The sequence below is a fragment of the Ambystoma mexicanum genome, chromosome 5p (genome assembly GCF_040938575.1).
Source record: "Ambystoma mexicanum isolate Mex_15411 chromosome 5p, UKY_AmexF1_1, whole genome shotgun sequence".
NCBI classification, from domain to species: Eukaryota; Metazoa; Chordata; class Amphibia; order Caudata; family Ambystomatidae; genus Ambystoma; species Ambystoma mexicanum.
Window position 1 is genome coordinate 1,046,381,078 of NC_090930.1, and position 144,179 is coordinate 1,046,525,256.

At 43.0% G+C, this 144,179-nt stretch overlaps 1 protein-coding gene across 1 annotated transcript; it reads left to right on the forward strand.

Annotated features, from left to right (window-relative positions):
* The first annotated feature begins 2,088 nt into the window (after nucleotides 1-2,088).
* Nucleotides 2,089-79,757, forward strand: SERPINB1 (serpin family B member 1). Its single transcript, XM_069613533.1, has 7 exons — nucleotides 2,089-2,199; nucleotides 16,100-16,276; nucleotides 24,038-24,175; nucleotides 29,203-29,320; nucleotides 36,880-37,022; nucleotides 58,085-58,252; nucleotides 79,256-79,757. Exons 2-7 carry the CDS (start codon nucleotides 16,109-16,111, stop codon nucleotides 79,658-79,660), a joined length of 1,140 nt encoding a protein of 379 aa, XP_069469634.1. The 5' UTR covers nucleotides 2,089-2,199; nucleotides 16,100-16,108; the 3' UTR covers nucleotides 79,661-79,757.
* The last annotated feature ends 64,422 nt before the right edge of the window (nucleotides 79,758-144,179 follow it).

Consider the following 144,179-nt stretch of genomic DNA (forward strand, 5'->3'; position numbering starts at 1 on the left):
GGGAGGCGGGAGGGCTCGAGGAAGCAGGAAGAGGGAGCGGGGAGGGAAGAGGAGTGAAACAGGGTGTTCCAGGGGCCCTGGCAATGTGGATTGCCCTCAGACTTTGCTCAAAATGGTGGTACCTCGCACACAATGGCACATGCTCACCCGGTCACGGCCACAGAACAACAGCATGCCTGATGTAGCTAGTCTGTGTACCCACACCTATTTCGACTCGTATGCCTATCTGCATGCCTGATGTAGCTCCCCGTACCATGAGGTGTGGCTTTGGCATTCTGTGTACTCGCACCTATTCTGTTTGCTAACTTATACGTACTCATGCCCTTCACTAATGTACTATGCACTTTCTGTAACTAGCGCCTAAACCTAAATGCTGCTGGGCTTTGTGCTCTGAAATAAATGCAAAAAAATGTAATAAATACAAATAAATAAATAATGATACCTTGAAATCATAGTTAACGTATTTATTTATTGTGTATATTATAATAAAAAATGTGTACTGTGATTTTTTATATTCTCGATTTTACAGTTACATAGTCCATATGTGCACGTCATGGATTGCCATTTCCTGTGGATGGCTTCTTCAATCCTAAATTGGACAATACTAGTGAACACTGCATCGTTAATTACAATTATCTGGGACGATCGCCCAACAACAATCTGTCCTTTCGCCGTTGCAGTAACAAGGAGCAATATGGCAGCCTATAGATTATGAAAATGTGCTGATTTGAAAGTGTTGCATTTCGAACTGAATCCACTCTGTCCTTCTCATTAAGGTATTGCAATGTACGTCAATTGAAAAAAACTTTCTGCAAACTATACAAAGACTGTGATTAATCGATCGATGAAGGGAATCGGCATTGTAAGATGTTTTCGTGGACCTAATGTCCTCTTTTCAGTGTTCTAACAAAAATAAAAGTACTTTAGCCATTCCGATTATCACAGTTTTATCCTAAATATAAATGTTTCAACCTTTTAGTGACAACGAACGGTCTCACCAACTAGGGCAATGTGTCTGTTTATGTTCCAGGTTCTGCGTTAGATAACGTTATAACATTGGTGATGAAAGGGTACGTTTGCTGACCACCAACGTAATGAAAATAGGTGGAGCATATTGTTATGACAAGTGATGTCAGTTAGAGGGGCGGGTGATATGACTTAATGCCGCAAGGGCACTTGAACTTAGGGCAATGGATCAACAGATAAGATTTCCACCAGATGGCGGTGCTCAGGCAGGCGTTTTCGCTGCTATAAAAGTGAGGAAAACTAAAGTAAGGTGCTTTGGATTTTATTTTAAAGATGGATCGATACACGATCGAAAACACATGCCCGATCAATTGGGACGATAATATTTCTGAGCGAACTACCCCCTTAAGGAAAATATGACCTACATACAGCATGAGTGCATTTGTACGTTTTTTGAAAAGTAGTCATGTTTCTTTAGAATATGTGAAAAAGACACTCAAGGTTCTACTTGTTCAACAAGACTGGGAGCGGTGGGTAATACGAGATGCAAAGTGCGAGTGGGAGCAGATTTCTCTTCGTTGATGGTTTTTATTGAGCTGATATATTGTTAAATGAGTTTTGTGGGACGAATAACCTTATCTGGAGTTCTTGCTGATTTTACGGTGACATGTGGAGGTAGGAAAGATGGGAGAAAAAGGTGGGGATGCAGTTCCTACTTCGATTTTGTTATCTATGATCATTGCTTCAATATTTTCTGTATGATGGCTTTCCATTACTTGTTTTGAAATTCTTTTAAAAAGGAATAATAATAACCTCTTGATTAAAAAAGAGCACCCTCTAAATGCAACCTTTTATCAAATGAAGGAGATGCGTGTGTCCAATTCGCTCAGCTCCCCCCCAAGGTGACTTGGCAGCCGTACCTTTATTGTATCTTGTAATTTAAATAGCTGGTCCAAAGAATCATGAAACACTGTATACATTTAAATCACTGGAAACTAGCAAAAATAAAATGTAAAAGGCAGTGGGAAGTTCACATGTTTCTTTATGACTCAACATGTCAATTATGTTCACCTTCCTGGGTTTAGGCAGAGCTGTTAATGATTAATGAACAGTCATTGTGCGCAAACCCTTGAGCTCTTGGTTACCTCTAACGTCTTTCCCTGAGGCAGCAAAGCACGCGCGCAGCACAAGATCGACAGCTCCCGTCCCTGAAGGAAACAGTGCACCCCTCAGGTAAGTGCGCCCGAGGAGGCGGCTAGGCGGGCTAGGGGAACAGCCGGGCAGCTCAGTGTGCCTGCCACGGACTGGAAGCAGCCTGTGTGTCCTAAGAGCCAGCACCGTTTTTTTATATTCACTACGCTGAAAACAGTAAACGCGAGTCCCCTCTGCTAGGCTCTAGCAGGGCCCGGCCATTGCTTATACAAAACGTCTCGTGGTCATGAAGTATAAACAGCTTGCAGAGTTATGTTTAACATGCCTAGTGCGTAAGGAATGTGACAGTTTAGCTGCTTCCTTCTGCATTAAAAACATGTCAGCTTTGCCAAGAAGTGCCAGTCCCCGGGTCCATCACTGAGCCTTTTAGTGTTTATTTGTTAAGCCCCAACATTTGTGCCCGGTCGTCCCAGAGGTAAAAGAAAATCATTGTAGGCGTTCATTTATATCTTTTGTTAATGTTAATGTTAAAGGATATTTGTACCACGCACTATCACCACCGGAGTGCTGCCCTGGTGCTCTGGAGGCTCTGAAAAGGGGGAGGGTGTGTTAGTGGGAATAAGCAGGCAAAAGTGCAAGAGAGCAGTGATGTGCTGTTGGCAGCCTCCACCCGGTTAACACACGTTGGCTGGGCTTGGGGTGTTTTTTCGGTCGGTCGCTTTCAATTGCTGTTGTGCGAGTATGTGTGTTTGTTTTTTTTTTGGAGTGTAGTGATGTTTGTGCGGATTGTTGTGCTATAGGGTTGTGTTTGGTTAGAGTTTTAGAGGTGTATGCAGAGCGGTGAAACTGTTAGTGGATTGGTTAATTGGCATTGCAACTCCCACCAAGTATGGCACATGCTAACATTCACAGTTCTGTCTAGGTGCGGCAGATGCTAACATTCACGATCCCATCTAGATGCGGCGCAGGCTAATGTTCACAATCCTATCTAGATGCGACGCAGGCTAATGTTCACAATCCTATCTAGATGCGACGCAGGCTAATGTTCACAATCCTATCTAGATGCGACGCAGGCTAATGTTCACGATTACATCTAGGTGTGGCACATACCAATATTCACAATTCCATCTAAGTGTGGCACATGCTAACATTTGCAGTTCTGTCTAGGTATGGCACATGCTAGCACATGCTAGCATTCATGATCCCATCTAGATGCGGCGCAGGCTAATGTTCACAGTTCTAAGTGTGGCACATGCTAGCATTCACGATCACATCTAGATGCAGCGCAGGCTGATTTTCATGATTACATCTAGGTCGGGCACATGTTAATATTCACAATTCCATCTAAGTGTGGCAGATGCTAATATCCATATTTCTATCTAACTTTTCTGAAATATGTGTCCTCTGGGTGGGTCCTGTAATGTGAGAGCCGGATCGTGCATTGGTTGGTTGACGAAATTGGGGAGGTCCGGGCTCCTTTCGTATGCAGTGATAATCAGTGATGGGGGGGACTCCCACTGCCAGCACTTACGTTCTGATGCGTCCCTTTCGTGCAATTTTCGTCATTTGCAAAACAGGAGTGTAAAACCAAACTGAAAAAAGAGGCGAAATCCTCTTTGCGCTTTGTTTTTGTCTTCCATTTAGCAAAAAATGTAAATGTCACCTGCCATGGACGCATGACAGGCAGAATTGTTAATGGACTCCTATGGAATCCACCTGCTTTTAGCAGGTGCTAAAAACAGTGGATTCCATGGGAATTCATTGCTTTTACGCCCACAGGAAGCCATGTGGCATTTGAAGGCGGTGGAGGAATGCACAGAGTAAAGGTTTATTCAGCTCCATGCCCCATCTCTACCTCCAAATGGATTCAATACCCCCTGCATGCATACGTATGGCATACACTCTACATCTTCCTCTTACAATCTGTGGCCACAAAAATGGCCCCTCCCGCGAACAAGAAAGGTACTCCTTGTTGGCACTTAATCATTCAAAATAGAACAGCTTGTGATTTTTACGTTTGATGTCTTTTCCTTCATCCTTCTTTGGGCAACCCCAGTAAAACACCATGTTAGAAGCATCATCATCACCATCATCAAGATACCTAATTTTAGAATATACCATTAGCCTAAGTCAGTCGTGGCTGGTGAATTGGATTTAAAATGTTAGGTGTGTAAACATTTTCCATGAATATCTGTGAGCGACCGAGCATAGCGATCGATCCCAAACCCAGCGAGGGAGGTTTAGGGGCTTCTCCCCCCCTCCAACTAAAACGTTAAAATAATGTGCTAACATGGTGCATTTTAGAGCAGACTTTCTGTGAACAATTGAGTTAAAGGCCACACAGTTTACAATCAGTTTTGCAGGGTAAGATAGGAGAAACAAATTCATGAGATACCGCTCACCTACAGTGCACAGGAGCATTATCCAACACATTTTTATGATGCCTTTGCCCACTATTTGCTAGTGTAAAAAAACATGTTCATGCTGACTGCGCCCATATATGACCAAGTTGGCTGCACCACTGTATTTTTTTAAATGCCAGGTATGATACTAAAAGAAACCATGTCCACGCTGGCTCTGCCAATATATGCCATTATCCCCACATTAGAACATACTCCTGTTGTGGTTGTCCTTACCACCAGTAAGAAAATGCCATGCCCTAGTTAGAAAAACTACCCAGACTGGTTGCACCATTGTAGACCAGTATGGCCATGTAAGAACACTCTTTATGTTGGCTTTGCTCTTAACACCAGAACAAAAGCCAAGTGAAAATAAGAAACCACATCTTTGCTGGCTCCTCCAAGCCCCCCATGTAAGCACACTCATGAAGTTGGCTTTGCTCTTAACTGCAATATAAAATGCCATGCCACAATTAGAAAATATGTCTTTTGTGGCTGCAAAAATGACTCCACCCCACCCCAACAATGTAGGATCACTCATGTTGGCTTTGCCTTTCACGCAGTGTAACATGCCATGCCATAGTAGTAAAACATCCATCTGCTGGCTACACAAGTCCCACCCCCTTACCCATGTTTACGAATACTCACCTTGGCTTTGCACGTCAGGCGAGTATAGAACGCCATGCCATAGTAAGGTATCTGTGTTGGCTATTCAAATGCCCCGTCAGAACAATCATCATGTGGGCTTTTCCCTTAAAGCCAGTTTGAAATACCGTGCCAAAGTAAGAAAAAATGCCTTCATTGGCTCCAAACCAACCCCCTTATGTAAGAAAATCATCATGTTGATTTTGCCATTACCACCAGAATGTAATGCTATACCAAAGTAAGACATCATGCCTTTCCTGGATACACAAATGCCCCACCCTCTGCATCCCCAAAATGTAAGAACACTCATGTTGACTTTGCCCTTTGCACCAGTATAAATGATATGCCATAGTACAAAAACATGTCTTTGCTGGATACACAACCCACCGTTCACCTCCATGTAGCACGATCATCCTGTTGCCTTTGCCCTTAAAGCCAGTATAGAATGCCATGCCATAGTAAGACAACAGGTATTTGCTGGCTACACCCAATCCATATCCAGAGTATTTAGTACTGCAAGAGTACAGAAGGAGGAGACTGACACACAGATACCATGGTTGTTGGCATAAACGTTTATTAGACAAGAAAAATAAAGAGAAAATCTACCTTTCCCTAACTCTTATAGGGGATTGCCTACCTCAACTAAAAAACTAAGGACTCGGTTAGGATGTCCGTATAGGTAAAAAGTCCACCGTCCTCAGTTCAAAACCCTACTTCTGTCCCTTACACTTATAACTAAACTAAAGTGGTAGTGGATCTTCTTGGTCCGGAAGAATGACTCCCTTCTTCTGGACAATGGATCACAGTTCCAACTGTCGGCGGGACCTTCACCAGAGGGAATGACTCCCTTCCCCAGGTTTCAAACCCTTTTCAAGGTACTAAACTGGTTCCAGGTTGAAGTGTCAATATGAAGCAAAGTTCTCAGTTCAATTCAAAGGGTAACATTCCAAAAAATCAACATTCCTTACTGCTTCTTCACTATGGAGCTCCTGGAGAATGCCTCCCTTCTACAGGTATCTTGTAGACTCAATTACCAGGAGAATGACTCCCTTCTCCAGGTGTCTGACTCTCAGTGTTCCTTCTTCACACACAGCCAGGGGGGGATGACTTCCTTCCCCTGGACTCTCTCTTTACTTGGTCTCACGCTTTCACAATGCTGAGGGAATTACTCCCTTCTCCTGGTCTTCCTTGGCTTTGTTCTTACACTTTCTTGGCTTTTACTTTCACAGTTCACAATGTCAGGGGGAATGCCTCCCTTCCCCTGGCCTTTCTCAGCCTTCTTGTTGCAATTCACAACAACAGGGGGTATGTCTCCATTACCCTTGTATTTCTCAGGCTTCTTGTTACAGTTCACAACAGCAGGGGGAATGTCTTCCCTCCCCTGGCCTTTCTCAGGCTTCTTATTACAGTTCACAACAATAGCGGGTATGTATGTCTCCCTTCCCCTGGCCTTTTTCAATCATGCACTGCCACGAAGAAGATGGTATACACAAGTTCCTCTAGGCTTTGGCAGACCTGGTTCACTTTCCTGCCAGGTACCGCCACGAAGAAGATGACTTGAATGACTGTTCTCGCTTTTTGGGTGCGGGTCCCAGACCTGTATATGTTTCTTTCCCAGGGTTTCCCTCCTCACCCCTGTTTGGGACTCTTTTGAAGTTTTCCACAACTCTGTTACGCCCTCACCAACCTTCCTGGCAACCCAGATACCGTTTGAGATCTTGAAAGTTTCCTCTCGGCTTTGGTCTTCTCCGGGGTTCTCTGCTCTTTCGGCTAGCTGCAGTGACTGACTCCACAGCGTGGTTTTTTGCTTCGCGTGCACATTGGCCCTGTAGCGCACCACCCAGGCTTCTCGCATGCCTAGATCCTCTGTCTGCCGAGTTTCCGTTTGGTTCTGCCTCGGTGAACTGAACAGGGACTTCCCAGCTCTCTCCTTCTTGCGCTAGTCACCGGTGTCTCTGTACTCCGCTGAACCGCTTCTTTCCTGCAGTTCCTCCTGGATGGGCTTCTCTCATTGGCAAGTCCTTCATCTATTTTTATCTTCCCACTAGCAAAACAACTAGAACGCGTATGTACGTTCTCTTGAGGACTCCTTATTGCTTCCACATGGTCTCTTCATCCCAGTACCTTCCATGAAAGTCTTTCTAAAGTCATCCCTACTCTTCCTCATCCCGGTATCTTCCAGGGAGATCTTTCTAAGCTCACTCTTCCTCGTCCCAGTTAATCTTGGGTTTTCAATGCTTCAAAAGTAAATGGAATTGTGTGCCACAGAGGGTTGAATGAAGGGATAGGTGGATGTGTAGGAGCCGATTGGAGGATGATGGAGGTGATGGAGATTTGGCATACCATGTTTCCCTTGGATGTTCACCCCTGTCCCTGGAGGCGGAGTCTCTCCCCATGAGATCCTCCCACTGAGTACCACCCTAAGGGGGACTATTGGGTAGAGGCCTCACCTTCCTGCCCACATGGGAAAGGGCTCCCTCTCAGGGGGGAGTGACGACATCCAAGGATTTGTCATAGTACTCTCTGTCTTGGTAGTTCTTCAAATAATAGTTTTTGAGTGATTAGAAACAGTAGCACCCTTATCCAAAATGGACTCTTTGCACACTCTCAACCCGTCCGTCCACTGTGCTAGAGGTTTTTGCCCCTAATTCCTTTTTTGTTGTAATACATGGTGATAGTTCTTCCAGAGGATACAAACTCATATTTCGATCCTATGATCTCTTGAAGTTCTCTGATCAAACAGGCTCCAAACTTTCCATATGTACTGATTCATTTATACGGGTCACCACGAAGGAGTCCCTGTCACTTTCTGATTCCGATTTCTTTCGTTCAGGTGGAATTAAATAGCTCTAAATATCGCCCTGCATGTCACCTTTTCTCTGTGCCCTAGCGCTCATCTTTATATTCTGAACACTCATTTCTTGACTCCTTATTAATATCAATAAGTTCATCAGATCCAATAGAGAGCTGCACTCTTGCAAATCCGGAAAATATATTTTCCTTTTCCCTCTTCGCAGGTTTTTGTTTCCTCAAATGGTGTTGTTTTTGTTTAGCAATAGTAGTTGAATGATGAGAAATAACTGATGCTACCTCAATGACTTCTTCTTATGTCAATCTAGACTCCCTTGTTTCATTGATTAAAGTTGGAGTTGCCCTCAGCCTAGAGGAGGTTAACCTGAACTCTCATCCAAACACTTCTACATACTTCAAGGCTCCATTTTCTTGTACGCCTTTCTGTGGTCACTGAAGCTGAGAATAGTTTTCGAGTCTATGCAAATTTCAAACAAATTCCTTAATAACTCTGTATTGGTTTCAAGTTTTCTCTTGGTATTTTCATGAAGCCAAACCAGAGTTTTTAACACCACATGAACAGCGGCCAAAGTAGGAGGTGCTGGCATATTGAAAAGCTGGGGCAGGTAACCAAACTACTTGGGTGTTATGTAAAGATGCAGAGCCCTTTTCGGCCTGTGAAAAATGTAAGTGTAAATGTGACATTTCTCCTGCATTTTATCCTGAATGTAGTGTTCGCGTGCATTCTTTTTCCAGGCTCATACACTTTTGAATTAATCAAGCTCCTAATTCATCTTCCGGAACATTTAACAACTCTATGTCGTCCTCAATTCCATACCGGAAATGCACGTTAGCTTCCTCGTTTTGTTCATTTGTTTTTGGAAAGTAATCTGTTATCGTTACTAGAGGGCTTTTATGATTTTCACAAACCACTTCAATGGAGTCACATCTTAAAGGAGTCCCCATAACAGTATTATCTGAGACCATTTCCTCGTGTATATTGGTTTTTGTCTACTGTTTGATTGGGGACCAATTCTTACTTCCAAGATTATATATTAAAAAAAAATGTAAGATTAACACTCTTACCTTCCTGCGCGACTGCCTTAAGTGCGCTCACAGAACATCACCCAAAAGTCTTCAACTTGGATAGCAGGATGCAAAATTTCAGGTCAGGTAGCTCTGGCACTTTGATTTTTAAAATAAATAGTCACATTCGCATGGGGTGATGGCAATCTCAATCTTCCCATCCCCCTTTTTGTTTTTGGCGCATTTAATAGCGCAAAGCACCACCATAAGGGGCCAAAACCATAGCTAAAGGTAAGGTGAGAGATAGAAGAGGGCTTTCAGAGAATGAAATGTGGTTGTTATAGTGTGTTGTCGATTGGTTAATAGGCTGCAGTGGGCGGGCCTTCATGGCAAGTGTTTGTCTTCCATGTGGTGAATCACCATTTGTCTTGTCGCAGCAAAGAGATAAGGTTACATGTTTGTGTATGTGCCATGTCTTAGAGAGTGGACAGTTGAATTACGTATGTATACGAAATTGTAGAATTTTTTAAAAACATGTTACTAAAATGAATGCATTTAGCCCCTTTCACTTGCTCCCGGCATGTTTTACTCAATTCCCACACCTAGTAGTATGTTCACGCTTGGTGGCCAGCAGGCGGTGTCCCCCCCACACCCCTAATATGGCACAGTAAGTTACTACAAATGGAACCGCAAGGGGATTGAATTAATTACATTTACCTTGGCTCTTAATGTTTTAGTCTTTTACTTTGGAAACGCAGGACTTTGAAAACGCTACATGCTTGTTTGTGCATGTAATGAATGATGACGTACGTTGGTGGCCTAACAGGTCGAGGTTGTATGGCTGCAGGTGGTGTGTTTGGCGAGGAAGCACCCTGTGCTGGCCTTTGCACTGATCGTGCTATGCGATTAGCATTGTCTTCCCTGCGCACGAGGGACGGAGGAATGTGATTGATGAATGACAGGCTGCTGCCTGCTGTACCTTGGGGCGTAGAGGCCCTGGAACTAGGGCTGGCCAAAGGATTTGCAGGGCCAAGTGCGGCAAATTAAGTACGGGGTTCCTTAATTTGCATTTGATAACATCACAGGAAGTGACATCACCAGATAATGACCACTACCTATGTAGGCAGCAGCGAAAACATGGTTATATATATATATATATATATATATATTTTTTTTTCCATTTATTTGTTTTACAAAAATTACAAATAATGAGTCCAAAGATACAGTAATATATCAAATTGAAGAAAAACATTTAAAAAAAATCGAAAATAAACGAAAAGCAATAGGTTACACTCCTAAAAGTATATTAAAATTTGCTGTCAACCCACTTGGTTAAAAACATAACAGTTCATTAATACATCCAATTCCTTTCATCAAGATCCCAGTTTTGATAAAACCCGCCACAGCAAGACCCTCTTAAATAGAGTTAATATTAAGACAGCTATTCCAAATGTAGTCGCAATTCAAAGAGCTCCCAGGAAGGGCCCGGGCAGCGGTCTTAGAGAAATATTGCATCTTAGTTATATTTAATGCTTCACATTCTAAGACCAAATGTCGCACAGTCTTGCTCGGGCCCAAGTGACAAAATCTACAAACGGCATAGAGATTCTTCCTCTTCTCAACAAGATCTCTTTTGTTAGTAGAAGATTCCATCTTAATCGTAATGAGATAATTCTGTAATCATTATTAGGAAGCTGCGAGAGATTCAATGATAGGGCCCCCCGCCGTCTATGATCAAATTTCAGATTATGCAGCGATGGATATGCATGAAAAGAATCTGTTGTGCAAACCCAATCATAGTCATAGTGGGCTTTCTTTACTCTCACAGGGTTCTCCAACAACAAAGCCCTGTCCATCGCCACGTTATCCAAGATTGCAAGGGCCCTCTCTTCCAAATGGCAAAGAAAGTTACACTTATTCTTAGTGGATAAGAGGAGTTCTCCCAATAACTCATAAAAGGTGTGAGGAATTGGGTTGATTATTTTTCAGAATAAGGCAAGTAATTGCCACTGCCCCCGTGCCCTCATCGAGACAATCCCCAACTCAAATCATATGGCTGCTAGTGGTATCGTATTTGGGACTTTCAATACTTTATGCCAAATTTTTGTTGCTTCAATCATGTCTAAAACCTTAAAGATAAAAGCGTCTACCAAATCCAAACCATATATTAGTTTTCGGGACAATCTTACCTTCATAGAACGTAAGAGCTGGTTTAATTGAAAAACGCCCATACTTCCTATTAATTTTCAGTGCCTAAATAGAGAAGAATTTCTTTGTATTTAAAATAGACTCTTTGATGGTTGTGGATCCAGGCAGAGCAGTAATCTGAAAACCCAGGTAAACCAATGAGTCCACGGTTCCAATCACCCTATTTTCCAAAGACCAGACCCTACATTTCTGTTTTTTCCCCTGAGAGATGGCTAGAATCTTGGTCATACTTGGATTCACCACAAGACCATTATCGTTGGCAAACGCAGAAAACGTAGTCAATAAGCGTTGTAAGCCAGTTCAGGAGTTATCAAACAACAGAAAGTCATCCTCGTATGCCAGCCATACCACACTCAATGCCCTAATAGTGCGTGCAATCAAGCCAGCCCCTGCCAGGTAATTTACCACGTCAGAAACATACAGATTGAAGAGGCATGGGGCCAAATTATAACCTTGTCTCAGACCCGTATAGGTTTTAATATATTCTGACAGGTCACCATCCATATTCAATCTGACACAAATCCTAGAATCCTCATATAGGGCCATCAAACGTCTCAACAAACCACCTGAGAGCCCCCTTCCGGTTAGTTTACTCCAGAGACTATTTCGGGAAACCTTATCAAAGGCCATGGAGAGGTCATTGGATGCCAAATACGTACATCCATTAGCCTTATTCCATGCCGAGACTTTCAGGGCCTTCACCATTAGACCGTTAAAGTTTGTTGAGTGTCCTTTGCAGAAGCCTGTCTATAATGGGCTCAATCGGCCGGTGGCCCACGCCCATTCTCTTACATGTGCTAAAAGAACAGAAGAAATTATTTTACAATCCGCATCTATTCATGAGATGGGATGATCATTTTTGTTTTTTGCTGACTTCACTCCTCTCAGTCGGTATTGGGAGCCCCCTGGCTTGGCTTTTGGCCACCCTCAACCATAGTTACTGATTGGTAAGTCGCAAGGTCAGAGATATTTACCCGCTGATCGGAGATAGAGTCAATTTCCCTAGATTGAGAGGTGCCTACTAACTGGATAATGGGCAAGAAACCCTTCCGGGAAGGATTAGTAATTGAAGTAGAGTAATTCCCAAAGAATACGGGGGCCTTACTGTCAAAGTTAGATGATATACTTCCCCGCACTTTCAGAATCCCACTCCTCTTTGACAAATCCAAGACATTAAATGTCACTCCCCTTTTCCTTTCTACTTGATGTTGCTTCACCACCTGTCCATGCTTTCCTCCAATGCGGGGCGCCAGGTAAGCGTAGACCGCTGGGTCACCTTTACTCAAGCTCCTACAGAACTAAGCTCTGTTAATATTGTACAGTTTCTGGAGGCCAGAGTGTTAAACTTCCCGGTAATACTTGGGAGGGGATTCGGCTTCATAATACAGATGTCTGATGCCAAACTCGTATTCAGGTTAATACCCCTAACCTCAGTCCGACTACGAGAAACTACTCTAGCATGTCTAAAACCTTTTGCAACAGAGTTATCAAATGGGACTTGTTTCACCCCATGTTAGAAAGTCTTACACATTTACATTTTCCCGACCCATTCCGGACCTGTTTGTTAACCACTGGGGTGTCTGAATAGAACTTAGTTTTCTTTTGCCAGCCTGGATAGATGTTGGCTTATTTAGAATAGGCCCAATTTGGGCAAAATTGTCCAAGGGCACTGAATCATTTTCATCCAAGGTTCACGTAGAGTACGACAGTGATTCTCAAAGGCATATAATAAAGTGCAGGACAAATACAGAAGAGTTCATCAAAATTAAAGTGCACTTGGGTCATGTGGAACGAGGTCTGTTCTTCTCACATGATACATTGGCATTTATTGAATAGCTTATTTGCACTTTAAGCCTTAAGGAATTCATGTTTCTCATGTGCTTTTTAACAATGCCTGATGTTTCGGATGAACTATTCAATGAACATATTAGGCACTTTTTAATGTATATCATGTCAATAAAATTTCAACTTATGTTAACCTTTTTGTTTTCCTGACCTGACTCGCCTTCCTATTCATCAGTAGAAGTAGGTTCTTTTTGGTTTTGGCCACCCATTGACTGCCTATGGCCCATGCTGAACACATTGAAAGTAGTAGGAATGTGAAGAGATTTAGCATGAGGAGGATTTTGTTGGGCTTTAGCACCACCTATATGCGGAAATTAATGCCTCCTAGTACAGCTAGGGAGAGATTGTATGAGGGACACAATGCTTGTAGGTGTTGTTTGATTATTTACCGACCCATTGACTTTCATGGTGAAAAACACCTGTATTTTGCTTCTTGCAGCCATATCCCATCCCATCCTCATCACACCTCACCTTCCCAGAGATTATTTGATAAGTTAGACAAGTGCAATGTTGTATTTTTTCATTTGTTTTTGTCCGTGAATCCAAGACGGCAGGCGTTTCCAAAAATCTGACGCACTTCACACTTTTCACCATCCAATCAGTGGGCGTGTCCGATGTCTGCATACACCCCATTGCCCTCTAAACCAATCAGAGTCCTGTCCGTGGACCGAATTGGGAAATGGGTCCGCGGACAGGACACAGATGTCACACATTTTTTTTACTTACATTTTGGTCGTTTTAAAAAAAACGACTGGATGGATTTACACCAAATTAACAAAAGCACACTTTTGAGACCAAGCCGCCACACCTGTCGCAAATTTGGTGAAAATCTGTCCGGCGGTTAGGGCTGTAGGCGTGAGCAAAGTTTTTCCCATCATGTCTATCGAAAAAAATAAATGTTTGGGACCCCTTTACAACTTTGCCCCCCCTTAACGAAACCTCACCAAACTTGGCAAATAAATTCAGAGTGGGCCATATACTTTTTTTGCAAGGTTTGGTGAGGATTTGTCCATGGGGAGCAAAGTGATAAGCTGGCCAAAAAGTGCTCTTCCTATGGGTTTAGCAACTTAACCGTAACTACTGGGCCACCACCGCAGGCCCAGTAATATATATATATAGGCTGAACACCCTTCCAAGATGGCCACCGGGGACTCTGCTGATAGCAAGCAGTAGACATCAACAAGGGCCTTCTCACGGCCATGCTCCAACCTCCTTATCAGATCTCTAGGCTGATCACTGCCGCAAGCCCTGCTGCCCGTGACTGCCTCCCTCAGGAGCGCAGCAGTGGCAGTGTGCCATTCCGCCACCTTCTCACCTCCTCTCAGCCCCCCACCGAGGGACAAGCTCAAGCCAGCCTGCGTCGGTCGTCCGGACCACAAACCGCAGCAGGGGCAGCTCCCGCCATCAAGGCTACTGCCTCACCCGCCTCTGCTCCTCACGCTGCCATGGCCTCCAGTCACCCAGCCGCAGATCACAATCAGAGGGAGCTCCTCCTCTGCACGTTGCCAGGGATCTCTTCTCACTTCATCCGGTGGAAGACCCGCTAACACAAGGGTAAGCACTGCATTGCTCCTAACTTTAGCCAATGTGGGGACTGTAGCTTTAGGTATTCGCGCCATTTTCTGGGCTGCAAAAGCCCCCCAGCCCTCCCGGATTGCCTCATTCCTGGCCGACAGAACAGCCCACGTCTATGCGGCAGTGCAGCTGTCCACCCAACTCTATTTCCCAGTGAAGTCACACAAGGTTACTATGTGTCACCAACACTATACAATATCTATACAAAACCACTGTTCGACCATCTCGACTCCCTGAGTATATCTTACACTAATTAGCGAATAATACCCAAATCCTCATCCCCTTGTCAGACAACTATGAATAAGACTCCAGCCACACAAAAATAATGTATGACACCATCCAAAGCTGGATGGCCACACACCAGCTTTGTCTTAATGATGACAAGACAGAGATCCTGATTGTAGGACCCCCTTCTCCTCTAACTAAACTTGACCCTGCCTACTACGCCTTCACTATTGATGCTTGCTCCATCCTGGTCTCCTCTTCTGTCAAAACGCTAGGCGTCTATCTAGACTTTAGCCTCAGCCTGTCCCACGCCCCCTCATGTCAACGATATTGCATCCTCAGCTGCCCACACTAAAAAACCTTTGAATGCAAGCAAACTGGCCATGGCCAGAGCAGTAATTGGCTCTTGGCTCGACTACTGTAACTCCTTTCTTGCTGGCACGGCAGAGTGTAACCTTAACAAACTCCAGACTATCCGGAACAATGCCATCCGGGCATTTATGAGCTTATCCAGACGTGACCATGCCTCAATGCATAGAAAAGCTGCTCATTGGTTACCCGTCAGAGAACGGTTCAACTTTAAAGTCCTTTCCCTTACTCATCGCTGTCGCTCTAACTCTTCACCGCCCTACCTTGCGCAGAGAATCTCCAAGAACAATTCGTCCACACCTACAATACCCATCTACAGCCACAGACTATTCACCCTGCGCTTCAGACCCACTAGAGCTGGAGGCTCTAGCTTTCCAGTCATTTCTGCCCGACTATGGAATAACTTGCCTCTCCACCTACGTTGTGAGGCTTTGTACTGGCCTTTCAGAAAACAGTTGAAAACTGTCTGATTCCATTGACATTGAACCTTTCTGGTAACCCATTTTCCCTCCCACTGCTTGTCCTCCACCCATCCTTCACCCCTTCTCTCCCTTGCAACCAGCACCTTGATGCCTGTGGGTTGTGTGCACTTTATACATGTAGAAATAAATAAATAAATGACCTGGAGCACATTCACATGGCTGGCAGAACATCCCAGCCCTTAAACTGAATTTCATAAAGAAAGCATTTAATTTTTTTTTTGTTGAAGCAGTGCAATCCTTTTTACTTACTAATGGACTAATATACTAATGTTCAGTAGCTGCCTTTGTTGTGCTGTAGCCTTTGCTGCAATTAGCACACATTTAGGGTATCACAATCATCATCCATTCAATTGAAGCGATCAGTTGGTTCTAGTCTCTGCATGGAACCCCAGTGACATGTTCAATGTTTCCTTTTAGATTTGGAACATGGATAACCTGTGCTGTGCAAACACCCGCTTTGCTCTGGATCTTTTTCAAAAGCTGAATGATGCCAACCCAACTGGAAACATCTTCTTCTCACCTTTAAGTATCTCAGCTGCCTTAGCCATGGTGTATCTGGGAGCCAGAGGAAACACTGCAGAGCAGGTCTCAAAGGTAAGCAGGGCATTACTTTATTTTCTTGCTACCGCACACTAAATGCTCTCTTGGACAAATCTGGAATCTTTCCATCTCGCTAGTGGGAGAGACCAAAGTGTAACACGCATGTGGAGACATGACCACCGAAGGCCTGTTTGACTGGAGTGTGCCTTTAATGATGTGTGTGTCTTGTGAAGCAGTGAGCCAATGGTCACAGTTTACTATTTTTATTAATAATGACATCTGAATGTGTGGGGTGAGTCTGTGTCACAGTTACCTGTTTGATGCGGATTGGATGATGGATGTGGCGGCACGTGCTGGGGGCATGTTCAAGGAACATTCATCTGATTGGGCAGAGCAGGGTTCTGTGGACGGCTTGTTTCGTTGAGGGACTACAGGAGATGTGAAAGAGAAATGCAAGCTGCAACTTGGTAAACTGGACCTTATGCTGATGGTGAACATGCTGAGCTGCACGATTACCCACCTCCACAAGCTACGTTTCTCTCAATAGGAGCAGTCTACGCCTAGGGGCTTCTATGGCTCTAGGGGGTGCAGGTCCCTCCCTTCTCTGGGCATTTTACCCAACTACATTATTCTTCAATAATAGCTGACCAAGTGGGGAGATGGACAGCAGCTCCGCTCATGCTTTTTCATCTGTGAAGATGCATTTTGAGTTGGCTGTTAGTGTGAAGGGAAGTGCTGGGCCATTTGTTTAACTTACGTGGGAGTGTTGAAGCATGATTGACATGATACCTAACAATCTTTGTATGTTCATCTTTGCCCCTCGTTCTCCTGGTGGTCTTGGGTGTCCCATTTCAAATTTAGACCCGCCACAGGTGCAGTGACATATGTGGCCTCCGGGGACAACTTACTGGCGTTCCAGGCCTTTTTAAAAGAAGCAGCCAGGCCAGCTGTATTGCGAAGGAGAATTGAAAATGGGCTGGCTCTTCCTTATGAATCCAGAGCATGGCACTTGTGTGTGGTGATTATGTGAAGCATGGAGAGCAATAGCTCTACCTTTCCTGGTAACCAGCAGCTCCTTATGGGAACTCCCATATATATTTCCATAATAGGGAACCAGGCTGGTGCAGGCCTTGTATCAATCAGCAGCATCATCATTCATATGTTTATTTTGGATATAACAAAATAGCCTTAAAAACAACATGAACATGCAAAATAAAAACAATTTTACTTAATTCTCGGTCAAAAAAACATCGTAATCTCGCTAATAGCCCTCAAGATACAAAGATAAAGGTCACTAAAGCCAGTTCTGTCAAAAGCATTTACATAGCATACAAAAAAGATAAGATTCATTGTAATAAGAAGTCAGTGTTGCAATAAATTAATGTATAATATCCCGACTCCTTCATAAGATTTTAACTCCTTGCATTCAACTCTCCTGCTGAAATAAGCCTGGACTGAATTATCCCGGCACCTTACTTAATAATTGCTATTTCAGCCACTCTGGATGGAGGAGAGCATATCATTTGCAAGGCAATCCTGGCGGATCTAGTGCACCACTTTTTGAAAATAATAGGGTGGGGGTAAATGAGGAAGACATGCAATGTGGGTTTCCATGAGAAACCATCCCACTTGACAGACAGGATTGCTGTTCCCCTTCTAGTCTCACCTGTTAGTTAACACGGCCATTTGCAGGCAGCCCACAGGTAAGGATATGTCAAGTAATACAGCATACAGGAACAAACCTATTCCCAAATATTCTTCTCTGGCGGTGAATTTTTCCTTCTGTAAATAAGCCCCCTCCACATTACTGAACTGCCAGTTGTATCCATTTCTTTTCCCATCTTAAATATCAATCAGTACTTTAGAGTATGACCTACATGCACAAACTTAAAACAAGCTAGTGTTTTACATTATCTCTCCCCCAACCAATTTAGCGGTTCAGCAGCAGTGCACAGAATATTTTCAGTTAATGGGTTCTGTGCTCAGCTCCACCAACAGAGTGGGCAGTGGGAAGTATAGCAGAGCCTATTTCGCCCAAGTCTGTTTTATAATTTCAGAATTTCCAAAAAGATGTCTTAACTTTCAGTACACAATACTGTGATCACGTCTCTAGGAATAATTGACTACAGTGCTGAAAGGGGCGTGGTGCAGACAGTCATGTCTAGATGCACGATGGACCGTTGGGTAACTTACTATGGCTCCAACTGTTATGCAATCCTGGACCTTGGCCTATATATTCACATTATGATTTGACAGAGCTTTAGACCCTGCTTCCGGCTAATGTTGATTCCATAAAGAACTCCATCTACTAACTGCTCACAGTGATCTTACACAGTCTTCCTTTCAGCCGACCCATAGTTTACTCAAAGGTGTTCTTCATTCACCAGAGTTAGGTGTTATTCTATAGACCTCTATACAAACATGTTTTTATTTTATTCTTGTAAGTAGCTTATAAGAATTTGTGAGAAAGTAGTGGGATTTTGGGAACAATGATAAGAACTTTATTAGAAATCATATGGCACCTAAATACTTACTGAATTCTAGTAAAATCACATCATTTTGAAGTAGGATTCATGTAAGATCTTATAAGATTCTGATAAGATCTTTATGAGCAAATCAATAAGAACATTTTGTGTTGTTTGGTATAAGGTGCTACAGGAAAATAAGAAACATCACATTGTAGACAAAAAAGAAGCGTTGTCGTTGAAATGTTCGGAAAAAAGCTGAATTGGAAAAAATACTGAATTTGGCACGGCAAAAGAAGTAACATCCGCTCCCCTTCTTTGACTTTATGGGATTTCGGGGATGGCGGGGGCGGTGTCCTCCGCTTTCCATCCATGATTTGGAATGTGGGGGGACAATAAATAAAAAGAATTTAAAAATGAGAACCGGACCTTGCGGCGTCAGTTCCCACCCATAATTGGGAGAAGGAACTGAGGTTGCAGGGAGAAGCCCAACGCAGAGAGGCGAGTGCAGGTAAGCGGCCGTATTTAAGGATAACTATAAGGGGTAAAGGATTGGTGGGTGGAGAGGATAAAGGCATCAGGATTTTTTGTAATTCAAACATTTCAGCCTCGGTTATTTCCCCCGTGGTAAAATCGGATTCGATTTTATCACAAACATCCAAAAAGTAGTGCATCACACAGCATAGGAAAAGCTAGTTTATTCATTATGCTACAGATTTCATTCTATTAAGTGTCTTCTCAAGAGAAAGCCTCATGACAGGTTCGGTGGTGCAATAAATGTTTGGCAGCAATTGCGTTACTGCTACTTCTTTTGGGTAGTAACAGAATTACTGCAATTGTTACTGCCCCATTGAATTCCAAGATTGGAGGTGAAGTGGGGTAATGACATTTACAATATAACTGGGGGTAAGTCCTCTATTTTACTTTAAAAAATCGGTAGATTTACAGTAAATCAACACAAATCCTCATGGAGTCCTATGAAATCTAAAAAATGGAGATCAATACCACATTGCCACTACTCAAAATCAAGTAAAAAATGATGGTAATGGTAAATGAACATGGGGTAATTGCCTGGAAAATTTCCGAATTACTGACAAACAGTGTGATCGAAGGTAACAGAAACGAAATATTGGTATATGGAATAACCACAATGCACCAGAAAGCAGTAGACCTTTGAAAGTGCAATAGTCAAAAGTAGAGGAAAGAGACAACAGATTGTGTAAAGCAGTGTGAGCTTGTAAAATAGTGAAAATAAGAGCAAGATTAGAGAGACAGGGGCTACTTAAATAGTAATGCCAATGTGTCAGGGGAAAAAGAGCTTGCAAACAAGACCTCTCAAGCCAGGAAGAGCAAAGGTGCTTGAGAACACAGGTTATGTCTTAGTGACTGCAAGTGAACTACAGAACAGGTCGAGAGAGACACAGAAGTAATCAAAATGAGGAAATAATGGTTCAAATATAAATAGGTTCCAAAGAAGGATGCAATGCTTCGCATTAGTACCCTTAGCAGGGGAGCCAGCCAATCAGAAGGCTAGGAACGCGGGTTGAATCTTCCGATGTTAGCCTGTGTTCCAAACCGCCTGGTGGCCGCTTTCCCCATCCACCATCTTCCCCACCTCCAGACCTCTTTTGAACGTATCCCCTATCCTCACTTACCTCACTGCGGCGGCAGCACTCTCCACTACTTCTTCTTCTTCTCGAAGGCTGTCATGGAAAGAGAAAAGGGACTCCGTACAGAGCCCTGCCATCCCTTTCCATGGCAGCCATCTTTGAACAGCATTTTTGTTCCGTGAACGGGACGCCGCAAGGCGACCTCTGTACAGAACGAAAAATCTTTAAATTAGCCCCTTTCTAGCCCATGGGACAGGTGCTAATGGCGTTAAAGGCCCTTGCTTCGCTCAGGCCTTTAACTCGGGATGCCTGGCCATTACCACCCGTTCGAGCCCTTGGAACGGGTGCCTAACACAATAGAATAATATTTGTAAAGACCACCGTTTGCTTCAGTAGTTCAGTATAAAACCATTCCGGTGACCACCTTCCTCGTAGTAAAAAGGTTTGCCATGAGCCGAGTTATCTTGCGGGGTGCTAAGTAAAGGTTTATTGAAGTACTACGTACTAAGGGTTTCAAAATCACTTGGAGTTGCTGGACATAGCATTTCTTTGTAGGTTATTGCTATGCAGTGTCTTCCCATCGGAAGTTCCACGTGGCACTGGTCAGGTGAATGGTGCAGTAAGTCCAGCACTAGAAAGGCAGCAGGGCTTGGAGCTTGAGATCCAGAGGGAATATAATGGTCTTGCCTAGACGGTGGGAATGCCATCTTTATGGGCTTGCCAGGCTCACCTTTGGCTCCTTTGAAGTCTTTGTCTGTTTCATTTCTGGAACATGTACATTCGAGTACATAACCCCCATTCTGTTATCGCTGCGCGAAGTGTCCACTGGGCTTCGCGACAGGCAACACCCAGCATGCACAGAAGGTCTAATAATGTACATCACAAAAAAGCCTTTGAAAGTCAGTGACAAACTTTGTTGAAGGGACGTCATGGTTGCAGCGCAAAACGAAAAAACCCCACTAACTCACATGTCATTGTTCCTAAGGCAACCATAAATCCCCCCTCGTTCTAATGCAGCCATAACTAATTCCCTGCCATGTAGTTCTTATGACAATTTTAGGGTGCAGGGGAGAAAAAACGAATCTGACACCACAGGTTGTTGGACCAATAGCAAAAAGACTTAGGGCCTGATTCACAGAGCGTTTTCCTATGGGATGGCACCATTATAAAACCCTTCTGTGAATCCGGCTCTTAGTGTCCTCAATTGACAGACACTCCCGTCCCCTGCACACCCTTAATACTGGTAAAGACCAGTCAAAAGTTAAGGAAATTAATGGCCATTCGATCTTTCATAGTAGGTATAATTATGACTGTCAAACTAATGATAAAAAAAGTATCACTTGTATTCATTCAACTTGATTATGAAATTCATGAAGTATTTCATTAGTCATCAATATAAAGTGTAAACAATAATATATATACAAAGCACAACGCGTTTCGGGAAAGCACATAGTGATTCTTCAAACCCCAACAGTATCTACAAGGTAAAGGAAAGGTTGTATCAGTGACCAGTGTGTCTTTCTACATATTTGATAATAAGTAATGAGGCGGTAATTAAATGAACATCACCTGTGTGGTTAGATGTTCAAAGCGAAGGTGCAATGACACAGTAAAAAACAGAAAAACTGTCCTAAACAGAGACCAGCTCAATAGTAGTGTGAAAACTCATCATTTAGACAACCATTGGGAGACTGTATTAAAGATGTATAACTGCTGCGACAAGTTATAATGGGCCAAATTGTATTTCTCATCACATAGTTCACCAACACCATGCACCAGATATTCATGATGTTGACCATACAAAGGGAAATCATGGTTTCCGCCGGGATACCACCCAACTCGTGCTGAGGCCCTTTTGCTATCGATCCAACGACTTGTGGTGTCAGAGACGTTTTTTCTCCCCTGCACCCGAAAATTGAACTGTATCCACTTTATACTTGTATGAAACCAGTACTTTGATCAAGAATCCAGGTGTGCGTCAACCCATTCCATTGTTTTACTTATGACATGGCACATGCCAGCACTAGTACTGCAGATACACACCCTTCTTACAGAACACATGGTGCAAAAACAGCCAAAGAGCACATCAGGAGAGCATACTGCTTATGGTAAGTTCATTGACCAGCAACACAAAGCTAAGTCGAAATAAACTGGAAGGATTATTTTCAATAAGCCATGAGAAGCAATGCAGTAAAAGAAGTCATGAGCAGCAGATGGCATGGCCTGAGTGTTGGTTGTGTGTTGATGGTGGTGTCATAATAGTATTAGGACCTATAACTGGCGAATATGTAAATGTATTTTCGCACTGCAATGCTGCAATCATACTGTCCCTTTAAATAATGGGTCATTTCATGCATGGTGCATACCATTGGTATTACCAAGTAAAAAATGGACAAGCATGTCTTCTAAGCAAATGAATGTAGCCACATATAACCAATCGGACTGATTCAAACCCATCCCCTCCAGACGCGCATTATGGGATCAGGGAGGTAGAGCATTCAAAGGAAATTCTAAGGAATTTCAGAATTCATAGCTTAGCTCCACGAGACTTTAAAATAGTTTCCAGGCACTGCAGCGAGATCGCAAACTAAGCACAGTCAGCCACGCTCCAAATGTGACGTCTGGCCAGGACAGACACTTTGCAACGGCAGCTTCCCTCCTCTGGAATTACGAACCCACCCGAGTCAAGCCCACAACCACTCTAATCCCCACCAGTGAACCCTTCTAAATGCACGTGCTCTATTAGGCCCTTAACCCTTTCTCACTCTGCCCATGGCGCCTAGAATCTAGCAGATGTACGGTGTTGGCGTTATAAATACCGAGTATACGTGCTTGAGCCTTGCACTTCCAGCCCAGCCCTGTGCAGCAGAAGTGGGTCGGGTTAAACCGCAAATTCCCGGCCTAGGAGTGGAGGCACAGACATCAAGGCGACCTGTTTCAAGTCATCAGAATGAATGCATTAATGGGAACAATGTTGTAGGTTTCTAGGCTGAACCATAAACTAGTGTGGGGTAAAGTTTAACCGCTGTGTAGATTCAAGGAAAAACCTTGGATACGCAGGTGCTCCTCTCCCCTGCTGTTAATTGCAGTGCTGTTAAGAGGCCAACAACATCAGGATAGTAATTCCTCTTATCAGCGGGTTTATGGCTTCAGTCAGCCCTGGGCATGCGAGAGGAACCGGTTTATGAAGCGCCATTAGTCAATCTTACAGTGACCTTTGCCCTAGACTAGAGCAATTCACAAAGAACTCTTTAGAGTCGCGAAATGAAGAATTTGCAATTTATCATCTAGGTGGCAGGTTCTGACTCTTTAAGAATCAACAAGAGGGCGTATTCTCCAGGAGTCATGATTACTTTTTCTTTTCCAGTGAAATCTATGATGCGGTGCAGATGCGGCCATTTTCTGAACGAATAGGCATATTCTGGAAATAAAAATTCGAAATAATTTTACTTTGAATTGTACAGGAGCAGAGAACCCCTAAGATTTCTTGTCTGGTGACCATTTTGGAGCAGAGAATGCCTACGATGGCGCCCGTTTTGGAATAGAGCTGGCCCAGAGGTGTTTCTCTCCTGTGTTAATTGTGCCTTGGCTTGAAGTGGGAATGGTCGTTGATCCACTCTTCACTGAGTTCAATACACCGCTATTATGTACTGTTCTGTAGATCTATATGGACACCTGAGCATGTATTTATACTGTTAAGCGAATGGTATTTGATAGCGCTGTATCTGTTTGTGTTCCAGGCACTACATTTGGGCGCTGTTGAAGATGTTCACCCAGGGTTTCGGGCTCTGTCAGCAGACATCAACAAAGCTGGCGCTCCCTACCTGCTGAGTCTGGCCAATCGCCTCTACGGAGAAGAGACGTACACTTTCCTTCCAGTAAGTACCACCAACTCACCAATGAGAATGGGCAGGCCACGGGCACAGCACTGTATGTTCATTGGCGCTTCATACTTTATGATACCTCTTCCTATATCATCTATGGCATAGAGTCCCTCATCAATCGACTGATGTTCTTCAGTTATTATAGTACTCAACACACGTTTAGAAGCTAGCACAAACAAATTAGTGCTCAAACTCCAATGACATATGGAAAATATACACATTTTATTAAAATATTCATCGTCATTAAAAGTCTATGAAGTGACGAGTGCATCCCATGGAGTGACTTTGTGCAGTAAACACATTTGCCAATCTTATTGCACCAAATAGCAATTAGTATTGACACAATTTATACAATTGACCTTCACAGTCTACATCCAGGTTCTATATACTGTGTTTATTCTTAGGAGCTATTTAAATAGTAGCTCAATTCGGCGGCCCACAGGTTTCACATACTGTGTTTGCTCTCATGAGCTATTCATTAAGTAGCTCCATTCTACGAGTCCTACACCGTCACATCTTGCAAATCGCCTGATAATCCCTTGTAACTGGAGGCGTGCCCTCCACTGCTCCAGAAATATTTCGAACATTAAACCAGCCTTACACTACCATAAGTGTACCAGAGATATATTATTTGTAACTTACTCGTTTAATTTCTTTGGAGTCTTTCTACGATATATATTTCTGCAGCTCCAGCAAATACCATGTATTATTGCGTATTGTCAAGCTTGTAAGGCACAATGTTTCAAACGAGTGCAGATGCAAGCATGACTTCTGTTTTTGCAATTCTGATTCGCCCAGTCGCCATTTTCAAATTTGAATGATTTGCACAGGAGGAACCGTGGATCTGAAAGTGCATATTGAGACATTCAGTCCATCTTTAAGATGCGATTGAGCAAATCCCGGAATTATTTTTGCACATGAAGATCTTGAAGGTGCTCCCGATTTCCTCAGGATTTGAAACTTTAGTCAATAAAGTAAAAGATACATTTTGACAATCAGACAATGTTGATAATAACACATTTGTAAACAACGATTCATGGTTGATTCTTTTTTATTTCTTTATTTTCATTGTGATACGGTTAGAACTAGTCAACCGCACACAATAAAAAATGAATCTTAGAAATCATCGAACCCTATTAAAATTGAAATCACACGTATTCCACACATCATTAAAACATAATTCATACATCAATAAAACATTGGCGATCATTAAAACTGCAAAATCTTCAGCTAATACAAACGTAGAAAATGGTAGAAAAATGTGAAGAGGATGGTCCATCCTTTGAGGTTGTAAAAAGTACAGTTTACCATATAAGGTTCATTAGGCCAGTCTGACTCAAGAATTTTACAACTGCAATGGTAAGCGAAGTAGTAGATTACTCATACTTCATCCTGTTTTTATTATTACTTAGATTTAATGAAGTAAGCTCAGCTTGGATTCAAATTGGTGTCCTGTGAGAGCTTATTAGTTGAGCTACTTGCGGATCTGCTATATCCTCCAAGGTAAGAGGTTGTGTCAGGTGGGATAAACATAGCAGCTGAACAACGGGAGGACACAGGATAGCATATGTTGGAGGTATTTTAAAGTGGGGGCCAAAGAGAGACATATGAAAAATGGAATGCACAGGGACATCATTTCACCAAAATGCCAGCGGTAGCGGAAGTGACATCACACAACCCTTGACCTCTGATGACATCACAGGAAGTGATGTAATTTGACCCCACTCCGAAGTGATATCGTGAAAAGCGATGGAACATGACTTTTCACCCCTTGACAAAATAGGAAGTGGCATCACATAGCATTGTTCCTAAGTACACTACGAAAAATATGGTTACGATATCACTAGAATGTGATATACACTTCATACAAGAATGGATCATTAAGATCAGTGTGTATAGGGCTATATTACCAAATTACTGTGAATGTAAACAGACGTCCATGGCCAAATGATAATGATGTGTTATTGTATAACACTTACGCTTAATCGCTTTGTATAGAAAAAATATACATTCAATACCACACAACCTGTGTTGGTACTCATTTATCGACCTCAGAAGGATGAAAGGCTGTGTTGAGGTGTTTAAGAACAGACTAAATCAATGACTGACCCCCTGAAGTGTGCCTTTAATAAAACTTTAATGAGTCTAGCAATTATTGTATAGCATTCCAGAAAGACACATTATTTAATATTCCTAGTCTTTCTTATTTAGGGGCACTGCTGAAAGTGTTAAGACTTGTGGACCCTCTGTTCTTTTGAAAAAAAAAGTTTTAAGAGACCTGAACAAGACATCCAGCCACCCCAGAAGCAAAGAGTCACATGGCACTGGTCACAGCCCAGGAACTTCCATTTAAAAAATAATAATAATAATAAAATCGTATTTTTTTAATTTTATTTTTAGGGGTAGCAAGGGAGACCATAGGGGTAGCAAGGGAGACCTCAGGGGTCACAGTTGCGACCCCTGGCAACTCCTAAATGATGTCCCTGGGAATGCAACTCAAGTGGAATGCAAATAGTTGGGGAACCTCAAGTATGTGTCTTTGACTCATTTCAGCACCCGGGAGGCCTACGATCCGGGGATCATAGGACATGTGCGGAATTGAACTCCGCTGGTACAGGAAGGAAGGAACCATCCCATCCGGCAGGCCTTCTGTGTATGCCCCCAGGCTCTGGAACCTCTTCACCGTCAACACCAGACTTGCCCTTTTGCTACTACATTTCAGGAAGGAGATCAAGACCCTCCTCTTCAAGAAATGTCCCTGCTTAACAACTAGGTCCATACCCCTTCCACTCCCCACCTAGCCTAAGACTGGGTGATTATTATTATAATTATAATTATTATCATAAAATGATCTGCTCCCCATTCCCTTCCCTAGTTGCTTGTAGATCTATTGCTGCCAAATTACAAACCCTCACCCGTTGTTAGCTCCCACTGCCTTGTATCTATGCTTCCCTCACCTAGTCCATCCCCTTATGATTTGTTAAGCACCCTGTTGCTTGCCGAAGCTAGTTACGTGCTCAATAAATACCATCATAATAACAATAATTTTAGGAGGGGTGAGGCTACTGTGCCATTTCTCCCAGAGAACAGATCAGTTTGGGTCTATGAGTTCCTTAGTTTGTAGAATGAGAAGAAAATGAAATTAAAGACTTAACAATTGTAACCTAGCTTACGCTTACAGAAAAATGACTGTACCCATCATTGTTGATTATATGGATAAATATACATTTATGAACACATGAATTTAGATTTATTTGATCAACCATTTTATACAGATTCAGAATATGGATGCTATAATTCTACAACCCAGACAGTGTTGAAGTTACGGATGATTATGGTACATAAACGGGCCTTAAATATTGATAATATTCTTTCCTTTCTAGCTATTAAAAACATTGTCAAAAAATAGTACTCTTTTTCTGGCTATTCTTTCCCCAGGGGTGAGGTTACACAAGGGCAATTTATATATGTTTTTAAGTCCTCATTTTAGGCCCTAGTTGCAGAGCAGCAGCCGGGTGCTCTAGCCGCTAAATTTCCCTATGGGTTTCTTCATGTGCTGGTTAGTTTTGCTTCCACTTTGGTTTGGGGAAGATTTCTGTGTCTCCCCTGAAGTCTGTCCTTAGTCTCAATTCGTTTTGTGTGGGTCCACCTGGGGTTCTCAAGTTGGTTATTGGGTGTCTCATCTCTGTTTCGCAAGACAAATCCCAGTCTATTCCATTTCTATTCACAATTTTATTTCCCTATTCTGGTCCAGGTTTTCTTGGTTGATCCCATGTGTATTCTGGGAAGTGCTGCCCTGAAAAAGACAAAAGAGAACACTGTCCAGAAAGAACTGGGAGGCATTGTTGACAGAGGGTGGTACCCACATTATCATTCAAGGCACATGAGGGGGTTTCAGAAACTGCCACCTCAACCCCCCCGCATCTGGGAAAGGCGCTGAGTTCACCCAGGGAGGCCCTCTGCCCCAGGTCTGGTAGGATCCATTGCCCCCTTATACAGGGTCCAGTACCCGACCCTGTCGCGTATCTCCACCCTTTCTCCAAAGACCCCCTCCTCTTTTCCCCAGCTATATACGTGTGCCGAGATGTTGTTTGGGACTTTCTCTTATCCATACATTTCCACAACTGACTGACCTGTAAAACATGAGAAAGGACTATTGGGATAATGATAAGAGATATGCCTTCTAGCCCAGCAGGCATAACACCGGGTTGCTTTGGTCACCCAAAGGGGTAGCGCTCATGTCCTAGGGCTTTTCTTATGCTTGCATAAGGGCTCCATTCCCTGAATCCTGGAAATCTACTCCCCAGCACCAGATCCTTTGGGAAATTTGGCATCACAGTGACTTTGGTGTTCCAGATTGTTTCACCCACCTGGATTGGGGGGGGGGGTCAGGTATTCCTGTGGCCCACCCATTCCCAGGGATCCCCATGCTAAATGTTGCTCTTTTATCACACTTCATTGTCCCTTGAGTGGCAGATTTGTATATTGATTTCCAAATTGTGATTGACATCTACTGCTCCCACTGTTGAACTGCTGGACACTTCATAAATACACCACACATTACTTTTAGTTATTCTGGGATCCCCATCGAACCCACCATTGAAGCCACCACCTCATTGCTGCTCTTTCACTCCCACCGAAGGCCAACCTTTGATAATTCCCCCGCCACGCCCCGCCCCAGCACCCACCAGCAGCATTGGCAATCTGCAGAGCTGCATGCATATGACAAGTACAACCCTGTGCACTCATGTACAATCCTCTGGCCGGCAGAGCACACAAGTGTGCAACACTTGAATCCTGCACGCCTCTGGATGACTGCAACTGCTACCAGTGCACACTACAAGACAGGCAACTATATTCAGACAGGGCAGGGTCCAATATTCCTTCAGCCTTATCCTCTACCAGTGAGGGTATGCAAGCACTTAGGCTTGTTGAGCAATGTGGTGTGGCCACCACATTTTGCAGAGCAGTGACTCACATCTATAAAACCTGTGTTGATCATTTCGGTTTTATTTTTCCAGGAATATTTGGCTTCCTCTCTAAAATTATATGGTGCAGAGTTATCCACTGTTGACTTCAAAGGTGCAGCTGAGGGAGCACGGCAGGACATCAACAAGTGGGTGGAGGAGCAGACAAAAGGTAATGTAATGCACCACCCTAAATGTGCCACTCAAAGCCTTCTGAAACTCTAAAAAATGAGCAAAGTAAATGGTGATCCTTAGTACAATGAATGACCTCAGCCTTGTAGCAGTGATGGCCCTCTGGCCAAAGATGAGACCTCAGGCTGGGATGGACCTTGGACCAAATATACTCCTTGAGGTGGGGGTAGGCCTCACAGTGATATGTCTTTTGTAAGGCTCAGCCAAGGGGCAAGAATAATCCTTGGATGATGTGCAGGGTCAGGCCTAACAAGAATGTTGGGCAAGGTTGACTTTGAGTGGGGAGAGCCGTAAAACAGTGCATCTTGTGTGCAGACGTAGCTATGTATAAGAATATGCTGCACTGCAAATTAAAGGTCTATTGTTTTACATTTGGTATTATGATTGAATATGGCAATCACCCCCATGTCGGGAAAGGGGGGGGCAGACGTGGCTGGCAATGGCTCAAGCCTTGGCGAGAGCTGTGGCCGTTGCCGGCCATGTCTTCCCCCGAAAAAAGGGGTGATAGCCATTTGCACTCCAGGGTTCATCCGGAGAGAAAATGGTTTAATTTTTGCATTGTTTTATAGGAGTTGGGCTACGTGCGTGTCGTCCGAGCCCAAACTCCCATAAAAATAAATAAAAACAAGATGGCTGCTGCCATAGGAAAAGGGACTTAGACCCTTTCTTTGGTTGCAACCACGGGCGGGAGAAGCGCCAGACCAGAGCACCAATCTCCGGTCCAGCAGGTAAGTGGGGAGGCATAGAGGGAGGTGGGGAAAGGATAAGGTTTGTTTTTGTCGGTGGGGACGTGGGGGGGGGGCAACATGGAGAGGCTCCCTGTTGCCTCCTACAATCAAGATTGCACCACGCGGGGAAAGCCTCAGTGGGTGGAAATAGCGGCTGGTACACAGTATGTTCTCGTTCGCTGTTCCAGCCATCTGATTGGCTGAGCGCCCTTCACCGAGTACAAATGCTTCATAAATTGTGTTGTTGCCACAGATGTTCATCCTGGTAATTTTTCTTGATTTATAAACATTACCATAGATTACATGCATACATTTCATATGGAATCCCTTACCAATGTACATGTTATTGATTTAAGAAACCATAGAGCAGTTTGGCAACAGGGCCAGGGCCTCATGACTCAGGCAGTTAATTACACATAGACAAGTGAAACATTGAAAAATGAATATGTAAAAAGAAAAAATGTTCAATGCAGAAACAAAATTACATATTTTTAAAAGAAAAAATGGACACCACGCTTTCTCTACATTTTCCCATTCCAATTCCACACTTACAGTAGGTAGAACAAACAGTACTTTTCTCCAGGGAACTCGGAGAAAATCCTTTGCCAGTCTTTTGAGAAGAGACAAAACTGCTGATGCATTTATTCCTTTATGGGTATACGCCATCATTTACATTGCATGCCACTTCCTCGACATGTTCACTATTTCTTTCTCATTAGTAATTTATATGTATAGTATGTAAGGTGCACTTTGCTATACACATTACACACACAGACACGTATGTTACATTTACAAAGAGGTAGACTTAAGGAGTCTTAACATTTTCAAAAAAAGCAGCGGCCTCCATGCTGGGCCAGTCTCCAGTGCGTCCTTCACCTCTTTTCCCTCATCCTCTGGGCCAGCTGGTAGACTCAGACGGGCACTTGGGCAATCAACAATTTCTCATAAGACAGCTCGACAGCCCAGTGTGGGCTGGTCCGATTCACCGTTTTATTTTGTACTTGAGCTGGTAACCTCAGGACAGGATGCTTGATTTCAGAAATGGAACCAGTAACCCTTCCACCCCAACGCGCACACACACCCACATTCGAGCACAAGTCAACCCGATGCGCTATGAATGAATGACATGAGTCATGTCTTATGTGTTAATTGTTTTTCACATATTAATCTTTGCCTGCACCCCCTTCCCACAGGTGCCTCATGCTCCCACCTTCCACCAAGTAGCCAAGTCTATTTATTGACCAGCACTCCTGGAGAAGTATGTACAGAGTAGTGTGTTTGTCTGGTGTAGTCCCTCCGGGTGAGCACCTAGGCCTGGAAGAGACACAGGACTGACCTGCCATCATGCGCCCTGTGCAGTCTTTCCATGCTGTGCCATAGCTCCAGGGACACCAGAGACCACAGCAACCTGCAGTTGCAACAGGTCCTGGTGGCAGCAGTTGCAGGGCAAGCTCCTCAGGCCAGAGGCTTCATTCTGAGTATCTGTCTGGAGCTGTGTTGTGGCAGTTGGTAACTGCTACACAAGCCCATGGTCAACCTGCAACTCCTCCCACACCATCCAGAAGATACCACTCCTTACCTGTTCCTGCTTGCTAAGACGTACATACCGAAGACATAAGGTAAACATGAAAAGCAGGGGCATGCTGGGCAAAATGGGATTAATGCAAGAGCATCATACTGAGTCTAATGGTATATGGGCACGCTGGGGAAACAGGGTCTGGAGTGTGGTCATAGTGCCATAATTAAGCTTGGCCATTCTTAGATAACTGGGACTAATGCAATCAGGCTAGGTTCGGCTAAATGGCATATCTCAGTCGGGCCAAGTTGGGCTAACTGTACACAATAGTATCTGGCCAGATTGGGCTAACTAAACATTATAGATTTCTGGGCTAATGGGGGGAAATGGTATCTGGTTCTGCTGTGAAATCTGAGCTTAATGGACACATAGCATGCCTCATAAATCAGAATTGATGATACCTGGCCATACTGGACATCTAGGCCGAACAGAATCTGGCCATGCTGGGTTTGTTGGAATTTTTCCATGCTTGGCTTACTAGGTATGATGCATCTGGCCAGGATAGGCAGCCAATAAGAGATTGCTGAGATAACTGGGCATAGGATATCTGGCCATGCTGGGCTCAATGGGCAGTGGATTATGGTAATTATTATTGCAATTTTAATTTTAATTTTATTTATTTTCTATTTTGGCTGGTTCAAAATATTAAACCTTTCAAAACATATAAAAGTCATTGTAATTACATCAGTCAAGTCGACATAATGAACTGAGCACCCCAGTCCATGGGCATGCTGGACTCATGGAATCTGATTATTTTTGACAGCCTGGCACTAATTAAATCGGCACAAAGGATCCAGGGGTCATGCACTGCGTGCTAGATGCACATAAGGGTAAATCACACGGTTGCAATATATAAAAACACAAATCTGCAGTTGTGTAAATGAATAGTTAATACAATCTCTGTTAGGTGTATATTAGTGTGCGGCAGTCGCTGCATTATGGCTAATGACTTTTGATTTGAATGACGGATTTGGCTTAAATTATGAAAACAAAAAGATTTGTCACAGCCACCCCTGCCCGCTTCCCCACCCCCGAAGTGTTGAGAGTTTCGGGAAGATCAGTTACAAAATAAAAAAATTATTAAGTTAAAAAACACTGTTGCTCCAGTGCGCAGCCAAAACCGCTGGGTGGAATTGGACCAGGTACGTAACAACTTTGGCACGAAGCGTTAACTCGATTTCTCAGGGGCTAGGGGGTCTGGGATGATTGCATCCAGTCATTTTTAAAATATTTGACGGAGAATGGGGGGCCTCCTTCTTCCAAAATGATTGCTATATCTCCCATGTTGCTTTGCAGCAGAGTCAGAGTGGCTCTTCGGAACTGAAATCTTCCTTTTTTTTTTGTTTGATGCAAGAAATGTTTGCACATTTTATTAAAATGTTTGCGAATATCCGAAAACGAAAAGTGGAAAAAATGCCTTTTGATAGAGGACAGCGGATGAAATGGCACCAGGCTAGAGGTAGGGAGGGGGAAAGAGGACACCATTTGAAATTGGGGAGTTGGGGGCAGGGCTGGGAGCCAAGGTCAGATCTTAAACATTTTAGCTCAGTTTGGGGTCATTTTTGCATATTCAGGGTTATATAATAACTGTAAATATTTCCCAAATATTCATGGTTATTTGTAGTTAATTGCTATATAACAGCGGTTACAGGAAAAAAAGGTTTTGAGATTAATACAAAAAAGTGGAATTTGACAGCTAAAGTGAGGTGTGGGGTAACCTATTAGGGCAAAATGTCAAGGGGTGCAATATGGCCCTGGCCAGTGAGCACGAAGGCCATGCTCATTGGCCAGGACCAAAGCCCCTGGATAGTGGATTCCAAAAGAAATGTATAGTCGGCCATGGCCAACTAGGGAGCCCAAAAGAAACATATTGGGGGAACATGTACAGTGGACGGCTCTGCAGTGTTTTTATTTTTAAAAGTGTGCATGACCAAAGACCGTGCTCACTGGCCAGACCCGTAGGCCCCAGCTAGTGGGCCCGAAAGACATGTATAGTGTCCCACCTAGTGGGTTCAAACGAAACATATTGGGGGAACTTGTACAGTGGACACAGCCAAAGGCCATGGCTAATGGCCCAGTAGAATTTTAAAATATACAGTGGGCAGGGCCTTGGGGTGGTAAGAGGTCTTGAAGGGAGTAGATTCCTGCTTCCCTCAGTTCAGCAGATGCACAGCAGATGATGGACAGCATTTCTTCACTTTTCCTTGCCTTCACTCCTGTTCTGTGTCAGGTCGTGCATCACAACATATACCTTCGAAACGCTGCTTTCTCTTTGTGGATGGATTTCCTTGTTGGATGCATGGGTCTGTGCACTGGTGGGCCTTTCTCATCGACAAACACTGTAGTGATGATATTTCAGAGGTTGAATGGAACCAGTTGTATTCATGTTGGCACTGCCAGTCAATTACTGCACTGATGGCTCCCTTCAACTATGTCTCACAATAACACTCTGTAATGGATATGTTGTGCAGGAGATTCTCTGGAATCTCCAGCACAACATTCCTTACATTATAACACTCATGCATTCATTTGAAAACAAGCTGCAGGAATTTGAAGGGGTACCGTGTTTTTATTGAATGCCAAATGGTTTGTAGGTGGTACTTGAAGCTGGGAGAGGAAAGGGTAAGATTATAAAGAGTATGAATAGTGCAGTTGTATAATTTGTCAAGCAGGAGGATCCTGTAGATGGGAAGGCCACAAATGGGGAGGCTACAGTAATCGAGGATACTGGGTTCAGTATGAGGGTTCTGGCAGATTTGTAAGTGAGGAAGAGGCAGATTTTTCGAATATTTTGCAGGCCAATGCCGGCTACAGTAGAGATGGTTTTAATGTACTAGTGTAAGTTGAGATTGCTAATAAAAAGCACAAAGAAGTTGCCAGGTAGGGAGAGAGGTAGATGGGAGGGGTATTTGAGGTAGGGAGGGAGGCTACTTCAGTCATGGAGGAATTATGCATTGGACAACAAAGTACTATCTGTGGTCTGTTTTTGTAGAGTGACGGCTGGCGAATCCAGGTTAGAGAGGGTCATAGAGGTCATTGGAGTCTAGGTAGGAGGGTATCCTGTTAATTATGAGTTAAGTATTTTAGAGTAATTAAAGAGGAGAGATACACTCCGATAGGCAGGATTGTTGGTGTCTGTCAGGGGTTTCTTAAGGATTGGTAAAATAGCTGCTTTTAAAGAAGGAAAGTGAAGGAGAGGTATTTTAAAGAGGGAAAGTGAAGAAGAGGTAGAAGCAGAGAAGGGGCAATCCTTTCTTGATCATCTGCAGGGCAACGGCTTAGCAGGGGTGCAGAAGCAATGGGAAGTCCTCTGGATGGATTCCAATTCAGAGGCTGATGTACGCCATTGCTTTAAATATGACTGCCTGTTGGTGCCTAAATCCCTGCGCCTCATGTTCGAGGTTCTCCCTTGTAGGTAAGCCAGCACACTCTAATGGGCTGGAAAGGGTTGTATTCAAACATCTTATTAATTTCTTAGAGATCCACAACCTTCTAGACAGGTTTCTACTCGTGTCACTTCACGGAAACTGTTCTGATGACTGCCTCCAACTTCATCACCTCTGCTAAGTACTCCAATTTATCCTAATTTTCCTTGACCTGGCCAGTGCATTTGACACTGTTGATCAGTCTGTTCTATTTAATAATCTCTCTTCTTGGGATTCGCGGTCAAGCCCTTGAATCCTACCTAGCACCTCTATAGTTCTGTCTCGTGCAACAACCACATCTCAACTCACTGATCTTACTGTAGGTGTTCCACAAAGCTCTGCCTTGGGTCCTCTCCACTTTAAACTCTACTCTGCTGATCTTGGGGCCCTAATCTCCTCCTTTGAGTTCTTGTACCAACTCTTTGTGGATGACACCCAAATCATCTATTTTTCTGAACTCTCCTCTGATCCTTCTATCAAAATGTCAAATTGTCTCTCTGCCATAAAACATTGGAAGACTTTGCACTCTCTGTTGTTAGACCTTTCCAAAACCGAGATGCTCTTCTTCCTTGCCAAATGCTCTCTCATCTCCCCCCCCTGCCTTCCCAGTTCCCACCTGACACTTTCCCCTACTCCTCTTCAGTTAGAAACCTCAGCGCCATCTATGACTCTTCTCACACCTTGTCTACTTTCATCTCCAAAACTGCAATGGCAGCTCACCTCAACCTCCTAAATATTTGGAAAATCAGGCACCTCCTTTGTTTCAAGACTGCCAAGCATATCTTAACCACTTGTTTCTTCTCTAAATGTGACTATTGTGCAAGCCTTTGGTCTCCCCAACTATGGTTTCTCAACAAGATCATTAACTTCACTACCAGACTCTCTTTGAACTGCCTCACTTCACACCTATTGCCTCTTACATCACCAGGCTGGATGGCTGACGATGCAAGAAAAGGGCCAGATTTAAATGTATTCTCTTAGTTCATAAATCTATCCGTGGTAAGGCACCACCTTAACTATTCTCCTCTATCCAACTATACAAGTATTCTTGTAATCTCTGCTCTGCCTCCTCGACTACCCAAGTGGTGCCTTGCCCTCCCTGTGCTTCTTCACGCTTCTGCTCTTTCTCTCTTCTTGATCCTCCTGCATGGAATTCTCTTCCCCTGGACATTAGAGATACAGTCTACACTGATTTGGGCCAAAATTAAAGCCTACATCCTTGTCTCTGAGTTATCCTCTTAACCTATCTCTCATCTGTCTTTGTGCAAACATTTTTCCCTCGCCTCTAACTTGCCTTTGTCCGTCCCTTTCTCTGCCTCCACTCTAAAACCTCTCCCTTCATGGTTGCAGCCCTAACATAGCTGGCCGTACCACCTACCTACACTTAAAAATGTCTAATGTTGACTGTCCTTAATCTATGTATTTTCCCTGGTGAGTGTAGCATTTACCCCCACCACAACCTGGTCTGAATACCACTCAAACTCACCCCATTGTAAGTAGCACTGTGCTTCCCTTCAAATCTGATATCCTATCTATTGTACATTCTTTTGCAATCAAAAAATCATTGTTCTTCCCTGAATAGAAATGTTACATGAAAAAACACAGTACCAAATGTGAAAAACATGCCAAATCTGTAAGACTGGTGGTATGAAGATTGAGAAGGCGTTCCAAGAGCTCTACGCTATATTTCAGAGTTGTATTGCCAAAAACATATATGGTACCAACGCATGTGAGGTTCAGTACAGTATGGTGGCCATCTTGCACATTTGTTAACTTGTGCATTGCCTTTCTATTTTTGCATCTCTTTTAGGTAAAATTCTGGATTTGCTGCCCGAAGGTACCATTGATTCTTCCACAATACTGGTGCTGGTCAATGCTATTTATTTCAAAGGCGAATGGGCGGATAAGTTTAATAAAGAAGACACAGTGGACATGCCGTTCAGGCTAAATAAGGTAATTATTTTAGCTGAACTGTAAACTGCCATCAGTTTTCAGTCTTAAGGAGCCAAAGACGAATTAAGGCAGGGGCACTGTGGGCATTTGGTTGATGGCATGTGTGAAGGCACATACGTTTTTGGGCAACTTCTTGAGGCATGTAACTTCAAGTAAGGTGGGATCATTCATTCTTTCCTCAGTGTCTATGAACTCTGTGGGTTCGCACCCAGACTACCTTGTGCTGTAGGACACCTGCCATTTTGTTTCACAGTCTGTGATGGCCCTCTGCACTGAATTGCATATTCAGAAGTTCCTAAGACCCTTCGAAATTATTTTTTTACACTGAGACATCGGGAACAGCTAGGACCTTTGGAAATGCCTTCTTGTAAAATAGGTCTTCAGTCTCGGTGGCATGAAGGGTGTCTTCTAGGAAGGGTATATTGCATCTCTGTGGGGATAATGAGCCTTCCTCAACCACCTTCAGGGAGGCAATTCGACTAGCAGCCGTATCAGCCGAGTCCCTGGGGGCTCGCTTCCCACATATGTTTGGATGGGGTGTGTTGAGGCAAATCAATACTGAGACAGACAAACTCATTAGACCTCATTAAGAGTATGGCGGTGCATGAAAACATTGAGGTAATGCAGTGGTAACAATGTTACCACTGCATTACCGTGGAATTGCTGCACCGCCGTACTACTAGTTTGGTGGTAAGGTGGAGGATTTTCATCCAGCAAAAATGCTGGAAGTAAATCCTTCATCTTACTGCCAACAAAACTGCAAAATCGGTGGAATTTCTGCTACCATAATTACTTCTTGCAGTAATTCCATTGAAATCCTATTGTCTCCAGAAAATGGGGCCTTACCCCGCCAACCACCACTTGTAATTCCACAGTAAATCCGCAGGACTAAGTGGTGGTAACAGCAATTCTGTTTGGCGGTATTTTGACAGATTTACCACCAACATAATGGCACATTTGTAATGAGGCCCATTGCAGTGTATCCTTGTGATATTTGGTGGGAAAAGAAAAGCAATCAGCAAGGGAAGATGGAAGGATTCATTACCGTCGTGCCCTGTGATCATGGTCAAGCAGTATGCTGTGATTTAGGGCCTCATTACGAGGTGGGCGGTAAGGGATACCGGGCACCGATGCCGGTAATTCCCTTACCCCCAATTCCGAGGTCCCTTAGCGGGAACCACAAGGGACGTGTGGTCAGGCCACACGTCCCTTACGGGTCCCGTTAGGGGACCAGGGCGCTAATTACGGGCCTGCCATTAGCAGTCACGTAATTAGCACCTTCCCCATTCCCATTGAGCCCTATGGGGGCTCAATGGGAATGGGGAATGGCATTTGGAATGGGGACTTACCAGGTCCGCCAAGTGCGGAATGTCCCGGTAAGTCCCCACTCCACCAGTTCGGACCCGGACACGATTTTGGAGGCAGCCATGGCGCTAATTGCGCCATGGCTACCTCCAAAGTCGTAATGGGGCCCTTAGTGATTACCATGAGGAAGAAAGTAAAGGAATCAACACACAGAGGTGAAGGGATTGAATTTGGTGCTTCCTTAAGCTATTTATTGAACCATATATTCCGATCTCGTATGATTGAGCCGTGGGAAAGAAAGCAATTGGCAAAGGAGTCAATACTACGGCTGGCGGTACCCATTTCATTACAACTTTCTGATCTTGGGCAAACACTATACCCAGAGCTCTGGCATTGCAACCTAGCGGAGAAAAGGACGCAGTCAGCAATGGAAAGTGAATATATCATTGCAGAGCAGTCTTGTTATCTTGGCCAAACGGTATACTCCAAGCTCTAAAGCTGTCTTTTGAAACATGACACATGAGGATGTGCAGGAACCTTCCTCCCTGTGTGGGATGTACTCTTCAACCCAACCCATCATTCCCAATGAACTGTCCTGCAAATGAAGCCCAGCATCTACCAAACCTGTAGCGTGTTTTTACCAGAGGCATGTAGCTTTCACTTAATATGCTCCTACTCTCTGCAACATAAAATGACCCATAGCACCCCTATACCTACAGGCAACTTGTCTGCTTTCTGCAAACTGGTCAAAACAGATTTTAAACTTACACATAGCTACTTTACTTTTAAACTTGCAAATAGCTACTTGACAGCAGTGTCAATAGCTGTTTGTTTTGTTGACCAAGGGCCTAAAGTAATCTTCTGTAGCCTAAGTTAGGCAATGGTTTAATTGGGCCTCATTATAAGGTTGCCGGTCCGGAAACAACGGTACGGGTAAGCTTGCCGGTACTGTTGTTTCCGGATCGGCAAACTATGAGTTTTGCGAGTGGGTGTCTTTTCGTCCACGGATGCACCGGCACCATTCATGAATGGTCCCTCTGCATCCGTCTTCCCCATTCCCATTGAGTCCAATGGGACTCGAATGGGAATGGGGAGAAAAATATTTTGGCACCAGGCAATGAGGATTTACCGGGACCGTCGGGGCCGTACTGCCCCTGTAAGTCCCCATTGCCAGGTGCCGGAAACAAATGAGGCCCATTATGTTTCTATGAAAGATTGCACCTTTTTCTTAGACAATGCTACATTGTTAAGAAAATGTAATACATATTTTAAAGTTAAAAATAGAGCAATGAAGTCAATAAATACATCTCAAAATACATTTCTTTTCCAGTTTAAAAAAAGAGAATTCAGTGCAAAAATCCCACCTAACTGCCCCTTGGATATTCCACCTCACCATGAAATGTTTGTAAGGTACATCCGGCCCTACAGAAAAAACATTGATTTCCGCTTGAAATATGTCCATCAAGTTTTAAAAAGCTTCTGGAAAGGAGTGGACATTTGTTAAAGTAATTTGTGATATTTGCCATCAGTGTGTTTTATGTGACGAACCAATGGGGTACATCCACAATTTTCCCAAAGCAGAGACTGCGCTAGGCATTTCTGAAACCAGCGCAAACCACTTTGGCCACCCCCCAAAACATATATACTGTTATATTGTGATGTGCATCACAATGATGTTGCATATGCAAATACGACAATAATAATAAGTCCATTCAATGAATCACACGGAGCCTGGCTGGTGCGTCTGATCTTATTTATTTCAGCGCAAAACTGAGCTTCAGGCGCTAACCCCACCTCTATATTAACACGTGGGGCGCAGCCCACCAGAACTGAAATAATAGAAAGGAGACTTGGCTCCATGACAACTGATTGTCAGATAACAAAAGAAAAGGGACACAACATCTTCCCCCCACTTAAATGGCTGGTTGGGATCATCAGTTCATCTCTTCTATCCACCTGGAGGGCTTGCGTATTGTTCTCCTTGAAGGGCTGTGTGGCGGCACAGGGGCCAAGCTGAGAGTGGTGTCACTATCACTGTCATCTGCGTCTCGGTCCTCTCCTCTGTACTCAGAGTCTATGTCCGATGATTTGTCTGCTGCAGCTATGGTCGGGATCTCAAGTTCTTGATCTCCTTCAAGTGTTCTGAAGAATGAGGAATTCCTTGTGACAGTTCCTTGCGGGTTAGCTGCCGTTATCATGGACCCACCTATTTGAGTTACTGTCATAGGTTCAGGGTTGAATGCCAGGGTGTCCTTGGCATTCTGAGTTTGTCTAATTAGTACTTGATCACCTACTTGGATGAGGCTCAGTCTTGCTTGTCTCCTGTGATCAGAGTATTCCTTCATTTTCATCTTGCTCGCCTTGTCTTTGTCCAGGGTGTTGTCAATGATGGTGGCAGGCAGTGTGGTCCTTGGGTTGTGGGGAATTCTTGTCCATATGACCCAGACGAACATTAAGGCTGATGGATACTCGCCTGTGGAACTGTAGGGCGTGTTTCGGTATTCCTGGAGCAACGTGCAGATGGCTTGCATAAACGACCCATTGGTGATGGAGCAGATTTGAAGTGTCCTTTTGAGGCTGCTTGTGAATTTTTCTGCCATCCCGTTGGCTTGTGGCCACAGTGGCGTGATCTTTCTGTGTTGGAAGCCTAGATGTTCTGTGAACATTGCAAAGTCGTGACCACTGAAAGGTGGTCCTTTGTCTGACTTCACCGTCGATAGAATCCCATAGTCTGTGAATGTTTTATCCAGTGCTGGTATCCCTGCCTGAGCGCTTGTGGAGTGGATGAGATGCACTTCTGGGAAATGGGACATTTTGTCTACGATTACTAGTGCATATTTCACGTGTGCCAGTGGTCCGAACATATCACTTCGTCCCATATTTGTAAGGGCATTTCTAAGGGTCTTAGTGGCGCTGGGAACATGCGTGGAGCGACTGCTTGACATGCGATGCACTTTCTGAAAAGCTTTTCTACCTTCTCATCCATTTTGGGAAACCACACTTTGGTCCTGAGTTGTCTCTTCGTAGATACCACCCCCTTGGTGTCCAGAGTGAGCGATGGCTGGAATCTGGTCTTGCAGACTAGATGGTATGACAAGTCTGTTTTCTTTCAGTAGTAATCCCTCAGGGGATGTGGATAGAGTGTGTTGTATGAGCTTGAATGTGTGTAGCTGCTCTTCTTCTTTGGTAGATAGGTTATGCTTGTTGTGGCGTCTCCTGTGCCACAGACCAGACTTTAGACACTCCTGAACAGTTTGGATCCGTTTGTCACCCTGCGTTGCTACTAGTAGATGGGTTGCGGTGATGGATTTTGGGAGTGCATTGTCTATGAGATAGTTGATGTACTGATTTACTTTCATGACTGATGTTCTTCCTTGGCCGGAAGTGGGTATCTGGACAGGAAGTCTGCAGGGTTGCTGTTTTTTCCTGGTCGGTGGATGATGTTGATCTGGCTATTCGAGGTGGCATTTTGGCAGTGGGTTTGCCGTAGATGGTGGTGAGCGCCTGATGGTCCGTGACAATGGTGAATGGGAAGCCGTATAGGAAAAGATGATAGTGTTTGCAGGCCCACACTACTGCTAGGCTTTCCTTTTCTTTCTGGGAGTAGGCGCATTTGGTGGGCAATAAACTGAGACTCGCATAGGCCACAAAGCGTCTCGGTGCTTTGGGCGGTGCTCCTGGTTTTGATTGTGCCAGAATTGCTCCTAGCCCCACGGGGCTGGTGTCTACAGTGAGTTCTGTGTCATATTCAGGGTCGTAGTAGGCCATGCATGAGGCGGACGCAATGCGTTGCTTGATTTCTTGGAATGCATCTTCGCACTCACTTGTTCACTGCAATTCTTGGTTCTTTCCCATGAGATGTCTGAGAGAGGTGCTCACCGATTCAAAATCTTGGATTACCTTATGCAATAACTTGCCATCCCTAGAAATGAGCATACCGCTGATGTGGACGTAGGGGTGGGAGCATCTACTAGTGCTTGTACTTTCTCGGGGTCTAGTTGCAAACCATTGTTCGAAAATATGTGTCTGAAGAACTTTAGCGTGGTTTTGCTAATTTTCACATTTGTCCGGGTTGAATGTAAGATGTGCATTTTCAAGTGCCATGCATACTCTTCTGAGGGTGTCGTCATATGTTTCTTAACTGGTGACAAATATTAGGATATCATCGCCATAGTTTGACAGTTGGGAATATGTTTGATTACTTGATGGATCTCGTTTTGAAAATTTCAGCAGCAGATGATACCCCTAAGTCTTTTGTATCTGAATAAACCCAGATGTGTAGAGAAACTGGTGATGTATCTTGATGAGGGATGCAATTCAAGCTGATGATAGCCTTTGTTCAGGTCAAGCTTTGAGAACACTTTGGCGCCGTTTAAGAGGCGCATCATATCTGTCATTCTGGGCGCGAGATGCCGTTCTCTTTCAATGGCCACATTTGGGGCCCGCATATCCACGCAAATGCGTATGCTGGTTTTGTTGTCCTTTTTGGGCACCTTTTTGGGTACGATCGGTGATACCCATGGCGTCGGCCCCATGCTGGCTCAATAATGTCTTGTTGAAGAAGTGATTGAATTTCATCCTCAACGTGTGTTACGCTCACCTGGTCTCTGTGGGGGCGTTGGGGCACGGTTGGAGCCCTCCCTTGATTTGACTCCTCGGAATCGCCTTCCCCTCCAGATAGTGGTTGGACCTGCAGCTCAGGAGATGGGTAATGCCCCGGAGTAAAGAGGAGAGGCATTGAAAATGGAGTGGGGATATTGTGACTTCCCCCAACCCTTTTATGCCAAAATACAGTGTGCAAGCGCTTTCCCATATAAGCTCACCTGTAGTTTTGTAATGTTGAGCTATCCGTCCTGCTTATCCTAGCAGGGGCGCGTAGAACGGTCCAAGTTGTTTCGCTGGTCCATGGGAGTGTTGATCCAGACCAGCTGCGACCAATCCACTTTGAGGGTAAGTCTTTGGTTATAACTATTGTTCGATAAGGCTGTCTGTATTTCGTCTAATAATTATTCTTGCAATCTCTCATTCCATTTCCATAGGTACGGAGAAGTAAATCGGGGCCGAAGAGAGTCCGGAAGACCTGAGAGGCTGATGGCGTTTCAACAGTGACAGGTAAGTTGGTCTTTATAAGGGAACTCTAGTCTTTTGTATGATGTGGCTATGCGTTATATATGCATATCAGTTCTAACCTGTTGTGTTCTTATTTCCTCGTAGGTGCAGGCCGACTATGAAGAACGGCGTCTGGATTCTCGATGAAGATTCGCGGTTGCTGGATGAAGACTCCGACTTTGACCGTGATGGAATGCCGGTGAGAAAGAAGACTTTGACTCCGACCGTGATGGTATGCAGGTAAGAGGAATAGTCCGACTCCGGCCGCGATGCAGGTAAGAAGAGCTCTCAGCGATATAGCGGCTGGCAGCAGGTAAGATGCGCGCTCAGCGATGTAGCGGCTGGCAGCAGGTAAGATGCGTGCCCAGAGATGTAGCAGCTGGCAGCAGGTAACATGCGCGCCCAGCGTTGTAGCGGCTGGCAACAGGTAAGGAGCGCCCTCAGCGATGGAGTAGTTGGGGGGGAGGCGCATGCGGCGATGTAGCGGTAGACTGTAGGTAAGGAGCACTCTCTGGGATATCTTCAGGTTGAGGCTGCAGGATTCCAGTGATGCGCAGGTAAGCACAGCGGAGAGCGTTACGCTGCTGAAAGCAGAATAGTGCAAAGCGAAGGCACGTGGATGGGCTGGCCTTATATAGGCTGGCTCAGGCCCCTCCCTTTAGCCCCGCCTACTGGCTCCACCTTGCCCTTCTTTGGGACTGTAGCACGTGCCTTCCAGTTCTGTTCTATGGCCACGCCCGGCCCAGCTGCACACGCCCCTTGGTATAGAGTGTCAGAGCACACTTTTACATGAGCCTTGGACCCTGGGGATGAGGAAACACTGGCCCCTTGACTAGTGGCCATGACAGCACTCCCCCACAAGGCCCCTCTCACGGGTGACCTCCTCCCTGGTCCAGGCTTGGTGGGGTTATTGCGATGAAACCGTCTGATTAGTCGAGGCGTATGGAAGAACTCCACTGGCTCCCAAGTGTGATCTTGAGGTCCATAACCCTTCCAGTCAATTAAGTAGTGCAATTGTGACCTCACTATTTTAGAATCTAAGATGCCCTTAACTTCCTACTCAGGTTCTCCTTTGATAATTTTGTGTTCCGGTGGTTGTGTAATTCTTGTCTCAGGCTTCAGAGGCTTCAAGAGGGAAATGTGAAATACAGGGTGGATGCGCCTATTGTCAGGTTGTAGCTCTAGCTTTACTGCGACTGGGTTGATGATAGCTTTGACAGGATAGGGCCCAAGATACCTGGGGCGGAAGACCCGAGGTCCTTTTAGTGGGCTATTTCTGGCCGCTAACCATACTTTGTCTCCGTTTTGGTAGTGTGGAGCTTCCCTCTATGCCGGTCAGCTAACTTCTTTTGTTGTTCTTTGGCTCTGGTTAAGCTCTTGTTTGCTTCCTTGAGGGTTTGAGTAATAGTTTTATGTAGGGAGGTGATTGCTGGCATTTCTAGCTCATCAAGTGGGTGAAAGGAAGATGTCTGTGGGTGCCGACCATTCATGATGTAGAATGGGGTTTGTCCTGTGCTAGCGTGGATAGAGTTATTGTAAGCAAATTCCGTTAGCCAAAGAACATCTTTCCAGGATCCTTCGGTCTGTTGCAGCATGCACCATAGGTACTGCTCCAGCATCTGATTAGTCCTTTCAGTTTGACCATTGGTCTGGGGATGGTGACTGGTAGAAAGGCAGAGATCAATTTTCACGATCTTGCAACAATTCCTCCAGAAGGCTGAGACAAATTGTGTCCCCCGATCAGAGATCAGTACTGAGGGGAAGCCATGTAATTTGACTACTTGTTCCAGGAACACAGTGGCCATGATTCCAGCAGTAGGAAGTCCTTTTAGGGGAATAAAGTGTGCCATTTTAAAGAATAAGTCCACTACTACTAAAATGGTGTTGAAGCCGTCACAAGGAGGCAAGTCTGTAATAAAGTCCATGGACAAAGTATGCCAAGGAACCGGTGGTATGCTTAGGGGACGTAATAATTCTGCAGGGCTGTTTTTTTTAGATTTTTGCTGTGCGCAGACTCCGCAGGTCACAATGAATTGGGCCACATCCTTTCTCCAGGTTGGCCACCAATAATTCTTCCTGATATTGGGCCGCGTTTTAGTAACCCTGGGGTGTCCCTCCACTAGTGAGTCGTGGTAGTTGGCGATGATCTTGTTTTGGGTTTCTTTAGCCTTAATTTATAGTCTCCCCTGAAAATAGAGTAAGTTGTCCATGACAAAGTAATGATCTGCCTTATTCAACCATTCTTGTTAGGCGGTTTGATCCATTTGTGATTGGAGGTCGGTCTTTAATTCTTCCCAACAGGCGGTTACTGCAATCTGGTTCTGAAATTGTTCCTCCGGGGTAATGGGTACTGGTTCTGATGCTATGAATGCATCCTGGTTATCGCCCATTCGTGACAGAGCGTCAGCTTTTCCGTTCCGCACTCCAGGTCGGTACGTGATTATGAAATCATACTCTGCGAAGAAGAGAGCCCAGCAACACTGATGAGATGATTGGGCCTTGGTTGTCTTTAAATACTGCAAATTGCGATGATCCGTGATAACGGTGACAGTATGCCTAGCTCCCACGAGGTAATGTCTCCAGTCTTTAAGGGCTCCTTTGATTGCCAATAGTTCTTTGTCGGTTATAGCATAGTTCTTTTCAGGTGCTGTAAACTTGCGGGACCAAAATGCTATAGGATGTAACTGTCCAGTGTCTGGGTCTCTCTGTGATAACACCGGCCCCATGGCCACATTGGAGGCGTCGGTCTCAACTACATAAGGTAGATCGGGTCAGGGATGCTGGACAACTGGGGCTGAAGTGAACGCCGATTTCAATTCCTGGAATGCCTTTTCAGCGTCGGATGACCAAGAAAACATTTTATTCTTTCTTAGCAAAGAGGTGATAGGGTGGACGATTTGTGAAAATCCCTGAATGAACAGCCGATAGAAATTGGCAAACCCGAGTACGCTCTGCACTCCTTTGATTGATGTTGGAGATGGCCACTGAAGAATTGCTTCCACTTTACGAGTATTCATGTGTACCCCTCGTGGGGTAGGCATAAAGCCCAAGAACTCAACTTCTGTAACGTGAAAAAAACATTTTTCTAGTTTGGCAAATAATTGGTTCTTACAGAGCTTTTCCAAAACGGCTCTTACATGGCCCATGTGCTCCTCCTTGGATGCCGAACAAATGAGGATATCATCGATATAAACAAGGACACAGACATCTAGCAGTCCGTGGAGTACGTCCTTCATAAAGAACTGGAATGCGGCTGGTGCATTGCATAGCCCGAAGGGCATAACTTGGTACTCGAAAAGCCCATATTTGGTTCGGAATGCTGTCTTACATTCGTCGCCCTTTTTCACTCTGACCAGGTGATAAGCTCCTCGTAGATCTGACTTCTTATAGATTTGAGCATTCTTTACCTGGTCGAGTAGCTCAGGAATGAGTGGCAGAGGATACCTATTCTTTACAGTAATCTGGTTTAACGCCCTATAATCTATGCAGGTCCTGAGGTCCCCTTCTTTCTTTGGTACAAAGAAAAGAGCTGAGGAGGCTGGGGACTTGATTGGGCGGATGAACCCATTAGCTAAGTACTGATCTAGGTATGTTCGTAGATGCTGATTTTCCTGCTCAGTCAGAGCATAGATTCTGCTGCAGGGAACTTGTGCCCCGGGGACCAGATCGATTTGGCAATCGTAAGTTCTGTGTGGTGGTAGGGTGTTGGCTTGTTCCTTTTGGAACACATCTGCAAAGTCTTGATATTCAGAAGACAATGAGCCCGACATTCCCAGGATGGGTTTCTCCTTGTGTTGTAATCACCTCACATCCCTAAGGTATCAGTTCTTGGTGCATTCTCGGGGAAAGGTCAGCTTTCTTGTGCGCCAGTCGATCCTTGGGTTATGGGTTTCCAGCCACGGCATTCCTAGAATCATTTGGAACTGGGGGGCCCCTATGAGATCAAACAAAATGCTTTCCCGGTGACCATCCTGACATGTCAGCATTACCTCGTCGGTGTGTTGAGTTACTGGCCCCGAAGACAGCTGAGAGCCATCCACGGCAGTGGCCTTTTCCGAAAGCGGATTTTGCTGAAGCGGAAGGCCTATCTGTGCAGCCAACCCCTGGTCGACGTAATTTCCCACCGCACCACTATGGATGTAGGCTTCTACAGCATGTACTCTCGATGGTTGTTGGGGATGGGCTATTAATACTGGAATGACCAGGTGTGAGGTTGTTACAACTTTATTGATTCCGCTTGACAAGTGGACCTCTACACTTGCCGGGCATCCGAGTTTTGCGGCTCCTGTGCCTTGTCTTTGTTGTCATTGTCTGTGGCACCTACCACCTTCTTGTGGGGGTTTTGTAGGGCAATCCCACAAGAAATTACCAGCTTTTCCGCATTATTAACAGAGCCGCTGTTCTCTTCTTTTTTCTCTTTCAGCCTTAAAAATGGGAGCCCATAATCCCCCTAGTTGCATAGGTTCTGGAGTTTCATGACCCCTGGTCTGTGTGTCCCGAGGTCTTATGTAGACTGATCGCCCTCCGGCTCTTGTGCGGTCCATTTTTCGGTCTTGTAACCGGTGATCTAACTGCACAGTTAGGTTGATAGTCTGCACAGCATTCGGGTGGGTTAACAAGTTGAGCTAGTATGTCCTTTAACTCTCCACGAAGCCCCCTGTAAAACAGTGTGGTCCTTTCCTCTTCTGGCCAATTGGTCTGTGCTGCAAAGCGATTGGAGGTGGCAATATCAGTCAATAAGTCGTGGTTTCCTTGCCTCAGAGACAGTAGTTCGTTGTCTAATGCTTGCTCTTGGAGTGTGTCTGGCAAACAGCTTTTCCAATTCCCGTTGGAATTCTGCAAAGTTCCGAAATATAGGATCATCCTGAGCCACTAATGGTATGGACAATCAGCTGCGCAGCCTCCCAAATAAGAAAGCACAAAGGCGACCCTAGCACTGTCATTAGGGAAGGCTCCTGGTCCACACAAAAAGTGGAGGCGGCACTGATTCTTGAACACTGCATATTTGTTTGGGTAGCCAAAAAAGCGTTCGGGTGGAGCAAGTGGAACCGCCCCTGGGAGTACCACCTGTACTGGTGGTGAGGGCTGCGGCAACAGAGTTGGTGTAATTCCGAGTAACGGGACTTGTCCTGTGTGTGCCTGAAGCATTTGTCTTGCCAGGTCATCTGTTTGTTCTCGGGCTATAATAAGGTCTCTCCTCAGGGAGTTAGTCTCCTGTCTTGAGGCATGCACCTCGGCCCGTAGCTCTCCCAATAGTTGGGCTAATTAGTCAGTTTCAGAAGTTTCCATAACACCCAGGCAGAAATTTAGAGAGGCTTTGCCTTCTGTTATGCTCACTTGGTCTCCGCGGGGGCGCTGGGGCACGGTTGGAGCCCTCCCTTGATTTGACTTCTCGGAATTGCCTTCCCCTCCAGATAGTGGTTGGACCTGTGGCTCGGGAGATGGGTGTTGCCCCTGAGTAAAGAGGAGAGGCAATGAAAATGGAGTGGAGATATCGTGACTTCCCCCAACCCTTTCGTGCCAAAATATGGTGTGCAAGCACTTTCCGATATAAGCTCACCTGTAGTTTTGTAATGTTGAGCTATCCATCCTCCTTATACCAGCAGGGGCACGTAGAACGGACCAAGTTGCTTCACTGGTCCGTGGAAGTGTTGATCCAGACCAGCTGCGACCAATCCACTTTGAAGGTTAGTCTTTGGTTATAACTATTGTTCGATTAGGCTGTCTGTATTTCGTCTAATAATTTTTCTTGCAATGTCTCATTCCATTTTCATAGGTACAGAGAAGTAAATCGGGGCTGAAGAGAGTCCGGAAGACCTGAGAGGCTGATGGAGTTTCAATAGTGACAGGTAAGTTGGTCTTTATAAGGGAACTCTAGTCTTTTGTATGATGTGGCCGTGCGTTCGATATGCATATGAGTTCTAACCTGTTGTGTTCTTATTTCCTCGTAGGTGCAGGCCGACTATGAAGAACGGTGTCTGGATTCTCGATGAAGATTCGCGGTTGCTGGATGAAGACTCCGACTTTGACCGTGATGGAATGCCGGTGAGAAAGAAGACTTTGACTCCGACCGTGATGGTATGCAGGTAAGAGGAATAGTCCGACTCCGGCCGCGATGCAGGTAAGAAGAGCTCTCAGCGATGTAGCGGCTGGCAGCAGGTAAGATGCGCGCTCAGCGATGTAGCGGCTGGCAGCAGGTAAGATGCGTGCCCAGTGATGTAGCAGCTGGCAGCAGGTAACATGCGCGCCCAGCGTTGTAGCGGCTGGCAACAGGTAAAATGCACGCCCAGCGTTGTAGTGGCTGGCAACAGGTAAGGAGTGCCCTCAGCGATGGAGTAGGTGGGGTGGATGAGTGCGCGGCGATGTAGCGGTAGACTGCAGGTAAGGAGCGCTCTCTGGGATATCTTCAGGTTGAGGCTGCAGGAATAATGTGAAGCGAAGGCACGTGGATGGGCTGGCCTTATAGGCTGGCTCAGGCCCCTCCCTTTAGCCCCGCCTACTGGCTCCACCTTGCCCTTCTTTGGGACTGTAGCAAGTGCCTTCCAGTTCTGTTCTATGGCCACGCCCGGCCCAGCTGCACACGCCCTTGGTATAGAGTGTGCAGAGCACACTTTTACATGAGCCTGGCGCCAATGGGACCCTGGGGATGAGGAAGGACTAGCCCCTTGACTAGTGGCCATGACAACGTGTCTCTGGATGTTGAGGGGAATGCCCCGATAGTGTTGAGTGGTTGGTGGTATCTGTGGATTAATGTGTAGCTTAATTTGCCTGTCCTTTAATCTGCCTATCCCTTTGAAGAGGGCTGGGAACATCTTTTTATCATGTCCTTCGAGTTGGTGGTGTAAGCAGACATGATTTGGTACATTATGTGAATGAGTTCCTTTTGTATGGCTGTCTTGAAGCTTAGTATGCTTCCTCCTGGGACTTCTCCCTTGATGACGTACATTTTTACCTTCTGACGCCGGTCCTTGAACGTGGCAGTGAACATGCCTTGGCAATTGAGTGGTTTGTTGGAGCCATACGGGTATATTAGTGTGTCGGCTTGTTTGAATTCTTTCTTCACAGCGAGGGATCTGTAGACGTCGTCGTTGATCATATTTACTGTTGCGCCAGTGTCGATTAGAAACTCTAGATTCTGTCCATTTAGATGAAGGAATAATGTCAGGCTATATTCGACTGCTGTGTTGTTGCCGATGGCATGAACGTAAGCTCTTTTCTGATCCCCGCTGGATGACGATGAGTGAGAGACCCATCTACCCTGCGGTGATTCATCTAAATATCTGATTCTTTGTCTCGCTTTTCTTCTCTGGGAAATTCTCTTGTGGGTGCTGGTGCTGTCTCTCTTCTCTTCTCGTCTCCAGGCTGTGGGTGCCTGGTCACGTGAGGAGCTGTGCGAGCGACGCCTGCTGGGTGTGAAAAATTTCCCACCTTGAATTGCGACCATCTTGTCTCCAGGACTCCCTGCTAGAGTCAGTTGACTGGAAGGATTTTATATTTTTGTAGACGGACTGAAAGTGGTTTTCTTCGCCACATTTGTCGCAGTGATGACCTTTTGCGGGACATGGCCCTAAGTGAGGAAATCTGAATGTGCACCTGTAGCATTTCTTTTGAGCTGTCGAGTCACTCAGGGTGCGAATGGGGCACACCGTGGCTGCTGTGGCTGTCTGCGTGATTGTGATGTTGCCGAGCGATTCAGTCTGTAATGTAGGGCTGTGTCGGCTCTTGCCAGTTGGAGTATTTCTTCCAATGTTCTGCTTTTCTGTAGGATTTGTTTGCGAAATTCTGGCGACCCACATCCTCCAATGGCCTAAGAGCTTCATCAGTGCCTAAGAGCTTCATCAGTTCAGTACCTATCAAAGTCACAATACTTAGCTTTTTTCTGCAATCTCATTATAAAGTTGTCCATGCTTTCACTCTTTTCTTGCGTTGTGGTGTGGAAAATGTGTCTTTCGTAGTCAACATTTCTTAAAGGCGCAAAGTAAGTATTCAATGAGTCAATTATGTCCTGAAATGAATCTGTATTAGCTTCTGGCATCTCAAATACAATGTCACATACTGTGGGTCCCAGTGAATGTAGCAGGATGCCACGTAGGCAGCGTTCTTCTCTCACTCCAGGGGTTTCTATGTAGATGTGGAGTTCTTTCAACCACCTGGCCCATCTGGGTGCCAGGCTACTGGTGTCTGACATTTCAAAATGTGGCATGGCTTGGAGTTGTAGATATTCTGTGTTCCCTTCTTCTCTGGTGTTGGCATGTCGTGGTGTGGAGCTGGCCTGGGGGCTTTGAAGGCCGCTGTCTGAATTGCCTTCTGACATGATGATTGCAGAGGCTGGCCGTGAACGGTGTCACCAGTATAATAGTACGTCTCTATTTATGTTGCTTGAGGCGCAACATGTGTTGCAGTAATTATTTGGTCATTGCGGAAGAAATGAAATGCTTGCCTTAATTCAGCGTGCGCCTCGTGCCTCGTGCTGACTGCAACGTTTGTATGAATTTTTTGTCAGTTTCCTCCGTGGCAGTGCCTGTAATGAGGGGCCTGTTGTGAGGCAGCGAGTAGCGTGGGCCGGAAACACTTGCGTGAAGTTGCTTTCCTCCATGGCGGCACCGTTGAAGTGAATGAAGTCTACCGACTTTGAAATGAAGCATGGAGATGTAATCCTCCGTGGGTCATCACGATAGCGTTGTTGTGGCCGTCGCCGAACGCTGAGATTCAGTGTTTTGCCTGCAGCTGGATGCATGTTGAGCGCTCATTGTTATATTGTGATGTGTATCAGAATGATGTTGCACGCAAATACGACAATAATAATAAGTCCATTCAATGAATCACACAGAGCCTGGCTGATGCGTCTGATCTTATTTATTTTAGAGCGAAACTGAGCTTCAGACGGTAACCCCGCCTCTATATTAACACGTGGTGCGCAGCCCACCATAACAGAAATAATAGAAAGGAGACTTGGCTCCATGACAAATGATTGTCAGATAACAATAGAAAAGGGACACAACACATACAAGATCAAGTACTACAACATGTGAGTGGTGCCGAGACGAGGAAACTACATGTAGAGGCAAGAAGATAAAAGGGAAAAGGGACTTGAATTTGGTTGTTGTGGAAAAAGCAGTGGTAATACCAGCAATGGGGGGGCAGGCGATGTGGTAGAGGAGGAGAAAGTAAGTTGATTGATAGTTGGAGACGTGAAAGAAGGAACAAAGAGAAATTAAACACGTGTCAAAAAGGAAAGAAAGAAGAAGAAAGTGTGTGGAAAAAAGGAAGATATCACCAAAGTATCCCGTATTTAAAGGGGCCGATGCTATCTGAAAGCCGGTGGTGTCCTGCGGCAAGGCGAGCAACAACACAGCGGGGATGGAGGACTTCTGCCCTCAAGTGCGGTGAATGCGCATTGCCAGAAATTGGGCAGGGGGGGCTCACTTCACCGCCGACCGTTCGATAGACCGCTGGGCATTTTCAGAGGAGTCCGTCGGTTTCCCTCGTGGGTGCCAAAAGAAGAGGGGCACTAAGTAAAGAGGAAGCCTAATAAAATATAAGAAGAGAGTGGCAGTTAAGTGACCTGATGTCATCGTTCGGATCCAGGGAATAACTCTGCTCTTGCTCGGCCCAGTGACCATGAGTGACATAGGGATATTCCCTGGCAGTAACCCACAGAGTATAACAACCAGCCAGAACCAAGGGAATAACATAATTGTTTATGCATAACAAGGCCATCCGTGAACTACACATAGCAAAGACCTGTATACAAAACAGTCCTATACTAGTTAACATAAAATAACAAGAATAAACTTTGGTGGGAATTAACTGTACGTGACCTAAACAGAAGCCAAGTCCAGGGAAGGGGATTGTCCCCCTTGGAACTAAATACGGGACAGCCAAGTCCAGGGAAGGGGATTGTCCCCCTGGCTCTACGAGACCAAGGAAGTGGATTGGTCCCTTGGCAAATACTAAAATACATTTAACTTAGGACTTACCTGTTACAGTGGTATACTAGGAAATACCAGTAGGATGTAAGAGAACAACCATTTATGTTTTATTGTTCCCTTGACGCAGTGTTGCAGCAATTAAGTTTGAGGGTCAGAATAGTGTTTTGGACACAGGACTGTGGACATTTATTTTAGGCAACCTGACAAGGACGGGTCCTGTTGAGGCAGGGAAACCCCTCATAGAGTTAGGGCAAGGGAGGCATTTTTCCCAACCCTTTATTATTTAAATGAAAGTATTGTGCACCAAACTGTGTTGTACTCTTTATTCCGAGTGCCCCCACATGTACTTAACACACTTTTCTAAAGTTAAACAAGTTAAACAAAGTTAAACCAGTTGGTGCATACATTTCTGAAAAATGCATTCTGTTCAAGAGCAAATCTACAATGATTTGCATTTTAAAATCCAAGATGGCTGTCTTTGAAAATGCAGATGGTAATTGCTTTCTTTAATTTGGGGGCTCCACAGCAACATCATACCCACTGCATTTCTAGAGTCATAGCGTTTGGCTTTTCCCATGCTTGCTTACTTGTGTAGCAACATGGGTGATAACAGATCAATTCTGGACGATGGGAGCTCAATGGGCAGTGCCATTGAATGAGGCTTCTTCCAAACCCTCTCCTAGGACAGATTAGAGGCGTGGAGGGTTTCTCAGCACGAGGGCGCAAAACACTAGCAAGGTGTGGCACTGTATATGACGAAACAAATGAGTCAGTTAAGAGCACTTGCGTGGAAGAGAAAATGCCAAACCATAGCCCTCAAGCAAGTTCCCACTAACCTGGGGATCATGCCAGAGATGCGTTTAAGAAACATGTCCCTAGGAAAAGGGAATTGCCCATTTAACAAAACAAGGAATGGCCCTTCCCGAATGGCATCCTGGTTCCGAAGATTCCCTCATGCTAGTTTGTCCTCCTTATATGGCAGTCTGGGAGGACCTCCCTGCATTGTGACGTAAATACATTACCCTCCCACCTGAATCAGAGGCCTGTCTGCACCATTTAACATATGCCCCCTTCCTGCACTGGGGAGCAACTAGTCTCTTCTTACAGCAGTATACTGTAAATATTCATCCTCCATCTAACCCCCACAGTAATGGCTTGCAAATGGAACTCTGCTACGCAGCTGACAGAATCCCCAGGAATGTTCTAATAAATCAGCAGTGGCTTGATTTTGAGGAATGGGATTGTGCTGACTTTCAAGTGGGATAGGTGGATCAATTAAAGGCCTACGCGGGAAATGGCAGGTAGTTGGGACTGGCAAGCATGATGGAGGAGATGCAGGTTGCATCAAAATATATTTTTATGAGGATATCTGCATTTGACAGAATGCTGTAATAGCAAAACTGTCTGGGTCACTAGATAACAACTAGGTATCAGCAGTAGAATGCACACATCATGGTCCCCTTGTAGCATTGATTACATTGAACAGACTACCAACCTAGCAAAAACAATATGGATGAAACATAGGTCTAATGGAGGATATTACCTTGAAAGGGTTATAATGTAGCCCAAATACAATTTGTAACAATTCATAAAACCAGTGAGGTGGCAACCTTGGAGAAGATCTTTGAAGAGATCTGCCCTTCTGGCATGAATAAAGTAACTGATTTTCAAAGTTCTATTTAATGGGTTTTCTCATCTCTTGTGTAGGTCCTGAAGATAGCTACAGAGGCATGAACTGGGTACTGTCACAGATGGCCTTAGTAAACACCAACTCTGGAGCACAGTTCAAGGTTTTTTTCAGATCTTTGATTAGGGTCTTTATAAGGGCGCCCCACACACTTATGTTCCATGGGCTTTTCTCTTCCCTAGCCCAGCCGTCCCGAGATCGGTAATCCCTAAAAGTATGGCTGGCTAATGGTGGCGATCTGAAGACCACAGCCTTATCTCTCTCACTACCACTGGGGTCAATCTGGGTGGATCTTAACCTTGGATCCCACAATAGGAATGTGATCAAGAACTAATGCCTTCAAATTGCCCAGGTCTCACTGAGTTTTGTCCCTCATGCCAAAAACCCTGATTGTCCCTCAGGTTCCTTACCCTGATATTCTTATTTTCCTTTTTCTGCCTTCTACTCTCCTCCGTTCTCTCCCTTGGATTCCTCTCTGTCCCTCTGATGTTCCTCTATCTACTGCTACTCTCCCTCACTCTCTACTCTACTTATTTCTGAAATACTACTGTTTCTTCTCCACTACTCTCCACTTCTCACTTCCTTCTCCATGCTACACTCTAGACCCCTATCTGCTCCCCACTCCACATCTCTCCCTTTCCCTCTCCACTCTAACTCTACATCCCTCACCAGTGCACTCGACTCCACTCCCCAACTCTCCAGTCCCCTCTCCACACTACATTCTACCCCTCATCCTCTCACAGACATCTTCCTTTCACTCTCCCATTCACTTGGTTAACTCAATCTCACTTACTCTCCCTTACTGTTCCACGTAACCTCAGCCACTACTTTGAACTCACCATGCATGCACTCTTAAACCCAAGTACCACCATCTCCCACAAACCAATGTCTTACCTTGCACACATTGTCTGTAATCCTCCACATGCCAATGCACTGCCCTTCCTCTGCCTGGTCTCTCGGCCCATCTTCTTCTCCCTTGTCCTCACACAAACAACCCACACTGACCTGTTCTTCCAGTGTTCTTTTATTTTGCTCCCTCACCCCTCCAATTGGCCATTCCGCTCAGCTGATTCCCCTCGCCAATTGCTGCTTTGTTTTTCTGCTTTGGCGAGTTACAGAGGTGGAAGGGTCTGCTGGTGTTCTGTAATGGCAGCCGCTATGTGGAAAGTCAATTTATAGCTTGTTTTGGTATGAGATTAGTTCTTGACTTCCTGTCCTCTGTGAGTAATGTTCTGGTCACTGCCTGTGCGCTGCAGTCTTCCTCACCGCTGAAGACTTCTTTGCTGCCCTGCTCCACAAGATTTTCTGGATGTGGCAGTCCTACAACATGAGAGAAAGAACACTGGCCAGCCTTGAAGCAGTTAGCTACGGTGTGATAGGTGGTACTTAACAGTTGTAACCAGGCATAGGTAGAAGTGACAGAGACTGGGCCCTCCCAACTCCCTCACCCTGCCTCTGGGTAGGACTGGCTCTAGCAAAAATCCTGGTAAGCCTCCAGCCAAATGTTGAGAGGGATCCCCCCTTGACAAGGTCCTATCCCTGATCCTATCACTGTCCTTTACTACTTACCCACACATGCCACGTACTCTCATTTGGAACCCGGATTGTAACGTTGTATTGTACTATATGACAAACCTTCTATACTTCACCTCTATTCCAAATATTATTTCTAAGTTCTTTACTCTCATATTTTCTCTTAGTAAGCATTTATTTGTACAAACCACCAACAGGAGGATTTTCTTTGGTAATGTATGACATTTTTGGTATCTACAGAGTATATAGAATCTGAGCCTCCTGGAATGATACCATGAGACCCCACACATCCAACACTCCATGGCGTGTAAGAATCCTATGCTGCACAGCAAGAGAGTTATTGGCATTTTATTTATAGTACTGATATGAACATTGCAAGAAAAATGTAGAATTTGACATATTTGCATTTTAAATGATCGATTATTTTCTCCTGAAAACAAAGTCGCAATGTACCCGAAGCACATTGAGATAGATATCAGCAAGATCATTTATTTGAGTGTGAAATGTTCATGAAAATATGTTTAAAATTGTTTTTAATCGAATTAAATACTATTTGGATACCCCCAAATACATATAGATGCTTGCTTTTGGGTGCAAATATATTTGAACATGCCAAAGGAACTTTAAAAAGGTTTTGTCGCTTTGTTCGACTTGGACTTCCTTGGCAGGTAGACACATCCAATGGAAGGTTGATGACATTCTCTCTCACAGAATTTATATCCCTCCAAATTGGTGGAAGATGGAATGGCTCCAGCTGTCCTGTTCTCAAGACAGTAGTCACCGTTTTTGAATCACTTGCTTGACCTCTTGACTCAATACTGGATGCATTCCTTGTCTCTTCCAAACTTGACATGCTGTTCTTGAATGTTTGCTCGATGGAGAATTCGGCCACTCTTGTAAATAATGCTTCCAGCCTCCTTCCACCCTAGGTCTGCTCTCTTTCTGGCGAGATTTACGCCAACATCATGTTCTTACCTACTATTCAAGGTGGCAGGAATGCAAACCAATTAAATGTTAATAAAAAACAAGTGTGTTCCTCCCCTCGAGAGAACATCCCATTTGCTCCCATGTAACTGTCCTTTCATTCCCTTCTTGCTGCCCAGTGTTTTAGTAGCCTGGTTGTTTGTAAACTCTGTTGTACACTTTTTTAGTACTTTGGAAAACGTTCTATATACATTTTAAAAAAGCAGACAGAAATAATATTGTGATCGCATCCATTTCTACTTCTACTCCATCCCCACTTTGCAAACGTGCCATCATTTGCATTCCCTTTGTGTCTTCTCCGATTATCTTTCTAATCCCCACCTTTGACAATTTATTCATTTAAATATTTAGTTCATTTGATCGCCCTCTGGATCAAACCGTTTAACAATAAATATTCCTTTTTTTTTTGCAAAATGAATTAAAACACCCATGTTTGTTTGTGTTTATTTTGTCTGCATGCAGTAGTTGGATTCATGAAAGATCTGATTGGTCTGTCCCTTTTCATTTGCCAGAATGAGGAGAAGACAGTGAAGATGATGTATCAGAAGAAGAAGCTTCCCTTCCGCTACATCATGGAAGCCAATTGCCGAGCCCTGGAGCTTCCCTATGTCGGGGATGACCTCAGCATGATCATCTTGCTCCCTGATGACATCAGCGATGACACAACTGGCCTAAAACAGGTATTGTCAACTGACAGGACAAGCAACCAGCTTTGTGTACATACAAAGGTGGCAACTGTTGAGATTAAACCAGTAGCATTTAATTTAATTACTATCAACACAAGTTGAATTGGTTCGCATGGTTCAAAACAGTGTAGTTTTCTCAAATCCGGAAACTTTCATGAATTCGACACCATAGTCCTTTGTGGTGTAATTGGGGTAGTGCAACGTATATAAATGACAGCACAGATACTAGATTATACTAGATTAAGATTGTAAACTTTGTATTTACTTTACAAAACCGACAGCATTCGCTTGTGTCCCTTTTCCTGTCCTCCTCTGCCACTGCCCCGGTTAGACCCTTCGCCTTCGGTATTCTTCTCGGACTCTGGCAGCATCACCAATCAGCACTTACCTCTTCTTAAAGATATAATATCTCTCCCTCACTTATCTCATTACATGGTCTCACAACATTTCTGCCAAGAATCTTTGGGGTTTCTTTATGGTCCGCTATCTTATCTGGATCCGGAGCTCCTTTGCATTATCCATGCCAGAAGCACTAGCCACTTCCTCAACCTCATATCTATAGGATGTCTTCTCTCAGTAGCCTTGTTTCTGTGACTCATTTCTTCAGTAGCTTAAAGTATCCGGCATTCCTGGTGATCTCTTTCTGTTCTGATGCAGCAGTCACCATGGTTCCCTTTTGCTTTATTATTCTCAGGGGCATGCTAGCATTTTGAAAGTCAGACTTCTTGTTTGTTTTTGCCGCACAATGATGTCATCGCCAGCTGGGAATTCTAGTCCTCGCTTTTGATCCATCTGTTTTTTCCAGTGTCTCTGATCCTAATCGCAGTATCAATATTGACTGGGAATTTGGTGTTCTAGTTCTGAAAGTGTATCTTATCATGAGTTTGTCTGGATAACACCCATTGAGTCATGCAGTGAAATGGGATAATGACGTAGCATGCAGCATGGAGTCTGTTGTATCAACATCTCCCCAATGACCGCACTCTATTTTGTTCTCTGCTCTTTATTTTGTTCTCTTAAAGTTTAACAAAAACGTTTCTGCCATGTTATTGGCTTGAGGCCATAGTGGCATGATTATTTGGTGTTGGACACTCATGTGGAGGGCAAACCATTTGAACTCATTACCATTGAATGGTGGTCCATTATCTGTCTTCACAATGGACAGAATTCCCCATTCACTGAAGAGTTCATTCAGTGTTCCTACTATTTGAGTGAACGCTGTTCAATTGACTGCTTTCATAATTGGGAAACTTGACTACTCATCAATGGCCACCAATAAGTAGGCTCCGTCTGATATGGGTCTATAGAAATCCAGAGCAATATTGTGCCATACCCCTTCTGGAAGCTCAGTGGCACATAATGGTACAATGTATTATTTTTGGCTGTGTTCTGACATGCCTGGTAATGCTTTATAACCTCTTCTATTTTCAGCGTCCCATAGCGGAATAGGCTAAATGTTGAGTGGATGACAGTGCTGTTTTTATGTTTTCAAATATCTGTTGGCATCCACTATAAAGGGAGCTCTTTCCTTAAGAGTTGGCAAGTGGTTCTGTAAGCGTTTCATAATTTAATATAAATCGCACACAGTGCCCTGCCATCCCCAAAAAAGGATCCAACCTTGGATACGTGATAGGTTGGAGGTAGTTTGTGAACTGTAAGCACTTTGTAAGAATCTGCAGTCATTTCTTGGTCTGAAAAGATGTGCCCATAAAACCGGAGATGGTTTTTATTTAACTCACACTTATCACCATTCAGTGTCAGTCTAATCCTCTGGGGTGTCTGGCCCACTCATCCAATTCTTCATTATGTGCTTCTTGTGTCTTACCAAATATGCCACCGCTATCGTTGAAAGCATTATTGAATGGTAAGAGGATCCACCTAATAGTTTCCTCAAAGATTTCTGCGATGGATAAAATACCATAGTTAATTCTTTTGTACCTCTGTAGTCCTCTATGTGTGGAGTCCAGTATCACCCTGGACGCAGCCCAAGTTGGTGATGCCCTTGGTTCAAGTTCAATTTTGAGAACTTCAAAGCTTGGTTTAGCCGGCCAGACAAGCATGTTTTCAAAGTGGGGTCCCTGATGATGTAAGAATAATATACTACAAGAGAGCTGGGTGGTCCTCTTTTTTCGGGGGCTGTGTGGATGAGGGCCAAGTAATAATTGTATCTACACAAAATCCACAGAACAGCTTCCCTCCTTCACATCCAAAGGGTGTGACAGGCAACACGCAACATAGAGAAAGGGAGGATAGTCTTAGTTAAATAAGACTGAGAAACATGAAATTATAAAGATAAATATTTTAATCGTTATCGTATACAAAACACAACATCTTTCTTAAAGACATAAAAAACACGCAAAATGATGTGTACCAACAGAGAACAAATTCACAAAACACAAAATTCATCAAACCCTCTCATATTGTGTAGAATGGGAGTGAAGTTAGTATAGGAAAGTGCGGGGAAGATACAATCATCGACCCCTTGAACAATTCTTCCCAAACTTAAGGCTTGTATCTCTATGTGTCAACACTTAATCGTGTTTCTAGGTCCACCAGAAAGAACGTGTCTGGATTGATCTCAATCACGTAGTTCGATGGACCCAACTTCAGGACGTTTCTTGTTTGTACAACTTATTCAAGACGGGATATATTGCATAACATCTGTCCTTGTTCGTGTGAAAGACTATAAAAAACCAAAAAGCAATATTGGCTACTAAAACTTAAAAAACATTAACATCTCCCTACCTTGTGCATGATGGATGTGTCACTAACCTTTTATTTCTTGAGTGGCATGTGAGGAACCTTTTCTGAAAACGATATCGGCACAGTAGACCAAACAGTGACAGTTATTGCACACTCTGGAAAAGAACCATCCAAGAACATACAGGAAATGTGTAACCTTTTCCAACTCATCAAATAGTAGTGATTCAGGGTCCAACAAAAGCCTGCCAACAAACAGAGGCGCAATGCCGAAGGAGGTAAATTCTTTTCAAGGACAGGGCAAACGAGGCAAATCCCACCAGCCAGGTAACCATGGCATGAGAACACGCCAATGCCAACCGTCCCCCCAAGCCTGGTGACACCTATCTTTAATTTAAGTGACCATGTCTTAACTCAATTCGAAATTGGGTTGCTCAGTAAAGGACTAACCTTTGTCCCTGTGTCAAAGCCAGACCGCCTTAAAACAGAAATTGAACTGTGTAACTTCTTTCGCATCCTAAGATGAAAGTATTTTTTCAAAGATGCCAAAGATAAAGATCCAAGACAAGAAAATGCATCAGGGTTAAAACCTCCGTCTTACTTTACCCCTCTGTCAACAATGGTTTCTCCTGAAATTGTTAGTTTTGAGAATACAATTCTAAGAGAAGTCAACCTTTTGTTAAATACAAAAAACAGCCCGCAGAGATAACTTATCAAAAGAAGAAAGATGCGCATTAAAGAATTTGGAGGACAATAACATGTTTTTGATTAAGCCTGCTGATAAAGGAGGTGGAGTAGTCCTTTGGGCAACACCACTGTACAATACAGAAGTCAAACGACAACTTGACGATAGAAAATTATATGAACGGCTTCCTAGTAACCCTACCAGTAGGATTCTAGAAGAAATCATCAGTCTCATGACTTATGCTTTAGAAGAGGGATGGATCGACGAAGACGAAAAATCCTTCTTGATTAAACATAACCTGATCACTCCGGCTTTTTATTGCCTCCTGAAAATGCACAAAAATGCAAGTGTCCCACCAGGACGCCCTATTGTGGCTGCTATAGGTTAACTTTTCGAACCTTTGTCGATCTATGTGGATACCTTCCTAAGACCCTTTGTAGAAAAGATGAGATCATCTGTTCAAGATACCACCAGTATGATAAAGATTCCAGATACTCTTGTGACAAATGAGGAAGACATCTTAGTAACATTAGATGTAGAATCTTTATATACTAGCCCTCCTCAGTTCAAGTGTGTCCAAATTATGCACTCTTATCTTGAAAAGAGGTCCAATAAAACAGTTCCATCTGATTTAATTGCTGAGTGCATTAAAGTAGCTCTCACTAACAACTTCTTTATGGTTGAAGGAGTGTTTTCCCAACAATTGCAGGGCACCATCTCTTTATGGATGATTTGGAAAACAGGACGGTGTATGCAGACAATAATCAGTTTAAGGAGCTAATGAAGTCATGGCACTGTTATAGTGACGACGTCTTTGTGCTATGGGGAGGCAGTTAAAATAGTCTGTCGAGTTTTCTAGAATGGTTGAATGCTCAAGAGGCATGTATCAACTTCACTATGTCATCCAATAAAGGTAGGATTGCCTTTTTGGACTTAGAAATATATAAATCCCAATTGAATAAACTAAGTACTACTCTGTTAAAAAAAATGACAGACAAAAACACTGTACTACTATATAACAGCTTTCACCCCCAATCCCAATGTCAAAATCTACCGTATGGTCAGTTCCTACGAATTAGACGGAAATGCAGCACTAAAGACGACTATGAAATTAACAGTAAACATCTAAGTGCCAAACTCAAAGAAGGATGATATCCTGCGCACATCATCCACAGATCATTGAAACGAGCACGACACACAAATAGACAAGACTGCTTAGTTAAACAAACAAACCAAAACTGTGGAAGAGAAGATCACATGTGTATCTACTTTCTCACCAATTAGTCTTGATTTGCGAAGAATCATTCTAAAAAATTGGGGGATGATTACCACAGAGGAGTTTAAAATAAACCAACCCCTGTTTTGCATTGAAATGGATGACAAATTTGAATGACAAGTTAGTTCATACTTACCCAATAACAAAGGAAAAAGAACTTCAAACACAAACCACACTGTGGGGCCTTCCACAAGTTATTGGCCACTTTAAATGTGTCAATTTCTCGGTTTTCCGACTTACCAGCAATATCAAAGACATAGATTTCAAGGGCAGAAAATAGTGCTTCAGAACATTCCCCAATTGTAACACAAAATGGGCCATTTATGGCATAAAATTCCGGTGTGGGCTGCTATAAAAGACAACAAAAACGACCAAGGATTTGTGAGCACTGGTCCTGTGTCAAAAATGAAAGTCCCGACAAGCCGTTAGTGGCCCATTATAAATTAGCACAACTTAATCAAGAAGACATTTATTGGTTCATCATTGAAACTGTCCTATCTCACCTCAGTGGGGGGATCGAGAACTGAAATTACAAAAGCTGGAAAAAAAATGGATTTTCGAGCTAAACTCTGTGAAAGAAGGCTTAAACATTGCGATTGAATGGGGACTATTTGTCCACTAATTCCTTTTTTCCTGCGACAAAATAACATATACCAGATGTTGCAACTGTAAACATTGTATTATGCAACATTGAATTTATATGAGAATAAGTTTGAAATTATGATAACTAGGTTATTACCAACAAAATAATCACCCATTCACAAGCATTCCATCATCGTTGGAAAAACAAAACTTGTCACAATCATCCTATCATTGATGAGAAAATAAATTCTCTGATGTTTTAGTAAATAAATTCTCTGATGTTTTAGTTTAGGGGCAGAAAATATAAGCGGGGCCATCACTTGCGCCTCCGCTATTTTCGTGCCCAAAACAAAAACTATTCATTGAATACCAAAGAAATGCACCCTTAAATATTTTAAGATCCGTGTAAGGGACCATAAATAAATCATTTATCTCAAGACGATTGTATAACATATGTCTGCCCTTCTTGGAAATAGTTCAGTACGCCCAAGATGACGGATGATTAGCGAAAACAAATGTTGCAGCCTTCAAATGAAACATATAAAGACATGTATCATGTGGCATCGGTAGCGCTTTTTGTGGATCTTTTTAAGAAAACGCCTGTGGTTGTCTAACATAAGTAAGTAAAAGACCCTTATATCAGTTAAAAGTAATCTAAAAAACTGATTAAAAAACAAGTTGGGTTACATCTGCCGTTTCGGTCTGCGTTTTAAGCAGGAAACAGCCCTCTGTGAAAAACCATCTACGCGAGTGCGGCGCAGAGAGTTCATCTGCCGTAGTAAACACTGCAGAGAGCAAACCGCAGTTGAAAAACTGCTTACACGCCCGGGAACTTTGTGAAGGTAACAGACTAACAATTGACCACAATATGATAGGTGTTACAACTAACAAACAACTAATACCCTGTACTGATGGGTACTTTCTAATAATGAACAGTGCTTTTCGTGCACTTGTGGTTTGGTAACAGGCAGCCGCAAAGTATATGACACCATAATTGGTGAACATACTATCAAGAAGATGCAGATTTGAAATAAATATTGAAGATGCAAGCTAAATGAACTAAGGTAATTGAATGGACACAATGAAGTTGAGTTTTTTTTTAAAAACTCAAAATAATTGGATTTTGGATAAATATCATAAATTGATTAATAATATCGACAGAGTGAAATTGGCATCAACTATGCATAAATAGTGTTGTCTTCTGAAATACGTCACAGTAATAAAAGAGAGCCAAACATTTTTTTATACATGGTTCTTTTCCAGAGTGTGCAATCACTGTCACTGTTTGGTCTACTGTGCCGATATAATTTTCATAAAACGTTCCTCACATGCCACTCAACAAATCAAAGGTTAGTGACACATCCATCACGCACAAGATAGGGAGATGTGAATGTGTTTTAAGTTTTAGTAACCAATAAAGCTTTTTGGTTTTTTATAGTCTATCACACGAACAAGAACAGATGTTATGCAATATATCTCGTCTTGAATAAGTTGTACAAACAAGAAACGTCCGGAAGACGGGCCCATTGAACTATGTGATTGAGATCAATCCAGACACGTTCTTTCTGGTGGACCTAGAAACACGATTATGTGTTGACGCATAGAGATACAAGCCTTAAATTTGGGAAGAATTGTTCAAGGGGTCGATGAATGTAACTTCCCCGCACTTTCCTATACTAACTTCACTCCCATTCTAAACAATATGAGAGGGTTTGATGAATTATGTGTTTTGTGAATTTATTCTCTGCTGGTACACATCATTTTGTGTGCTTTTTATGTCTTTTAGAAAGATGTGTTTTTCATAAGATAACTATTAAAATATGTATCTTTATAATTTCATGTTTCTCAGTCTTAATTAACTAAGACTATCCTCCCTTTCTTTATGTTGAGTGTGGCCTGTCACACCCTTTGGATGTGAAGGAGGGAAGTGGTCCCTGATGATGATACGGCTACATTGAGAACTACTACAAGGAGTGACACCCATAATGTTGGACCATAATGTCAGACTGTAGTAGCCTGCAGAGTTCAGCTGAAACTCAATGTTGACTATGAACTCAAATTTGTTGTGAGTTTTGAAGAACGGGTTTGACTTTGTAGTCAATATGTAGCTTCACAAAGGTGTCTTTTAACTTCCCTAATACATTAAATAGTTTTGGAAAGAAATATTTTAGTATTCCTTTTGACCTGTCATTGTTGTTGGTAGGTTCTCTAACTACGTTTGTCTTGACAAGCATGTGACATCCTCTGAGATGTGATCATTGAGATCAAGCGGGGCAAAAGCAGGGCAAAAGCTGAGTACCCGACACCCTGTGATAGATCTTGTAATTGCATGAATGACAGCTGATATAGATCAGTTTCTTTGACTCAGAGAGCACATGCATCGACCTATAGATGGTAGTGGATGTTTGGCGCCTGAGTGATAGATCAGTGCAGAGGATGGTATCAAATGGACTTGGATATGGTTGGGCGTCATTTTCACTCATTGTATTAAAAACGGCACCCATATTGTTGATAAAAGATTGTGGGCCTCATCAGGATTTGGGCTGTAGCCTTTAAATGCAGTGGTAACGGTATTACCGCTGCATTTAAGGGCTGGCCCTATCACGAGTTGGGCGCTAAATCGGCTGTTTTACCTCCAGCTTTTTTCAGGAGGTGAAAATCCCTGTTTTCGGCAGTATTACAGCCGGCTGTATTAGCCCACAGTATTAGCACCGAAAATTCCCCATTGGATCCAATGGACCCAATTAGGAATGGGGATTTACCGTTAAGGCCCAACCCATGATCCGGTGGTAATACCACCGGGCCGGTCGGTGCTAGGGCTATTACAGTCGGCGGTATTACAGTCGGGAATACAGCCCAACCCGTGATGAGGCCCTGTGTATGGGTACTGTGACTAATCCCAGGATAGTGTCACTGCTTCCTTGGGAGCAGCCCCATTGCATGGGGCCCAGGAGGTGAGGCCATCACCCGATAGTCAGCAGGCAGATCTTATGGGAGGGAAACCCTCCATGGGACCAGTGATGATAGCATTGGGAGAACGCGGTATTCACCACCTTCATCTATTCACCCCACTCAGTTACCTGGGCTCCCCAACACCTCTATGTACCTCTGTATAGTAGAGTAGTTCATAGTAGAGTAGTTCATTAATGCAGATTATATTGGGACAAGGAAGAGGGAGGCTTGCACAGGTGGAGTCCATACCATCTTTGGCATGAAGAAGAACAGACAAGGAGGCAAAAGCCCACTGCGGAACCAACATACGCAATACAGTCTCTTAAAGACAGCTCCGGCCATAAAAAGCAAAGAAGGACTCTGCAGATTTTCAAGTCAGCCCTGGAGGAGCAAGGAACCAGCTGCTGGTTCTGTGGCGAGAAACCCGAGGGAACGAGACACTGTTGAGGAGGGACTAGCATCTACAGAGGTCCCGTTGAGCAAGAGTCTGCCAGGGAGAGAGAAAACCTGACCGGAGAAGCCAAAAAAAGAGAAGACAGGCATCCGACTTTGCGAGAGAGTGGTTACTGCTGTGGAGCTACCGAGAGAAGGATGCTGAATGCGGAAGTAGTGCAGAAGCCCGATCAACAGCAAGGACTGACCAGAGACTGCAACAACATTTCCCCAAGGTACAGAAAGGGACAGTCGGTTGGTGGGACATGGAGGGCACCAATTAAGATAGAAAGACACAAACCAAAATCCGAAGAGGCAGAAAGGGATAGCAAGCAAACTGTAAAAGCTGGAACACATTTTACAAAGTTTGCTATGAGGAACAGTACCTGGCAGGAGAGAACAGTAGGTCTGTTCAGTTGGACATTGAGTGAAGCAGGGTTAGAGAACCCGCAAAAACAGCACATCAGGGCCTGGGACCCATGTGAGGTCGGGCAGCCTCCACCGAAGTAAAAAACATGGGTCAAGGACCCATACAAGACAAAAGAAACACATAGTAAAGGGGCTGGAGCCCAGAGCAAGTTTGGGGAGAGCCCAAGATAATATGAAGGGGTCTGGGACCCACACAAAAGAGAAAGATGCTACAGAATAAGTCAGAAAGAGCAGAGAGAGCCCTGGGCGACCTGGGACTCACAAAAGAAAGTGAGGTGTAAGAAGCACCTAAAACAATAGGTTGAGTACTAAATATCAAAGGAAGAAACACTTTTTGTAATTCCAAGATCTATTGTCAATTCCGGCAGGATAGTGCACCAGACCTAACGCTGCAATCTTGGGACAGGGAAAGAACAAGGGGAAGAGACGTACCCCGTTGATACTTGGGAATTATGTTTTGCGATAAGAAGGTCTACAGTCGAGTCTGGCAGGATAGTGAACCAAACTTAATACTACATCTGTGAAATGAAGAGAAGAACAAGGGTAAGAGACTTCTCCCTTGACACTAGGTAACTGTTTGAAGAATCAGCCATTGGGCCTCATTACAAGTGTGCCGGTCTGGAACAAAGGCCGGTAATTCTGGCTCCCGCATTTTTTCCAGACCGGCCCACTTCAAGTTTGCAGGTGGGCACCATGCATCTCCCAGCAGGCCTGACCTGCCAGTAGATTGGGCCCCTAAAAGCAAAGAAATAGGTGAATCACCTGTAATACCGGTGCCAGTGATTCACGCAATCTCATCCCACACAGTCCTATCAGATTCCATGGGAATGGAAACTTACCAGCTCTTCAGTGCCCGTAATATCCCGGTCATACTGGGATATCGAGTGGAGGAGACGGTAAGGGAAGTTTGCTGGTATCCAGGCAAACTCATAATGAGGGCCATTGAATTTTCTCATCAAGCATTCAACATTTTAAATCTGTTACCAGAACGAGAGAAGCAGGGGTGGACTGGGAACTAAAAGAGGCCCTGGAAATAATTATTGGGGACCATAAGAGGCCCTGGAAATAAAGTTCAAAGTGGCCCCATATGACACATTTTCAGTAAGACCAATGTTTTTCCTATGAGAATACCTCACAAAAGAGGCCCAGGGTGAAATCTCCAGAGTTCCCTATAGGCCAGTCCACCCCTGGAGAGAAGCCTCCTTCTGGATCAAAAAGACACCTGGTTTTTAAGGGACGGAAATAGGTTTGAAAAAGGACGGTGGACATTTTACTTTAGAAGACATCCTGACTGAGTCCTTTGTGTTTTTGTTGAGGTTGGGCAACCCCTCATAGTAATAGCGCAAGATAGGTTTTTCCATTTCTTTTCTTTTATAAATAAGTCTTTGCCAACAAGCATGCCGCCACTTTGTCCGACTTCTGCACCCTTACAGTACTAATTGTTAGGGTGAGTCTTGGGCTACTTTTGTCATCCAGCGAAGCATCCATTAAATATACATATTCATGGGTATAATCTGTTGTAGCTATCAAATGTTCATATACGTGATCAGGCTGCGAGTCTTCCATTGTCTCGGTAGGATAGCTCAACGGCAACGTGTTCGCCTTGGAAGAAAGACGACACAGAGCAACACAGGTTCGTTCCCTGGGTGTCCGCGCTTAGAAACGCCTGGGTATTAATAACCTGTCATATCATATCATTGCCTATACTGGTGCTGTCTATACGCCATATGTTGTAGGTGATGTCATTGCGGAAATGGCTTCCCTTCTTAGCAAACTGACTGAAAGAGATAGTCACGGCCAAATTTGTCACATCGCTGGCCCATTGCTGGACATGCTCATTTGTGTGGGAGCGGGGATGACCACCTGTAGCATAGGTGTTGTAAGGGTTGTTTTGTATTGCACCTATTTGTTTGCAATGCCACCACTGTTTCTAGCTTCTTTGGAGCAGCTTCTGTTGCTGCTGCCTGGATGTCAACTCTCGCATATATTCGTGCCAGGTCAATGATTTTGTCTAAAGGCCATGGTTTCTTCAATAGATGTTTCTGAAATATGGATTATGTGCACCCTTCAATGATGCATAACCACATAGCCTATTCATGAGAAAAATTGGCAAATTGGCAGTATCTCACTTTCTTTTGCAGTCTGGTAAAAAATCAATCAACTGTTTGTGTGGTCTAGCTAAATACATTGATTTAATGCATATCTTTGGTAATCATGTTCGAGTTGCATCTGCAGGTGGTCTTAATAATGGCTTTGGCACCCTTTTAACTAGATTTGTGAAAAATGACAACTAATTCAGGTGCCGTAACTCCCACTGCTTTTATAAGATATGAACATTCTTCAAACAATTCAACCCTCCTTGGACCACAATCTTGCTGTGGGTGCACCTGAAATGGCAAAGGTCTTCAGAGGAAGGCAGCTTGCGAAGTTAATGCAGATGATAGAGCCGCTCAGCCCTGGATTTCACGTTTGCCTTCCATGGTATTAGTGAGTAAATGTTTTAGGCAAAGGGGTCAGCTGGTTTATATCTGATAAATCTGTATGCAATACGTCAATGCCACAGCGTTCTAGGGGTATTACCCAAATTGATCGCTTCGAATTGGCCTAATAGTACAATTGGCCGAATTTGGCCAGTACTATTTGGTTGTTTTTGAAACAATCAATTTGGCTAATCATTACCAAACATGGGGTGCGGGGGTATCCCCCGCTCCCCATGTTTGGTAGTGATTGCCTTTGGGGGTAGCGGGGTTGTCCCCGCTTCCAGAGGTATAGAGGCGGGGGACAAAAAAAAAGACCAAAAAAAGCAGACCCTGCAGCATCGGATCCGACCCGCGTAGGAGGGACGGATCCGACAATGCAGGGTCATAAAAGGCCGGGGGTGACAAGGTAAGCAAGGGGAGGGTAGGATGGGGTTGTAACAGGGCAGTTTTGGCCACAGCAAAATTGGCTTCGCGGCCGATTTGACCACGGTCAATTCGGTCGCATCCAATTGTGCCACGGCCAAAACGCATACCATATACATCTGTTCTAGGAGCTAGAGGTAGCGGGAGCACTTAAATAGACTGGCAACCCTGCAGCATTCTAGGAGTGAGAGGCAGTGCCAGTGTCAATGTGGGTCAGCGCCTGTGCTGATGCAGATTCAAATCTCTTGTGGAGCAGTAGTTCTGTGCCTGCTTCATTTCCAGTTGAAAAGGTAGTGCAGCAAATATAAATGACAGCTCAGACCCTTGATTAGGATTGTAACCCTTTTAGTTTGCAGAAGCCCTGCATTCTCCTTAATTTGCCCCAATATCTTTTTCCAATATGACACATCTCCACAACATATTTCAGGGGTCCCTATATTTGTTGCACCTACTCTAAAAATCAGGGAAGAAATGGTGTGGATTTTGCATATTCTCAGAGGAGTTCTGCACCAGGCAAAGCAAATGTTCTATGCATATTCTTTAGTGCACTTGGATGATTTATGGGTTCTTTGCCAGATTCACGTCCAAAGAGCCTGAACAGTTGTGAATCATGCACTATCAGGAGATTTGACCCACTGAGATGCCTTCAGAAATCAACAGTTCTAGGCCCCTCTAAATTCAGGACATCCCTGTCCTAACCTCTCGGCGTTACAAACAGTGGCTTAATTATGCATATCATAACCGTTCCTTCTCCCCCACATGAAATGTAGTTTTATATGAAAATAAAATTCAGGGACTTCGCATCGGAATGTAGATGAGGAAGCTTCTGGGGCTCTGGGTGTTCCCAGGCAGACCCGTATCCCTTGATCATCCCAGGGAGGGAAGCCAGGAAGGTTTAATATGGGCATGAGGGACCCTTGCCTCAGGTGGAACCACAGCCGTTAGAGAAAACTGTCCTAATAGCTCAGGGAGAACCCCATAGAATGGATGAGGGTGTCTCCCTTATGCATGAATCTGCTGGAAAGGTATGGCAAGCTAAATAATGGGAGCTTGGTGCTACCTTGTTCAATATATTTTCCGCATTCAGTCTCAGTAGTCTGGGACCAATTGCATGTAGAGCTAATTTGAAAGCAATAAGATTCCTCTTGATAGGCAGGACACCAAAGCCAATCAGTAGAGTAGATTTGCATTTGAACTTTATACTGGATCCTAGGAGCTTGTTGCTTTAAATGAAAACTGGTATTTTCCCCTTCAATCTATTGATTCTGACTTCTGGGGCTATAGGTAAGGAAATAAGAGAAGTCTAGAAAGTAGGGTTACCTAGAACAGCTGAAATCTGCCCCATCCAACAGATTTCCCTCATGGCCCAGCGTTTGTGATCTCCTTTGCTTGCTTCCATAGGGTCATGATGTTTACTTTTTAAAGAGACTTATTTGAGGAGGTGAGTTACCCCTACATTTTCAAGCCAATCTTTAACCCAGGTAATTTGGAGAGAATGTTGTAGACTCTTAAATATCTCATGGTATTCTGTTATATTTAAGGCTTTATATTTCAAATGGTTCACCCTGAATCATGAACCGATATGAAAATGATCCAGTACCACCTCCTTTTTTGGCAGAGATGCTACCAAATCGATTATAAAGAGGAAACCTTCATCAGCCTAGAGGGCCATTTTTGCGGGAGACCCCAAAACATCATCATCTGAGGTGCTATGTTCTTCAGCGAGGGGGTTCCATAGACAAGAAAAAAAAATTAAAGGGAGGCAGGGTAGCCTTCCTAAGTGCCCCCAGTTATTACTAACCTTTAAGTGAGGGAGCCAAATTCTTATACAGGGGAAATTGGGCAGTATAAATTTGAAAAACTATGGTCGAAACCTAAAATGTTGAGTAATAATTTGATGCATGACCAATCAATTCTGTTCAATACCATGTGGGCAGTGAGTGCCAGGAAAGCCAATTTCTGTCTAGAAAGCGTACCCCCAGTCAATTACTTTAAATGCCCTTTGAATATGTCCACGAGAGTTGCGGCTCTATAAAAACATCTTATAATCTTTGCCTCCCAGTTGAGTTGAGCTATAGGGCAACATAAAGAACAGTCTGATGCTTCCAACCCTGACTTTAATAACAAAGCTATTGTGGATTCTCACATCTGCTGTGGTGTGGAACCGGGGGCTAAAGTAGAATTCAGAATTTTGGTCAATGGGGGGGATACAAAAGGATTTAAAGTGTTTGTAACATTTGTCGAATTGGTTCGAAAAATCATCCAGACCAGTATCTTTTTACCATGGGCGAGATTTAATTGCAATATCTCCGTCTTCAGGGGCGAGTGGGCATTCCAGATCTTCCCTAGCCTAACGGAAGAGCTATGGGAATTAAATCAAAGCAAAATATTGTTGTTGAAAAGATTAGCTGAGAGATTCTGCACCCATTTAGTTTTTTAAAAAAAGAATTCAGAATTCAAATATTTTCATTTTCTGCTCCCATATATATTGGACCCCTCAGCATCGCTCAAGATTGTAATGTCAGTAATCTACCTGTGATTCCACAGTTTAGCAGCACAGAAGTGGTTTATATATCACCTTCTTAGTCTGGAAAATTGCATGAGCACAGCGATCAGCCATTTTATCTTCTAAAGGATTTCAGGATATCTCCAGGCCAACAAGGCCTTTAAGGAGATGCGTAATCCAAGTTTTATGCGTTCCTTAATACAAAATTGTACACACTTAACTCACAGATTTATGGGTTGCCTCTCTTCTTTTCAGAAACGTTGCTGTTCTGCTGATAACTTCTCATCTTAGAAATGCTTTGCTGCATTCAAGATCATTCCCCTGTCCAATTCTCTAGAGGGTGGGCCCTACTATATCAGGGTATCAGAAACAAACAAAGTCAGAAGGGTATCAGGGAGAGTACCGGAGAGAGGAAATGAGACAGAGAGAGCAGTTGAGGGGGGAGAAAGACATTGGGAACCAGAAAGAGATAGAAGCCGAGAGAACAGCCGAAGGCAGGCTCGAGAAGCCCGAGCTAGAGACGCTGAGGGTGTGGTTCAAAGGAACGCGCAAGGACATCTCGATGGTCATGGAGAGAGAAGAAACAAAGAAGACAGTAGTCATCCTGCATGGAGGTAGAACGCCAAACAGTTTACAGATGAAACCTGGTGGCTGGTGGGTGAGAGTGAAGCTGAGCAAGAGGAGGAGTGGCAGCACACCCCGGTTAACCAGAAATAAATGTTCAGTAAGATGCTTGGAAAGTGTTGCACCAGTCGGCTGAGATTCGGCCCAACAGAAGGATAGAGATTGGGTCATAGTGGCATGACCTGCAGTGGGTGGACCGAGCGTGCCAACAACTATGCCGAAACCATTAAGCCTACCCGTTTGCACAGCCACTTTCACAGACCAGAACAATGTCCAGTGAGGAGGTGGCTGGACATTCTAGACAGTGAAGGAAGTTTGAATCCATGGTCAGCTTCCTGACAGCCAGCTGTACAGGGCCTAGGAGGAGAGCCGTGATGATAGTGGGAAAAGGTGATTGAGCATCATGAAAACCCAGGCCGAACTGGTGGAAACTCCCGACACCAGGTACCAGGTAACAGAAATGATTAAAGTCTGGGAGATGGCCAAGGGAAGCGTAAGAGAACCTCAGAGGACATTAGTTACACCAGGAGGTGTATACAACTGTTAGCTGAACACGTACAAAGATTAAGAACAGTAAAAAGCTAACTCTCACCGTGGCAGTTGTGATTATAGTCTGTCAGTACTGCTCTGGAAACCAGATGCCACATGAATCATATTCATGGGGTTGCCTTCTCAAGTACAGTCTGAAGAAACTGAACCCCGTCAACAGGTCTTGGGGAGCATCATTGATGAGAAAAGAGTTCTCATGAGGGCAGTTGTTGATAGAGACAGAGGGGTCCTCCTGGGCACACCTCAGAATCATCCAGGGTTGGTCTATCGAGACCAAACCCCAATTATCATCTGCCATCAGTCTGTTACCCACACTGATTGGTCGACACTAGGTCCTGCCAAGAATCTAATCTTTTTAGTTTATGATCTTAACTTTGACTTCCTTAAGAGAAGAATAAAAAAAACATTTTTTGGTGCCATTTTCCTTTTGCTTGGATAAACTAAGAGAAGCAAGAATCGTTTGAGACTGTAAATCATAAAGAAAGAGAGAAAAACATAAATCTTTTTGTGATACAGTTCCCAGGTCAATTCCACAAAAGGGCGATACTGGAAAGTCAAGAGGGACTCCAGGAATGCCTTCATCGTCCTAGTGGGGGCAGAGCAAGAGAGTTGCAAATCCCAGAGATTGTGAAAAACGCCATACAGGAATTACAAACCTTGTTAAGAACTCTGAAAGACAGAGAAAGCAGTCACTTCCCTAACCCCAAAACACTTGATGTAAATATTTGATTTTGATATTCTGTTGGGTTAGGGAGAACCCAAACCTTTATGGAATTTCTGCTTTAAACAACACACAAGGCGTGTTGACGCTTTACATCCAGGAGAAGGGAGTCATTTTCCTGCATTACAAACTGTATCTGGGCTTAATGGTGTTTTATTGTTGTCACAGCGATAGAGTAGGAGCATTTGTGACTAGGATGGTGCCTTTTATTTTTACTCACACAAGACTTCCTGATGAGCATTCGAGTTTCTTTAGTTTAGGTAAGGACATCTGCATAGCTTTCTGGAGAGATAGGGTTGGTTTATTTCATTTAATAAACCTCTATAGTAACCCCTACGGCACCACTTGGTCAGTCTCTTCATTCCTTGTCGCCACAACACCTAGGACGTAGCGCCTGCAGTTCTGTGAACTGGATAACATAGATAAAGTACAAAATTGTGCCTTTGGAAACCTTTCCAGCTCATCATGGTCTTTGTCCAAGTGTGTGTGTGAAGGTGAGTTTGTGTGTCTGAGTGTGACGTGCTGCTCGGAGTGACTGCTACCCTAAAACCCCTGCTTAACTCCCGATTCCCAGATGGTTCACCACTCCCCTAATGGGTTGACAAGATTACCCAGAACATATTAATTTATTTTTGTAGAATAGTTTTAGTTAAATCTTTCTGTCAGAATGGGAAATTCTGCCGGAAGCTCCTGTGAGGTAGATGGTTTTTCCCTTAATTCGCCAGGCTCTATCATGGCCTTGAGATTAACACATGGTCACCATTGTGGCAAAAAATTACAAAGCGTAAAAATGTGTTAGCGTGGCCCCAAAAGGGGTCTTTTAATCCTGACCATATCGAAGCTGTCTAAACTGTTCTGAAACTGAAGAGTAGTGGTAAGCCCATAGTGAAGAAATGGGAGGGCTTTATTTATGGTCTCAACAAAGTGCCACTGAAGTGAAACAAAAAAATGCTTAATCCTCAGAAGAATTTGGAGAAAAAGTTAGAATCGAATAACGTATAGCTAAAGAAACTTAGGGAAACACCCGTCCCTAAATCAGCTGTTTGCCTGTACCCCATACTGAACTCTGCTCCTGCAGAAGATGTGTCAGAGTTCCCTGTCCTGGATCCATCCCCAAATTATTCCTCACCATTTGCAGCAAAAGACCCCACCGCACCACTAGCTCCTGCCCCTGTCCCTGCAAGACACCCTGAAGTTGCTTCCAAATGTCTGCCTCCTACATGCCTGCCCACTAACTCTGCCCCAGCCCATACAGCTCCACCTGCACCAGCTGTGTCTGTACTGCTCCTGAGTCACCTGCCCTCACTTATAAGCAAGCGCAAGCCCTTCAGCACCTAGCTGCCCATATGCAAGACCCATTTCCTCCCAGCACCACCCAGGGTAGGACCAGGGTTTTCACCAAGAAGTATTGGATAGAAAATCCCATTGTGGAACAATATTCTAAAAAGGCTGAACAAGCCCACAACAATGGCAAAGGATTTCCTAGCTCAGACCCTGTCCTATTCCAAGCCCAGAGAAGCTGATGTCCTGATTGATTGCACCCCCTAAGCCTTTCACTATGGCACACCATCCCTGGTCAACAGCAGAAGTGATGAGCCTGAAAAGTCAGTTCCCCTGTGTCAGGAAGAGTCAGCAGAAATGTGTGGTGTGACTGTGTGATGTAATTGCTACTTATGCCCCATCATTAGCAGACATGACACAGTTACTCAGGAGTCTACTGTCTTCTGACCAGCTGGCCACTGGCATGGCTCAAACGAACAGGACTACTGAGATGGAGCTTGGGAACATACCAGGAGGGAAAAATGATAATGATGAAGTAGTCCCTGCTAACCCTGCCCTTTCTGCTAAGCTTGAGGAAATAGCCTAGCCAGTACTGCCTTGTACCCGCAGACTTTGAGCGAATAAAATCTTGTAAACAAATGAGATCATGTGGCTGATTACTTAGAAAGGGTTAAACAAGCATCCCAGAAGTATTCTGGCATGACAGACCCAATCGAGTCTGTCAGCCCCCTGATTGTGACTGAGTTTGTGGAGGGACTTCACCCAAAGGCTAACACAGTTATTAAAGGTTATGTGTTGGTTGGGATAGCATGTTATTTTCCGCAATTATAGCTCAGGCAAGACATTATAATCTCCACCAGAAAGAGCACCAGGAAACTAAGGATAGACTGATGCACCTACAGGTCACCAGTCTTGAACAGCAGACTGAAGCAAATGCTGCTGTCCTGCAAGCTCTAATAGACTTTGGTGACCGTGCCCTCCAGATGATATACATGCCCTCTTAAATGCAGTATGGTAATTTTAGAGGTCAGTCATGTTGAGGTGATCACGTGTTCTACTTTTCAGACGCGTGTAATGAACTTAGAATGACTTACCTTATTACACTGACTAAAAGTTCTTGGACACAGGAAGGCAATAATGCACACTCAGACCATTAGTTAGAAAGTATTTGGCTCTTTACAGGCCCTTTATTCACACTAAAATGAACATATATATATAGCTGTAGAATAAATGCAACTAGTTATACATGGATACATGAACAAGGACAGGAATGATAGATATACATCACCGTTGTAGGAGAAAACTTCATCTTGGTCACGACAATACTATCCAGTCTCAAGGCAGGTAGGCAGAGAGACCACACCTCAACTAATGGGGCCTGGAGCAGAGCGTCCTCCCTCTCAGCGAGACTTCATCACCAGAGGTTCCAATTCTCTGTCTCCTCTCGAGAAACCTCTCTTCTTAAGGGGGACAAATACTCGCCCCTCATAAGTTGCCGACTGTCCCCGGCCGAAGGACAGACAGCAAGCATGGGAGGCAAGAGCGGAAAAAATCCAGACAGTAGTGGAAAAACCCAGGTCGTGTCTCACACGCTCGTTCCCGGCACCTCTTATTAATGCACCTGCACATCACTAACTCCCCTCTCGGCTCGTCCTTGAGTGAACAATGAAAAAACTGTCCTCCATAATAAGCTCATCTGCTTCACACTTAAATATCGCAAATGTTTCAGAACTCATGTCTGCCTTTTAACTGAGCTCACAGAAACGTGGACTTTCATTGCGGTTTGCAAGTGAATGTCCAAAATGGCTCTGCACCGGCGCAATGTTTTAACTCATTTTCGCACACACACTACATTGAGTCGGAGCAAGACACTTCACGGCCACCAGTCTATGCCCCAGACAGGACATCAGCTTTTTGGTTCCAGTCAGGTCCCCAGCTTCACCCAGACCAGCGTGCCTATTGTAAGAAAATGGGCCACTGTAAATCTCAGTGTCCCCACAGTCGCTGGCTCAGACTGTTGAAACAGTTCTTGCTTATTTTAAAGACTGGACCCTGATCATAAGTAAATTACATTCACAGGTCGGTGAAGCTAAGCCTGTCCCAGGTCAGAGGAAATTGCGTGCCATCCAAGGAGATCAGGTGTACTTGAAAGACTTCAGCAGCGACTCCTGTCTGAAACTTTGCTGGAAAGGACCTTTCACTGACTGAGAAGCCTACACTGGCTCCCAGTAAAATAACGGATTCACTTCAAAGCCCTCTGCATCACTCACAAATCACTACACGAAGGAGGAGACAAATTACTCCAAGCCAAAATCAACTGCTAACAACCAGGAATAAACCTAAGATTGAGCAATGACCTCCAAATAGAAACAAAACAATACGAGAAAGGGAAATTCAGAGGAACCGCATTTTCACATTTGATAGCCAACCTAAGGAACTCAATTCTGGAGCATATAAGAAAAACAGAAGATCACCTAACGTTGGTAAAATGACTGAAAACCCTGCTCTTCAACTCACTAAGACTAGCATAAAAACAGGAACCTCGCACTACTCCTACCTCTGCTTCAAGGCAATCAGTCGACAGCACGGATCCGGGAACCGACAATAAAGCACCACACTGTACTATCTACTAACTACCCCTGCTCCTTGCTCCTCTCCAGCATACCTCACATACCCTGATAAGCTAGCCTTACTACACACAAAACCTTACTACACACAGAACACTCAACCCACACATCCACCAAATGAACAAACTGCCACAAACACTACCCAGACACTGGACGTTGCCCCTTTGGATACAATTACACCAGTGCACACTATCCAAACACAATCAGAAAGCCGACTCACACAGACACCAGTTTCTCCTGGTTCTGCAAGCCTCAACAGAAGAGTAAAACCTCTATCCAATTCCCTCTTCCCTCACTAACCTACCCCACCCACTTTCTTACTGAGCCACATGAGCGCCTGGAGAGCATGCAAATGGTAGCGGTGCACAGTATAAATCAACATATTGTAACATATTGGCATTGACAAACAGCTTGTATCTACTGGGTTTGAGATTTATTTTACAGGAATGTGCAGCAATAGTTGCTCTCGAGCATAAGTGGGAGAACTTGTTGGCCAGTTGTGGGAATGCGGGATATCCTTCTATCATGTGTATGCCTCATTTCCCATGTGTAGAAATTGGGTTTGGCTTTCAATCTGGTTTATGGGGAAATTCTTTGATTGCAATTTGCCTGACTTAATGTATTAGACGTGTCGCTTTGATGTAAAATTGCAATTTCGCACTGTTACATTGCCCTCCAATGTTAGAATGATTTTCTCCTAGTAACTGCTTGTTTGTGTTTTAAATTACAGCTGGAAAAACAACTTACCTTAGAAACAGTCCAGGAATGGACTCTACCTGAAAATATGGGTGCCATTGATGTGCATGTCCATCTGCCTAAATTCAAGCTGGAAGACAGCTATGAACTGAGAACAGTTTTGGTTGGCCTGGGCCTTACGGATATCTTTGATAGCAGTAGGGCTGACCTATCTGGAATGTCAGGGTCACGTGACCTCTATCTCTCTAAAGTGGTGCACAAATCCTTTGTGGAGGTAAATGAAGAAGGCACTGAGGCAGCTGCTGCCACTGCCGGCATCGCAACATTTTGCATGCTGCGAGAAGAAGAGTTCCGGGCTGATCATCCCTTCTTGTTCTTCATCCGGCATAACCCAACAAGGAGCTTGCTTTTCTTTGGCAGATATTCATCTCCTCAATGACCCAACTCTTGAATGCTTTGATTATAAATTGAACAACTAAAACCTATTCAATAACTGTTGTTTTTGTGGTTGTCTCAATAAAGAGCTGTACTTTCAATTTACTGTGCCACCCCTCTATAAATATGTGTGTCATCAAGCATATCAGGGGTTGCAAATGGGGATAAGCTCATACTCCACCAATAGTACATTAAATGTGGATGGCAGAATAGACAATCTGTCACCTGCTTCTGATGTATGGAATTCCTGTTAGAACCCCCTCTGTCTTATTTGGTAGACTGCCCAATCAGAATCATGTGAGGGGCTGGTGCCTACACATTTCAGACAATTAGTAGGATATGTTCGGTGTGCGCTGAAGGTCTGAAATGCTCAACATTCTGCCCCCCTGATTGGCCAATATGTTTCCATGCTGCTCGGGTTTGATTTGCTGTGCACATGGGCGATCTTTCAAAAAAAGTGACTGGTGGGACTTGAAGAGGCAGAATCGGCCTCTTCTACTTCAAAGATTTCACCCATCTCTACTTGTGAATTCACAGATGCGCTTATCCTTGTAAGACTCACAGGAAACTTCTACATACATAAACATAAGTGAACCTATCATGCTTCATAACCTTACTAGACCTCCACCCTCTCAAAGATGGCCACAACTACTTTCACATTGTAATGACTGGAGGGGAGTATCTGTACTTCTGTCCTCTTCATGGCTGGGACAAAGGCACAGAGCAACCCCAGCCAAGGTTCTCTATATGGTAGAATGGACAAGCAACCAAGATTTAAGCTCTCAGGCAGTGATACAGGGAGGTTCTTAAGTACAGTGAATCATCAGGCCCCCACAAAGGAATGTCCACACACTATGTTAGGTGTTAATACAGCTTCCTTTTATAAAAAAAGGTTGCTACCAAAATAAATACATATAAATAATAACACTTTGTACTCTGGCGAATACTATCCAAAGAATGGCAATTATATACACTCTGCGGTACCACACAATACTTACATTCATAATAAATGCACTAACTGACTGCAGTTTTAAATAGACATGTGAATTCTTAAGTGAGGTTTAACAGCATAGATTAGGGAAGAAAGGCAGGTTAGTTATGAACAGTGGCAGAATGCTTTCTTTAGACTAGATACATAATTCTTTGTGAGGATCCCCCCCACCTGGGCAACATGTAATGGAAAAGTTAGGGAGTAACTTATCTTGCCTTTTACAGCCCAGTCCAAAAATGTCCAATACCCTACTTTTTAAAAAAAAGGTTCTAGCAACCCAAATTACCTAAGAGGCCACAGGAGAACAGGATCTAAAACGAACCTGGGATCTCTGCACGACCCTTGAGGCTAGAAGATGCTATTCCTCGTTACAGTACTTTGGTGCATTGGCAGGAGAAGTGGCTGAGTTTATCGGTTTCACTCAACACTTCCCTTCGAGGATGGGACCCACTGGGATGCTGAGTCCAATAAGAAAAATGTAACCAAAGTCTTTCTGAATTACAGTAGTTTAGCTATACGCAGTGTTCTCCGTTGGTCGACGATTTCTCCGACTGTAGAAGTCCTGTGATGATGAAACTTGCTGTGGGCTCCTTAAAGGCTTGGCAGATGAGAGTAAGACCCCTGGGACCCTTTGATGACTGCTGGCCGTGACGGGTGCATAGGTCACTTTTGGTGTCGGATTTTGGAATATCATGGTTTTCTGACTTTTGGTGCTTTGGTGCTGCAGCTGCAGTACAGACGTCTGGACAACTTATGGTGGCCTGTACTCGATCACTGGAGTGGACCTCAGACTCTCACAAAGTCTGGACCCTCAGGACGTTTTTGTTGGATTTTGGTGGTGAGAAACCCACAGGTGGACCTTCCTCTGCACGCAACAACCCTGTACCTTCTATGGTGGGAGAGAGTGGTCAGTGATGATGGCAAGATTGTCCCTTGAAGTATTCTTTGTCAGTTTGTAACTTTTGCAGCTGCGGGTGTCTAGCAGCACTATGCCACGGTACCCCCTCTCCTGGGCAGTAGACTGCGGTCACAACACACTACTCCAGACCCTGGATGACACGAATGGACTTCTCTAACTGGAAATGTTTGGGCACTCCTCTTCAGGACTCAGGAATACCCCTTCTCCAGACGGCAGGCACACAGGACTGGCTTCCAGGGCACTTGGGATGAAGTGTAGCAGGTTTGCATGATGGTTCCTCGTAGCTCTGGAAGAGGTGTCCTTTGCAGGTCCTCTCTGGATCAGTCCTTTGAAGAACACAGCAGCTTTTGGATTACATGAATAAAATGCAGCAGCAAACTTCTCCATCTGGGCTTCAAGGAACAGCTTCTTGCTTCAGCTTCCACTTTAGCTTCTGAACAAATTGGTGAGTGAGAGGTCCCCTGTTATACACATTGGTTCCCATTCACTCGAGCTGAGCCAGGCTTAGTCAACCAATAAAGCAGAAGGGCATTCATGCAGGTAGGCAGGCTCACAGGCATTCAGGCCGTTCACTCCACTCAGACACCCATAACAAAGAATGTGGATTTGGGTACGCACCCAGCCTTTCAGCACACTACACTGCATTTGTGTCAGTTTCTATTAGGGCTGTCTCAGTCATTGTGTCACACACATAAACCAGACACCCACAACACAGAATATGAGTTCACTTCAGACTCCATTTACACAGGTCCCACCCTGTGGGATATACTGACCCACTCAACAGTATTTCCCCACATCACCAAGCTGCATTTGCGCAGGAACAGCAAAATGGCTGTGCTGGCTCCTGTGAGCGCTATGGCCTCAAACCTGCGTGTTTGCAGCAACAAAAAGATGGCTGCACCTTCTTGGCAAGCATACAGGGGCAGGATGGAACAAGGGGACAGACTAAGGGAGCGTGCCAGTCTGTTCTTACCTGTACAAAAGAAATGGAGTGAAAAGGCACCACTGCTTTGCTGAAAGCCCAAGATCTCCATTATAAAGGAAACTTTTCACCTTTAAAATAATGCTGCTGATGCTATTCCCATCTGTTTTTCCTTAAATCACTGTGATTAATAAGGCCCTGCCATGCCCAGTACCTCAGTAAAACCAGGCATGATTTCTGAATGACAGGCCCTGTCAAACCAACTCTGAGAGAAATCAACAAGGAACTTCACTTTTACTCACACGGGAAAACACGTTAATTTCTTTACAAATGTATCAAAGCTCAGTAGTTCAAAAAATACTCCAGCTATCTGAGCCATGTCAGTTTCAATGATTCTGTGCTTTAAATAAACAACTGCCTAGAAGAAAATAACTGTGGCTGCAAGGCAATATTGGGAAGTCAGATGGCGAAATCGAATTTGAAAGGAAATGCTAGAAGTTTTCAACATATGTGTAAAAATTGATTTTTGCAAAACTAAAGGAGAAAAATGCCTGTTTAAATAGTAAACTGTTGAAGGAAAGCCTGCCATTACCTAGCAATGTGAAGGGGTTTTGTGGCTTGTGAAACTACATACATGGGTTATTTTATTCCACAGGTTTGTTTTAATTCAGGACCAAATATCAGAAAATAAAGGTTTTAAACCACCTTGGCTGGATTTGCAAGCTGCCATAAACAGGTTATTCTGGTTGGCAGAGTTAAAGCTTCCCCTTAGGAAGGGAGCCACACCATAAACTTCCAGGACACGAAAGTGATAATTGCTAGCTTGAAAAACTTTGAATGGACCAAGACAAAGAAAGTTCACACGCTCGTCAGACATTCGTCTGTGCTCCAGGCTGGGACAATAGAAGTCCTGGGACACTAACTTCTGAAGTGTAGGGGGCCATAAAACTTTCAATCAAACTGGGAACCTCCACCACACACAGGGCTGAAGGGACAGTTGGTGGCAGCTGAAGAAAGAAAAAAAACTGGTCCAGTGACAGACAAAGGACTGCCATTTGCCTCTAGAGACCATTTCATAAATAAACTTTAAAGACTTTTTATCTCTGCAGCCAGAATTTGTAAAAATGTGAAAAGTTTATAGTTTAAATATGATTTTATGGGCTTTCATTGAAGACATGGTAGAATTCACTGACACTTTGGGGACAGAAATTGCAAAGTATTGCGGATTACAAGAAAAGCATCCATGTTGCAAATGCAAGGTTTTGTACATAAATCCCTTATGATCATCCACAACCATGTATAAAGTTAAGGATTTTTAGGCTGAATATTTCACACTGAAAATGACCAAAAAAGTATAAAAGGACAAAACAATGTCTGACAGATTGCAGGATTGGATGGCTGTGCTCTACATAAAATATGTAACCTGATTACATCAATTGTTAAGGTGCCACAACTGTACAAATGTGTACTTTCTGGTATGACAGATTTTTGGCAAAAAGGTTTGTGGGAAGTCTTTTTACATCATAAAATGCAACCTCCTGAACTGAGTCACATGCCAGGGGAGGCAACCAACATTTATTGTCCAATCAAGTTGTTTAGAGGCGGGCTTAGCTAAACCGGCCCAGCAATATAGTCTATGATGTCACTATGTATTATAAATAAGAGTCCCTGACAAAACTGTAGATACACACACTCTTCCTGAAGTTCCTGCGCTGCGTTCCTGTTCCGTCCATCCAGATTCCAGATCCCAACTACAAGGCAAAAGCATTGCTGACCCTACTCCAGGGCCCACTGCAAAACCCAAGCAGTGCTGATCCTATTCCCAGCAAGGCCTCAATTCTGAAAATCCACTAATCTCCCATTAAAAAGGGGAAAGCTGTGGTATTCTTTTGGGAAGCAGCCTGAACCAGCCTGGCTTGCTGCCCCCTAACTGCATGCCCACTACCATCCTGCCATCCAGCTAATCTTTAGTATCCAGTGACCAGAATTGCCAGTCCAGAAGTGCCATCCGGTGACCAGAACTGACCAGCTGTTTGTCAGACGCGCTGCCGTGTAGTGACCAGAACCGTTGACGGCCCAAAAATCCCAAAACTAAAAAGTAGACTGTGAGTATAATCGCCACCCCATAGAAACCCTTAGCCTATCCTGTCATGCATTTGTCCTTATCCTACTCTCTAAGTCATCCTATCCTTATCCTGATAACTTGTTGAAACTGTGAGACTCAATCTTGCAACCCTGTCCTTGATTTCTATTGCTAGCGTCATCTCTTTAGTAATTTTGTCTTGTGAAATCCTAAACCATTAGTCATATTTCGAGTAATCAGACTGGTTTCCGCCAGGGTTGGGTGCTGGGATGACGGGGTTGAAGTCGCGAATCAACCCTGGCTCTTAATGTGTCCCTCTTTGGTGGCCTAGCCTGAATGCTCTAGTTTAAAGTAAAACTGTTCTTGTCACAACTGATTTCCTTTAATATTTCACAGCTCCATTTTACTCAAAGCACACCTTTTTATATCTCGAATAACTCACCCAATTTACCAGCTAGAGACATAGTTTCACTTCTAGAATACCCCTGCTATATATCTCTACACTCCAAATCGGTGTATTTCACCCATTTCTATTAAAAACCATTTGGGTCATTTCAGGCGGGAATTGAAAAATTGCAAAGTTCCCAACGTGTTATTTTGCTGCAATCTGTTTAAAACTTTCTACTCATTTTCGAAATGTATGCTTTTGGTAATCCATTCTTTGTGATTGTTAGGTTCTTTGCATTGTTGCTTTAGTGAGGAATTATTTTTGCTTCAAGGTTTTTAACACACGTTAATTATTTGTTCATTTCCGAGTGTCATTTCATAACATTGCAAGGGGTTTAAAATCTGTTTTTCTCTCTTTTTTGGGGAGGGAAGGTCAGATTTGGATTCGGTTTCCTGTTTCTTATTCCTGATTACCTGCTGCTTCTGTTTATCCACTTCAAATTGATTATTTGTGGGTTGAGGAACATTGCAGGAGGAAATTCTAAGTTGGGTGGTATCTTTCCTAAACCAAAAAGTGTTCCTATTCCACTGTGCTGTGTATATGTTCCACTAGAAGGTTAAACCCAGTGCATTGCTCACATTTTTATAGTAATTATCACCCCATTGGTGATTGCTGCCCCATATTAAAAAATGTATGATTTCCTTGGAATTTTAAAACAAATATTGTATTTTACCAACCAGCCTGGCCGAGAGACCAAGATGTGTGTCGCCTGATAGATATCCTTAACAACCCTAAGGGTGTACCCACAACACACAGCCCCTAGCAAGGCTGCAGTCAGTTTCACAGGAGGAGGCCCCAGAGCCATATATGGTATTTCCACCCAATAGCCAGTCAGGAGGAAGGGACAGAGTCAGTGCTCCCCAGGACTTTGGGAAACAAGGTAAAAGGCAGTAGAAACCAAGAGGCCCCAGAGACATCTTGCCTTCCTGCAGTAATCCCTTGATTCCATGGCAGGGCCTGAGGACACTCTGAGCCACTGCCAAGTCTGCATGTAGTTGCCACCAGCCCATACCATGCTCTGTGGACAGCAGACACATGTCCAAAAACACACAATGGTGTACCCCGCCACCCATGGGTGCCATGAGGGCATTCCATGGATGTTGTTCACCAAAAGGAAAACATGAAGAGCTGCACTCCCAGATGTCCAGGCTGGACCTCAGTGGCAGAAAACGTAGAGAAAACCAGGGGTGTTTCTAGTCTGGAAAAGATCCGGGGCTACACTTATTTTGGGATTGTCAGGACTGGGGGCTAGCTAGCCTCTTTGGTTGTTACTCCTGAGCTTCTAGCCGGGGCTACAACCAAAAGACCTGGGGCTATAGCCCCCTCCGCTCCCCCCAGGGATTTCCAGCATCATACACATACTACAGATAAATTCCTTGCTGAGCTCCTAGCCCATAGAAATGACCATTCAGAATGTCCGGTATCTGTTCTTTGTACCTTTTCTACTGTTCTTGACTTTGAATTTGTACATTTATCCTCTATTCACTTCTGACTTGTTTACCCCAGCAATGCCTATACTACTAAGGCCATTAAAGCTTCAGCCACTATACTCCTTAGGTGCTCTGTCTTCATGGTTTGGATACACATAGATAGTAGCACTAACATGGTTCCTACAATACGCCATGGTCCCTGTCCAATTTAACTTTGTTTTGTAGGCTCTTAACATTACCTTCATTTTTTGATTGCTACTGACTGTACATTAGAACTTCTTAAATACTACTTGCTTACATCTTCAATATACTGAGCAGGCTGCCCACTAACATGCCTATATCCTCACTACTGATATAGGTGTACTCTCAATGTGCTACTGTGCCCTTCTCGTTCTATCCACCGTCTCATAGCCCTTCACTGGAGGTTTCCAGGTACTTATTGACACACCATCTCCACTGCTTCTGCTTTCTACCCTTTTATCCCATTGTTGTCCTTCCTACTTCCCTCAAAAGGCACTCTGGCCATTGTCCCAGACCCATTACAACTGTATCTACACTCTCGAGTAGAAACTTCCCCTACTCCTCATCCTCTAATGGAGCTCACGTTCATGCTTGGAATTCCTAATGAAACTGCAATAAAACCTACCTCCTCACTGATCACTGACTTCCTTAATCCTTTGCAAAAGCATGGATTGTCCTACATGATACAAACAATCCTGCCGCTCGTTTCAGAAATTCTGCTACCTTCTCTTACTAGCCTCTTCTGGGTGAGGGAGCTGGTGGTGTTGAACTCATGATCGACGGGGTCACCTTTTCCACCCCCTCACCTAGCACTGACATTCAGCCTTCATCCTACCCAACTTTTATCCTCATCATTCCCTCACTTCATCTCTGATTTACACATTTTACTGGAATCTCTACCCTTTGTGGTCCCTATTGTACTCTTCTGAACTCCACCCTGCTCAACCTCTTCCTAGTGCCCCCCCCATCTTTAACAAATACTCGCAAGAGTGAGAACTTTTGTAAAAAGTGAAATACAATGAGATAGTGCTGTGGTCCAAATCGCTGGAATATGTATATGACATAGGTGTGGTTTAATAAATCAAAGATAGTAGCTTAAATCTTTACAAAATGTAGCAAGATTTGACTTTTCATCAACATTTATGTCTGGGGCTTGCGGATCAGTTTTAGATGTACATTCTATGCATAGTGCACCAGCTAGTTACTGGTCCAGAGAATGAGAAGGTGTTTCTTAAAAGGTAGGCGTTGATGGTAGCATTCCTAAATTCCTATACCTATTCTATGTGCAAAAGCACCCACAAAGGTTTTTAAAATAACATCCACAGATTCTGCCATTGGTTCAGTTCACGGAGTGGAGGAGTGAGACGAGATAACGCCAATGAGAGAAAGCTTTTTGTGTACACTTCCCAATAGTCTCACTATATGATGTAGAGATAGTCTGTAAAGAACATGACATTCATCTTTTATAAAAATGTATGGTTCAAAGGCCCTAGTCCCGACTGTCCCGACAGAGGAAATTCTCTTTAAATTGTGCCCAACCCGCAACACCAAATTCTCGTGGCTACATGCCCAAATGGTGTGTAGCCATTGTTTGCACAGAAAAGATGTCACAGACGTGCAAGGTTTGGCAAAAGTTCAAGTTAAAGACTTTAAAAATCACAAAGCAACATCGTTGGGCAACTTATTCTATAGCGACTGCCAATGGGGGATACCTCAGCAGGAGGGATTGAAGAGATCATTGAGGTCAATCAGGGGGAAGAGCCAGACTCCAAGGAGACCAAGTTTGAAAGTACTCCAAAGTTGAAGGGAACAAACACAGCTACTACACATTCACTTCCCAGCTCCAAATGGACCTCTGAAAAGGCAGAACAGGAGAAAGGGGTGGCAGGGACAACGTCCATATCACTGCTGAAGACTACCAAATGGGGCAACATCCAGTCCATCACGCGGTCAGGTGCTGAGGCCACTTACATTAACGCTCCTAAAAAAAAGAGGGCCAAATTACCCTACCTAAAAAAGGCACAGACATACGTGGTAGCCTCAGGGGCAAACCATTCCCCAAGGTCCAGTTTACCTCAGTCGGGCATTGTGGCGAGCTCGATCAGGAGTTGAAAAGTTTGATGGTGAGCAATAGGGGTTTTGAGTAGAGGGATTGTTGGAGGACTTTGGAGATTAGAAGGAGAGAGAGTTGTTATGATCTCAAGAAGAATGTTGTGAGGAGTTTGGAGGGCGAGAGTTGTTACCATCTGGACAATAGTATTAGGAGATGGGAAGGGCATAGAATCATTGAATTAATTATTTAGGTTGGAGGGAGAGAGCTATTACCATATAAGCAGAAGGACTGAGAAGTGTCACCATATGGGAGTGAAAAGTGGGAGGTGGACCATCTGGCTATAGAGGGAGGTAGGGCTGCATTGCCAGAATCAAGGTGAGGAGACCAGGCACCACCACTAGATGGCTAAACCAGGGAGGTTCCAGCAGACTGTCAGTCCAGGGCAGATTTCAGAGACAGGAGGAGGAATGAGATGATGCAACCTCAGTGAGGGGCAGGTTAGCTACGTCGGGTGTAGAGAGAAGGGGAGTGGCCCATGGACATAGGCTCAAGAGGAGGGAGGTGGTCAGGCAGATAAACCTTACCAAAGTGCACGCCTGAAATCCTAGGGAGGTGAATCCATATGGAAGAAAATCCACCTTTGACTAAAATTGTTGGATGAAAACCTGAAGTTCTGTTAAGCTGTGCTTCGTGGATATCGGAGCGTATTTGCTACGGATTATACAGATGCAGTTTGCAGAACCCTGAAAACCTGCAAATTGAAGCCAAAGACCAGGGTACCCAAATGGGCTGTGGTCAGATGGAGCTAACCCTAAAAGCCCTGTAAGAGACTTTTTAGCCTTTCAGAAGATGAGGTCCATCACTGTTTTGGTTATACAAGTAATATTTTGTCTGTTTTGAACTGCATATTTGCACCAGGCTCTTTGTGCTTCTTACTGAAGTCATTGTGACAGAGAGTAAACCCCAGACCAACACACAAAGATAGGAAATACTCTCTAGTTCAATACATACCCATGAGAGGGAATAATCTACTTTCCTATTTCACACCCAAAAGGTGATAATAAGACTATGAGGAGGAAGATGATTTTACAATTATTGGGCCTCATTAGGACCCTGGTGGTAAGGGGTTAATGGCACTGGTAAAGGTGCCGGCGCCGTTAACCCCTTACCACCCTATTATGAGGTCTCTTCGCGGGACCCGCTCTGGACGCCTGGTTTTACTAGACGTCCTTTGCTGGTCCAGCGAGCGGCCCAGCATGCTACCAACAGGCCCTTGCCTTTATTAAGGGCATGCCTACCTCCAAACTCGTAAGGAGGCTCATTGTCTCATTTCTCATACCAAGAACACAACCAATATAACATTGCCTCCATGCTTGATACCTAGCATGACTTGGGCATACTAATCAAGGGAGAGAGGAAAAAGAAAAAGGAAAGAACCAAGAAACATTCTATGTAGGCATAGGTAAGCCACATTCCAAAGTTATACGGGTTTTATATATGCCCTGATGATGTATAGGAAGAGCCTCATGCAGGACACTTTAGAGATGGGGGATGAGGATTTTGATAAACATTCTATGGAATCACTAGAGGAAAAAACCTCCAATGTCTGACTCCCCAACTGAACCTCAGACCACTTATGTGGACATTTTTAAGATAGCCGTCATACGCTTCAACATTCATGAGCAGGAGGAAGTGGAAAGAACTAATTTCATAAATGAAACCCTTGATGACCACAAATAGCCCAATGTATCCCAATCATGGAAAGCATCAAGAAACAGATGTGCTATACCAAAGTCCTCGAACCTTCTGTGGGAAATGAGCAACATTTGCTTATCAAAGGAAATGATGGGCAACATTCATGCCACAAATGGAGATACTGGGATTAATTACGACCCTGCCGGTCCAGTAACAACGGTGCCGGTAGGCTCAGCGGCACCCTTTGTCACTGGACCGGCAGACTACAGGTTTGCGAGCTCGATGCCCTCCCGCCTGCCAGGTCTGACCTGACAGGCAGAATGGGACCGTCTCACAGACTTTGACAGTAGCACCAGCACTGTTGCACACGGCGCCGGTGCTTACGTCCTCCCCATTCCCATAGAATCCAATAGGACTCTAATGGGAATGGGGAGTTACATTTTCCGGTGCCTGGTTTCACGGATCGCCGGTGCTGTAATGCCCTGGTGATTCCCCAAAGCCAGGCGCCGGAAAAAAAACACAATTCCGGCAGCAGCCTGCTGTTTTTACCGGCACGGCCACTGTCGGAGTTATAATGAGGCCCACTGTCTTTCAAGCGGTAGCAAAATGATTGCCACACCAGACATAACAAAAAAAATTGAATGTTAAAAATAGAATATTAATGTGCAGTAATTAAAGCAAACTAGTTGAGGTGCAAATCTAGTCGAGGTGAATTTCCAATGTTCTTGTTGTTAAAACCTTTATTCGGTGTAAGCCGTTTTGGTTAAAATGACAGCAAAGTTTTACTTTACGTAACAAAGCCACAGAAATTGGCTACAGAGATTTACATTCAAATATTGAAATCGATATACAATTTTTTTTTTTAAAGGAACTGTTCTAAAAAGTCAATCAATGCATCAAATGGATATTGTGAATTCATCAGTGCCTTGAGCCATTAATTGAAAGAGCCTTATTTCTTCTTAGCCAAGCTCTATCAGTGTATTTGCATACAAAATAGGCCACGTTCAAGTCCGTACATCACTTACACAGCTGCATGGCTTCCCCGGCTCTTAAAATACCATGCAAACGGAACAGGGGTATCAAATAAGTTGCTCTAAAATCTTTCAGTTTTTCGTACAACGTTAAAAAAAATGTACCATTGTTTCCACTCCCTTGTCACACAGGGGGCACACTGTGATTTCTGTTCCGGACCAGCTTTTAGTGTGATCTCGTACTGGAAGGAAGACAAAGCGCAGGCACACAAACAAGGCACAAGCATATGCTGAGCTTAGTGTATCCAATGAGTTTTCAAATCCCTGTGAGTGTTTTAAAGACAAATATCTCAGGCCCATCACCAAGGCCATAGTAACTGTTGTTGCTCTCAACACCTTATACCTGTCAAAGGCTTCTTTCACCCTAGAATTAGCATAACCATCAATTTGGGAAGGGTTTTGCCAGTATACTGAGAGACCCAACTGGGCTAGCCATCCTTTCACATGAACCAGCCATGCAATCTTTTGCCATCCCCCCAGAGCTAGCATATGGTCCAGGGCTTTGCAGTGGTACTTTAACTCTTGGTTTTGTTGGGAAAGAGCTAGTGCCTTTCTGCACCCCCAAGCGCTTTAGAATTTGGCAAAACTTCTTTTGACTGCTTCTAGGCACTACAATGGACCAGGGGGGGCGAGGGGCACTGGGAAAGCTCTCTCATACAAATATAATCATATACACAGACATGGGCAGGCATTAAAAGAAGTCAGGTATTATTTAAATATAAGGTGCAATTATCTATTAGCTGAATACATTTGTAAATGTCAAATTCTATGCAGTTCTAAAATCTTAGCACGGTATGAGTCAAAAACTCCACCTCCCTTCCCGGAAAGAGTGCAGGCATGCTAAAATTGGACTAAGGCTTCGTGGTGTTTGTGCTAGCACGAGCACACAAAGTGACCAGCTGTCTATTGTCTGTTAAGAGCACATGCATGCTAAGAACAGGGGATTTTTACATGCTCAATGCACAACATGCAGAATTATGAAAACAAGGTTTAAAGGAAATTACATGATCACATAAAAACATGAGTAGAATGAGTGAAGTATGGAGCGAATGGCGGGAAAATGTTTTTATATATACATTTTCATACGTAACAAAATGAAGGAAAGCATGAGCTACAGTGCATTTTTGCATATGCTAGCAATATGTAAAGCAGCATGTCCTGACAGAAATCACTGATAATGAAGAAAGAAAGACTTTCCAGCATCCCCTGTATGGAAGGAGGATGGTTTGGGATGGAGTCATGCCCATATCCAGTGACCAAGCCAAGAGTATATAAGCCCCTGCCTGGCATCATTTTGGCAAGGAGAAAGGAACGGAAGAAGTACAAAAGACCATTCATGCAGCAGAGTTCTTTGCTCCTATCCTCATTTCTGTAAAGAATAAACTTGTTATCCTTGCTAGACAGACTCTCGGCCTTATTTCCCTAGAGGGGTGTCATTAAGTCTGGTTTGAGCGTAATTAAGGGACGTCCTTATAATTAGGGATAACCTTTTAATTAGGGCCACCCTTACAGTTTCCCCACACCCTAACCCAATAAAATACAGGCCTTATTACTATCTCTGAGACAGTATGAGGAACTTATTTGGGGATATCAACTTCTTGGCCTATGCGTCCTATGTATTTTTTAAAGTCTTGTAAAAGTGTTGCATGTGTGTGAAGACATAAGCGGAGACGTGAGTTCCTCTACTCGTGTCACACAATTTCGTATAGCATTGCTTCACATATATACATACACACGCCACAAAAAAGCTGTTTGATGCCAAAATATGGTTAAAACCAACCAAAGTGTTATTGTTGAGTGGTACTCATGTCATTCAGTTGGGCCTCTGTGATAATACATGTTTCGGCATACACTATGCCTTTGTCAAATCAGGGCAAATCTAAAGCAAACAAAATGTTTTTGTTTTATGAAAGTTAAAAATAAAAATAGAAATTAAACAAAGAAAATAATATCAATTGTTTGAATTTCATTGTATCGTTTGGTCAGTTTAAATATAGTCATTGTAGTTATAAAAATATGTGCCAAACCATATGCCATATATTCCATGTGCCAATCAACAGTTATCCATCATATTGTTCCATTTAGATTGCCATGTCATACGATGGATAATCTGAAAATACAATATTTCATATTTGTTAATAAATAGTCCACAGAGATGCAGGAGGGGGTCAAGGTAAGGTAGTTAAGGAGAAAACACAATAAAAAGAAAAATGAGAAAAAGTAAATATGCAGATATGGTGGAAAGACTGTAAATACAATTGGCAAATTAAATAATTATGGATCATTTTTGGCAATGTGTCTATTTCTAATGGTTAATTGAATTTAATCATCAATAGATATGTTGCAAGAATGTCCTATTGGTGGGTTTCCACCTCTTACCCAAATTCTGTTGCGTATTGTCATATATTCTTAAAGTCAAAAATGATGCGCCATGGGTTAAATCCCTCTTAGGTATAATCATAGCCATCATTAGTGTTAGTTCGAAAATAAGTTTATTGTAGTGTATTATTCCTATGATCAACCTGCCCGTTGTTGTATGTCTTTAATCAAATATGTAAAATGTTTATGATTTCCCCTTATGATGCGTACTGGGTATTTTGAATGTTCATTTACTTCCAAAGGACCCAAACTTGCTAAAGCATGCACGAAATTACGGATGCCCGTTTTTGTCATTCTTGAGTCAAATGTATATAAAGTACAAAGTTTCCTCTTTCAGTACATATCGGGCATATTTATTATCTTACAGTAAACCCAACCTCGCTCAAAATGCGTGAAATAAGGGCAACGTGAATAGAAGGCTCCTGATAGTTGCAGTCCCTCGTGTAACCTTTTATTATGCGCGCAAACGTTTAGAAATATAAATACACTCTGGGTCTCATTACACGAAAGGCGGTAAACCATGGTGCTATTAGCAACCATGGTTGCTGCCGGTACCATACCGGTACCACCATGGAGAAAAGGGGAATTACCACCCCATTCCAAGGTTGGCGGGGCGGTAATTCCCCTTTTCTCCATGGCCCTTCCCCATTTTTGCCCCATAGGGCATAATGGGAATGGGGAAGGCGGTAAATACGGTACCGCAAATTGCGGTACCGTAATTAGCACCAAGGTACCTTTGCAGGTCCCAACTTTAACGGCTGGTCTACACCAGCCGTTCAGTTCGGGTCCCCCAAAGGGACCTCGTAGTAAGGCGGTAAGGGTTAACGGTGACAGGTACTCTTACCGGTGACCGTTAACCCTTACCACCTTCCGTGTAATGAGGCCCTCTGTCTTTTGGTTTCTGGCTTCGTGCATTAAGCATGCGGTGGAAACTGCAAGAAAACCCGTCTCTCCTATTATCTAGTCACAGGTGCATCTATTTGTCACGGGTTAAGCCTAGCGAGGGGTCTGTTACAACCCTAGGGCTTACCTACAAAGTTCAGTGCCCCTCACGTCCATTTGTTCACGCGTTCTTATGCAGTCGGGAACTAGACTACCTTTTTTTTTACTACCGTGGTTACCGCTATTGTTTTTCTTCTCTCTCTACTTTGTTCGCCATATTTTGGGGTCAACTTGGACATTTTAAATAGGGATATATTGACCGTAGGTATTTTAGGTTACTTTTAAATAATATTTCCGCAAAAAGCGTTTCCCTTTAAATAATCTAAATTAAATTATTGACTTTAGCAGGAAGTACCCTTATTGATTCACCATTTCAGAAAAATAAAGTAAAATAAATATATATAAATGATTTTCAAGATTGGATGCATTTATATAACCCTGGTAATTGCCCTAACTGTTGTCTTTATCCATAAAGTGTATGTTCAACCATTCAATTTGATGTGGCGTATGCTCTGTTTGTATTTGTTCATAGGCATTAAATGCCAGATGGTGACTCCGTTGACGCACAATCGGAAAAACCTCTATTTGTAAGTTGCTATCTCATCATCAATCGTGGGAAGGTCACACTCCATGCGAGTGGGACTGCTTGGGTTACTTTTGGGGAGCAGGAGAAGCGCTTTCAAAAATTTATTTTTAGACGTCCTCAATGGTGAAGTGTTTGCATAGCCCCATATTTCGACCCCATACATAGCCGACGCCTTCGCTTTAGCCCAATAAAGGTTAAATGCAGGTCCTATGCCCCCCCAACCATGCCTTGCATGGAAAGCTTTTACCGCGCCACTTGCTTTCTGTAGCACTGTGTTGGCCTTGGTTACCTGGTTCTCCCAGAGCTCCCCCTTTGAAAACCGGATCCCCAGGTAATCGTACCAATCCACCTGCTCTTTTCACTTGCAAGTTTTAGCGGTTTTGTCCTTGCCTTGATTGCTGAAAAAAACATGGACTTGGTTTTTGATTCATTGATTTCAAGTCCCAACCCAGCACATTCCTTTTGAAAAGCAGCCAGGGCCATCCGCAGACCTATCAGTGATGCTGTCAACAGGACCACAGCAAAATAAAGGACCGGGATGCCGCCCCCCCCCCCATTTTCGGAGTATCCACGTTCTCTTCCAATGGCCTCACTATTGAGTTAATGTAGAGGCAGAATAGAATGGGGGCTAGAATGCAACCCTGTTGCACCCCCTAGCCACATTGAACTGACCTGTAGTTCCCACCCCAATCCCCATCGAACAGCAGCCCTATTGTTTCCACACAGCAGTTGAATCGGGGCCAGCAATTCCTCAGGGATCTTTTTGGCATGTAAAACAGCCCCGAGAATGTCTCTTGGCACACTGTCAAAAGCTGCCTTTAGGTCCACAAAGACATACAAGTTGGTTTTAGTATTCCTCAGGTGGTTTTGAATTACTAGGTGCAACCTAAAGCCCTGATCAACTGTGCTTTTTCCCGCTTGGAAGCTGGCCTGTAGGTGCCTTAGTTGATTGGTTTCCTCAACCCATGCCCTTAGGCACTTTAGAAGGACCTTCGCAAAGGGCTTACCTGCTGCATCCAACAGTGAGATGGGCCGGTAATTGCCAGAGTCGGCTCTGTCCCCCTTCTTATATATGGGGATAATCACTGCCAATGTCCAGGTTTCCGGTACTCATTCCTGTTGCAAGATGGCATTAAACACCATTGTGAGGACTGGCGCACAGACTGACAGTTCACTTTTGTAAAGATCAACCGGGACCCGTCCGGACCTGGTAGCTTCCCCCCTTCTGCACTCTTATGGCACTTGCCACTTCTACTGTTAGGACTAGATGATTGTTGCCCCCGGGCTCCCTTACTGCGCTAGGACCTGGGTCTATCATCAATGGTAACTCTATGTCCCTGGGTGGATAACTATATAAGGTCTCAAAGTGATTACGCCACCTAGCCGAGGTTATGCTTTTGGAAGCACAGACTTCCCCTTTTAAATCAGAATCAGTGATCAGCCTCCAGAAGCCTACATGATGCTTGATTTGGGCACAGTCCTGGATGGCTGCCCATTTACCCTGCATGTACAGGGACCTTTTAGTGGCTAAGGTATTCTTATATGATCTCCTCAATACCTGAAGATTTAGCTTGTCTACCGGGCCACTCCCCCTTACATAAGTAATCAAAGCCCACTTAGCTGCTCTACAATCTTTGTCAAACCAAGTGTTAATTTTCCAGGACCCTATCCTATTTCACTTTACTGGGGCCCAACAGCCTCCTGCATGGTATCAATGTTCTTACATATACATTCTAATGGGGTAATTGGGTCACAAATTGTTTCAATTTGCCCCAGGATTTTACCATACAGGGGCGGACTTAGGTCCTGCAGGTTCACATTCGCCCATTTGATACAGCGTCTTGCATGGCCATGAACTGTCATGCAGACTGCTCTAACCGGTTTTACAGAGGGCGATTGTACCAAGATCTTAAGGGTAAGTGTGATCGGTCTATGGTCACTTTCTAAACGCTCCAGGACCTCAAACCCCTCGACTTTATGCTAGTCCGATCCCAAGACCAGTGCATAATCTATTCTAGAAAAGCCATTAGGGCTGTAATATGTACGTTTTGCTGGCTGGTCGCTAGCAAACGGTCCATTGCAACACCTCAGGCTGATATTATGAATTCTCCTCACCAGCTCCAAGGTCTTAGTGTGGGCTCTCCCCTTGGAGGTTGCCACAACTTCAGGGATTGCCCAGGCCTCTCATCGTGGTCGTCCCATAGGCCTTCCAGAGATCTTGGCAGTTCCAATGAACTATTTAAGTCACCCAGGGGGATGATGTGATACATACCCCTGGTAGACATCCCCAGCCGCTCAAATACATTACACATGGACTGCACAGCATTGCTGCTTGACTTATCCTTCAGCCTGTTGTATACATTGAACGACGGTGCCCTTCCCTGGTTTGGTAGGGTGAACTCCAACAGGAGCAACTCTTGGGACCCTTCATTTAGCTGAATTTCCAATGGCTTTTAACTTAATTTGAGATTAAGTTGGTGTTTACCAGGATTGCAAGTGATACATGGGGCTTTTTTAAGCACAGAAGAACATTAACAGTGGTAACAACATGTAGGACATAGAAAACATTTTACTGATCTTTAGGGTTATTCCTGCAGTTTTTAAGCACATGTAATACTTATCACAAATAGCAGCATTCAGAGGCCACGGTGACGGTATCTGGTGACGATGATCCTGGCGGACAAGATGTATATATTTTCCTGCAAAGAACCCCTCCTCATTCTTCTGATTTCATTCAATAACTACTTACTGGGTCTGCGCTCTTCCACATCTGTCAGGTGGGACATGCGGACAAAGAGGCTGCACTCGAATAAGGAGAGGTTACAGATCAAGAAACCAACATCTGCATACCAAAAAAGCATTCAGGTTGTTCAAACCACCAAATGGTCCCTGGTTAACTTCCAGCAAGGTCAATACTACCAACCTAGGCGACGAGCACAAGGACCAGGTGGCCTACTAAGGGTCAAATTGCCCCAAAAACCATCACTCGTCCGACAACGTGCCCTCGCATTTGTCCCCAGTTGGGGAAACAATACGATTTGCCCAGAAACAGAGTCAATCCCCACAGATCAGGGGGTCTTGGATTAAGTAAGGTATAGATGATGTAACTGATTTCCCTGTACAAACTTCCACCATGGAAATCTCATATTCAAAAACATTTCCTTCAACTCCTCCAGGGAGATGTCACAGCTGTCCTGCTAAGAGCGGCATAGAAGAGGTACATTTAATGCACCAAGGCAAGGGAATATATCCAAACTATTTCCTATTAACAAAATAGGGCAAAGGATTTTGCACCATTCTAGAATGGCGTCCAACCAATGAATTTGTTAAGCCACAAAAATTCAGGATGATGGCCTTAGAGGATGTCATTATACCGTTGAAGCAGGGAGACTTCATGGCAAGGTTGGACATTAAAGATGCATACTATCATATTTCCATGTTCCTGAAGCACAGAATCTACCTTTGCTTGAAAGTTAGTATATTACAGCATCACTTCCGTTTGGGATAACATCAGCACCAGGCACTTACCCAAAAGTGATATCAGTGGTCGCAGCATGGGCTCATATTAACCACCACCTAGATGACTGGCTGATAATGGGTAACAGTGTCGCACAGTGCCAAGACAGAGTTCACAATCAAACTCTAGTACTGATTTGGATTCTCAATCAATGTACCAAAATCAAGAATAACCCACCAAGAACAAACACATTTATATCAGCATAAATAGACAGGAATCAGGTACCGGCTTTTCAGTAACACCATACCGGACTTCATGGCAACAGTTGCCCTTCATCAGCCATCACACAAGAGCAAAGTAAGAAACATAACTGCTAGGAATGATGGCATCCTACATATATTTTGTTCGACCTGCAATGCCTCAATGAGACCATTTTAAGAACTGTTCTGTGCACAATAGTCACAAGCAACTGGGGTTTGGGTAGATGGTAATGGCACACATACTCGTCCAAGCATTTTAATTGCTGAACAAACAAAACATGACCGAGTGCATCTATTTCCAAATTCCCCAGTTAAAGTTACCATTACAACCAATGCCTCCATGACAGTCCTACAAAATTCAAAGGACAATGACACATCTAGAGACGCAATTACACAATATCTTGGAGCTCAATGTGACTTGCCTAGTTTTACCAAGCTTTCACACACAGATACAGGGGGAAATTATCCTCATAAAGACAGACAACACAACATCAATGTTCCACATAGTCGGAGGGAGACACTCTCTTCCTAACACTATCACAAACAGCACAACTGTTTTTGCATTGGTCTTTAAACCGAAATATATTCTTTCAGCCCAACACGTGCCAGGGATAGACGCCTGCTAAGCAGACACTCGCAGTTACTGTGTTTTGCAACAAAGCAAGCTGGAACTCAACACAAGTACACTCGCATTTTCACAATCTGTGAAAAACCAAATTTCATTTATCTGTAAGTATAAACACAAAATGCCAGATCTTTGCCTCCATGTTAGAGGATGGATCAGTGGGCATTACCATGTGGATGTCAGTGTCAGGTAAATTAGCTTCTGCTTTTCCCCCAGCACTACTAACTCACAGAATGGTGCAGAAACTATTATGAAAGAGTTTGACTTTCATTGTGATCGCTCTAACATGATCAAAACAAGTGTGGTGCCCACAACTATTTCCCAAAGCAGTAGTGCCACCTGTGAAAAACCAGAGGGTGTTTCACTACCAAGACCCCGGGGATCCCTTACTCAGGTGGCTAGGGCATGGACGTTGCCTTCGGATCCAGGCCCTGGGGGTGGACAAATGTGGGAGGATGCCCTGGGTGAGGGGTCCTCAGGCAGTGGTGGAGGAATGCCCGCTGGCGAGACATGGTATCCCCTCTTACCAAATACCCCTATCCGATCATATTTTATAGGATATTCCAACTTCCCAGATCCCCCTTTCCCACACAAACACTGAACCGAGGAAAGGGAGGTCTGAGGGTGAAAGGAGTACCACCCATGCAATACATTGGACAAGTCCCACTAATAAGATCAGGCAGGGTCAGGCACTTGATCTTAATTGTAAACACCTGGTACCTATTAGCTCTTACCCATGGTTTAAAGGTGGGAGCAAGGCAATGCACGAGAAGGAGCAGTTTTTCCAGGGCGATGGCGAACCCGGTGGAGCAGAGCGATGGGCCGAGGGACGGAACCGATGTACGGAGAAACCTTGGACACCCCAGCGAGAGATCGTTACCTCCGAAGGGCTTTGAAGGTTGTGCAAGGAAGCCCAGCCAGAGGGCATAGACAAGCCTTTTGTGTTTCAAGGATACCAGCCAGCCTCTCAGGTGAACAGCAGAGTTGGGGGGGTGCAGCAGCAGTTGTGGTATCAGCCTTGACTTCAGGATCAAGGCTGCGAAAGATCAAATGAATTAACAAAGACAGCGAATTGATAAAAGCAATGAAAGTCCGGTCTGTGCTAAATGAAAGTCAATGGCAACAGTTTCTGATGAATGAAGGTTGCGACTGTGCCCATAAGATAAGAGAGAAAGTAAAGCATTGTAAAGAACTGTAAATAATTATAGATATAAAGTAACAGAGTGGTCTGGCGAAAGAAGATTGCTCAATTGAAAGTCTCTGTGAAATGTCTGTTGCCATAGAAGCACCGGGAAGAGAAAGAAACTGAAATGCAAGATTTGAACGGTTGGTAGGATTGATCCTGGCAGAGGGAAACCTGGATGTGAGAGATATCTTTAAACTTTGAAATATGTACTGTGCTGGAAACTACATTTACCAAGAGGCCTTGGTGTAGGAGAGAAAAACTGACATTTGAGGAAAGAAGGTCTAAGTGGTGATGCTGAGGTAAGAGCAAAAGCCTTGCAGTTTCTAAAGTTTTTGACAGTGGAAGGAAAGTGAAAGGAGGCTTGAGCCCGATGGAGGGAAGCCTATGAAGGTGTGATTGAAGCATGGGGAAGGGAACCCCCACAAATAGTGATTGAAAGGTTTGAGCCAGGCGGAGGGAAACCTGTACTGAATTGTGGTAACCAGAAGGAAACTAACTTGTGTTGAACTGTAACACAAGCTAAACAGTGACCTGGGCTGGACTGAGAGAAAGCAAGATGTCCAGCAGATAAATTAGTTACTTTTCGTAGAAGGCCAAGTGGGCCCTGGTCCACAAAACAAAATGCATCCTTGTGTCCGAAGCCACAGTGTGTCACCTTACCCCGTGCTACAAAACGTGGGGAAGGGAGTTTACTCAGCCATACGGACATTTCTTTTGAACACTGATTTTCCTTTTTGCATTACACATTCCCTTTACACATGTATTGTACTGGAAAGAGGGCAGGCATTAGATGTATTTGTATAGGCCATTTTATTTTGACTAAGGACTGACTAGGACTGTATTTTCTTTTTGTTTAATGGTTGTGAATACTTCCATCTTAGTTATAGGGCAAGATAGGAGTTGTCCAACCACTTTTAAACCATCAATAAAGGTTTTGAAACGTGCAGCTCTTGTGTCAGTGTCTACTTGTGATACCATGCCTCCCTTACACACCACAAAAGGTTCAGCCAGTTCCAAACCTATCGACTCAACTGCACTAGTGGATAGTCAGACAAGGGGGGTCATTCCGAGTGCGGCAGTAAGGGGTTAACGGCAGCGGTAAGGATGCCGGTGCCGTTAACCACCAACTGCCACATTCTGAGGTCCCTTAGTGGGTCCCATTAGGGCCGGCTGGTTTTACCAGCCACCCTTAGCGGGACCCGTTAAGGAACCAGGGAGCTAATAACGGGCTCGCTATTTGCGGGCCCGTTATTAGCTCCTTCCCCATTCCCATTGAGCCCTATGGCGGCTCAAATGGGAATGGGGAATGGTTTTCGGAATGGGGACTTACCGGGTCCACAAAGGTTGGAATGTCCCGGTAAATCCCCATTCCGACACCACAGACCAGACACAGGTTTGGAGGCAGCCATGATGCTGTTAGCACCATGGCTGCCTCCAAACTCGTAATGACCCCCAAGGTTACTTGTCAGCCTGGCTCCTGCAGTCAATAGTTTGGACATTTGCATGTACCCCACCTAGAGCTGTGTGGACATTCTAAGGGAGCCATGAAAATCAAATACATCAACCTTCTGTTTTAATTATCTGAAAAGATGTGTTATTTGGTGCCAAAAACACACAATCAGTCCAATACACAGCACTGAACCACATATTTCCAAATACATGCGTTACCTCATGCAGTGAACTCATATCCAATTCTCTAAAAATTCTCTTAGCAGACTTATCTGCATACACCAAATCAGAACATGAAGTCACATGGTGACGAAGCCCAATGGTCAAAGCATTAAAGAAAGGGGTTTAGAGAATACTTCCATCAGTATCAAATCCTGTACCTTGCTAGGATCTTAGTAACATCTTACACATGCTAATGTTGCCACTTTTTAGCCCATTTGCAAGGAATGTAATGTAATCTGACATTTGTATAGCACCTAGTGCCATTGGTATGGCTTCAAAGCGCTGTTGGTGAACGTCCTTGGAGGACCGAGGTCTGAGGTATGAGGGATTGGTAAGAGGATTTCAGAATGTGTGTGTGCATTTTAGTCAGTATGAAGGGGTGGCTAAGTCCCTGCTATTGACCCATAGAGAACTGGCTTGTGGATGGGAGCTGTAATGGGCTACCAGGAGAGTATGCAAGTCCAGTTAGACTGAATTTTTATTGCTGGACTTAGCTGCATGCTAGTGGCAGAGGTGATGTGCTGCCAGGTTCCTTAATAAATATAGGAGTTAGATAGTTTCTACTTTACTGTATGTTGATTGTTTGAGTTGTTAACTGTTGTTTTCAGAGTAATGAGGAAACCCCAATCCAAGATGGAGGTTTAGAAAAGGAGTTCTGATTGGGTAACTGAATGGAGGGCAAAAACAGGAGTTCTGATTGGGTAATGGACTGGGCTAGGTTTGATTCTCAACATTCTAAACTGCCTTTCATCAATTTAGTCTACAGAGCAGGTCATGTTTTATTTCTCTCTCATCTTTTGGGTCCTTGTGAGAATTTTCTGAGAAAAGTATTGAAGAAAAGAGAGGAAGAAACAACTGAGTCAAGTCTCTTTCAACTCCTTCAGAATAAGTCAAGAGAAGATAAGATCAAAGAGTCAAGTTTATGACAGAACCCTAAGCTAAGTATACTTCATGAAATTTCATTTTGGAATAACTAGTTTTGGACTATATTTTCAGTTAAATTTAGGCAGAGAATAGGAACCTTTAAAAAAATTGCAAGTTTCCAGTTGTGTTAAAATAAGGGAAAAAGGTTTGTGTTAAATTAATCTGCTTTGGTGAAGTGCCATTGTAGTATTAATTCATGTTTCTTGGATTGGACTGAACGTTTTCTTAATTTAGAAGATAACGTGTCAGTTTTGGTGAAGATAGTTTCAGTTCTTCAATACGCGCGCACGTGCGAATCAAAGTAAATAAACTGCATTGTTAACAACACGTTTCCAAATGTTATGGTTTCGTGTCCGTTCAAGCTTATGTAGCTGCAGAGATTTAAAGTACATGTGCGCGCAACTCGAAAGTAAATAAACAACATTGTGAACAGCACGTCTTCCCAATGTTATGATTACCTGTCTGTTCGAACTAACGTGACTGCAGAGTTTAAATGGTACACGCGCGCGCGACTCCAAGTTAATGAACTGAATGGTGAACAGCATGGCAGAGTTAAAACTAAAGTACATGCGCGTGCGTGCAACTTCAAGTAACAAACAGTATTCACTTACCTTATTAGTCACTTTTGGAAATCTGAAGCGGAGAACAGCAACGTCAGCGTCGTGCATCGTAATCTTTCTTGTTCCCGGAAGTTCCCGCGTAGTACGTGTAATCTTTGTAGTTGCTGAAAAAGAAGAAAGACCACTTAGAACTTTCATCTGAAGGTAACAAAGACGTTTTTACTACGTTTCCGGAAAAGCCAAGGTAAGAGAGTTTAAGATATTTTATTTAAATTCGAACTTTCATATTTCAAAATACGGAACTCTTTCTCTATGCTCATTGACTACTTCTAAATGAAAAAGGCTAAAGAGCAGAGTCTGCACAAGCGCATTTCTTGCATCTAATGTTTATTTCATCTCTAGAGTGAAAACCACAATCTTCAAAGAACCAAAAGGTTAAAGTTTTAATAAATGAGAAGAAATATTCTGATATAAACTTTTTACATTGTATTGGCAAAAAATACAAGGAAGTGTTTTAGGAAAGAAAGAATAGAACTGAATATACAACGTAGTTTTTGTGTGTGCACATATAGGTCATATTTTGAGTCATAATTTTATTCGTTTTAAAAAAGAAGGTTATCTTTGTTCTACTGCCAAGAGTTCTTCTGTTACTTCCTGAACAAACTTTCAAGTGTCAAAACAAAGAGACTCTTAAGATTGGGAGACTCAACTTTTTAGGAATTCAGAACTTACTCATCAAAAAGGGTCATCTCAAGTTAATGTTGGTTAAGAGTTTACAGTGACACTATCACTCTTCTGAGTTACAAACAAAATATTTGAAAGCAGTAACATCCTCTTAGCATTTCGCAGAGGATTTTCAGGTGAGATATGTTATGTTCTAGAAAATGATATAAGAATGAGAACAAGAAAGTTTTGTGAAGAGAATTAAATTTGTAACTAAACTTCTTTTACACAGAGACCTGAAGAAGAAGGAAGATCCAGTGTCTCATTTATTATTTTATCCACTTTCCCCTTTCCCCCTGAGTAGTCTAGAATTCAATTGTATATTCTCAGTTGGGCACTAGACACCTTTGAGGGTTTGGTGGGCTCAGCAGCTCCTGCGTTGGACTAAAGAAACAGTTGGTACATGACAGAATGAAAGGCCCAAGTTTATTTTTTCGCCTGAGCTGCAGAGACCTCATCCCAAATTAGACATGGAAGCCTTGGGGGATTTGATTAAGGAGTTGAGAGAGGAATTGCGAGTTTCAATAAATGAAAATGTTATTTTAAATAAGAAAATAGAGGAGTTAAATATAAAAGTAACTCATATTCAGGAAATGTCAGAAGAAAGGAGGTTAGAAAGAAGAGAACAACTTATTTTGGAACCTCCAGTTTTAAAGAGGGAAGGAGTTGGACAGATTAGAGAATCTGAATTAGGAGCAATTGGTGGTTTGAAATCTTTGATTTTACCTGTACCTTTGGCTCCTCCTGAACGCTTTTCTGGAGAAGCTAAAAGATTTCAAAATTTTATCACCCAATGTGAATTACATTTTCTAAGTAGAACAGATGTTTTTTCTTCAGATTTATCTAAGACCACGTTTATGATATCATATCTTTCAGGAGAGGCGGCTGGTTGGGCAGGACTATTGGTAAAAAGAAAAGAACCAGCATTATATGATTTTAAGTTGTTTAAGGAAGAGTTTAGTAAAATTTTGATAAACGCCAAGAATCTTTACAAGTTGATGGTGAATTACTGGAGATAAAACAAGGGAACAGAGAGTTAGTGAGTTATATTACTCAGTTTAAAACTTTAGTTATTGAAAGTAATTGGCCAGAGGAAAAGAGAGCTTCATTGTTTTACAGAGGATTAAAGGATGAATTAAAAGATGCTTTATCGGGAATTGTAAATAGACCCACCTCTTGTGATGCGCTAATGGACCTAGTCATACAAATTGATTATCGTTTAAATGAAAGGAGAATTGAGCGTAGGAAGGGCGATATTAGAGAAGAAAGTAAATCTAACTTTAAATCAGATAGACCAAGACAAGAATTTGTAAATAGGGAATTTAAGTCTAAAGGATTTGAGGGGTCGACAAAGAATCGAGGACCTCTTTCAAAAAAAGAAAGAGAAAGACGAAGGAATAATAATCTCTGCCTTTATTGTGGAAGGAGCGGACATTTTCTTGGAAATTGCCCTTATACTCCAAGAAAGGTACAAACTTTCAGTGGCAAGAATCATCAAGTGGCTAATACTCTACAGGCAGCTGTTCCTCATATTACAATAAATGTATCCTTGATTTTTTTTAAAGAATTTGGTGGGTAGGGGTCCTGTGGTTATAGATTCTGGAGCGACTGGAAATTTTATGGATTGGGGAGTAGCGAAAAGTTTAGGCATCCCTCTAGTTAAAAAGATTTTGACTGAGCAGGGTAGTTCTGTTGATGGATCTGCATTAACTTCTGGTCCAATCACTCATGAAACATCTCCTTTGATTATGATTATGGCAGATAACCATGGAGAGGAATTGGTTTTTGAGATTATCGATGCTCCGCAATTGAAGATAATTTTAGGCATGCCTTGGCTAACATTTGATAATCCCTTAATAGATTGGGGAAGAAGGGTGATAGATTTAAACTCCAGTTTTTGTAAGGAACATTGTTTTGATGTGAAATTTTCAAGTAAGTTGCAAGCTGAAGATGAGAAGAGTGCCAGATTATTAGGAGAGGTGGGATCAATTTTACATTCACACACCATTGGAGCTGTTATGGGATAGTTACCTGATTGTTATAAAGAATATTGTGATGTTTTTGATGAGGTTGAAGCAGGAGGTCTTCCTCCTCATAGATCATTCTATTGTAAAATAGATTTGGAACCAGGAGCAACTTTACCTTGTAGTAGGGTGTATGCATTAACTGAAAAAGAAAATGATTATCTTAAGGAATATCTCTCAGAAAATTTAGCAAAAGAATTCATTAGGCATTCTCAATCACCGGTAGCTTCACCTTTATTTTTTGTCCCAAAGAAAGAAGGAACTAAGAACTTGTATAGATTATAGAGCACTTAATAAGGTAACAGTTAAAAATAGATATCCTCTTCCTTTGATTTCAGTACTGTTAGATCAAATACAAGGAGCAGAAATGTTTTCTAAGTTGGATTTGAGGGGGGCTTATCATCTGGTTCGGGTAAAAGAAGGAGATGAATGGAAGACAGCTTTCAAGACGAAGTATGGATTATTTGAATATTTAGTTATGGCATTCGGTTTATGTAATGCTCCAGCAGCTTTTCAGTTTTTTATTAATGAAGTCTTACGAGAGTTTCTGGACATTTTTGTTGTTGTCTACAAAGACGATATTTTGATTTACTCGCAGAATCTAGAACAACATCAGAATCATGTTAAATTGGTTCTACAAAAGTTGAGAGATAACCATCTATTTCCAAAACTAGAAAAGAGTCAGTTTCACACTTCTACAGTTGAATTTCTTGGTTTTGTAATAACTCCTGGTGGTCTGGAGATGGATAACAAGAAGATTCACGCGGTTAGAGACTGGCCTTCTCCAACCAAGGTTAAGGAGGTGCAGAGTTTTTTGGGCTTTGCCAATTTTTATAGACGATTTATTGAGGGTTTCTCTCAAATAATTACTCCTATTACTAAACTTCTTAAGAAAGGAGTTAAGTTCGTTTGGGATAAGGAAGCTGAGAAAGCTTTTCACATCTTGAAAGATTGTTTCATTACTAAACCAGTTCTCTTACATCCAGATCTCTCTAAGCCTTTTTTTGTTGAGGCTGACGCCTCCAATTTGGCTATGGGAGCGGTTCTTTCTCAAAGGCATGAAATCACTGGACAACTTCATCCGGTTGCTTATTTTTCCAAAAAGTTCTCTTCAGCTGAAATCAATTATACTATCATGGATCGAGAGCTTTTAGCTATTAAGATGGCCTTTGAGGAATGGCGCCATTATTTGAAAGGAGCCAGACATACTGTTACCGTTTTAACGCATCATAAAAATCTTTTATTTTTAAAATCAGCCAAAACCTTAACACCAAGACAATTAAGATGGTCTTTGTTCTTTTCCGATTATGATTTTGTAATTACTTTTAAACCCGGAAGACAAAATGGAAAAGCTGATGCGCTTTCTCGTCAGTTCCCAGGTAGTGAACAATTGAAAGAAATTGATCAGCAACCTATAATCTCTTCTGAACATTTCACTGTAGCAGGAATTAGTGAAGAAGGAAGTTTATCTAAAGAGATTTTAGAGTGTATGACTCCTGAACAAATGAATGAATGGGTTAGAATGGATCCAGTTAGAAAGATAAAAGATGGATTACCCTATTTTGATAATAGATTTATCTTCCCTCAGAGAAACTTCGAGAAAGGATTTTAATAGATTGCCATGAATCCAAACTTTCTGGTCATCCAGGTTTTAGAAAGACCTTAGAGTTAGTTAGGAGGGGATTTTGGTGGAATACAATGAGAAAGGACATTTTAAATTTTGTAAAAACTTGTGAAACCTGTATTCGTTCCAAATCACAAGTCGGAAAACCATTGGGACTTTTGGAACCTCTTCCAATACCACCACATCCGTGGCATAACATTTCTATGGATTTCATTGTCGATCTCCCTAAGGATCAAGGTTGTTCTATCATCTTGGTAGTGGTAGATTTACTTACTAAAGAAAGCCATTTTATTGCAATTAAAGGAGAGGTTACTGCAGATAAATTAGCACAACATTTTTCACAAGACATAGTAAGATTGCATGGATTACCTAGTCAAGTGATTTCTGACAGGGGGGTTCAATTCATTTCAATATTTTGGAAGTCTTTTTGTAAGAACCTAGGAGTGGAAATAAATCTAACCTCTGGATAACATCCAGAGAGTAATGGTCAGGTAGAAAGAGTAAATCAAGAATTAGAAAAGTATTTGAGATGTTATTTACAGGCTGGAGACAGTTGGGTAGACCTAATTTGGGTAGCAGAATTTGCATACAATAATTCTACAAAAGATTCTACATCTATGTCACCTTTTTTCTGTAGTCGTGGTTTTCATCACCGTTTCATTAGAGATTAGGTTGAGAAAGATGTCAGTAGTCCAGCAGTTGAAACTAGGTTACAGGCTATGAGGGAGAATTTGATCAGAGCGGTTAAGGCTCTTCAACTTAGTAAAGCTCGCTATAAGCGATTCGCAGATTCCAAGCGCAAATCTGGCCCAGAATTTAAGGTTGGGGAAAAGGTCTGGTTATCTACTAAAAATCTTAAAATCAAGGGCAGAACTAAATTTTGTCCAAGATTTGTAGGACCTTAGGAGATAGAAACGGTAATAAATCCTGTGGCAGTAAAACTAAAACTTCCTGAAAATTTAAAAGTACACCCAACTTTTCACATTAGTCAGTTAAAACCATTTCTTGAGGGTACTAGATTAGGAACCCCTCCTAGTCCAATTTTAGTTGAAGACAAAACCGAAGAATTTGAGGTCAGAGCCATTTTGGATTATAGGAACAGTCGTGGGAAACTCCAGTATTTGATTGATTGGAAAGGATTTGGTCCTGAGGAACGTTCTTGGGAGTCTGCTAATGATGTCCATGCTCCAATTTTAGTTGCCAAATTTCATAGAATGTTTCCTCTCAAACCTGGTCCTGGAGGGAGGGCTTGGAGAGGGGGTACTGTCACGTTCCTTAATAAATATTGGAAGTCAGTTAGATAGTTTCTACTTTACTTTATGTTGATTGTTTGAGTTGTTAACTGTTGTTTTCAGAGTAATGAGGAAACCCCAATCCAAGATGGAGGTTTAGAAAAGGAGTTCTGATTGGGTAACTGAATGGAGGGCAAAAACAGGAGTTCTGATTGGGTAATGAACTGGGCTAGGTTTGATTCTCAACATTCTAAACTACCTTTCATCAATTAAGTCTACTGAGCAGGTCATGTTTTATTTCTCTCTCATGTTTTGGGTCCTTGTGAGAATTTTCTGAGAAAAGTATTGAAGAAAAGAGAGGAAGAAACAACTGAGTCAAGTCTCTTTCAACTCCTTCAGAATAAGTCAAGAGAAGATAAGATCAAAGAGTCAAGTTTATGACAGAACCCTAAGCTAAGTATACTTCATGAAATTTCATATTGGAATAACTAGTTTTGGACTATATTTTCAGTTAAATTTAGGCAGAGAATAGGAACCTTTAAAAAAATTGCAAGTTTCCAGTTGTGTTAAAATAAGGGAAAAAGGTTTGTGTTAATTTAATCTGCTTTGGTGAAGTGCCATAGTAGTATTAATTCATGTTTCTTGGATTGGACTGAACGTTTTCTTAATTTAGAAGCTAACGTGTCCGTTTTGGTGAAGACAGTTTCAGTTCTTCAACACGCGCGCACGCGCGAATCAAAGTAGATAAACTGCATTGTTAACAACACGTTTCCAAATGTAATGGTTTCGTGTCCGTTCAAGCTTATGTAGCTGCAGAGTTTTAAAGTACATGCGCGCGCAACTCCAAAGTAAATAAACAACATTGTGAACAGCACGTCTTCCCAATGTTATGATTACGTGTCTGTTCGAACTAACGAGACTGCAGAGTTTAAATGGTACACGCGCGCGCGGCTCCAAGTTAATGAACTGAATGGTGAACAGCACGGCAGAGTTAAAACTAAAGTACATGCGCACGCGTGCAACTTCAAGTAACAAACAGTATTCACTTACCTTATTAGTCACTTTTGGAAGCTGAAGCGGAGAACAGCAACGTCAGCGTCGTACATCGTAATCTTTCTTGTTCCCGGAAGTTCCCGCGTAGTACGTGTAATCTTCGCAGTGGCTGAAAAAGAAGAAAGACCACTTAGAACTTTCATCTGAAGGTAACAAAGACGTTTTACTACGTTTCCAGAAAAGCCAAGGTAAGAGAGTTTAAGATATTTTATTTAAATTCGAACTTTCATATTTCAAAATACAGAACTCTTTCTCTGCGCTCATTGACTACTTCTAAATGAAAAAGGCTAAAGAGCAGAGTCTGCACAAGCGCGCATTTCTTGCATCTAATGTTTATTTCATCTCTAAAGTGAAAACCACGATCTTCAAAGAACCAAAAGGTTAAAGTTTTAATTAATGAGAAGAAATATTCTGATATAAACTTTTTACATTGTATTGGCAAGAAATACAAGGAAGTGTTTTAGGAAAGAAAGAATAGAACTGAATATACACGTAGTTTTTGTGTGTGCACACATAGGTCATATTTTGAGTCATAATTTTATTCGTTTTAAAAAAGAAGGTTATCTTTGTTCTACTGCCAAGAGTTCTTCTGTTACTTCCTGAACAAACTGTCAAGTGTCAAAACAAAGAGACTCTTAAGATTGGGAGACTCAACTTTTTAGGAATTCAGAACTTACTCATCAAAAAGGGTAATCTCAAGTTAATGTTGGTTAAGAGTTTACAGTGACACTATCACTCTTCTGAGTTACAAACAAAATATTTGAAAGCAGTAACATCCTCTTAGCATTTCGCAGAGGATTTTCAGGTGAGATATGTGATGTTCTAGAAAATGATATAAGAATGAGAATGAGAAAGTTTTGTGAAGAGAATTCAATTTGTAACTAAACTTCTTTTACACAGAGACCTGAAGAAGAAGGAAGATCCAGTGTCTCATTTATTATTATATCCACTTTCCCCTTTCCCCCTGAGTAGTCTAGAATTCAATTGTATATTCTCCGTTGGGCACTAGACACCTTTGAGGGATTGGTGGGCTCAGCAGCTCCTGCGTTGGACTAAAGAAACAGTTGGTACATGACATGTGCGATATGAGATGAAGTAGTGGATGATTGCAGATGTATGCGGGTGGGTGTCTGTGCCTTGGTAGGGATCCGGCTATATTCCGTTGAGATGGAGTGCGATACATACCCGTTAGTCATGGCTGATTACTTGTTTCGATGACGGAGTACAGGTCCTGTCATGTGGGTCTACGGGAATCCTTTCTGTGCGTGCTCAGTATTTTCTTGGAATCTCCTCATGTGAATACATTGATGCCCCTGCCTACCTGTCTGGGTGTGATAGTTCACCCGGGAGGTGGACTAGGTCAGTCAAGATGCAGAAGGGAAGAGCCAGATCTTTAGTGCCTTTGCACAAGGTGAGGTGATCCTCTATGTAGCGGATGCTAACAGGGATAGAGTTCTATATTGTGGGTGCTTGGACGGAGAAGGAGGATCCCCCTATTCTAGTCGATTTGGCAGAAGGAATGACAAGGAGGAGAACTGTGCCTGATCTCAGGTTTCCTTTGGGTCTGTAGGGGGTGAGCTTGTATTATAAATATTCTGGGCCTGTGTTGTGCAGGGCACTGTGTGTGATGCACAAGGCCTTGAAGGTGCACCGTCGCCTGACAGGATATGGAGTGCGGGTGTGATGTGTTCTCTAGGGCTTGGGTCCAGGAGGAGCCTGGCTGCAATGTTTTGGACTCAATGGAGTTTACGGAGTTCAAAAGCAGGGGTGTCCAGGTATAGGGTATTGGCATAGTTGTCATGCTGAGAACCTGGTGTCTGCAGAAGCTGCTGAACCCCCGACAATCCACCCAAAATGTGGCACTCTGAGCTGACATATATAACTGCTCAGTTTACCTCACTTTCATGGGAAAGGGGGAAGGGACAAATAAACAAACACCAGGCTGGAAGCTATCAACTCGCTGGTTCTTCACCTGTAGTTAAAACATAAACATGCAATACACCTCATTACTCATGGGTTACTATACTAACCTTAAACTCTATATCCTTTACCAAAATAGTTAAATAACCATACCTGGTACTTCTCTTCAGTATGCCCAGAGAAGTGATAAGCAGACAAGACTTCCTTACTTGTGGACCAGAATCTTATAGATCATTCAGCCTTCTCAGTAGGTCCATGAATGTAATTTTTAACTTTGTAGTTCGTCTGCTCAACCCTAAGATTCTTGAACAAGGTCTAAAGTTCTTCAAATAAGTTTAAGGAAGTTCTTTTAAGTTCTTGTATTTGTTTTTATATTTTCTTTGTAGAGTGTCTTTTACTCAGGAACGAATTTTAAACTTGCGATTAAATCTTCACGTGGAAAGCCAGCACACGCGCTAAAATCCAAACCGCGGGTAAAACGCAAACGCGCTGAAAATCCAAACCGCGGGAATAAACACACGCGCTTTACTCCAAGTCGCGGGAAAGACGTACACGCGCTGAAAATCCAAATCGCGGGAAAAAACACACGCGCTTTTCTCCAAGTCGCGGGAAATTCACACACGCGCTGACAATCCAAATCGCGGGAAAAAACACACGCGCTTTTCTCCAAGTCGCGGGAAATACGCACACGCATTGACAATCCAATTCGCGGGTAAAAAGCACTCGCGCTAAAGTCCAAGACGCGATAAAAAATTACACGCGCTAAAGTCCAACCCACGAATAAATACGCATACGCGCAAAAAAACAAATCGCGGGAAAAAGCACACGCGCTTTTATTTTATCACGTAGAAAAAACCCTCGCGTAAATGAACAGTAAACGCGAGTCCAAAGTTCACGCTCGCGCTTCACTCTCAGGCGCAGGCTCAAAGTAACGGAAAAAACTCACGCGCTAGTTTGAATTGACACGTAGCGATAAAAAACAAACGTATGCGCTTCAGTCTTTTAAGATACAGATTTGCGATTTCAATCCCTTAAAATAAATATAACCTTTTTACAAAGTTCAACAAAAATGGAAAGTCACTTATCTTGTGATTGAGACTTGAAAACTTCTTTTCTCAGAAAATTGGAAGTTTCTGACTCCTGTCCTGTGTCTCCACCAAACTCCATACACGACTCCTGTTATACTTTCAGATTTTCCGCTCAACTGCTAGAAACTTGTCACCCTTGACCAAGTTAAGCAGGAGCTGCAAGGCACACGACCTCTCAGCTGGGCAAGGACGATGAAAGGCAGTTTAGAATGTTCATTGTCCTCCCTATAAACAATCTCCAGCCAATTAGAATTTAGACTGAGAACCTCCATCTTGGCTTGGGTCATTTTCCATAGACTGCAATGAAGGTTAAGGACAAAATTGGTTGTTTAAAAATATAACCCATAATAACTTCCTAAAACCTTTCTATACTAAATATGTGTCTCCCCTGACCCAATGTAAATGAGTATATGATACTGTATGTAAAGAATATGTCACTCCAACCTGACAGTACCTGACAGTACCCACCCTCCTAACGCCCAGTTCCTGGGCCACTTTTCAATGGAATTTTTTCATGGAATCTTTCAACCAAACGAGGAGCATGCACATCACTTGCTTTCTCCCAAGTGCGCTCTTCAGGACCAAAACCCCCCCAATCAATGAGATACTGTAGCTTTCCTCTTACTCTTCTAGAGTCCAGAATTCTCTTAACCAGAAATTCTTCGGAAGCATCTTCCTCAATCACAACTGCCGAAGGAGTAGGTGTTAATCTAGTTCCTTTAACCACAGGTTTTAATAAACTAACATGGAAAGTTGGATGAGTTTTCATATGACTGGGTAATTTAAGACGAACAGCCACTGGATTAATCACCTTTTCAACAACAAACGGTCCTACGAAACGAGGACAAAACTTATTTCTTCCTTTAATTCTCAAAAACTTGGTTGATAACCACACCAAATCTCCCTCACTATATTGAGGACTAATCTTTCTTTTACGGTCAGCAAACCCTTTGTATTTTTGTTTACTCTCCACCAACACCCCTTTTGCCTTTTCCAAATTTCTTTTCATGACTTCTAGTCTCCTTTCGACTTCTGGGTTTCCTGAATCATTATTAATCTCAATACTAAGAAAACGAGGATGAAAACCTCGTCCCAAATAAAACGGAGACATAGAAGTGGCATCCTTACTACAGTTGTTATATGCGAATTCTGCAACCCACAACAAATCTACCCACTCTTCACCTGTCTGCAGATAACACCTCAAATATTTTTCCAACTCCTGATTTATCCTTTCTACCTGCCCATTGGTTTCGGGATGGTAACCTGATGATAAACATACCTCAACTCCCAATCTCTTACAAAAAGCTCTCCAAAACTTAGAAATAAATTGAGACCCTCTATCTGAGATGACCTGACTGGGAATTCCATGTAATCTTACCACTTCTTGCAAGAAACTGTGAGCTAAACTATCAGCGGTAACCTCTCCCTTCATTGGAATGAAATGTGCTTCTTTAGTGAGTAAATCAACTACAACCAATACCGAAGTACACCCGTTATCTTGTGGAAGATACATGATGAAATCTAAAGACACTGAGTACCAAGGCCGCGGTGGAACTGGTAACGGCTCCAATAACCCAGAAGGCTTTCCGATGAGATTCTTAGATCTAGCACAAACTTCACAGGTCTTAACAAAATTAAGGGTATCTTGTCAAATTTTTTCCCACCAAAAATTTCTTCTGATCAACTCAAGAGTCTTCCTATACCCTGGATGCCCTGCCAAGACTGATTCGTGACACTCCTTCAACATTTTTTCTCTAAGTTCAATTGATGGTAAATACAGTCTGTCATCTAAATAAGGTAAACCATCTTTAATTTTGCGAGCTGGATCCAAACGAACCCAATCTTCAAGTTGTGTCTCAGAAATGGATTCCCGTACTTTCTTGAAGATTTCGTTCTCCTTTTCAATCCCAGCAAGAACAAAACGTTCTGGAGCGATCAATGGAAGAGGTTCACAGACCGACTTAACCTCACTTTCTGGACAAAACTGCCGTGGAGAGCATCTGCCTTTTTATTTTGATTACCTGGCTTAAAAGTAACTATAAAGTCATACTCCGCAAAAAATAATGACCACCTAAGTTGTCGAGGTGTCAGAGTTTTTGCTGTCTTCAAAAAAAGTACATTTCGGTGGTCAGTTAATACTGTCACAGTGTGACATGCTCCTTTTAAAAAATGTCGCCATTCTTCAAATGCTGCTTTGATAGCAAGAAGCTCTCGGTCTGAAATGGTGTAATTTTCCTCCGCAGGTGAAAATCTCTTAGAAAAGTAGGCCACTGGATCCAATTGTCCTGTAACATTATGCCTCTGAGACAACACTGCTCCCATTGCCACATTGGAAGCATCAGCCTCTACAAAAAATGGTTTGGAAGTATCAGGGTGAATCAAGATAGGAGAGGTAATGAATTTCTCCTTGAAAATTTGAAAAGCCTCATCAGCCTTAGCTTCCCAAACAACAAATGGAACTCCTTTTCTTAAAAGTCGAGTAATTGGAGCTACTAAACTGGAGAAGCCTTCAATGAATCTTCGGTAAAAATTGGCAAATCCCAAAAAGCTCTGGATCTCCTTCACCTTAGTTGGAGTAGGCCAATCACAAACCGCTTCCACCTTTTTTGGATTAATTTCCAGGCCACAAGGAGTGATCACAAATCCTAAAAATTCTACCGAATCCGTATGGAACTGACTCTTCTCCAATTTAGCGTAAAGATTATTCTCTCTCAATTTCCTTAAGACCTGTCGAACGTGAATTTTCTGTTTCTCCAAATTCTGGGAAAAAATCAAAATGTCGTCAATATAGACGATAACAAAAACATCAAGAAATTCCCGAAGAACCTCATTGATAAAAAATTGAAAAGCCGCTGGGGCATTGCAAAGACCGAAAGGCATCACTTGGTACTCGTACAGGCCAAATCTGGTTTTAAATGCCGTCTTCCACTCATCCCCCTCTTGGACCCTAACAAGATGGTAAGCTCCAGGTAAATCCAACTTAGAAAATATGGTAGCACCTTGGATTTGATTTAACATTTCTGAAATGAGAGGGAGAGGATACCGATTTTTCACTGTCATTCTATTTACTGCCCTGTAATCTATACAAGTTTTGAGAGAACCATCAGCTTTAGGCACAAAGAACAATGGTGAGGCTGCCGGCGATTGAGAGTGCCGAATAAATCCCTTAGCCAAATTTTCCTTTAAATATTCTTTCAAATAATCATTCTCTTTTTCAGTCAAGGCATAAACCCTACTGCTTGGTAAAATAGCTCCAGGCTCCAACTCTATCTTGCAGTCAAAAGGTCTATGAGGAGGCAACTCTCCAGCTTCCTTTTCATCAAAAACATCCCAAAAATCCTGATAACAAGTTGGAAGTTCACCCACAACTGCTCCAATGTCAAAACCTATTGCCCCTCTTTCTGCAAGCGAGAATGAAACGGAATTTACAACTTTTTCTTTCTCTTCAAAAGATTTTCCTGAAAGATAATGTTCCTGACAAAAGGTTGATTCTAAGGATACAATTCTTGCACTCCAATCAATTCTGGGATTATGAAGTGTAAGCCAGGGCATACCCAAAATAATTTTCAAGATTGGCGCATCAATTAACTCAAAAGAGATATTTTCTTTATGACCTCCAGTCATCTCCATCTCAAGTAACTCTGTATTATGAGTGATTGGACCTGAAGAAAGAGATGTCCCATCAACTGCCCTGACCTGCTCCATTTCTTTCTTAGCAACTATAGGAACACCTAGAGTTTTTGCCAATCCTCTATCCATAAAATTACCCGTAGCTCCTGAATCAATAATAATTGGCCCAGAACCTAAAAGTACCTTTTCGAACATCAAGGATACCTTCACAGTTATGTGAGGAACCGCTGTCTGTATTGCGTTAGCCACTTGTTGTACTCTGCCTGAAGATTTGGAGATCTTCTTGGGGGTAAAAGGACAGGTTTCAAGAAAATGACCACTCCTACCACAGTATAAGCACAAATTATTTCCCTTCTTCTTGCCTTCTCTTCCTTGGACAACGGACCTCTCACCCGGCTCTGCTGGTCAATTATCTTTGACTTCACTTCTCTGTTCACCAACTCAACTTTAGGCCTCTCCATTCTTCCTGGAAACCTAACCTCTCCCTGAGTACGTCTACGCTCTAAACGTCTTTCTGTTAAACGAAAATCCAACTGAACTACCAAATCAATTAAGGCATCTAAAGTATTTGGTCGCTCCAAAACTCCAGCCAGAGCATCTTTAAACTCATCCTTTAAGCCCCTATAAAATAAGGAAGCCCTCTTCTCCTCTGGCCATTTACTTTCTAAAATTAAAGTTCTAAATTGAGTGATATAAGAAATCAACTCCTTTCCTCCCTGGCGCAGTTCCAGTAATTCTCCATCAACCTCTAAAGATAACTGTCTCTTATCAAACATTTTCTTAAATTCGGTCTGGAAAAGGGAATAATTATTCAAAGCCAAATTCTTTTGACTCACCAAAAGACTTCCCCACGCAGAAGCTTCTCCAGATAAATATGGTAAGATGAATGTTACCTTTGAAGCATCTGTGGAAAACAACTCTGGACGACTTAAAAAATGCAATTCACACTGAGTCTGAAAAATTTGAAACTTTCTAGAATCTCCTAAGAAACGTTCGGGAGCGGCTAAAGGAACAGGCATAACTAAAGTTCCTAAACCTCCCTCTGGGAAGCCTAGGTTCTTGTTCTTCTCCTACTCTCACCAACTCAGGTGGGTTTCCTGCACCTTCCGAAATTTCAACTTCTCTTTCTTGTATTTGAGTTACCTTTAAATTTAACTCATCCATTCTTTGACAAAGACTTGAATACTCCTGATGAGCCACCCGTAACTCTTCTCTCATTTCCCTAACCATTACTCCCAATGCCTCCATGGTTGTCTCGTCGGGGTTCATAACAGCTTGGGCAGACACTTTTTTTTTATTGGCCTTTCATACTGTCATGCTGAGAACCTGGTGTCTGCAGAAGCTGCTGAACCCCCGACAATCCACCCAAAATGTGGCACTCTGAGCTGACATATATAACTGCTCAGTTTACCTCACTTTCAGGGGAAAGGGGGAAGGGACAAAGAAACAAACACCAGGCTGGAAGCTATCAACTCGCTGGTTCTTCACCTGTAGTTAAAACATAAACATGCAATACACCTCATTACTCATGGGTTACTATACTAACCTTAAACTCTATATCCTTTACCAAAATAGTTAAATAACCATACCTGGTACTTCTCTTCAGTATGCCCAGAGAAGTGATAAGCAGACAAGACTTCCTTACTTGTGGACCAGAATCTTATAGATCATTCAGCCTTCTCAGTAGGTCCATGAATGTAATTTTTAACTTTGTAGTTCGTCTGCTCAACCCTAAGATTCTTGAACAAGGTCTAAAGTTCTTCAAATAAGTTTAAGGAAGTTCTTTTAAGTTCTTGTATTTGTTTTTATATTTTCTTTGTAGAGTGTCTTTTACTCAGGAACGAATTTTAAACTTGCGATTAAATCTTCACGTGGAAAGCCAGCACACGCGCTAAAATCCAAACCGCGGGAAAGACGTACACGCGCTGAAAATCCAAATCGCGGGAAAAAACACACGCGCTTTTCTCCAAGTCGCGGGAAATTCACACACGCGCTGACAATCCAAATTGCGGGAAAAAACACACGCGCTTTTCTCCAAGTCGCGGGAAATACGCACACGCGTTGACAATCCAATTCGCGGGTAAAAAGCACTCGCGCTAAAGTCCAAGACGCGATAAAAAATTACGCGCGCTAAAGTCCAACCCACGAATAAATACGCATACGCGCAAAAAACCAAATCGCGGGAAAAAGCACACGCGCTTTTATTTTATCACGTATAAAAAACCCTCGCGTAAATGAACAGTAAACGCGAGTCCAAAGTTCACGCTCGCGCTTCACTCTCAGGCGCAGGCTCAAAGTAACGGAAAAAACTCACGCGCTAGTTTGAATTGACACGTAGCGATAAAAAACAAATGTATGCGCTTCAGTCTTTTAAGATACAGATTTGCGATTTCAATCCCTTAAAATAAATATAACCTTTTTACAAAGTTCAACAAAAATGGAAAGTCACTTATCTTGTGATTGAGACTTGAAAACTTCTTTTCTCAGAAAATTGGAAGTTTCTGAATCCTGTCCTGTGTCTCCACCAAACTCCATACACGACTCCTGTTATACTTTCAGATTTTCCGCTCAACTGCTAGAAACTTGTCACCCTTGACCAAGTTAAGCAGGAGCTGCAAGGCACACGACCTCTCAGCTGGGCAAGGACGATGAAAGGCAGTTTAGAATGTTCATTGTCCTCCCTATAAACAATCTCCAGCCAATTAGAATTTAGACTGAGAACCTCCATCTTGGCTTGGGGCATTTTCCATAGACTGCAATGAAGGTTAAGGACAAAATTGGTTGTTTAAAAATATAACCCATAATAACTTCCTAAAACCTTTCTATACTAAATATGTGTCTCCCCTGACCCAATGTAAATGAGTATATGATACTGTATGTAAAGAATATGTCACTCCAACCTGACAGTACCTGACAGTACCCACCCTCCTAACGCCCAGTTCCTGGGCCACTTTTCAATGGAATTTTTTCATGGAATCTTTCAACCAAACGAGGAGCATGCACATCACTTGCTTTCTCCCAAGTGCGCTCTTCAGGACCAAAACCCTCCCAATCAATGAGATACTGTAGCTTTCCTCTTACTCTTCTAGAGTCCAGAATTCTCTTAACCAGAAATTCTTCGGAAGCATCTTCCTCAATCACAACTGCCGAAGGAGTAGGTGTTAATCTAGTTCCTTTAACCACAGGTTTTAATAAACTAACATGGAAAGTTGGATGAGTTTTCATATGACTGGGTAATTTAAGACGAACAGCCACTGGATTAATCACCTTTTCAACAACAAACGGTCCTACGAAACGAGGACAAAACTTATTTCTTCCTTTAATTCTCAAAAACTTGGTTGATAACCACACCAAATCTCCCTCACTATATTGAGGACTAATCTTTCTTTTATGGTCAGCAAACCCTTTGTATTTTTGTTTACTCTCCACCAACACCCCTTTTGCCTTTTTCCAAATTTCTTTTCATGACTTCTAGTCTCCTTTCGACTTCTGGGTTTCCTGAATCATTATTAATCTCAATACTAAGAAAACAAGGATGAAAACCTCGTCCCAAATAAAACGGAGACATAGAAGTGGCATCCTTACTACAGTTGTTATATGCGAATTCTGCAACCCACAACAAATCTACCCACTCTTCACCTGTCTGCAGATAACACCTCAAATATTTTTCCAACTCCTGATTTATCCTTTCTACCTGCCCATTGGTTTCGGGATGGTAACCTGATGATGAACATACCTCAACTCCCAATCTCTTACAAAAAGCTCTCCAAAACTTAGAAATAAATTGAGACCCTCTATCTGAGATGACCTGACTGGGAATTCCATGTAATCTTACCACTTCTTGCAAGAAACTGTGAGCTAAACTATCAGCGGTAACCTCTCCCTTCATTGGAATGAAATGTGCTTCTTTAGTGAGTAAATCAACTACAACCAATACCGAAGTACACCCTTTATCTTGTGGAAGATCCGTGATGAAATCTAAAGACACTGAGTACCAAGGCCGCGGTGGAACTGGTAACGGCTCCAATAACCCAGAAGGCTTCCGATGAGATTCTTAGATCTAGCACAAACTTCACAGGTCTTAACAAAATTAAGGGTATCTTGTCGAATTTTTTCCCACCAAAAATTTCTTCTGATCAACTCAAGAGTCTTCCGATACCCTGGATGCCCTGCCAAGACTGATTCGTGACACTCCTTCAACATTTTTTCTCTAAGTTCAATTGATGGTAAATAGAGCCTGTCATCTAAATAAGGTAAACCATCTTTAATTTTGCGAGCTGGATCCAAACGAACCCAATCTTCAAGTTGTGTCTCAGAAATGGATTCCCGTACTTTCTTGAAGATTTCGTTCTCCTTTACAATCCCAGCAAGAACAAAACGTTCTGGAGCGATCAATGGAAGAGGTTCACAGACCGACTTAACCTCACTTTCTGGAAACTGCCGTGACAGAGCATCTGCCTTTTTATTTTGATTACCTGGCTTAAAAGTAACTATAAAGTCATACTCCGCAAAAAATAATGACCACCTAAGTTGTCGAGGTGTCAGAGTTTTTGCTGTCTTCAAAAAAAGTACATTTCGGTGGTCAGTTAATACTGTCACAGTGTGACATGCTCCTTTTAAAAAATGTCGCCATTCTTCAAATGCTGCTTTGATAGCAAGAAGCTCTCGGTCTGAAATGGTGTAATTTCCCTCCGCAGGTGAAAATCTCTTAGAAAAGTAGGCCACTGGATCCAATTGTCCTGTAACATTATGCCTCTGAGACAACACTGCTCCCATTGCCACATTGGAAGCATCAGCCCCTACAAAAAATGGTTTGGAAGTATCAGGGTGAATCAAGATAGGAGAGGTAATGAATTTCTCCTTGAAAATTTGAAAAGCCTCATCAGCCTTAGCTTCCCAAACAAATGGAACTCCTTTTCTTAAAAGTCGAGTAATTGGAGCTACTAAACTGGAGAAGCCTTCAATGAATCTTCGGTAAAAATTGGCAAATCCCAAAAAGCTCTGGATCTCCTTCACCTTAGTTGGAGTAGGCCAATCACAAACCGCTTCCACCTATTTTGGATTCATTTCCAGGCCACAAGGAGTGATCACAAATCCTAAAAATTCTACCGAATCCGTATGGAACTGACTCTTCTCCAATTTAGCGTAAAGATTATTCTCTCTCAATTTCCTTAAGACCTGTCGAACGTGAATTTTCTGTTTCTCCAAATTCTGGGAAAAAATCAAAATGTCGTCAATATAGACGATAACAAAAACATCAAGAAATTCCCGAAGAACCTCATTGATAAAAAATTGAAAAGCCGCTGGGGCATTGCAAAGACCGAAAGGCATCACTTGGTACTCGTACAGGCCAAATCTGGTTTTAAATGCCGTCTTCCACTCATCCCCCTCTTGGACCCTAACAAGATGGTAAGCTCCAGGTAAATCCAACTTAGAAAATATGGTAGCACCTTGGATTTGATTTAACATTTCTGAAATGAGAGGGAGAGGATACCGATTTTTCACTGTCATTCTATTTACTGCCCTGTAATCTATACAAGTTTTGAGAGAACCATCAGCTTTAGGCACAAAGAACAATGGTGAGGCTGCCGGCGATTGAGAGTGCCGAATAAATCCCTTAGCCAAATTTTCCTTTAAATATTCTTTCAAATAATCATTCTCTTTTTCAGTCAAGGCATAAACCCTACTGCTTGGTAAAATAGCTCCAGGCTCCAACTCTATCTTGCAGTCAAAAGGTCTATGAGGAGGCAACTCTCCAGCTTCCTTTTCATCAAAAACATCCCAAAAATCCTGATAACAAGTTGGAAGTTCACCCACAACTGCTCCAATGTCAAAACCTATTGCCCCTCTTTCTGCAAGCGAGAATGAAACGGAATTTACAACTTTTTCTTTCTCTTCAAAAGATTTTCCTGAAAGATAATGTTCCTGACAAAAGGTTGATTCTAAGGATACAATTCTTGCACTCCAATCAATTCTGGGATTATGAAGTGTAAGCCAGGGCATACCCAAAATAATTTTCAAGATTGGCGCATCAATTAACTCAAAAGAGATATTTTCTTTATGACCTCCAGTCATCTCCATCTCAAGTAACTCTGTATTATGAGTGATTGGACCTGAAGAAAGAGATGTCCCATCAACTGCCCTGACCTGCTCCATTTCTTTCTTAGCAACTATAGGAACACCTAGAGTTTTTGCCAATCCTCTATCCATAAAATTACCCGTAGCTCCTGAATCAATAATAATTGGCCCAGAACCTAAAAGTACCTTTTCGAACATCAAGGATACCTTCACAGTTATGTGAGGAACCGCTGTCTGTATTGCGTTAGCCACTTGTTGTACTCTGCCTGAAGATTTGGAGATCTTCTTGGGGGTAAAAGGACAGGTTTCAAGAAAATGACCACTCCTACCACAGTATAAGCACAAATTATTTCCCTTCTTCTTGCCTTCTCTTCCTTGGACAACGGACCTCTCACCCGGCTCTGCTGGTCAATTATCTTTGACTTCACTTCTCTGTTCACCAACTCAACTTTAGGCCTCTCCATTCTTCCTGGAAACCTAACCTCTCCCTGAGTACGTCTACGCTCTAAACGTCTTTCTGTTAAACGAAAATCCAACTGAACTACCAAATCAATTAAGGCATCTAAAGTATTTGGTCGCTCCAAAACTCCAGCCAGAGCATCTTTAAACTCATCCTTTAAGCCCCTATAAAATAAGGAAGCCCTCTTCTCCTCTGGCCATTTACTTTCTAAAATTAAAGTTCTAAATTGAGTGATATAAGAAATCAACTCCTTTCCTCCCTGGCGCAGTTCCAGTAATTCTCCATCAACCTCTAAAGATAACTGTCTCTTATCAAACATTTTCTTAAATTCGGTCTGGAAAAGGGAATAATTATTCAAAGCCAAATTCTTTTGACTCACCAAAAGACTTCCCCACGCAGAAGCTTCTCCAGATAAATATGGTAAGATGAATGTTACCTTTGAAGCATCTGTGGAAAACAACTCTGGACGACTTAAAAAATGCAATTCACACTGAGTCTGAAAAATTTGAAACTTTCTAGAATCTCCTAAGAAACGTTCGGGAGCGGCTAAAGGAACAGGCATAACTAAAGTTCCTAAACCTCCCTCTGGGAAGCCTAGGTTCTTGTTCTTCTCCTACTCTCACCAACTCAGGTGGGTTTCCTGCACCTTCCGAAATTTCAACTTCTCTTTCTTGTATTTGAGTTACCTTTAAATTTAACTCATCCATTCTTTGACAAAGACTTGAATACTCCTGATGAGCCACCCGTAACTCTTCTCTCATTTCCCTAACCATTACTCCCAATGCCTCCATGGTTGTCTCGTCGGGGTTCATAACAGCTTGGGCAGACACTTTTTTTTTATTGGCCTTTCATACTGTCATGCTGAGAACCTGGTGTCTGCAGAAGCTGCTGAACCCCCGACAATCCACCCAAAATGTGGCACTCTGAGCTGACATATATAACTGCTCAGTTTACCTCACTTTCAGGGGAAAGGGGGAAGGGACAAAGAAACAAACACCAGGCTGGAAGCTATCAACTCGCTGGTTCTTCACCTGTAGTTAAAACATAAACATGCAATACACCTCATTACTCATGGGTTACTATACTAACCTTAAACTCTATATCCTTTACCAAAATAGTTAAATAACCATACCTGGTACTTCTCTTCAGTATGCCCAGAGAAGTGATAAGCAGACAAGACTTCCTTACTTGTGGACCAGAATCTTATAGATCATTCAGCCTTCTCAGTAGGTCCATGAATGTAATTTTTAACTTTGTAGTTCGTCTGCTCAACCCTAAGATTCTTGAACAAGGTCTAAAGTTCTTCAAATAAGTTTAAGGAAGTTCTTTTAAGTTCTTGTATTTGTTTTTATATTTTCTTTGTAGAGTGTCTTTTACTCAGGAACGAATTTTAAACTTGCGATTAAATCTTCACGTGGAAAGCCAGCACACGCGCTAAAATCCAAACCGCGGGAAAGACGTACACGCGCTGAAAATCCAAATCGCGGGAAAAAACACACGCGCTTTTCTCCAAGTCGCGGGAAATTCACACACGCGCTGACAATCCAAATTGCGGGAAAAAACACACGCGCTTTTCTCCAAGTCGCGGGAAATACGCACACGCGTTGACAATCCAATTCGCGGGTAAAAAGCACTCGCGCTAAAGTCCAAGACGCGATAAAAAATTACGCGCGCTAAAGTCCAACCCACGAATAAATACGCATACGCGCAAAAAACCAAATCGCGGGAAAAAGCACACGCGCTTTTATTTTATCACGTAGAAAAAACCCTCGCGTAAATGAACAGTAAACGCGAGTCCAAAGTTCACGCTCGCGCTTCACTCTCAGGCGCAGGCTCAAAGTAACGGAAAAAACTCACGCGCTAGTTTGAATTGACACGTAGCGATAAAAAACAAACGTATGCGCTTCAGTCTTTTAAGATACAGATTTGCGATTTCAATCCCTTAAAATAAATATAACCTTTTTACAAAGTTCAACAAAAATGGAAAGTCACTTATCTTGTGATTGAGACTTGAAAACTTCTTTTCTCAGAAAATTGGAAGTTTCTGACTCCTGTCCTGTGTCTCCACCAAACTCCATACACGACTCCTGTTATACTTTCAGATTTTCCGCTCAACTGCTAGAAACTTGTCACCCTTGACCAAGTTAAGCAGGAGCTGCAAGGCACACGACCTCTCAGCTGGGCAAGGACGATGAAAGGCAGTTTAGAATGTTCATTGTCCTCCCTATAAACAATCTCCAGCCAATTAGAATTTAGACTGAGAACCTCCATCTTGGCTTGGGTCATTTTCCATAGACTGCAATGAAGGTTAAGGACAAAATTGGTTGTTTAAAAATATAACCCATAATAACTTCCTAAAACCTTTCTATACTAAATATGTGTCTCCCCTGACCCAATGTAAATGAGTATATGATACTGTATGTAAAGAATATGTCACTCCAACCTGACAGTACCTGACAGTACCCACCCTCCTAACGCCCAGTTCCTGGGCCACTTTTCAATGGAATTTTTTCATGGAATCTTTCAACCAAACGAGGAGCATGCACATCACTTGCTTTCTCCCAAGTGCGCTCTTCAGGACCAAAACCCCCCCAATCAATGAGATACTGTAGCTTTCCTCTTACTCTTCTAGAGTCCAGAATTCTCTTAACCAGAAATTCTTCGGAAGCATCTTCCTCAATCACAACTGCCGAAGGAGTAGGTGTTAATCTAGTTCCTTTAACCACAGGTTTTAATAAACTAACATGGAAAGTTGGATGAGTTTTCATATGACTGGGTAATTTAAGACGAACAGCCACTGGATTAATCACCTTTTCAACAACAAACGGTCCTACGAAACGAGGACAAAACTTATTTCTTCCTTTAATTCTCAAAAACTTGGTTGATAACCACACCAAATCTCCCTCACTATATTGAGGACTAATCTTTCTTTTACGGTCAGCAAACCCTTTGTATTTTTGTTTACTCTCCACCAACACCCCTTTTGCCTTTTCCAAATTTCTTTTCATGACTTCTAGTCTCCTTTCGACTTCTGGGTTTCCTGAATCATTATTAATCTCAATACTAAGAAAACGAGGATGAAAACCTCGTCCCAAATAAAACGGAGACATAGAAGTGGCATCCTTACTACAGTTGTTATATGCGAATTCTGCAACCCACAACAAATCTACCCACTCTTCACCTGTCTGCAGATAACACCTCAAATATTTTTCCAACTCCTGATTTATCCTTTCTACCTGCCCATTGGTTTCGGGATGGTAACCTGATGATAAACATACCTCAACTCCCAATCTCTTACAAAAAGCTCTCCAAAACTTAGAAATAAATTGAGACCCTCTATCTGAGATGACCTGACTGGGAATTCCATGTAATCTTACCACTTCTTGCAAGAAACTGTGAGCTAAACTATCAGCGGTAACCTCTCCCTTCATTGGAATGAAATGTGCTTCTTTAGTGAGTAAATCAACTACAACCAATACCGAAGTACACCCGTTATCTTGTGGAAGATACATGATGAAATCTAAAGACACTGAGTACCAAGGCCGCGGTGGAACTGGTAACGGCTCCAATAACCCAGAAGGCTTTCCGATGAGATTCTTAGATCTAGCACAAACTTCACAGGTCTTAACAAAATTAAGGGTATCTTGTCAAATTTTTTCCCACCAAAAATTTCTTCTGATCAACTCAAGAGTCTTCCTATACCCTGGATGCCCTGCCAAGACTGATTCGTGACACTCCTTCAACATTTTTTCTCTAAGTTCAATTGATGGTAAATACAGTCTGTCATCTAAATAAGGTAAACCATCTTTAATTTTGCGAGCTGGATCCAAACGAACCCAATCTTCAAGTTGTGTCTCAGAAATGGATTCCCGTACTTTCTTGAAGATTTCGTTCTCCTTTTCAATCCCAGCAAGAACAAAACGTTCTGGAGCGATCAATGGAAGAGGTTCACAGACCGACTTAACCTCACTTTCTGGACAAAACTGCCGTGGAGAGCATCTGCCTTTTTATTTTGATTACCTGGCTTAAAAGTAACTATAAAGTCATACTCCGCAAAAAATAATGACCACCTAAGTTGTCGAGGTGTCAGAGTTTTTGCTGTCTTCAAAAAAAGTACATTTCGGTGGTCAGTTAATACTGTCACAGTGTGACATGCTCCTTTTAAAAAATGTCGCCATTCTTCAAATGCTGCTTTGATAGCAAGAAGCTCTCGGTCTGAAATGGTGTAATTTTCCTCCGCAGGTGAAAATCTCTTAGAAAAGTAGGCCACTGGATCCAATTGTCCTGTAACATTATGCCTCTGAGACAACACTGCTCCCATTGCCACATTGGAAGCATCAGCCTCTACAAAAAATGGTTTGGAAGTATCAGGGTGAATCAAGATAGGAGAGGTAATGAATTTCTCCTTGAAAATTTGAAAAGCCTCATCAGCCTTAGCTTCCCAAACAACAAATGGAACTCCTTTTCTTAAAAGTCGAGTAATTGGAGCTACTAAACTGGAGAAGCCTTCAATGAATCTTCGGTAAAAATTGGCAAATCCCAAAAAGCTCTGGATCTCCTTCACCTTAGTTGGAGTAGGCCAATCACAAACCGCTTCCACCTTTTTTGGATTAATTTCCAGGCCACAAGGAGTGATCACAAATCCTAAAAATTCTACCGAATCCGTATGGAACTGACTCTTCTCCAATTTAGCGTAAAGATTATTCTCTCTCAATTTCCTTAAGACCTGTCGAACGTGAATTTTCTGTTTCTCCAAATTCTGGGAAAAAATCAAAATGTCGTCAATATAGACGATAACAAAAACATCAAGAAATTCCCGAAGAACCTCATTGATAAAAAATTGAAAAGCCGCTGGGGCATTGCAAAGACCGAAAGGCATCACTTGGTACTCGTACAGGCCAAATCTGGTTTTAAATGCCGTCTTCCACTCATCCCCCTCTTGGACCCTAACAAGATGGTAAGCTCCAGGTAAATCCAACTTAGAAAATATGGTAGCACCTTGGATTTGATTTAACATTTCTGAAATGAGAGGGAGAGGATACCGATTTTTCACTGTCATTCTATTTACTGCCCTGTAATCTATACAAGTTTTGAGAGAACCATCAGCTTTAGGCACAAAGAACAATGGTGAGGCTGCCGGCGATTGAGAGTGCCGAATAAATCCCTTAGCCAAATTTTCCTTTAAATATTCTTTCAAATAATCATTCTCTTTTTCAGTCAAGGCATAAACCCTACTGCTTGGTAAAATAGCTCCAGGCTCCAACTCTATCTTGCAGTCAAAAGGTCTATGAGGAGGCAACTCTCCAGCTTCCTTTTCATCAAAAACATCCCAAAAATCCTGATAACAAGTTGGAAGTTCACCCACAACTGCTCCAATGTCAAAACCTATTGCCCCTCTTTCTGCAAGCGAGAATGAAACGGAATTTACAACTTTTTCTTTCTCTTCAAAAGATTTTCCTGAAAGATAATGTTCCTGACAAAAGGTTGATTCTAAGGATACAATTCTTGCACTCCAATCAATTCTGGGATTATGAAGTGTAAGCCAGGGCATACCCAAAATAATTTTCAAGATTGGCGCATCAATTAACTCAAAAGAGATATTTTCTTTATGACCTCCAGTCATCTCCATCTCAAGTAACTCTGTATTATGAGTGATTGGACCTGAAGAAAGAGATGTCCCATCAACTGCCCTGACCTGCTCCATTTCTTTCTTAGCAACTATAGGAACACCTAGAGTTTTTGCCAATCCTCTATCCATAAAATTACCCGTAGCTCCTGAATCAATAATAATTGGCCCAGAACCTAAAAGTACCTTTTCGAACATCAAGGATACCTTCACAGTTATGTGAGGAACCGCTGTCTGTATTGCGTTAGCCACTTGTTGTACTCTGCCTGAAGATTTGGAGATCTTCTTGGGGGTAAAAGGACAGGTTTCAAGAAAATGACCACTCCTACCACAGTATAAGCACAAATTATTTCCCTTCTTCTTGCCTTCTCTTCCTTGGACAACGGACCTCTCACCCGGCTCTGCTGGTCAATTATCTTTGACTTCACTTCTCTGTTCACCAACTCAACTTTAGGCCTCTCCATTCTTCCTGGAAACCTAACCTCTCCCTGAGTACGTCTACGCTCTAAACGTCTTTCTGTTAAACGAAAATCCAACTGAACTACCAAATCAATTAAGGCATCTAAAGTATTTGGTCGCTCCAAAACTCCAGCCAGAGCATCTTTAAACTCATCCTTTAAGCCCCTATAAAATAAGGAAGCCCTCTTCTCCTCTGGCCATTTACTTTCTAAAATTAAAGTTCTAAATTGAGTGATATAAGAAATCAACTCCTTTCCTCCCTGGCGCAGTTCCAGTAATTCTCCATCAACCTCTAAAGATAACTGTCTCTTATCAAACATTTTCTTAAATTCGGTCTGGAAAAGGGAATAATTATTCAAAGCCAAATTCTTTTGACTCACCAAAAGACTTCCCCACGCAGAAGCTTCTCCAGATAAATATGGTAAGATGAATGTTACCTTTGAAGCATCTGTGGAAAACAACTCTGGACGACTTAAAAAATGCAATTCACACTGAGTCTGAAAAATTTGAAACTTTCTAGAATCTCCTAAGAAACGTTCGGGAGCGGCTAAAGGAACAGGCATAACTAAAATTCCTAAACCTCCCTCTGCCCCTCTGGGAAGCCTAGGTTCTTGTTCTTCTCCTACTCTCACCAACTCAGGTGGGTTTCCTGCACCTTCCGAAATTTCAACTTCTCTTTCTTGTATTTGAGTTACCTTTAAATTTAACTCATCCATTCTTTGACAAAGACTTGAATACTCCTGATGAGCCACCCGTAACTCTTCTCTCATTTCCCTAACCATTACTCCCAATGCCTCCATGGTTGTCTCGTCGGGGTTCATAACAGCTTGGGCAGACACTTTTTTTTTATTGGCCTTTCATACTGTCATGCTGAGAACCTGGTGTCTGCAGAAGCTGCTGAACCCCCGACAATCCACCCAAAATGTGGCACTCTGAGCTGACATATATAACTGCTCAGTTTACCTCACTTTCAGGGGAAAGGGGGAAGGGACAAAGAAACAAACACCAGGCTGGAAGCTATCAACTCGCTGGTTCTTCACCTGTAGTTAAAACATAAACATGCAATACACCTCATTACTCATGGGTTATTATACTAACCTTAAACTCTATATCCTTTACCAAAATAGTTAAATAACCATACCTGGTACTTCTCTGCAGTATGCCCAGAGAAGTGACAAGCAGACAAGACTTCCTTACTTGTGGACCAGAATCTTATAGATCATTCAGCCTTCTCAGTAGGTCCATGAATGTAATTTTTAACTTTGTAGTTCGTCTGCTCAACCCTAAGATTCTTGAACAAGGTCTAAAGTTCTTCAAATAAGTTTAAGGAAGTTCTTTTAAGTTCTTGTATTTGTTTTTATATTTTCTTTGTAGAGTGTCTTTTACTCAGGAACGAATTTTAAACTTGCGATGAAATCTTCACAAGGAAAGCCAGCACACGCGCTAAAATCCAAACGGCGGGTAAAACGCAAACGCGCTGAAAATCCAAACCGCGGGAATAAACACACGTGCTTTACTCCAAGTCGCGGAAAGACGTACACGCGCTGAAAATCCAAACCACGGGAAAAAACACACGCGCTTTTCTCCAAGTCGCGGGAAATTCGCACACGCGCTGACAATCCAAATCGCGGGAAAAAACACACGCGCTTTTCTCCAAGTCGCGGGAAATATGCACACGCGTTGACAATCCAATTCGCGGGTAAAACGCACTTGCGCTAAAGTCCAAGACGCGATAAAAAATTACACGCGCTAAAGTCCAACCCACGAATAAATACGCATACGCGCAAAAAAACAAATCGCGGGAAAAAACACACGCGCTTTTATTTTATCACGTAGAAAAAACCCTCGCGTAAATGAACAGTAAACGCGAGTCCAAAGTTCACGCTCGCGCTTCACTCTCACGTGCAGAGACACACGCGCGGGCTCAAAGTAACGGGAAAAAACTCACGCGCTAGTTTGAATTGACACGTAGCGATAAAAAACAAACGTACACGCTTCAGTCATTTTAGATAGAGATTTGCGATTTCAATCCCTTAAAATAAATATAACCTTTTTACAAAGTTCAACAAAAATGGAAAGTCACTTATCTTGTGATTGAGACTTGAAAACTTCTTTTCTCAGAAAATTGGAAGTTTCTGACTCCTGTCCTGTGTCTCCACCAAACTCCATACACGACTCCTGTTATACTTTCAGATTTTCCGCTCAACTGCTAGAAACTTGTCACCCTTGACCAAGTTAAGCAGGAGCTGCAAGGCACACGACCTCTCAGCTGGGCAAGGACGATGAAAGGCAGTTTAGAATGTTCATTGTCCTCCCTATAAACAATCTCCAGCCAATTAGAATTTAGACTGAGAACCTCCATCTTGGCTTGGGGCATTTTCCATAGACTGCAATGAAGGTTAAGGACAAAATTGGCTGTTTAAAAATATAACCCATAATAACTTCCTAAAACCTTTCTATACTAAATATGTGTCTCCCCTGACCCAATGTAAATGAGTATATGATACTGTATGTAAAGAATATGTCACTCCAACCTGACAGTACCTGACAATAGTCTAGGCAAGAGAGGACGATGGCCATGATTGCAACAACTTTGTGAGGGTAGGTGAGGTAGGGGACTTTACATCGGAGAATGCGTAGGTGTAGATAGCAGAATTTTGACACCAAGTTGATGTGATGTGATATTGTCAGATCTGCATTTATGGTGCATCCAAGGTTCTTTACTGTGTTGGAGGTGGGGTGAGGGAGGCTAGCGAGGATGGCTATGGGGTGGAGTGGGGAAAGAGGGCGATCTTCCTGCAGATCACGATTTCAGTTTTCCAGGGGTTGAGAAGGAGGTGGTTAGCTGTCATTTTATTTTTAAATTTGATGTTTTTGTTTAAAGCACGGATCTAGTTCGAGTGCAGCACAGTGATGTACAGAGTGTGGGTAGCCAACATTTGGGCTGGCGTCTTTTAACAGTAGCGCAGTACTTACCGTGAGGTCTGTGCGTCAGTATGTATGTACAGTGGTCGATTCTGTGAGGCAGGAAGCAAGGTCGGGGGAGGGGTTGGTGGTGTCCTTTGGGATCATCAAGATGATTTGGGTGTTATCTGTGTAGTTTTAGCAAGACAGGCCGTGTGAACAGATAAGAGCAGGGAGGGGCTCAGGTGCAGGTTAAAGAGATGGGGTGATAGAGAGGTTCCCTGTGTTGCTCCAGGGCATGGTGTCGAGGAGAAGGGAGGCAAGTGCGTAATTTGGCATCTGTTGGAGAGGAAGGTGTATATCCACTTCAAAGCTTCATCTCTGATGCTGAGGGAGTGGAGTTTGTCCGTGAGGGTGCGGTGGTCAGTGGTGTCAAAGGGCCCTGGGAGGTTGAGAAGGATAAGTGTGCCACAACCTTCTGAGTCTTAGATCATTCCTGAGGGAGACAAGACATGATTCAGTTCCTACTAGGGGCCTGAAGTTGGACTCAGTGGGGTCAAAGAGGAGGTTAGATTCAGTAAAAAGACATAGATGGGTGTAGTCTGTTCAGTCAATTAGTTTGCCTATGAAATGGTTGTTAGAGATAGGTCTGTAGTTGGCTGGCAGAAGGGGTCAATGTAGGGTTTTTTGAGCAGGGGTTTGATGTGGGATGTCTTGAAAACTACTGGGAACGCGCCTGAGGTGAGGGGGATGTGTTCATGATAGATCATGAAATGCTGCCGGCACTTGTTGAGGAAAGGATATCTTTTAGGAGAGATGGAGGACAGGGATTTCCAGGAGATCCTGAAGGATGGTTGCTGCCTGGTAGCTGAAGGAATTCAGGATGGGAAAGAAGGTGGAGAAGAATGGGAGGATGGTGGGTAGGTCTGTGAGCCTGGACATGGGTTCAAGGGAGCAGGGAGGGAGCAATGCTAATTCATAGCCGATGTGCAGTTTCTATCCATGGCTATGTTGTGGAAGTGGTCAGAGAGAGCGTCACAGAGTGCTCAGTGTGGGGTAAGGAGGAGGATGTGCAAAGAGGGTTCATGAATTCTGAGATGATCTTGAGGAGTACCCTGCTAGTGTTGGGGGCGCTGGAGATTCTGTTTCAGTAGAATTCCTTGGCCTTTCGAATTTCTGCCCTGTAGGCTTTTATCTGTTGGGCATCCTAAGTTCTATTCTAAGGGAGGGGTCAGCCCGCCATCTGTTTTCCAGGATGTGGTTTGGGGTTTTGAGGGATTTGAGGGTTAGGGTGAAAAATCTGGGGGAGGGGCCTTGGCGGTTGGAGGAGGATCTGATAGAGGTGAGAGGGCTAAGAGAATTGGAGAGCCATTGATCAAAATGGCTGATGGAGAGCTGGCCAACCTGGAGTGAGAGGGAGGGTAGGTAGGCAAGCAGGGAGTCAGCCAAGTCAGGAGTTACTTTGACCTTATTCCGTAGTGAGAAACAGCTTGACGGTCCTTTTTTTTGGAGAGCTGGCCTACCTGGAGTGAGAGGGAGGGTAGGTAAGCAAACAGGCAGTCAGCCATATCAATAGTTACTTTGACCTTGTTCCATAGTGAGAAACAGCTGGGCGGTCCTGGGTTAGTCAAGGGGGTGGAGGGTCTTCTATCAAGTGTGAAGAAGATGGGAGTGTGGTTTTTCCAGATTAGTGGTCGGGGAGGGAGCATGGAGATTAGGAAAAACTGAAGATTGCATCTTGGGTGTGGCCAGCGGAGTGAGTGGGGCCTGAGACCAGTTAAGTCATGTGGAGGGCTTCCAGGTTGTCCAGGATTGGTTGGGTCATGGGGTTATATCGGACATCGAACCAAATATTGAATTCCCTTAGCAGCTAGTGAGATCGCTGTTTTGTTCTCCCCTGTTACCCTCCCTTGCCTTGTCGCGCTCTGAAACACTTGTGTATGAGAGCGATAGAAATAAAATAGCAATATCAATATCAATATCAATTTTATTTTTATTTGATTTTTATTTGTATTTCATTTGTTATGGGTTTGTTAATTATTTAAACCCATCACAACCACCATTATTTACTCATTTAACCCCTTCCCGCCCACCATTATTTATTTATTTAAACCCGTCCCTCCTGCTATTATTTGTGTGCCTCTGGCCTTGTTGGGAAGGAAAGTAAGGTCTAATTGTACCTTATATGATAAAGTCTCAGGAGGATAGCTCAGGGGCAACGATGGAGCAACACAAGTTCGATCCCCGTGTCCGTGTTTAGAAACCTCTGGGTATTAAGCATGTTACAATTGTTGCTTTTTATGATTTCATGGAAGAGGGATGTGCGGTTAGAAGGAAAGAAGGAGAGGGGTGGAGGGGGCTGTAGTCTCTCTACAAAAAGAGAGGCTGGGTGGGGAAAAAATGTGGGGCCGGCCGCTCAAGGTGGTGACAGTGCTGACCCTTTGGAAGGCCCATTAGGGGGCTTGTCGAAGGAGGGGTCCAAAGTGGGAGGGAAGAAGAGCAGAAAATCGAAAAATGTTAACACCTGCAAATATAAGGGGGCTTGTTGAAGAAGGGGTCCAAAGTGGGAGGGAAGAAGAGCAGAAAATCGAAAAATGTTAACACCTGCAAATATTAAGGGGTATCTAGTAAGATTGCTGTTTTGTTCTCCCCTGTTCCCTTCCCTTGCCTTGTTGAGCTCTGAAACACTTGTGTACGAGCGCGATAGAAATAAAATAGCAATATCAATATCAATTTTATTTTTATTTGATTTTTATTTTATTTCTATTTGTATTTCATTTGTTATGGGTTTGTTATTTATTTAAACCCATCACACCCGCCATTATTTATTCATTTAACCCCTTCCCGCCCACCATTATTTCTTTATTTAAACCCGTCCCCCCCTGCTATTATTTGTGTGCCTCTGGCCTTGTTGGGAAGGAAAGTAAGATCTAATTGTACCTTATATGATAAAGTCTCAGGAGGATAACTCAGGGGCAATGCGCTCACCTTGGAAGCAAGGTGACATGGAGTAACACAGGTTCGATCCCTTAAGCACGTTATAAATAACCAATTACAATAGTAATGCCTCCAACAAGACTAAACTCCACCATTGTGGGGCATACAATTAGCGATTTCTTCACTAGATCTGGATCTAGCACAGAAATAAGAGCTGTGAACTCTCTTTGTGCAATGGCCCTTACTTTGCTTCCAGTAAATGACCTCAGCATGATTGAATTTGCTGAAGTAGTGGACTCTGATTCAATTGTTGCTTTTTATGATTTCATGGAAGAGGGATGTGTGTTTAGATGGAAAGAAGGGGAAGGGTGGAGGGGGCTTTAGTCTCTCTACAAAAAGAGAGGCTGGGTGGGGAAAAAATGTGGGGCCGGCCGCTCAAGGTGGTGACAGTGCTGACCCTTTGGAATGCCCATTAGGGGGCTTGTTGAAGGAGGGGTCCAAAGTGGGAGGGAAGAAAAGCAGAAAATCGAAAAATGTTAACACCTGCAAATATAAAGGGCATCATCAAGAAAATGTTTGTGTAATTTGACCATTGTTGAGACTTTTAATTGTTTAACGGCTAGGACTGGTATAAAGGGGTCCCTCCCTATTTTACCTACAGCGACTTTGGGGACGGAGAATGGGGTGAGTGTATGAGGAATTGCAGAACAGTCTCGTGGAATGTGTGTGTGACCATCAGCACGTCAGTACAGACTGACGCAGTTGTTGAGCGGGTAGCAGGACTGAGTACAGAGGGAAACCCACAGCCAAGTACTACATTCACGTAGCGGGCTATTACCCCCTTGGTAGTGCAAACAGAGAGCACGATAGGTCCCGCCTTGAGGTTTGCAAGGGGAAATTTGGCTTGCTCACAGGATGGGGCCACAATGGCGCACTCCTCGACTGGATATAACCAGGAATTGAATAGGGATCTCTTGGGGAAGCTATTCTGGCCTGATTTTGAGAAAAACAACAAACATCAAGGGAGGGGTTTGAGCAGAGCTCATCTACCGAGAGGGCCATATAGGAAGGAGGGCTGTGGCCTTGATTAGCCACGGTACAATGATAAAGAGTGAAGGTATGAAAGAGTGACTATGGGACGGGGCAGAGATAACGCCTTTTGGTGTCCTCAGGAGTGCAAAGGTGCAAGGATTACAGATTTGTTACCAATAAATCAGCGTCTGAGTACCAACATAATAAAATCTTGTTTCAAGCTTGCATGGTAAAGAAATACCTATATGCCTAAATTGAGCCAACGCTATAGCTATCTTTGCGGAAATTGCTAGTCTTAGAGCCCTTTCTTCCCTGGACATTGAGCGTGTAGAATTCGTGGACAGGATACAAACTGATAGGAGGGTCCTCCGCTTTCGTTCGAGAGTTGTTAGGGACCTAATCCTAATGGAAAAATATAGGCTGTACCAATTAGGCTTCGAGGTGGTGCACAAAGAGGAATATTCTGGAAAGCAACTCAAGAGTGGGTACCCTAAAGGTCTTACGGTTCTCATGAAAGTTAAGGATGGTTCGAAGCAGGAAGTTGCTAGTGGAAGCGGTAACAATGGAGGGAGTCAAGTGGATTGGGCCAGGGTTGTTGCACCCTTAAGGAGAAATGGCGCTAACGACGAAGGCCATGCACGATTGCTGTTTTAGCATTGATGGACAGTTTAAAATTGTCTCCTGAAACTTCCGCAGCAGTGCAAATTTATTTAGTATATTTAGCAATACCGAGGTCATGATCCTTCTAAAACAGTGTAGTTGTGTCCTTCTGCAAGAGACATGGCTAATATCTTCTCCCGTGGTAGATGAATACCAGGTTTTCACTCAAGCAGAAAAACCGAGTTCAGGGGGCCGCCCTGCTGGGAGACTGCTGACAGTGATTAGATCAGGCCAGGGGATAACTACCAGTAAGGTTGTAAACCTCCCCTGTGAGGTGCTGTTAGTAGAACTATCTAAGTTGAGTTTATTTTATCCATTTCATTTGATACATGTGTACTGGCATAGGGGTATTGGCGACCTGGATATATTCCTGAGCAGTATTACCAATCTAGTGGTATCGTGGCAATGTGAGAATAATAATGGACAAGTGAAACTAGCAGGAGATTTAAACTCTACATGTGTGGAACCAGAATATCATGGTGCGGTATGGTATGAGACCCTGGATATGGTGGGCTACAGGCACCAGGGGGCCTAGGATGAATTTAAAGTCCTTTTTCGGTACTCCAAAGTTTTCTTGATTTTCAGGGGCCTAGGATGCGTTGTACGGCTTTTATTGGGTCACCAAAGTTTTCTGGACTTTCGGGGGTCTAGGAGGCATTTTTCAGGCCAAAAAGGTTTTCAGTACCTTCAAGGGTCTAGGATGTGTTTTAAAGTCTTTTTTGGGATGCTGATGTTTTTGGGAAATTCTGAACTCTCTGACATGTTTTATGGGCCACCAAACCTTTCTGGACTTTGGGGGGTCTATGGTGCATTTAAAGCCCTTTTTTGGGCATCCAAAGATTTCTAGATTTTCGGGGGCCTAGGATGCATTTTAAGGCCTTTTTTTGGATGCCAAAAATGTTCTGGACCTACCAGGGTCTATGATGCGTTTTTTAAGTCTAAAACGTTTTAGCGGCTTTCAGGTGTCTAGAAAGCATTTTAGTGCCTTTTCCAGGCTGCCAAAGTTTTTCAGACATTCAGAACTCTCTGACTAATTTTTCGGGCCACCAACGTTTTCTGGACTTTAGGGGGTCTAGTATGCATTTAAAGCCCTTTTTCAGTGCTTCAAAGTTTTTTTTTATTTTTGGGGGCCTATGGTGCATGTTAAGGCATTTCCTGAGCCACCAAAGTTTTCTTGACTTTTGGAGGGTCAAGGAGGCACTTTTTGGGCCCAAAAAGTTTTCTGGACTTTTAGGAGTCTAGGATGTGTTTTACGGTCTTTTTTTGGGATGCCAACTTTTTTCGGGCATTTAGAGCTCTTTGACATATTTTACAGGTCACCAAACTTTTTATGGACTTTGGGGGCATGGGGGGATCTAGGATCCATGCAGAGCCCTTTTTTGGGGCCTCCAAAGTTTTCTAGTTTTTTGGGGGTCTAGGATGCATTTTAAGGCTGGTTTTTAGGCGTCAAAGTTTACTGGACTTTCAGTTGTCTAGGACTTGTTTTTGTGCACTTTCAGGGTTCTAGGATGCGTGTTGAGGTTTTTTTCAGGCTGTCGATGTTTTTGGATCATTCTGAGCTTTCGGACTCGTTTTTCTCCGGCCTGCCAAACTTTTCTGGACTTTAGGGGGTCTACGATGCATTTAAAGCCCTTTCAAAGGCATCCAAAATGTTCTAGATTTCCGGCGTTCAAGCATGCATTTTAAGGCCTTTGATGGGCCACCAAAGTTTTCAGGACTTTCAGAGGTCTTGGGTGCCTTTTAAGGTCTTTTTCGGGATTCTGAGGTTTTTGGGACATTTGGAGCTCTCGGACATGTTTAAAACAAGCCACCAAACCTTTCTGGATTTTGGAGGGTCTAGGATGCATGTAAAGCCCTTTTTTGGCCCTCCACCATTTTTCTAGATTTTTGGGGACCTAGGATGCATTTTAAGACCTTTGTTGACCTGCCAAAGTTTTCTGGACATTCAGGGGTCTACTATGCGTTTTTCAGGCTGAAAATGTGTTTGGGACTTTCAGGGGTGTAGGATGCCTTTTAAGGTCTTTTTTGGGATGCAAAGTTTTCAAACATTCAGAGCTCTCTGACATGTTTTACAGGCCACCAAACTTTTCTGGACTTTGCAAGGGATCTATGATGCATGTAAAGCCCTTATTCGGGCCTCCTGTCATGACTGGTCTTCAATCCAACGCAGGAGCTGCTGAACCCCAAGGACCCACCAAAGCATAGCGTTCTCAACTAACTATTTAACCAGTTGAGCTCGTGACACCACGGGGGAAAGGGGAAATTGGATAAAATAATAAAATCAGACACAGGAACTGGATCTCCTTCTGGACGACCGTATCTGCATAGGCGAGAGAGTCACAAATGTTTTACATGTAAATATCAGTTACACTCTTTGCCAACCTTATACCTCATCACACATGGACTAAGTTACCTGAGAAATCCTCTGCTCCTGCCTAGAGGATATAATTCCTTGTATAAACTAATTGTACTCAATTTAAAGTTGTTTTTTTACAAAGAATGGTTGTGCTGAGAATTCACTGTCAGTTTTTTACTCTCTTCAGAATTAAAGTGTGCACCCTTTAATTATTTATGAATACCCTTTCAAGAAGCTGGCTAGAAAAGAGACTCTTCAGACTCCAAGAGTTCATCAGTTAGCACATTGAACACTGTTCTCATAAAAGGGTAGATTATTTGAACAGTGAATTATTTTCTTTCTTAGAATACTGAAATGTCAACCAAACACTAGTTCTTCTCTTTAGAGATGCCCAGTTGAAATGTCAAAACAAATCAGAAAGAACGTATTTAACTCCGCTCAGGCTGATTCACATCTGCATCCTCCTGTTTGTACACCTGGGGTGAATTGCCCTTTTTGTTCCAATGAACTATATGGTTGAATAAGCTGCTTGAATGATATTACTGTTAAAGTTTATGTTTTTGCTTTCAGTTGAATTCTTTAAGCAAACCCCATTTAATTAGGAGATTCAAAAGTTTATAGTGTTGCTAGTGTGTACTTTTGAAATGATCTCCTTGCAACAGACAATCCTAACTATAATCTTTACTGTCAAACTGTTGCTGCGCACGCGCACTCCTTGAAAGGAAAGAGTTCACCAAAAACGAATTGTCTGTGAAGATACAGAACGACTCTTACTTTAAAGAAATAACAGGAACCATGCAGAACGACTGAAAAAACACTCACGCATGTCCGCTTACCTTCTCTCAATGAAGAAAGCCTCCTGGAAGAACTTTCACCCTCTCACCTAATAGGGATGATCGACGAACTTCCGCGACTCGATCTATCTCTAGCTCAGGATCCGACGAACGCAACGCGTGAACTGCCTCCTCACCAGTACGGAAGCTTCAGCAAAGGATTTCCTGTGAAGGTAAGCGTATTCATGAGAGAGGAAACACACGACTCAGAAAACAAAGCGCACATAAACGGTCTCGCACCAGCTGTCAGGAAATAAATGTTAACCCTTAATCAACCGGGTTCACAGCCTAACGTCTTCAGTCCCAAACAATATAATTTACAAACATGCAAGGAAATCTTCAGTTGCCCACAAATAAAGTACGTATCTCAGAATCTTCTTTGTTATGAACTGAATTGAAGCGTAGTACACAGAAGCAATATTTATTTTTCTGCAAGTTGAAACTGAAATTTCAAATCTGATTTCTTCTGAGTTCAGATTTCTTCTCAGATAAATCTTGGTCTAAAATACTCAGGAGAACACAAAAACATGACCTGCTCACAGAGAAAACTAAATGAAAGGCGGTTTAGAATGTTCAGGTGTTTCCTTTGTTCTCCCTTCGCCCAATCATGTCTCCTGTTTCTTTCCACCATCTTGCCTTGGGCTATGTAAGGATATTTGGCGTGTTACAGCACAGAGTACAGCACTACTGCACAGGTAGCATTTTTTTTTTTGATGCAGCACCACCACATGGGTGTGGTGCATTGCTATATGTGTTGCCAGAGTAACATGGACATATAAGTAAAGACAGGCTATTCAGTCAAAAACGATTTTTACATACAAGATGCAAATCTATTTTTACAGTTAAAAGCACACATGTGCACATTCAAAATGCACACTATTTTTCACCTGAAATGCCTATGTTGCAAGAGACACATTTGAAAATTAATAACTAACCTTATTAATAACTAACCTGACTAATAAAACTTCATTTAACATAACCCACTAATAAAAATGTGTCTCCACTGCAGAATTAGGCCTACTCTGAAAGTGAACTTTTAAACGCACATTCATTTTTTTTTCTCTGCTGCTCTGTCCAGATAACTACAGGAAGCAAAGAGCTCGAAGGAACAGGAAATCAGTTTGTTACAATTTTTACTGTAGAAATGAGCCATTGTGTAGTGAGGGAGGAGATGACATGATTGATTCTGATTGGAGCAGCGTCATAGCAAGTATCATGCTAGAGGCTGTGATTAGAGTTTTGCTGGGGAATAATGTTGTACCATTTCATTTATTTCTGTAAAAAAAGGTTAAACTGTGTTTAAAGGAAATTTCTATAATACAAAAATATCTGAAAACAGATAGCTAGTGTGTATTATTTCTCTCTTTCATTTTGCATGGGAAAAGGTTTAAACGTGGATAGATTTTTAAACAGTGCAATTGTCATTTTAAAACAGATGTGTGCATGATTATATTCAGTATGGACAGTTGTGAGTGACTGTTTGTAGCATAGCTTGTTGGAGGTACATGAGCCAACGGGAAGAGAGACTCTCTGGACATAGTTCCATACCGTATATAAGGTAGTGGAAATTACCACAAAAATACCACAATAGCCCATGGTGGCACACAACACTAACACTGAAAATGTGGTATCCCTAAAATGTAGGCCTGAGGTCTCTCTAGTGATCAAGAACAATCTAGATAAAAAACAAGGGATGTTGGATATTGGGGCCACAAATAAACCAACCACTATACCAACCAACCACGCAAATTATCGCGCACATTATCTAAATAGGTCTGAATTCTGAAATAATGCAATGTATTATTGTTATGTGTGACCCAATATGAATACAGAGAGTGATTATTGCTAAAGGTATTTTGGCGGTAAGAAAATACCGCAAAGCCCCAAATATCCACAAAATACCCAACATATTTATGGTGCGTTGCAGGCCGGGAAAGTGATCATAGAGTACCTACTGCGCGTGGCAAGCGTGTCTCACACTGCCATTTGCACATTAAAGGGAACCCATTTTATAATAGCAGTGTGCCACTAAAAACGAATTTCAGAATGTCACAAAGGGAAACCACGTTTTCAGACCTAGTGCAATATTTAGAGGCAAAGTTGTTTGCACATGGGACGTGGTCGTCGAACAGCACCTTAGAATGGCGTGACCGCATTCAGGGTGAGGTGCAGAAAGAAAAACTAGACAATATTTTTGCAGAAGGCAGCATAATTCAGGTCTGCCTTACAAGATTATTGAATGCAGCTGATAAAAGTGCAGAGAAAGACTGTTTAATACGGCTATGCGGCAAAATATGGTTTATTTTGAATAAGTCCCTGCGAATGCAGGAGAATGATACCCAGCTAATTAACAGGTTAAAGACTGAATTAGATGGGGCAAGTAAAAATCAGGAAATGTTAAGAGCAGAATTGGATGTATGCCAAAAAAGACATGCAATTAAAATGCAGAGACTTTGATGCTCAGTTATCCAAAAGCAAGAAACAATTTGAGGATAGTGAGCAAGAATTGGTACACTTAAAAGCCTTAGTGGACCACATTAGACAGGATAAAGATGAGGTTGTTTCAGAAATGCAGATTTTACAAAAAGAACATTGTGAAAAAGAATGTGATCTCCAGAGTGCAGAACAAGAAATGATTAAAATGATTCAAGAAAGAGACAAGAGAAATAAAGAGTTCAATGAATGCCAAATGCAAATGTGCGACATGCAGGAGGTGATTAATAAGATGAGTGATGAAAACAACTATTTGCAAAATGAAGCAAACAGACTCCTTAAAAAGTGTAAGGACTTAGAACAGCAAATGTGCATTCCCAGGTCCCAGGAGAGGCGGCAGGGTACCACATTCAATGGAGTGGAGGTGAATTCTAGCTCTGCCCAAAGAGCTAGTGCTCCAGTGACTGGGCCGGTGACTGAACTTGGTTGCAGCGCCCTTGGGGGATTTCATACTCCCATTGGGGGCAGCCACCAATCTCATACACCTGAAAACAGGATTGAATCACAAAATAGTGCAATTCCATGCATTGCAACAAGTAGCCCCATAAAAATAATGAAATCCATCAAAGCCCTGATCAAACCATTTAAAAAGGGAGGTGAATGCTGCATTGAGGATCACTTAGAAGCGGTGCATGACATTTTTAAAGCACTCCAGATACCTAAGGAACAGTACAGACAATATTTTCATTTAACTTTAGATGCCCCGACGGCCAGCATCATAAGGGGATTAAATGAACAGCAGAATATGACCTGGTTGGAGTTTGAAAAAGAAATTAGGCGTCATTTTTCTCCTTTTCAGTCATTGCAGGAGGCAAAGAAAGTCGCTTACACAATTACTGCTGGACCTAATACATCCCCTCGCCAATTTTTACAAGACTTAAAAAGAGCATTTTCTCGCTTTGATGTATCTTTTGACCCAAATTCCAATGAGTTTAAAACTGCATACTTCTATGGGCTACAGAAAGACATCATATCCCAATTGGTCCGTGAATTTGACCGTGACAAGTCCATTGAATGGATTGTACATCAAAGCACAAAACTATATGAGGTACTCTATTGTCAGGGTAGAGAAAGTGATAAAATGAAAGATACTAGACCTAAATCTAAAGAACCCTCAGCCACAGTAATGGAAATCAGGTCAGCCAAAATGTCCCTTGAGTCTGCTCAAAGCCAAGGTAAAAATAATGTGGCACCTGAACAAAGGGGTA

Excerpts from the sequence above, each read along its gene's own strand:
- SERPINB1 (XM_069613533.1), top strand. The coding sequence starts at position 16,109 with ATGGATAACCTGTGCTGTGCAAACACCCGCTTTGCTCTGGATCTTTTT. Across the intron at positions 24,176-29,202 it reads AGACGTACACTTTCCTTCCA|GAATATTTGGCTTCCTCTCT; the intron begins GTAAGTACCACC and ends TTATTTTTCCAG. Across the intron at positions 29,321-36,879 it reads GGTGGAGGAGCAGACAAAAG|GTAAAATTCTGGATTTGCTG; the intron begins GTAATGTAATGC and ends CATCTCTTTTAG.